General features: G+C 39.8%; 2 protein-coding genes across 15 annotated transcripts; one reads left to right on the forward strand and one right to left on the reverse strand.

Moving 5' to 3' along the window:
- The first annotated feature begins 7,950 nt into the window (after positions 1-7,950).
- Positions 7,951-114,479, forward strand: EPB41 (erythrocyte membrane protein band 4.1). 13 transcript variants are annotated; one of them, XM_044237606.1, is made up of 20 exons: positions 7,951-8,421; positions 14,400-14,612; positions 17,092-17,196; positions 29,108-29,150; positions 34,978-35,053; positions 37,595-37,813; positions 44,452-44,539; positions 47,460-47,612; positions 49,754-49,851; positions 52,325-52,497; positions 63,007-63,176; positions 66,767-66,823; positions 68,031-68,093; positions 72,617-72,793; positions 74,581-74,631; positions 98,593-98,721; positions 105,653-105,754; positions 107,294-107,374; positions 110,816-110,920; positions 111,408-114,479. In XM_044237606.1, exons 1-19 carry the CDS (start codon positions 7,951-7,953, stop codon positions 110,912-110,914), a joined length of 2,568 nt encoding a protein of 855 aa, XP_044093541.1. In that variant the 3' UTR covers positions 110,915-110,920; positions 111,408-114,479. The 13 variants fall into 13 exon arrangements, with proteins under 13 accessions (XP_044093541.1, XP_044093542.1, XP_044093537.1 ...); XM_044237607.1 differs by having other exon boundaries at positions 74,581-74,616; XM_044237602.1 differs by lacking the exon at positions 74,581-74,631 and adding an exon at positions 96,930-97,379.
- TMEM200B (transmembrane protein 200B) lies at positions 113,848-118,334 on the reverse strand. 2 transcript variants are annotated; one of them, XM_044237616.1, is made up of 2 exons: positions 118,290-118,334; positions 113,848-116,306 (listed from the first exon to the last, which is right to left on the reverse strand). In XM_044237616.1, the coding sequence occupies exon 2, from the start codon at positions 116,284-116,286 to the stop codon at positions 115,363-115,365; it is 924 nt and encodes a 307-aa protein (XP_044093551.1). In that variant the 5' UTR covers positions 116,287-116,306; positions 118,290-118,334; the 3' UTR covers positions 113,848-115,362. The 2 variants fall into 2 exon arrangements, with proteins under 2 accessions (XP_044093551.1, XP_044093552.1); XM_044237617.1 differs by lacking the exon at positions 118,290-118,334 and adding an exon at positions 116,579-117,005.
- Positions 118,335-121,896: the final 3,562 nt, after the last annotated feature.

Consider the following 121,896-nt stretch of genomic DNA (forward strand, 5'->3'; position numbering starts at 1 on the left):
CCATGGAGCTGGGAGCCCAATGTGGGACTCGATCCCAGGACTGATCATGACTTGAGCTGAAGGCGGTTGCTTAACCAACTGAGCCACCCAGGTGCCCCTAGCCTGTCCATAAATTAACAGATAGAAGTTTCTTGAGCAGAGAACAGTGAGGTAGAAGCATCTACAGTACTAAGTTTTAGAAAGACAGATACTATTCTGGGAATTTACAATAGAATCACTACCCTGTTGTATATTAATAGTTTTATTTTAAAACTATTTTTTAAAATTTTTAAAAGGTTTATTTTTAAACCTTCCAGAACCTGTTTATTTTTATGGGAAATGAAAACACCTACCTTATGGAGTAATTGTAATATAACATGGTAAAGTATGTAGGATAGTGGGTGGTATTTAGTAGCTACTCAGTAAACACTATCTACTATTATTTCTGTTAGAATTAATTTTCAGTGGTAACTCTATTCTAATCCTACTTCTTTCTACTTCCCTTTTGTAACCCTATTCCAACCAGTCGGGACTACTTACTATTTCCTGGTAGTTACAGTATTCTCAGTCATGCCAATTCCCTTGTCTGCAATTCCATTTGCCCTTGGCACTTCAAGTTTCTTTCCATTGACATCTTATACTCACCCTTCAAAGCGTAACTTAAAAACCATCTTTTCTGTGGCCTGGGTGGCTCAGTTGGTTAAGTGTCTGACTCTTGATCTCTGCTTAGGTCTTGATCTCATAGTCATGAGTTCGAGTCCTGTGTTGGGCTTCATGCCTACTTAAGGAGCCTACTTAAAAAAACAAAGCAAACCACTTTTTCCACATGGCCTTTTGTGATCACTCTAATTGAAAGTTCTTTCTTTAGGTGTGCCTGGGTGGCTCAGTGGGTTAAATGTCTGCCTTCGGCTCAGGTCATGATACCAGGGTCCTGGGATAGAGCCCTGCATTGGGCCTTCCTACTGAGCAGGGAGCCTTCTTCACCCTCTTCCTTTGCCCCTCTCCCCTGCTTGTGTGTGTTCTTTCTCAAATAAATAAAATATATTTTAAAAATTTTAAATTAATATATAATATATTATTTCCTTCAGGGGCACAGGTCTGTGAATCATCAGTCTTACACAATTGGCAGCACTCACCATAGCACATACCCTCCCCAATGTCCATCACCCAGCCAGCCTATCTCTCCCACCCCCAGCCAGCAATCCTCAGTTTGTTTCCAGAGATTAAGAGTCTCTTATGGGTTGTCTCCCTCCCTGGTCCCATCTTGTTTTATTTTTTCCTCTCCCTGCCCCCCAAGCCCCCCACCCTGCCTCTCAAATTCCTCGTATCAGAGAGCTGATATGATAATGGTCCTTCTCTGATTGACTTATTTTGCTTAGCATAACACCACTCTTAGAGCTTTTCTGATATCTTAGGACACATCTTGCTACAGAAAGTAAGTTGAGACAAAGCACAGATGCTTATAGACACAGTTCAAAACTATCGTGACCTGATGCTAAGATGCTGAGTGTAGTTCCTGGGAAGCAGCTTGGTGGTGCCATCCTATTGCAGCTTAGGGCGTGTGCTGCCTCTGTACTGGCTTCCTGGAAAACACATGCTGGGGGTGCCTGGGTGGCGCCATTGGTTAAGCATCTGACTCTTGATCTCAGCTCAGTCTTGATCTCAGTGTTTTGAGTTGAAGACCCATGTTGGGCTCCACGCTAAGCTGCTTAAAAAGAGAGAGAGAGAGAGAGAGAGAGAAATTAATAAAAGAGAGAGAGAGAAATTAATAAATTAATGGCCTCCCTTCTCCAGAAAAGAAAGAAAAACCACAAACAAATGCTGAATGCCATTTTTGCTTTCCACTTCTTTCGTAAAAGTGCAAATCCTCTTCAGACTTCTCTCAGTTAGTGAAAGACAGGCATAGATGGCCCCCAGTTTACAATGGTTTGATTTACAGTTTTTCTGACTTTACAGTAGTACAAAAGCTATTATGCATACAGTAAAAACTGTACTTTGAATTTTGAATTTTGCTATTTTCCTGGGCTGGTGGTATGTAATACCAACTCTCTTGTGATCTTTAGAAGCAGCAGCAGTGAGCCACAGTTCACAGTCAGCCATGCAAGCATGAGGGTAAACAACCAATGCACTTAAAACCATTCTGCAACCAGTTTTTCACTTTCAGTACAGTATTCAGTAAATTACGTGAGATATTCAACACTTTATAATGCTTTGTGTTAGATGATGTTGCCTAACCGTAGGCTGATGTAAGTGTTCTGAGCACATGCAAGGTAGGCTAAACTATGATGTTCTCTGGGTTATGTGTATTAAGTGCACTCTAAACTTAGAACATTTTCAGTTTACTATGGGCTTATCAGGGCATAATTGCATCGTAAGTGCAGGAAGATCTGTACTCATGTAGGTCTTTTTTAAATAAGCAAAGTGGCATAACTCAAACTTGTCTAAGAATTGTGTATTATTCTTCTTGGGTCCCTTTTCAGTTGCTAAACCCAAACCTTAAACATGATTAATACTCAGTAAACCTTGATAGATGTTCACAGATCTAACTTGAAGGGTATTACTAATACCTAAATCATTACACTTCATCCATAAATGGTGATCCTAAGGAATTTTCTTAGTGGTGCCAAACCGTAGTGTTTTTTTCAAAGTAGTTCACCCAAGAAGCATTAATGGAGTACTGACTGTACTAATGTTAAAGAGAGGTACAAAAAAGAAGAAAGATATTGTCTGGCCCTTGCAGATCTGCTCAGTATCATATTTTTAAAGATCTGATTTGCCTGAAGTCAACAGATGCACACTGTTAAAACAAGTTTATCTTGTTTTATACCAAATGGGGTGTAATTCCAAGGGTTTGAAAGATTAGGATTGAGATTGAATGGGAACTCATTGCTTTGTCTAAAGTGCTGATTTTTTTTTTTTAATCAAAAGGCTTCTTTCTGACATTAAGTAAATAGATACCTCTTTTGGATTTTGTATCCAGAATGAAATGATATCCAGGGATATCATTTACTGCAAACAGGAAGGGCCTGTTTGTAGAGCATTTATCCTGTCTTTGCTGCTCGGTTTCTTTATATCTTTTCCTCTGGTTACCCATCTTATCATTTGTAACAGGAAGAACTTGGCTGCAGGTATAATAGATTTGTCAGGGTGAGTTTATTTGAGCTTTTAGTAAATGGTCCATAGAATATTTTCTTTCTGCTGTTTAGTTTTTGCTTAATTCTGACCAGCCTCAGAGCTAACTGGAGATAGTTGCCTGATTTATTGTTTGCATTTAATATTCTCTCTAACCCCACACCCCTTTGCTTTTGTGGGGCTTACTAAACAGTGTTGCTACCCATGTGTACATGATTGGAAAGAACATGCATGAAAACTTTCCTTAATAAATTATTTTTATTTTTCCTTGCATACTCAGAATGGTAGCATCTTTGCTGAATACTAACTACATTGTCTGATTTCTTGATTGTTTTCCTGCATTGAATATATGATATTACCCAAAGTTGGTTACAGTATGTTCCTTCCAGTAGAATTCTTTTGTCATTCTGCTTGTATGCCTGTTCCTTATGTTGTGCTCGAATCCATTTTTTACTTATGTTCAGTTTTTCACACATGTCCAGTTATATGGTAGAGTGTGTCAGTTTTGCACTGATAGATGTTATTCTCTGATTCTTTAATCATGTCTTTTTTATTTAAAAATATTTATTGAGCAACTAATATTTAATCAGACACATCTATGTATTTGTGAGTTTCTGCTAAATAAGACAGAGATGCTTTCCTCTTGTGCTGTACATTCTGTTATGGAGGGCCGACAATTCAAAAAAGGAAAAAAGAAAAGTAAATAAGCAAGGTAATTTTAGACTATAAGCGCTATACAAAGAGTTAAAATGTGGTGATTTGATAGTGTCTTGGTAACATACAATGTTATATAATAATTCCACTATTGAGTGTTTACCCAAGGGAAATTAAAATACTAATATGAAAAGATATATGCACTCCTATGTTTATTGCACCATTGTTTACAATAACCAAGATATGGAAGCAACCTAAATGACCATCAGTGGAGAAATGGATAAGGAAGATGTGGTAGCTATAGATAATGGAATATTACACAGCCATAAAAAGGGTGAGTTGACCATTCACGACAGCGTGGGTGGAGTTAGAGAGTATTGTGTGAAGTGAAATAAGTCAGACTGGGAAACACAAATACCATATGATTCCATTCATAAGTGGAATCTAAAACAATAACAAAACAACAGTGAATGAATAAACAAACAATAAGCAGAATCAGACCTATAAGCCTATAATTTCAGAGAACAAACTAACAGTTGTCAGAGGGGAGGAGGTTTGAGGGTTGGGCAAAATGGGGGAAAGGGAGTGGGAGATACAGGCTTCCAGTTAGGGAATAAATAAGTCACGGGAGTAAAAGACACAGCATAAGGGATTCAGTTGATGATATTTTAGTGGCAATGTATTGGGACAGACGACAGCCACACTTGTGAACATAGCATAAGGTATAAACTTGTTGACTCACTTCATTCATATGTCTTGATCATTCATTCCTAAATGTGTCAAAGAGATCATACCAGTGGAGATACCAAGAACACTGACTCTGGGCAAGTGTAATGACTACTTGGACAATTTGGAATTGCCATAGCTCTAGTTAAAATTTTCAATTGTCTTTTGATTAAGCAACAAAAAGAATTCTGAAACATGCTAGTGGTTCAGCTTCTGTGTTTAACCACGTGTTGCCTCCTTTGCTTCACTCATTAATTCAGTGGGCATTTGTTGAGCATTTCTTGTGTCAAGTATTTTTCACTGTTCATATTCTACTTTCCAAAAGTAGCTTTTTGCTATCTTTATTTCTTATGCATTTTCAGTATATTCCAAAAGTAATCGTGTTTGGGTTTTTTTTTTTTTTTATGTCTTGCTACTCAAAGAGTGGTCATTGGGCCAGTAGCCCTGGTAACATCTGGGAGCTTGTTAGAAATGCGGAATCTCAGGCTCCATTCCAGACTTGCTGAATCAGAATCAGGATTTCTAGGTGATTCGATGCACATTAAAATTTAACAAGTCCATATATAGCATAGAGATTGTTACCATCTGTGTGTATTTTTTTTTTTTTAAACAATTGAGTACTTGTACTCATTCAGCTACTTTCTTGGAGACTCCCTTTCATGTGAAAGCAATTATAGGAATATCCTTGGAGGATCTTTTCTATTTTTAGAACTCTACGAAAAAATTATAAAGCACAGGAATAGGTAAATACTCTTGGTTTACAGAAGGATGCAAATAAAAGACTGAAGTGGGGCATAAGTGGTTTTCATATCTGCTAAAACTTTCAAAAAGGATTTGTAATTTTTAAAAATAGGCCTTTATGAGAGACCTTGCTTCAAAATCTGTCATATGGGAAGATTTTAATACAGAAGTGGTTTCAGAACCTTTTCCTTAGGGTGAATGATAAAGTTGTATCTGAAACCCGTGGTAACTAATGCTAAGTTTTCATCCTGTCCTCTCTTTATTTTTGGAAAGGAAGTATGAAGTAAACTGATGGTATCAAATCAAATCATTACTCTTCTAGAATAAATAGTAGTTTGATATCTGGCTTTTCTTTCTGGTGGTTCGATTACTTACAGATTAAAGAAGACTTTTAGAAAAGTCAGTTACTTACTCCTAATATGAGGAGGAACTGATGACAATTTTATTTCTTTTATTTAAGTAAAATGTAACTCACTCAGGGGTAACAAACTAAGAATGTAGATTGGTTGGTAAATGTTTTTAAGTAGTGTTTATAAAGACTGAACTGCATATTTTATTAGCACAGAGTAATTTTTGTGACTTAGTAAATGAGAATAGAAAATGTGCTTTGAATTTTTTATTGCTTAAAATATTTTCATATTTTTATTGCTTAAAGTAATTGCCAGGAGAAATGCATCATAGGTAGAGAGAACAGCAAGTGCGAAGAGCCTGAGAAAGTAATGAGCTAAATATAGCTCATTAATTTGATTTGTGAACATTCAAATAAAATTACTTTATCTAAATAATGTGAAGCAGATGTGAAGAGAATGTAAATGCTAGTTTTTTTCCCAATTTATTTATTTTCAGAAAAACAGTATTCATTATTTTTTCACCATACCCTAAATGCTACTTTTTTTTCCAATTTATTTATTTTCAGAAAAACAGTATTCATTATTTTTTCACCACACCCAGTGCTCCATGCAAGCTGTGCCCTCTATAATACCCACCACCTGGTACCCCAACCTCCCACCCCCCACCACTTCAAACCCCTCAGATTGTTTTTCAGAGTCCATAGTCTCTCATGGTTCATCTCCCCTTCCAGTTTACCCAAAAGCACATACCCTCCCCAATGTCCATAACCCTACCCCCCTTCTCCCAACCCCCCTCCCCGCAGCAACCCACAGTTTGTTTCGTGAGATTAAGAGTCACTTATGGTTTGTCTCCCTCCCTAAATGCTACTTTTTGAGTGGAGTGCTTTTAAGTATAGGACTGAATCAAAGTGTAAGATCATTAATAGTTAACTTTATTTCCTGGTATCACAGAAGTTTCTTGTGTGTTGGTTGTCCTCCTCCTCCTTCTCCTTCTTCTTCTTCTTTAAGATTTTATGTATTTATTTTAGAGAGAGAGAGAGAACATGAGCAAGGGGAGGAGCAGAGGGAGAGGGACAAGCAGACTCCATGCTGAGCACAGAGCCCAACTCTGGGGCTTGATCCCAGGACCCTGAGATCATGATCTGAGTTGAAGTGAGACGCTTAACCAACTGAGCTCCCCAGGTGCCCCTGGTTATTCTTTAGTAAACTAGATGCGACAGTGTTCTTTGGCTATGATTGTGAGACCTGACTAATAATGTTGGGATTTTGAGATCAAGAGGCTAGAAACCAACAGTTTTGAAATATGTGAGCTCTGTAGCATGCCTGCCTTCTTTCCTTTGCACTCAGCATTTGCTTTCTAAATCTGTCTTCTCTAAACTTTATTTTCTTTTTAAGATTTATTTATTTATTTATTTGAGAGAGAGACAGAGATAGCAAGAGAGAGAACAAGCTGGGAGTAGAGGGAGGGGCAGACTCCCCACTGATGAGGGAGCCCAATGTGGGGTTCAACCCCAGGATCCTGGGATCAAGACCTCTGCCAAAGTTAGATGCTTAACAGACTGAGCCCATCCCTGATGTGGCCAGGCACCCCTAAATCTCTCTTCTCCATTTTGTTTCTTTATTTTTCTGTTATTTTTACATTTTTCTCTATCATAATAATTTCACTGTCTATTCTTAAAAAATGCTGACCATGGAAAGTCATATTATTCAGAAGGAAAAAAGGTCTTAAGGAACTTAAAGAAGGATACTTCTGCAAGAGACTGTAATTTAGTATTATGAAAATGTAAGGATTTTTTGATGATTATTTTAATCAGATACTTGACATTATTTTCTGATAAATGATCAGAGTTCTCATTTGCTGTTCTTAGTAGAGAAGTCTGTGCATTTTAAGAAATATAAAGAAATAGAACAATAAAGAGTTGGGGATTTTTTGATCTCATAATTTCTTGGGGTATAGAGATGTTTACAAGAATAATTCCTGCAAACTTTGCACCTTTATTAGATTGATACCCTCAAAGCATGCTAAAAAGCATAAGATCTTTTTAGGAAAGATAAAGGGTATTTGCTATATACAATCAGAGCATTGAATTTGAAATATGCATTTCACTAAGTTGGCCTCAGGGGTAAGGTAATTTCTTCATGTGCATATATTTAGCAAGTGACAGCATTAATAATTTATTCGGGATGTATAGGTGAGATATTTTTGTACTTTATTTGATGGTCTCAGGCTTAATGGACTGGAGTACTGTCTGTGGGTGATTAAATACCTAAATATATTAATTTTGGCACGCTTGGCATGATTTAAGGTTTTGCCTACAGTAATCAGTTTTGATTATAAGAGTTCTCCTCTCTTTTTAATAGCAACATCATGACAACAGAGAAGAGTTTAGTGGCGGAAGCTGAAAATTCGCAGCACCAACAACAGAAGGAAGAAGGTGAGGGAGCCACAAATTCAGGCCAACAAGAAACTCAGCTTGAGGAGGCTTCTCAGGAGGCAGCTGAGGGAGATAATCAGTGTGAGCAGAAGCTGAAAACATCTAATGGAGATACTCCTACACATGAAGACTTAACCAAGAACAAGGAGCGGACATCAGAAAATAGGGGCCTGTCACGGCTGTTCTCCTCATTTCTCAAAAGGCCCAAGTCTCAGGTTTCTGAGGAAGAAGGCAAAGACGTAGAGTCAGCTAAAGAGAAATGTGAAGAAGGTCAGAAAGAGATAGAATTTGGAACCAGTCTTGATGAAGAGATCATTTTAAAAGCCCCAATTGCAGCTCCTGAACCTGAACTCAAAACAGACCCATCCTTGGATCTTCATTCATTAAGCAGTGCAGAAACACAGGTAAGGATGTATGAATGAGGGAGGTGTATAATGAAGACTGTATTGACTGTATTTTTCACTTAATAACATTTGCCATTATTTCTTACTAACCAGTTGACTTAGGCACTGATAAGAATAAATAACATGAAGCTTTGGAATTTCTGTTGTGAAAAAATTAATGTAATCAATGGAAACTTGACTTTTTAGAAGATGCACTCTATACTTTTATATTTACATTTTATAGAGCAAAGAAAACAAAATGAAAGAAGTATTTATCAAATGGGTTTATTCAGCCTATATATCAATTAGCTGTGATAATAGAACAAGTCCAAGATTTTTTAATGAACATATGATGTATTATTTGCTTCAGGGGTACAGGTCTGTGAATCATTAGTCTTACACAATTCGCAGCACTCACCATAGCACATACCCTCCCCAATGTCCATCACCCAGCCACCCTCTCCCTACCCCTCCAACCCCCCAGCAACCCTCAGTTTGTTTCCTGAGATTAAGAGTCTTTTATGGTTTGTCTCCCTCCCAAGTCCCATCTTGTTTCATTTTTGACTCCCTACCCCCCATGACCCTCTGCCCTGTGTCCCAAGTTCCTCATATCAGAGAGATCATATGATAATTGTCTTTCTCTGACTGACTTACTTTGCTTAGCATAATACTCTCTAGTTCCACCCACGTCATTGCAAATGGCAAGATTTCATTTCTTTTGATGGTTGCATAGTATTCCATCGTATATATGTATGCCACATCTTCTTTATCCACTCATCTGTTGATGGACATCTAGGTTCTTTCCATAGTTTGGCTTTTGTGGACATTGCTGCTATAAACATTTGGGTGCACATGCCCCTTCGGATCACGACATTTGTATCTTTAGTGTAAATAACCAGTAATGCGATTTCTGGGTCATAGGGTAACTCTGTTTTCAACTTTTTGAGGACCTTCCATGCTGTTTTCCAGAGTGGCTGCACCAGCTTGCATTCCTACCAACAGTGTAGGAGGGTTCCCCTTTCTGTGCATCCTCACCAACACCTGACTTGCTAATTTTAGCTATTCTGCAAGTCCAAGATTTTTAATGAGAGGTGGGAAAAGGTGAGGTGGTTTAAAGTTCATTTTGTTGGAATTCTTAGGAGTGGGACAGTTTATCTGCAAATGTGGTCCTTTTATGAAAGTCCTCAAGAAAGCTATGTAGTAGAGTCAAGCTATCCAGAGGTATGTGCTATGTTTGAGCCATGCCTGCCTTATTGTTACTGTTTTGTTTTTTTTTTTAAGATTTTATTTATTTATTTGACAAACCAGAAGTAGGCAGAGAGGTAGGCAGAGAGAGAAGGAAGCAGGCCCCCCGCTGAGCAGAGAGCCTGATGTGGGGCTTGATCCGAGGACCCTGGGATCATGACCTGAGCCAAGGCAGAGGCTTAATCCGCTGAGCCACCCAGGCACCCTTATTGTTACTGTTTTCTCCAACCAGATCATATTACCAGAATGTTAGTTATAGATAAGGAAGGCTAGCCCTTTATATCACCTTTGATATATCACCTACTACTGTAATATACAGTAGTTTGGGGCCTTAATTGTGTCACAGTTATGCTTTGCTATTAAAGAGTGATCATTGGGTTAGCAGCATTGGAGCTTGTTGGAAATGCAGAATCTCGGGCTCTACTCCAGACTTGCTGAATCAGAATCTGTATTTTAACAAAGATTATTGGGTAATTTGATGCACATTAAAATTTAACAAGTACATATATAGCACATACTAAACATGGGTTGTGAATTTATCTGTCCAAAAAAATATTCGAAGGTATTAGTAGTATAACTGAAACTATTTTCTAGGAATCCCATTTGTTTTTAGCCTTAAAACAAATTAAAAGCTATTTTTTAAAAAAGATTTTATTTATTTATTTATTTATTTGTCAGAGAGAGAGAGAGAGAGAGTGCAGGAGAACACAAGGAGCAGAGCGGCAGGCAGAGGCAGAGAGAGAAGCAGGCTCCCCACTGAGCAAGGATCCTGATGCAGGACTCCATCCCAGACCCTGGGATCATGACCCGAGCCGAAGGCAGCGGGTCAACCCACTGAGCCACCCAGGCGTCCCAATTAAAAGCTATTTTAAAGGGGTTTTTATTTTTGAAGCATGTGAGCATGCTTATTTGTATTGTTAAAAATATAAATCCTGTATGTTTTTGGTATACGTCTCAGGTTTGGGCTACACAGTTTAATTAGATTTTTCTAAAAATATTACGTGTATTTCTAGAAATACTACTTGTATATAAAAAGTGCTAACAGTAAAATTTAAGATAAAGTTGTAGTTACCTACTTGCTATTTGTGAAACAAAGTTGAAAAGAATATTTACTGTATAATGTAATAGTAAACATGCATATATGGGGTGCCTAAGTGTCTTATTCAGTTAAGTGTCTGTCTTTGATTCAGGTCATAATCCCAGAGTGTTGGGATTGAGTATTGGGTTCCCTGCTTAGCAGGGAGCCCGCTTCTCCCTCTCCCTCTGCCTGCCACTCTGCCTACTTGTGCGCTCTCTCTCTCTGCCAAATAAATAAATACAGTCTTTAAAAACCAATAAATAAAGCTGCAAGCTATGAAATCGATCTAGAAGATCATAGCCGAGTGACACTTTTGCTTTATCAGTTTCCTCCTCTTGTGCAATGAGAATAAAATTCACCTCCTTTGGCTATTAGAGGATTAAAAGGATAAACACGGAAGGGTCTCAAGACATTGCCTGCCACTCATTAAATGTTAGTTATTCCTACTTAACATGAACAGTAAAGGCAAAGAAACCTTATGTATTTTAATATCATTAATTTAATTTAATTTTAGAAATACCAAAAGAGTTAAATTACATTATCTTTCAGGAAGCCTTGTACTTTGAGGAAGTTTTTTTTTTTTTTTAAAGATTTTATTTATTTATTTGAGAGAGAGACAGTGAGAGAGAGCATGAGCGAGGAGAAGGTCAGAGGGAGAAGCAGACTCCCCGTGGAGCCGGGAGCCCGATGCGGGACTCGATCCCAGGACTCCGGGATCATGACCTGAGCCGAAGGCAGTCGTCCAACCAACTGAGCCACCCAGGCGTCCCCTTTGAGGAAGTTTTTAACTGCCTTTTTTCTCCTCTGCTTTATGTAGGGAAAAAAAATCCATATTTTGTTTTAGTTAGCATTTGAATCAGGGCTGGTCTGTTTTATCTAAAGATCATAACATTTGTACTGAAGCTGAAACAGATGGTGGACAAAGTTAATTTTAGATTTAACTGAAGTTTCATTCACTGAAACTTTATTAAATCAGAATTGTGATAGATTGTATGCAGGTATTTATACATAAAGAGAAAGAAAATAGTACTGTTAATAACTCTCAAGGAGATACTGTTTATTTATTTTTAAAAGATTTTATTTATTTACTTGACAAACAGAGATCACAAGTAGTCAGAGAGGCAGGCAGAGAGAGAGGGGTGGAAGCAGGCTTGGGGGTCGATCCCAGGACCCTGAGATCATGACCTGAGCCAAAGGCAGAGGCTTAACCCACTGAGCCACCCAGGCGCCCCAGAGAGATACTGTGTAAAGGAGAAAACTATTTGGGGCTTTTTAGAAGCCAGTAATTATAATCAAAACCTTGTGGATCAGAACCTTGTAGGTAAGGGTTTATTTGTTTAACCGTATTTTTATATGTGTGATTGAGTTTCACTCAAGTGGTCCTTTTCTATCCAGATTTTTTAAAAGTAAGTTTGCATCATAAGACTGTACCAGTCTTTATGTCTGGTACCTTGGATTTTTCAGAAGCCATGTCAGTTTTTAATGTTTATTTATTCATTCAACACATATTTATTAAAAACCTACTATGTGTGCCAGACCCTAAGCTGGATATAATTGGTATAATATGACAAAGAGGTTTAAGATCATGAATTCTGGAGGCAGACCGGTATGTAACTTTTTAACTGAATGATGCTGGACGAGTTTAACTTCTCGGGCTTCAGTTTCTTTCTCTCTTTTCTTTTTTGTTTTTTAATTTTAATTCCAGTATCGTCAACATACAGTGTTATATCAATTTCTGATGTATAGTATAGTGAGCTAACAATTCTATACATTACTCAGTGCTCATCATAATAAGTATTCTTGATCCCCTTCACCTATTTTTTTTTTTTGCAATTGGGTTGTTTTTACTTTTTTCATATCATAAACTTAATTTCTTTTTAAAAATTTTTAATTCCAATGTAGTTAACATGCAGTGTTATATTAGTTTGAGGTGTAGGATATAATGAGGATAAAGTGAGTTCCTATAAATAATGCTTTTAGAATAGTAACTGATCGATTTTAATTGTAATATAGTGTTGTTGTTGTTGTTATAAAACAATCATAATCCCTACTCTTGATGACATTTTATAGTCTAATGGAAGAGACAAAAAATTAGTAAATACAAAGTAATTATTTATTAAAAGAAATTTTAAGAAAGCAATAAACAGGGTACTGACATGAATAGCAGACTGGGGATATGATAGGTAAGATAGCCAGTTGAAGGACTCCTTGAAGAGGTCACATTTAAAAGGGTCACAAAGGGGGTGCCTGGGTGGCTCAGTGGGTTAAAGCCTCTGCTTTCAGCTCGGGTCATGGTCTTAGGGTCCTGGGATCGAGCCCCGCATCGGGCTCTCTGCTTGGCGGGGAGCCTGCTTCCTCCCTCTCTCTCTGCCTGCCTCTCTGCCTACCTGTGATCTCTGTCTGTCAAATAAATAAATAAATAAATAATCTTTAAAAAAATAATAAAATAAAAGGGTCACAAAGGATGGGAAGGAGCCTTTTAGACCACCTCCAATATCTAATTCAGGAGCTAAATAAGTCCTTTTTCCTTTATGTCAACCCTATATTCTGAAAGAAAAGAATTAATGAGGTTTAGTTAAGAATCTTTCAGCAGTTTTATTATGTTGGAAGTAAGAGAGTATGTGTCAAAATGTTGTTTCACCTACCTGTAAAACTTTGCGATGACTTCATGATAACTTTAGGAAACCCAGATTTCAATGTCTCTTGCTTCTTAGAATCTTCTTCCCATTGGGCATGATTGATAAAAGGTAGAAAGGAGTTACTGGTAGTTACATTTGTTAGCCTAGTTTATATGTTGTTTTATGCTCTAAAATTGGTTCTAAGACTCTCTCTTAGCCGTTCATAAGATTTAGAATATGTGATAAATCACATCTCATTTTATACTTCATAAAGGTACCTTGCTAAAATTGTGGAGCATAGGGCAGAGATGGTAAGGTTTTGATAAACTTTAATAATATATAATGGTGGGATGCCTGAGTGGCTCAGTCAGTTAGGTGTCTGCCTTCGGCTCAGGTTACCATCCCAGGATCTTGGGATTGAGTCCTGCATGGGGCTCCTTGCTTAGTGGGGAGCCTGCTTCTCTGTCCGCCTTCTGTTCTCCATGCTTGTGCTCTTTCTCTCTCTGAAAAATAAATAAATAAAATATTTAAAATATATATAATGGTATAGTCAGGAAATATATAATGCTGAGAGCCATATATTGGTGTCCTATAGTTTGCCTGAGAACTTCATTTGTTGATTTGAAAGATGGATTCTACCTGAGAAGTTTTGAGGATAGCATAGTGTATAGATCTTTTAGGAGTTCATAATATCTTTTTTTTTTTTTAAGATTTTATTTATTTGTTTGACAGAGACCTAGTGAGAAAGGGAACAGAAGCAGCGGGAGTGGGTGAGGGAGAAGCAGGCTTCCCTCTGAGCAGGGAGCCAGATGCGGGGCTTGATCACAGGACTCTGGGATCATGACCTGAGCCGAAGGCAGCCACTTAATGACTGAGCCACCCAGGTGCCCCTCATAATATCTTTTATAGATAATTTATTTAGTCTTAGTATCACATATTTGTTTTAATAGTTTTTCTAATTCACCACATTCATTGGTAGCATTATTATAGTTATTAAAATGTATACAGCATATTTTGTGAAATGTCTTTATTACTGACTTGGTGTCATGGATATGCAGCCCGCTCAGGAAGAACACAGAGAAGATCCAGACTTTGAAACTAAGGAAGGAGGAGACCTTCAAGAGTGCTCTAAAATAGAAGTAAAAGAAGAAAGTCCTGAGTCAAAAGCAGAAAGAGAATTAAAAGCTTCCCAGAAATCCATCAGAAGACACAGAAACATGCATTGCAAGGTTTCTTTGTTGGATGACACAGTTTATGAATGTGTTGTAGACGTGAGTGCATTTTAATTTCCATAGTCATAATTCATACAAATTCATTAATGTAGGGTTGAGTAAGTAGTTCTAGTGACTACTTCCAGGGACTGAAATGTTAATAGGGATTTTCTGGAAGTGGAGGTCTGGAATGATTATTACTGAGCCTTACTTTCTTCTCCAGTTTTGTCTGTATCTGCCAAAACTTGTGAATCAAGCATGTGTTACTTTTATAATCCAAAACAATTTTGTTTAAAAACAATTGGTTATTATTTATAGAGTGACCTGCCATGACTAGATTTCCCAGGTAGCCTTAATTTCTGATATTAAGTCTAGCTATCCTCATAATTATATTTGTGAAAAAGTTACTGGGTGGTCATTTCTGCTGTCCCAGATCTAAACTGTAATAAGCCCTGGTTTATTCAATCCATTTCTTTAGCACTATGAAATAGGATATAAAAAATTTAAGTCAAGTAATGCCATTTTTTAGAATACTTTATTGTTTTCTGAAAAAATAAGTGATCGAGTCAGGATTGAATAAAAATGTGTCACTTGGTTATTTTTTGCTCCTTCAAGACAAGTTAAAATCCCTAAAAATCTACTAATCATTTTTTTAACTGGAGCAGTAATTATCAGTTATGATATGATTGATATTAAACAATGTGATTATTACTAATAATAGCCTTTTTTTTTTTTTTTTGACATAGAGAGATCACAAGTAGGAAGAGAGGCAGGCAGAGAGAGAGGAGGGGAAGCAGTCTCCCTGCTGAGCAGAGAGCCCGATGTGGGACTCGATCCCAGGACCCTGAGATCATGACCTGAGCCGAAGGCAGCGGCTTAACCCACTGAGCCACCCAGGCACCCAATAATAGCCTTTATTGATAAAACATATATAATTCACATATATTTGTATTTTAGGTAATTAATTATGAATTGAATTATTTATATGCAAATGCAAATCTATCAAAGCAGTAATAGTCTAAAATATCACCCTATATCTATCAATAGACATTCCCTCTCCAAATTTTAAAAAAGAAATCAAGAAAAATGCAGTATTGCACTTTGAAAATAGCTGCTATCCTGTTAACAAAGGACCTGTGGTCTGTTCTTTCTGCTTCTCTCCACTACCTAATTGAGAGATGGGAAAAGCTATTTCACACATTCTTCCCATTTGGACCAATGTCCAGATCTGGGTTCTTTATACCTGAAACATTTGGGGGCAGATATGTTTCAGAATTCAAAATACTTTGGTTTTAGAAAGGCAGTAAATACTTTGGCTGCATATTTCATAACACACACAGCAGGGTGTGTGGCAGTACCAGGATTCATTCTAAGACAGGTACAGAAAGACCATAAGTAGCCTCGTAATAGCTCAGGTCAGAATTTGCCTTCAAATGAACTTTGGAATCTACCCCCCCGACCCGAAAAGCCTAAAATTTTACTTTTTAGAGCTTCTGGACTTTGGAATTATAAATAAGGGAGTAGGGACCTGTACATGAAGACTCCCCAAATCAATTCTGTCATTTGGAGTGAAAACATAAGAGAGAAAAAAATTAAGAAAATGATTACAATAGATGAGTTAAGTCTGAAAATGAATTAATAGCTATATGAATTATTAAGTCATTAAAAATAACTCTGCTCATGGAGAGGATGTGTATGTGTCAAAAATGATTTCTAACTTTTTTGAAGTATTTTAAAAAATATATTTCTCAGAGATCATTAGCGTGTTTGATTTTTTTTCAACAATTCCATTAGGTAGGATAGATATAAATAATCTTACAGTTTTACATATAAGAAAGCTAATATTCAGAATTATTAATAGAATGGATCTAGGTTGTAAATGGAGGAGCCAGGACTTTTGACTGTCCTATTTTAGCCTCTAAGTCAGGCTAAGTAGGAATATTAGTACCCAAATTTGGCAGTGGTTTTATTTTCTAGGTAAAGAAACCTTAAGAAAACGATTCATAGCACAACTAAAAAAGCCACCGCAAATGGTAATGTCTGTAGGGTATCTAGACTTCATGCGTTTTTCTGCAAGGAGCTGAGACATAGCTCATTCTCTTGGGACATTTGAACTGAGAACGGCTGCAAGTCTGAATGATTTCCATAGTCAAAATTAACTCTCAGTGTTGACATTAGAGTCAGTGAATTTAGGTGGTCATGTCGACAGCAGCCCATAGCAAGCTTCAGGAAGCACTGCACCAAAAATAAAGATTGTGATGTTTAAGATGGAGGCCGGGAATGGTTGATGAAGGGAAGGTAAAATTTTGCCTTTAATTCTAGCACTATTTCCAAGCCACTATAAGTGTGTTGCATATTTAAGATGATAAATTAAGAAACAGGATTTTTATAACCCATATTGTTCTACATCTACTGTATAAACCATCTGAAAAGTGGTGGTAACCAAGGATAAAAGAGGGAATTGGGAAGTGACATTTTATTTTATTTGATGATAAACACAGGAATAAGAGGAAACCTCAGAATATGTTTGTCTTTGCAGAAACATGCAAAGGGGCAAGATTTGCTTAAACGAGTGTGTGAGCACCTCAATCTTTTGGAAGAGGACTACTTTGGTCTAGCCATTTGGGATAATGCAAACTCTAAGGTGAGGAGACTGTCTGTCAAAATACTTGTTTAAATTCTTTTATTGTTGTTAAGTGTATTTATGCCTGCCTCTCCAAGATGCAATGTATTTAAGAATTATTCTTGCCTATTCTTGTTTCTCAGATTTTCCCTCTAGAACATTTTTAAGAAAAGACCATTGCTGATGTGTTCTTTCATCATTGAGAGAGAGTATCTACTGTACTATCTTTTTAAAGGACAGGGCAAGTACAGAGCTACAATGTCCTGATTAGCAAGTAGATACCAATAACTTCATATATATATTATGTAATTAATATTGTATCTTATAGGTTCCTAATAAATACTTGTTGAATGGATGATTATCAAAATTATAATTATAAGATAATTATGATATATAGTTATAATTTGAAACATATTATTGTTTGAAACATATTATAATTTGAAATGTATAATTTGAAATATATTATTGAAACAGTCCTACAATGAATCTGACATTTTCTTCTAGCCCAAGGGAAACCGGTAGTTAACTTTTGAAAGAAGTAAAAGAAAGTGTGAGAACATGGAAGAAGAAGGAAAGGTTAAAAGTTAGGTATTTACTTCAGAAAATTTGAATTATTTCCTAAGCCAATTTACTGAAAATTATAAATATTTAGCTTAAAATCTAGTGATAAAAACTTTAGTGCAGCTTAACAAGTCTTTGCAGATGCTATCCTAAATGATATGGATAGGGCTATGGATAAGATAGACATGGTCCCAGCCCTTTGGAACTTGGAGTTTAGCATGATGAGTGTTACACAAGAGGAAATACAAGATGTTATGACAGGGTATGGCCAGGGAAGTCTTTTCTGGGGAAGCGACGCTTGAGCCGAGAACTGAAGGATTAAATGGGCAAGTGATGTGGAAAAAGAATGGCTTATAAAAAGGCCTAGAATTAAGAGAATGGCGTTGGAGAAACTAGGAGCCTGGCTAAACATAGGAAGTGAGGAACAGAGAAAGAGATGAATCTGAATTGGTTTTGTTGATGCTTTCTAAATTTGTTGTTTCTTTTCTAAATTTATTAAGAAAAGTTGAGGGGCATCAGCCTTTAACAACCGTAGACTCTGTAGTTTGGATTTTTTGAGTTAGAGAATGCAAGCTAGAAGACATGGAATTTCCCTTTGCCTAAATGAACTCTATTTGTAAAATATACTAGTAGTTACCTAGTAGTTTACAATAGTTTGTCCTTCTATGTGAGTGACTGTTGGTTCAAGCAGAAGAACTGTCTACCAGCAGTAGGTTAATATTATTCTTTAAGGACTTAATCTTTGTCCTTAAAGGCTAAAACCAACTTGTACTGAAGCCTCTAAGTTTTATTAATAAAGGAAGATTGAAGGTAATTAAAAAACAGAACAATATCCCCCAAACTGCAGTGAAGAACATTCAGGAGCTGTGAGCTCAGAAATTCTCCAATGAATCAAGGAAAATACTCTGAAAAGTATTTTATGTTATTTAAGCTCAGTGAGTTAAAGTTCAGTGTTTTTACACTATAGGTGCAAAAAAAATTAATAAATAAAATAAAGAAAAGAGAAAGAAAAATCCAAGGTTGATCTGAGAATAATTGGGAATGATTGAATTTGGCATGTTGATAAAATCACTGAGTACTTACTTAATATAACGGGAAATAATTTCTATGAACCACACATAGTTAAATTTTGAGAAGCTAACACATTCATCTAGACATTCAGGAGAGGAAATTCTTTTCCCTTGAAGGTGAGCTTCTAGGGCCCACATTGCTACAAAAACTTTCAGTTGCATTGATAACTTTTCACTATTGTTGGTGCCATCATACTTGTCCTGTCAGCAGGTTTTATTTTCTTTATAATACTTTTCAAAACCTTTATAAGCAAATATTTAATTCCTTTATTTATATTCATTTAAATATTTATGTGTAAAGTGATATTAAAAGTGGCTAATATAAAAGCTGAATAGCAAAGTATAAACCCGGCTGTGTAAAAAATGGCATTCTTATCCTTCTTCAATAAAATATTTCTAGAAGAGAAAAGCTGTTGTTTTAGAATCATAATTTAGTTTCAACTTCCTTATAGTTGCTAAGGGCGCCTTTTGGGGAAGTCATTGGGCAAGTGAATCCTGGGAAATATAGGGCTTATCATATTCAAGGCATTTGTTAGGTTTGTAGTAGCGTCCATGTTCTTATAGGATATCCAACAGGAACATGGTCAGAGGTAATGAACTGTTCTGTATTTTCTGCTTCTAAATTCATTGTGACCAACCTCCAGCTCTGAGAAATAGGTCAAAGTAGAGTTTTTCTTTGGATTAAAATGAGGGTCTTTGGGCTAATTCAGGAAGTAGGGCATAGAAGTGAAAGCAGGAACTTGCCAAGCAAATATTGCACAAAAATGAATTTGGAGAAGACTTACCTTAGCATTGTCAGGTTAAAGGCCATTACAGTACCAAAAGCTATCTTGGTGATGACAGTCCTTTTTCAATATGCTATCTCTTGAGTCATACTTCTTCATTATGGATGAGTTGCTCTTTCTGCTCATGCGTAACTGTCCCTGGTATTTCTGTCACCATCATCCTGGGGATTTGATTTGCCTCATTCATGTGATATTTCTCCAAATTCCTTTGTCCCAGCGTTTCCTTGTGTTTTGATAGAATGCTTCTTCTGAGAAATGGCATGTGAGACATAATCTTTTTGAGATATTATATGTCTGAAAAATGTCTTTATTTACCTCACATTTGATTGTTAGTTTGGTTGGGTATAGAATTTTACACTTGAAGTTTCATCATAATTTCGATGGCATTGCTCCATTTGTCTTCTGGCTTCCAGTGCTGCTGTGGAGTAGGCCAGAGCCATTCTGATTCATGATCTTTTGTGTGACCTTCCCTTTGTAGAATTAAGCTAGTAGAATCTTACTGTCTTCCTCCATTCCTCCTTTCCTTCTTTCCTTCCTTCCCAAAATGGAGGATCCAGTTTAACTTAAAACAGTAAGGAGAGACCCTGTTTCCCCACACTCCTCACCAAACTACAATGGTGGCAGACTTTTTACTTTTGCCATATGAAGAGGAGAGGGAAACTGGAGTCAGGACTTGCTTTGGAACTACAGCTCCAAGTCCATGGTTTGGAGCTCAGTGCTAACTCTCTGTGGGTGACATCTTCCCCTCCCCAAAACAGGTGAGGAAAGAGTTCCTCAGCCTTGTAAGTTCAAGCCCAGGTGGAGCCAATCTCCTTGCCAGCCCAGCTTAGAAATGCCACCTTTTCTTTATTGACCCAAGCTGGTGGCAGAGGGGACCATGAGCTAAGGGGAGGGCTCGCTCATGTTGCCTCAGAGTGTCAGCCTGATGCTGGCTGCCTTGATGAAGCAGCAGGATGCATCTTTGGTCAAAGGCCTAGGTGCAGTTTGGAGCAGCGATGGTGGGCTGTGGCCATGCCTGGTTGCTTGGTGCCATGGGGGGTCATGACACAGGCTCTGTGCAGCCAATCTGGAGGGGAATGAGAAAGTCTTGGAGCAGTGTGGGCAAGGATAGGGGTGGACATTGGTGGCATGGTGTGTGTGGCCGAGGGCTACAAGCTTGGAGGGATAGCAGAAGGTCTGGGGACGATTGGGACACAGAGGGGGCAGGCGCCGGTGTGTACCAGCCAGCACATGGCTACTTGGTCTGGTAAGAGGAGGCCTTGTCACAGCCACAACATTGGTGCCGGCACTGGGACGGGACTGCTGGCGGTGGCAGGAAGGCACCCTGCAGAACTGGCAGGCCCTGGAACCAACTGACTGGGTTTCTGCAGTGAGCCCTGATGGGGTGCTCCTTTCTTGGTTATTGGTTCCTTGCCAGTGGGACAGGATAAGTGTCTCTGGCTGCGGACTCCTCATCTCGGCCCAGCATCCTGCTGGCCCAGGAACCCAGAAGGAGGTAGGCAACACTGGCGATTATCAGCCTAATGGAGATTAGGCTGTAGGGCCCCAGTCTTGGTTTAGTCCCAGTCCACTGATGCTGCGTGAACTGCTTCCTTCTTTTTTTTTTTTTTTCTAAGATTTTATTTATTTATTTGACAGAGAGAGATCACAAGTAGGCAGAGAGGCAGGCGCAGAGAGAGAGGGAAACAGGTTTCCTGCCTAGCAGAGAGCCCGACGTGGGGCTTGATCCCAGGACCCTGAGATTATGTCCTGAGCTGAAGGCTTAATCCACTGAGCCACCCAGGTGCCCTGAACTGCTTCCTTCTTGTTGCTTAATTTTATCCCCAGCATGGAGGGTGGAGGGGGACCTGTGGAAGGGCCCTCCTGCAGTGGCTTCTGCAGCCACTGACCTGCCCTGGACACCAAGGAGTTGCTGCGCCTGTCACGCTATTTGATTTCATTGTAGTCACCATTACCTACGCATATCCACTGTCAATAAGCCACATTTCCAGATATGCTCTTTAGAAGTATACAGAGATTCACGAAATGATTTAATGTGTAAAGCCATTAATGTTCGTTAGTCATTTATCCAAATTTTCTGTCATTCTGAAAACATAAAGGATACTAGAGTTAGAACATCTGCTGGGGCTCAGTCCCCTCATTTCAGAGATGAGAAGACTGAAGCCTGTAAAGGCAGAGTAAGAGTGGCTTCCTCCCAGCTACACAGTCCATTCCCTCCCGAAATTCCTTGCCTCTTGCTCCTTCCTAAATGATTTCTTCTTCAGCTTTTTATTCATTTTGTCTATTTTCTCAGATTTTGTTTCCTATGTACAGAATTAGTTCCTGTTATGTTACAAAAATTCAACCAAGTAAATATTAAAGATCTAATTGGCCTTAGTAATCATTTCATGAATTGGGCAGTGTTCCACCTAGCAAGTAGAGGGAGCTCTGAGGGCCTAGAGGAAAGGTTTTTTAAGGTAGAGAGGGAATGGAAAAGACGAAATTATTAACAAAGAATCCACTATTGAAGGCAAGGTCACCCTCCAAGAGGAACAGAGAGTCTATTAGTAAACATCTTAGTGCTGACCAGAAAATTTCCATGTTAATTAGTTAAAGATTACATTTCTTGGTGGTTGAAACTGTAGTTAGGTTAGATATTAGGTCTTGGTTTACTGACTTGGGGCCTTAACCTAAGTGATGCCTTTTAGGCTTATGGTTTTCTTTTTAACATTTCTCGAATTGTAAGGGGGAAAAATGTGAACCATAATACAAACAGAGATGACTGTCCTCTTTCCAGTCCCAGTCCGTTGTCTGTTGTCTTTTTTTGTGTGTTAAGATTTGTCCTTTGTATATGTAAGTTCTCTCCTTAAGAACTTCTGGTTGGGGGCACATGGGTGGGTCACTTGTTAAGAGGCTGCTTTCGGCTTGGGTCATGATTCTGGGGCCCTGGGATCAAGCCCTGAATTGGGCCCTGCATCAGGCTCCCTGCTCAGTGGGGAGTCTGCGTCTCCCTCCCCCTCTGCCTGCTGCTTTCCCTACTTGTGTCTCTCTCTCTCTCAAATAAATAAATAAAATCTTTAACAAACAAAACAAAACAAAAAAAGAATTCTGGATCTTTGCGTTTTGTTGTATGTAGTTGGGTACCTTAGAAGGGAGGAAAGTTAATTGAATGGACTTTTTCCTCAGAGGGCATGGCTTACTTGCTCTTTCCCTATTGGCTGCATAATAACAAGCCTGTTGCCAGACAGTCTGACTGGAGAAAAGGAAAAGCAGTTAGAAGCAAACTTCTATAGCCCTATGAGACATTTATTACCACTATGAATCAAAGTTATATGATGAGTTAAATAGTTGTTTCCTACATTTTATTCCTGCTTAGTTGTTTATGAATGAATCAAGGATTTTTTTCCTTGGAGAAATGTCACTCACATTACTTCCTCCCCCACCCCTTCCAAATTCCCTCCCTAAGCAAAAATCTTGAGCTCTTTTGGTAAATACTGAGAATTTTATTTTTTATTTTTTTTAAAGATTTTATTTATTTATTTGACAGACAGAGATCACAAGTAGGCAGAGAGGCAGGCAGAGAGCGAGATGGGGAAGCAGGCTCCCTGCTGAACAGAGAGCCTGATGTAGGGCTCCATCCCAGGACACTGGGATCATGACCTGAGCTGAAGGCAGAGGCTTTAATCCACTGAGCCACCCAGGCACCCCAATATTCAAAATTTTAAATGAGGAGTTCATTGAATTCAATGGCATATGGTCTTCTTTCTCTTTCCTTCCATTTTCTGTGTGGATGGATTTTCTTACCTTAGGAGTCAAATTTTCAACTGAGCAGATCATCAGTCATAGCCAGGAGGGTCTTTTACCTTGCAAAGGCAAATAACAAACACCATTTGAGTGAATATTAAATTAATATTGTGAGGCATTTAACTTATAGTCATCTGAAAGAATGCATTGTTTTAAATTGATTCATGAGTAGTTTTGAAGGCAAGTACAATAATGATTGTGTCTTTATTGTCTGGTAAATCAGAAAGACTAAAATGAATTTTGTAAACACACTTGCAGAGTAGGAGGCTGTATTTGGGATCTTGTCTTTTGCTCTGAAGATTTGATTTGACATCTCTAGTGGATTTAAATGTGGCTTTTTTTTTTTTTTAAACACTTAGAGTCAGACCTAGTATTACTGCACTATTGAGTTTCTATAAACATCTTGGAGCAGTGATTTGAAGTCAACATACTAACAGAAGCATAAACAATGGTTGTTCCTCAAGTTAAGGAAGACAGATTTGTGGAGCTTATAGATAAGTCTTTTACCTCAAAAGACAAGGATGTGTATAGATCACTTATATGTATATGCAGAGTTTTAGGGCATCCAGATAAAGGTAGCTGATGGCCAACTCAGGGCATGTTCTTTCTTAGGGTTTTTTGTTAGAACTTTATAACCTAGGGTGCCTGGGTGGCTCCATGGGTTAAGCCTCTGCCTTCGGCTCAGATCATGATCTCAGGGTCCTGGAATCAAGCCCCACGTCGGGCTCTCTGCTCAGCAGGGAGCCTGCTTCCTCCTCTTTCTCTCTCTGCCTGCCTCTCTGCCTACTTGTGATCTCTGTCTGTCAAATAAGTGAAAATCTTTTAAAAAAACGACAAAAAAACCCTTTATAACCTAAGGTTATAATTGCTGCAAAAGATAGAAAAGTTCTATTCATTTTACTTACTTATATGACACTGCCTTATATCTCAGTAGCATTTTTCGTTTGTTTATTCATTTATCCATCAAGCATGTATTGAGTAGACAGCGTGTACCTTGTGCCAGGCAGAGCTGTAAAACATGTAGTTTCTTTGCTCAGGGAACTCCCAGGCTGACGAGGGGGCAGGAGTAAGATGGGCACCCACAAAGAAAGGTTTTTCTGTGAAGGTAATGTAAGATCTGAATTATAAGAGATAGTTGGGAATATTTCATATGAAGAAATTGGGCTGGAGTATTCCAAATGAAAGAGACAACATGTGAGAAGGTGTTTTAAAGTAGGAGAGTAAATGCAAGACCTGTAATTCTTCAGTTGGATGAATAGAGATCTATATCCGGCTAATACTGTTATTCAGCTCTATTATTCAGAAACTTTTTTTTTAAGTTTTTTTTTTTTAATTTGACAGAAAGAGACACAGTGAGAGAGGGAACACAAGCAGGGGTAGTGGAAGAGGGAGAAGCAGGCCTCCTGCAGAGCAGGGAGCCTGATGTGATGTTCGATTCCAGGACCCTGGGATCATGACTTGAGCTGAAGGCAGAGGCTTAATGACTGAGTCACCCAGGCAGCCCTAGAAACTTTTTTTTAAGCTCAAGAAGGAATGTGATACTTTTTAAAGCACAAACATAAGTTCTGTTTAAGATGTTAATTTAATAAGTAAGTAAATAAATGTTAATTTATTTAACTCACAAGAAATGATCAGCAAAACAGACCCTTAAAAGGGATTCCTTAGGAGTGCCTGGGTGGCTCAGTGGGTTAAGCCTCTGCCTTCGGCTCAGGTCATTATCTCAGGGTCCTGGGATGGAGCCCCACATCAGGTTCTCTGCTCAGCAGGGAGCCTGCTTCCCCCCTCTCCTTCTGCCTGCCTCTCTGCCTACTTGTGATCTTTCTCTCTCTGTCAAATAAATAAATAAAATCTTAAAGGAAAAAAAAAAGGAATCCTTAAAAAAAAATAAAAGGAATCCTTGTAACTGAAAGTATTCAAATAGAAAATTATCCAGAATTGAATTTTGGGGATGTCTTAAGATCCCTAATAAGAGGACACCTGAGTGGCTCAGTCTGTTAAGTGCCTGCCTTCCACCCAGGTCATGATCCTGGGGTCCTGGGATCAAGTGTCTACTTGGCCTCCCTGCTCATGCATGCTTTCTCTCTCTCTCTCATTCTCTCTCTCTCAAATATATAAATAAAATCTTTTAAAAATATATCCCTAATAAGATAAGATTCTATAACTTTTGTCCTCTCAATATTTTGTTATTTTATAAGTTAATTCTTGTCTCTTTCTCTTAGGTATAACCCTCTCTTTCACCTCTCCTTCAAAACCATTCTCTTGAGAAATTAGTTTACATATAACTATCTCTATTTCTTCACTGCTTATTAGCACAATACAGGAAAGTGTGTAAATCATACGTGTGTATTTCAAAGAATTTTTACATAGTGAACACATCTGTGTAAATACCCAGAAGGTTAAGAAAATAAATATTACCAGGACTCCAGAATCCCCTTTTGTGCCCCTTCCCAGCCCCTCCCTCCACCCCCTAACAATCACTACTCCCACCCTACGCATTAAAAGTAACAAATGTCTTCCTGACATCTATCACAACAAGTTAGCTTTGCCTGACTTGTTACTAACTTTAAAAAGTTAGCTTTTTAAATTGTGTTGTAAAAATGAAATCATGCATATATTCTTTTAGGTCTGGCTTCTTTTATTTTGTTCAGTTGTGTTTTTGAGATTCATCCATGTTGTGAGTAGCAATAGATCATTCCTTCTCAGGTCTGTGTAAAAGTTCATTGACTATACCACACTGTATGTATTCTACTATTGATGGCTGTTTGGCTTGTATATAGTTTGGGCTCTTAAGAATACTGCTGCTAAGAACATTCTGTTATATGTCTTTTAATGCACACCTTTCTTTTCTGTACCATAGACTTCATCCTATCAAGTCGTTTGGATGATCATTATCAGCACAATTTATTGAGTGCTGGTCATGTGCTTTTTATATACATCAAATAATTTAATCCATAAAAACTCTGTGAGGAGTAGATTTTTTTAAAGGATGTATTTATTTATTTTATAGAGAGAGAGGAGGGAGGAACAGAGATAGATAATCCTCAAGCTGACTCCACACTGAGCAGGGAGCTCAGCGTGGGGCTTGATTCCAGGACCCCAAAGTCATGACCTGAGCTGAAACCAAGAGTTGGACGGGTAACTGACTGAGCTACCCAGGCTCCCTGAGGAGGGTAATTTTATCCCAATTTTATATATGAGAAAATTGAGACTTAGATGATCTTATATAATGTTACACAGCTAGTAAATGGTAGAGAAGTTGAGACAGGATTAGAACTCAAGATCGTCTGCCTTCCAAGCCTGTACCCATAACCATTATTCTCTTTTGTACCACAATCATCATTCTCAACGCAACCCCTCATTTTGTCTCCTTTTCTACAGTCCGGCTTCCTCTAATTCACGTCACTCCTTTGTTTTAAATCCTTCAGTGGCTTCCCCTTGTCTGGAACTTGATAAAGTCCAAATTTCTTCCTGTGAAATACTGTGTCCCCCATGATCTGAACCTTACCATTCTCTTTGTTTTGTATCTCCCCTCCTCACCTCTGTGTTCCAGCTATGCTCACCTACATGTAGCAATTGAGTATCATGTTCTCTTATACCCTGTGCCTTTTTATTTACTCCCTCTTCTGTTTTGCCTGGCTAACTTGTTTGTCCATGAAGATGGGGTTTAGGTCTCCCAAATATTCTCTTGAGAAATATTTTCCAACTGTCTCTTATCCCCAATCCATTTTGGTGCACATCCTCTGTGCTCCTAGAACACCCTCCTCATAGCGCTCTCACACCTCACTGTCATCCTCATTTTCACACCTAGAATGAACGAATCAATTGTTCCCTATCCACCTCTTCCATTAGACTGACATCTCCTTGAGGACAAGTACTATTTTTGAATCCTCTTTTGAAACTACATTGCCTAGCACATGGGGTCGCTCCTCAAATATCTGTTGGCTAAATAAAATGCTGTCAAATGAATCATTTAAATTGAGCATAAAAGTACCTATTCTTGTACACAGTGATTTTTATTATCTTGTACACATTGATTTTTATTTGGATTTGGAGGTCTAGATACTGAGGCCATAATAATTTGTTTGGTAAGGTCACTTATACTGTGGAGTCACATGTGACTGATACAAATCTGGGTTTGCCCTCTTTATGTCAAATTGGTGGGAATTCTAGCTCCAGAGTCATAGAAAGGCTGAAAAATCCCTGTAAGAAACTTGGCAGCTTCAGGTTACCTTGGGGGATTTCTCTAAAAAAGTGGAAAATATAGAGTTGCCTCATTATGGTGAGAGATGTTTCATTCCAAAGTGGTAAGAAGTAGTCTTTATTAAGACTTCTGGGTTGCACGGTATAAATGATGATTCTCAGAGTTTCCAGAAACTTACTAATTGGTACTTTTGAAGTCTTCCTTTGCCTTTGGACCTACAACAACTTAAAGTTCTTTAATCATAATGAGAAATGAGGTTTACTGCTTTTCTGACTGGGCTTAAACAAACGTGTGCTTAGTTTTTATTCTAAGGAACACTTTTATATTAAGTGGTATATTTTTAACACATGTCTTAATCTTCTGTGTTAATTGTGGGGAAAGGGAACAGAAAAAGGAATTAATCCTCCCTGTCATACTTATTGTCTCTTATGATGACTACCTTAATAAAACAGTTAAAGTAGTATATAATCAAATATAAGATTGTGGAATTCAAGTTCATTTCTTGAGCAGGGCAGATAGAATTGTAACTTTGTGCTTTTTGTCTTTGTTGATAGAGGATGAGGAGGGGTACTTTACTCTCCTTTTCTAAATATCATTAAAATTCAGTTTTAAACCTTTAGGAAGATGGAATGGAGAAGGATTGGGAGGAAGTAGGAGAAGGGTTGCTGGATGCTGATGATGTTAAACTCATGTGTTCACTTTGATTAGTTATCGATCTATACAATTATGTTTAAGGTATGTTTCTTTATGTCTCTTATATCAATAAAAATATTTTAAACAATTTAATTTAGGAATTACTGTCTTTAAGCATTTCCAAAGGAGTCTGCAAAGATGTTAATGGTGAGGCTCTTTCCATGTGCCATTATTTTTCATGGTCCACCATGAATTGAAGAGCCTTCCACTAAAGGCATGTAGACTCTAAGTGGGGTTGGTAAACAGTAAAAGGAGAGTTAGCATGGGCAAGAGTAGTCAGGGAAAACAATATAATCACTCATCCAGTAAATATTAACTGAGTATGAAACATGTATCAGATGCTGTGTTGACATAGAAAACTTAAATGAGATTGGAGGGCAGAGTTGGAGGGAAGAATAAGATCTGGGTGATGTTTATTAATCCTGGTTATATCTCTACTACTCTTTATAGAATGATAAAAATAGCAAATGCTTATTTAGCATTTCTTGTCTACTAAAAGATTCACATATATTAACTCATTTCATCTTCACAATAAGCCTATGAGATAGTCACTACTACTAGTGTCTCATTTTAATTTCCTCTAGTAGATGCGAAAACAGATACAGAGATGTGTAAAATGACTCAGCTAGGAAGTAGTGGAGGTAGGATTCAATCCTAACTGTCTGGCCCCCTGTTTTTCTGCTCACATTTACTATGCTGTGTGAAATTAGTGCAGAGAATATCAGAAATGTTGATTTGACCTAGAGAATCTATTCGAAAATGGCCAGTAATCCTGCTGTGGTACTCTGTGGTTTGTGTGTTTTGGAGCTGTGTGTGAATGCCTTTTCTTCTTTTTACAGACATGGCTGGATTCTGCCAAAGAAATAAAAAAGCAGGTTCGTGGTAAGTGAATATAGCCCTTTTTATAGTTCTTTCTTTCTTTTAGTAGGTCAGAGGATTTTCACCTTTTTCTGGCTATGAGTCACTTTAGAATCCTGGCTATGGCAGGTGGCTCTGAAATTGAGATAAACCTTCCCTTGGAAGGAGGAGATTCCATGACAGAAGATACAGCAGAGGTGGACACTATTGAGATGTAGGGCAGATCTTGATATTTTTTTCTTTACAACTAGGCAAAATTGGGGAAGATTGGAATGGTTGAGAAAAACAAGTTTGAGAAGAACAAAGATGAGAAGAGAAAAAGGATATGGGAGTCAGTTCTCAAAGGAGTTTGCTGCCTGGTCTTGGTCCTTTTAAATTGTTCTGGACAGTTGCATTCTAACCTTCTTCATGTTTTCTTCTCTGTAGTTCTTTTTGTCCATTTTCAACAATCTTCTTCCAACTAGTTCTTCTCTTAGTAGAAAAATGAGAATTCCTTGCCAATGGCCCTCTGATGTTGTGACTTTTCTTCTAATGTTAAGCCCTCTGGTATATATTACTGTTGTACCCCTGCTCAGACTGCTCTCCTGGGATAAATATTTCTAGGTTGAATAAAGTGCAGATTAGTATTTTGTAGTTCTAGGTCCAAAGCGCTAGCTAAGGGGTAGAGATTCTTTTTCTCTTGTTTACAACTTAATGTCTTTTTGGTTTGGTTAATTTTTAAGGAAATTTTCAGGAACTGCACTAAAGGTTATTTATCATGGTTAGTAAGTTTTAGCTCTATCTCCTGAAAACAGATTTTATTTTTCATTTGTTTCTTAACAAGCTTGCTGTAGTGAAATGTTTTCTTTTAGACCCTATTTATAATTTATATTCCTTGAGATAGAAAGGCAAAATATTCCTCTGGACTGGCAGCTCTCCATACTATAAAATGTTATTTTAAAATGCAAGTCAAAAAAAAAATAAATAAAATGCAAGTCAGAGCAACAAACAAACAAATAAATAATAAAAAATTAAAAAAATAAAAAATAAAATAAAATGTAAGTAAGAGCAATACATTTTTGGAATATTTGAGGCATGACAAGAAAAACACAACTCCAAATCCTTGTCAATGAAAATTGTTTTAATATTCAATATTACTTAGGAACAAATGATTATACAAGAAGACTGGTTAGGGAGAAAAGTTAAAGCAGAATTTATGATGAGTGGAGAAGAATATCTAGTAGATTATATCTCTGGCTATGGAAAAAAGTCTTGCTAAGAAAAAGAACCAGCGTTTGTCATTTTTAAAAACTTTACAAAATAATAAAAACCCTTTCTGTAACATGGGAAAGGAAAACCTCGTCTGTAGCACAAACTGAATTAAGGAATCAAAATGTAAACATTTCATTAAGCCAAAGAGAAGAATTTTGTTTTTTTAAAAAACTATTTTTCTTCACACACATCATATAAACCCATTGTGAAAAATTTAAATATTATGGAAATATATCATGGAGAAAGTAATAGGCCCCTAAATTCTATCCTCTAGATACAATCACTGTTAAGTTGGTATAAGCTACAAGACTTTTTCTAGGCATATATAAGTTTTGCCTTTCAAAAATAGAATTATGCTGTATAGGATTCTTGCCCCCACCTTGTCCCTAGGAGATATGTTCCAGGTCCCCCAGTGGGTGCCTGAAATTGTAGATAGTACCAAACCCTATATATACTGTGTTTTTTCTTATACGTGTGTATCTTGTTAAAGCTTAATTTATAAATTGGGCACAGTAAGAGATTAACAACAATAACTTATAATAAAATAGAACTCTTATAACAATAATACTGTAATAAAATGTGGTCTCTCTCTCAGAATATCTTATTGGACTGTACTCACCTTTCTTATGATAATGTGATGTGATAAAATGCCTGTGTGATGAGATGAAGAGAGGTGAATGATGCAGGCATTGTGGCTTAGTCTTAGGTCAGGAGGATCATCTGCTTCCAGATTGTTGTTGACCATGGGAAAGTGAAACCATGGATAAGGGGGGGACTGTTATATATTGTTATATGTTATGTATTGCATTATATTATATATGCATTGTGTATGCTATATATAGTTAAAAATTTGTTTAAGTAGGTGATATAAATATGTGGAATAAAATTAAAAGATACTGATGAATCTAATGTAAGGTAAATCACCCTTCTACCCCATCCTTTAATTCCTTGGGTTCTTTCCAGAGATGTTCTGAGTGTACATAGACAGACACATATTATAATATAAATATGTATTTAATACATGTGTTTTACATGCATATTGTATTTTACTATGTATATTTTACATAAATAGATTAAATAGATATAATATGTATTTAATATAAATATGGAACAAATATTTTTTATTTAACATAATTTGGAGTATTCTTCATATCAGCACATGTAAATTTATTTTGTTTGTTTAAAAATTTTCTTTGATTACATAGTTGTAGCACAATATATATATAAGCAGTCCTTTTGATGGACATTTTGGGTTATTCTCAATAGTTTGCTGTTACAAACAAGGTTACAGTGAACATTTATATAAGTTCAGGTTCACTCATATAACATATAAGTACATACACATGTATGTTCCTATAGGTAAATTATTAAAAGTAGAACAAAAAAATGAACATCTAAAATTGAAATATATATTCACTAGAAGGATTTTTCCCATATTAAAAACTCACAGAAAAGTATGGAAGCTAATGTAACAAATAACCCATGTACACGTCACCCAGAATTAACATGTGTTAACGCTTTCAACTTAAAATAGGACAGTACTGGTAAGTTTTGTCTTTTTTATTTTCTTCCTAATCCTGTCCTCTTTTCTCCCTAGCCAAAGAAATCAATTTTCATGAATTTGGGGTGATTTAGTCCATGTTTTTATTTATTTATTTATCATATACCCTTACCTATATTCTATAGATGGTATTGCTTTTGCTGTTTTTCTGAAATTTCCCTCAGACCCATTTATTCATTTGAATCTCCTTGGGAGGTTTATCAATCTCTCTCTCCCTCTCCTCCCAGCTTAATTCCCTTGGCTGTGAATAAGAGAGATCTCCCCTACTCAGTGTGGCTATCCACTTCTACCTCTTTCTGGAATATGCAGAGCAAAAGCAAGAAGTCCTTTACCTTCTCTATCCCTCTCCACCCCTAAAATATCCTAAAAAGTAGGAATTTTCTTATATAGCTATAATACAGTTATTAAAAGCAGGAAATTAACATTGAAGCAACACTGTAACCTACAGACCCTATCAGTTGTCCAAATAATTTTCTGTATAGTGAAAGAAAATCTATGGTGATATTTTGCATTTAGTTGGCACATCTCTTTAGCTGTTTTTGATCTGGAGCAGCTCCTGAGTCTTTAAAGTTATTTATTTATTTATTTATTTAAAAAATCTGTTTATTTATTTGACAGAGAGAGACACAGCAAGAGAGAGAACACAAGCAGGGGGAGTGGGAGAGGGAGAAGCAGGCTTCCTACTGAGTGGGAAGCCCAGCATGGGGTTCGATCCCAGTACTCTGGGATCATGACCTGAGCTGAAGGCAGACACTTAATGACTGAGCCACCCAGGCACCCCTAACGTATTTTATAACATTGATAGTTTTGAAGAGTCCAGAGAGTTAATTTTTTTTTTAAAGATTTTATTTATTTATTTGACAGAGAGAGATGATAAGCAGGCAGAGAGGCAGGCAGAGAGAGAGGAGGAAGCAGGCTCCCTGCTGAGCAGAGAGCCTGATGCGCGGCTCCATCCCAGGACCCTGAGATCATGACCCGAGCCGAAGGCAGCGGTTTAACCCACTGAGCCACCCAGGTGCCCCCAGATAGTTAACTTTTAAGTGGTCACTTTGAGTGTGTCTGATTTTTTTCATGGTCCTTGAATATTCAGGTTATGCACTTTGGTGGGAATGTCACTGACATGTTGCTGAGTTAAAAGGAAGAAATTTTAGGGGCGCCTGGGTGGCTCAGTTAATAATTGAAACATTTCTGTTTAGATATGTTTATTTCTTTTTTTTATTTTTAAAGATTTTATTTATTTTATTGACAGATCACAAGTAGGCAGAGGCAGGCAGAGAGAGAAGAAGGGAAACAGGCTCCCTGCTGAGCAGAGAGCCCCATTCAAGGTTTGATCCCAGGACCCTGAAATCATGACCTGAGCTGAAGGCAGAGGCTTTAACCCACTGAGCCACGCAGGTGCCCCAATATGGTTATTTCTAATATAATTAAACTTCCTTGTTTGGGGTTAAATGGAGAGAAAAATTGAACCAGAATACAGGTTTTGTTTGTTTGTTTGTTTGTTTTCATTTGATTAGGTCTGGTAACATAAGGTCATTGGTAAATCTGGATTAATGGATAATTTTAATACATTAGTAACCGCCCCCCGCCGGAGCTGTAGCAGCCTCAGATGGCATTCACAACAATGCTGTGAGATCAGTTACTTTATTTCATTCATTCGCTCAACAAATACTTCTTTTTTTTTTTTTTAATGTTTTATTTATTTATTTGACAGACAGAGATCACAAGTAGGTAGAGAGGCAGGCAGAGAGAGATATGGAGAAGCAGGCTCCCCACTGAGCAGAAAGCCCAATGCAGGGCTTGATCCCAAGACTCTGGGATCATGACCTGAGCTGAAGGCAGAGGCTTTAATCCACTAGCCACCCAGGCGCCCCTCAACAAATATTTCTTGAGCATCTATGATCTTCGAAGCACTGTTTTGGACACTAGGGATACACACCAAATAAAACAGAAAAGTTCTTATGCCTAGTAATTTGCATTTTAGTGGGAGGAGACAGAGATTATCCTTTAAAAAAGTTATATATTTATATTTAATAAGTACTACATGTACAAAATTCAAATGGTATAAAAGAATATACAGTGAAAATAGGTCTCCATTCTATTTCCCCGATCTCCATTTTCCTCTCTAAAAGTTCCCTTTCCTAGTTTCCCAACTTCTATAACTGATTTAGTATATATCCTTATAGGGATTGTCTATGCATATATAATCATACCCTAACATATACTTCTTCTTACCCTCCAATATTTATGGCTGCCTTTTTAAAATTTTCATTTTATTTTTTGAAAGATTATTTGAGAGAAAGTGAGCACAAGCGAGGGGAGGGGCCCAGGAGGAGGGAAAGGGAGAGAATCCCAAGCAGACTCCATGCTGAGCAAGGAGCTCAGTTAGGGGCTCCATCTCATGACCCTGAGATTATGACCTGAGCTGAAACCAAGAGTCAGACATTTAACCAACTGAGCCACCCAGGTGCCCTTTATAGTTCCTTTCTGTATGAACTGTTCTTGACCTTGATATTTTTTTTTCACCTAACACTTTGTCTTGGAAATATATCTTCTCTTGCTAAATAAATATATATTTAGGTTGTCTCTAGTCATTTGCTATTACGAACAATATCTTATACATTTCTGACCACATTTAAGCATATGTATAGACACATTTTTGGAAATAGAATTGGGAGATGAAAGAATATATATGTTTTATGCTTTGAAAGATGTTGTCAAATTGTTCTCCTTAGCATTGTGCCAACTTACACCTGTATCAGCGATGGTAATTGTTTTTTTTCCCCACCAATTCTGGGTGTTATTAAGCTTTTTATATCAGTTACTTAATACAGAGCTCAAAGAGGAAAAAAAATCACTTTCAAACTCTCTTAAATGGTTCTCAATAACTTTTTCTTTCTTTAATAAAAATCAGATTTTTTCCCCACAAAGCATGAAAATATTTAAAAAACCTCAGGAAAAGAAAACTGAATGTTTTAGGTACTTCTAACAATCAAAAACTTAGCCATAAGCATACAATTCTTTTTGTGTTTACTTTTACAGGTGTTCCCTGGAATTTCACATTTAATGTAAAATTTTATCCACCTGACCCGGCACAGTTAACAGAAGATATAACAAGGTAAATAATGTATTAATAGTTAACTATACAAGTAATTCTCATTATCATAAGCTCTAGGAATTTTTTTATTTAGAACTGAAAAAAAATGAAGTGCTGTTAGGATGGAAAGCATCTGGTCACTTCAAGGCAGGTTTGCAAATAAGTGAGCCTAAAAGCCTCATGTATCTGTGATGTGCCTGGAGGAAATTGGCAGGGAAATTAACCTTTCTTATCATGGGTGCTATGCCAAGTTGTGTACAGGGCACGTATAAACCACACACACTCCAAAGGGCAAGACAAAAATATACGTGATAAAATAGCTCTACTACTTTCTTTTTAATACTCCTTCCCTACCATGTTTTCTGTTACAGTTCTGAAGTCTGAATTATTATTATTTTATGTGTGTATATATGTGTGTATTATTATTTCTTCTTATCTCTCAAAGTGTATGATTAGGTACATAATCCTCATGAACTGAATCTTCCTCACTATTTAAAAAAAATTTTTAAATTTATTTTAATTTTTAATTAACATATAATATATTATTTGTTTAGGGGTACAGGTCTGTGATTCATCAGTCTTACACAATTCGCAACACTCACCATAGCACATACCCTCCCCAATCCATCACCCAGACACCCCATCCCTTCTACCCCCATCCCCTCCAGCAACCCTCAGTTTGTTTCTTGAGATTAGGAGTCTCTTCTGGTTTAAGCCCACTTAATTTATGAAACAAATCTTATACTCTTTGAAAACAACTTCCTGATTTTAGGAAAGTGGGTTTTACATGATTCTATATAAATATTAATTTTTAAAAAGTGGAAAAGCAGTCTATTATAAAGAGTGCTAGTGTACATATTTATATCCATAACACCTTGCATGGATCCTTATACACTTAGGTGCTTGGCAAATGTTTGTTAAATGGAATTGTTGGTTGCTGAGAAACTGCTTTCTGATTCTGATTTTGCTGTCCACTGTCTGACTTCAGACATATATACAGTCTCTGTACCTCAGTTTTCAGATCTCTCAAATAAGGGAATAGCCCAAGTAAACTCTAAGTCTGATTGTCAGGTATGGTGAAATTAAAAAAAAATTATTCTTTGTCTGATTAATCTTTAGCACATGCTTGAGGTTGGGATACCATCTCTGCTGAAAAAAAATTATTTTGGTTGTTTCTTTTTCTCACGTAATATTTGTCTTTAGAGTTGCTTCTTATTTGTCTTTCCTCATTGAGGTTATGTATAAAACAAAACAGATCCCTAAAATTCTTTGCCAATTACCTACATTTGAGAGGAGTTTAAGATCCTTGTGATTTGATTGGCATTCCTTTTTTTAAAAAAAAAACATGCCTGTAGTGACTAATCATAGATAGCAAAAGCGATTGTTGATACCTACATTATTCAGCATCTTATTATGGTCAAAACAAGGGTATAATTCTAATCAATACAGGAATTTTAAATTTTATCATATCTCCCAGCTTTCCTATTTGGTAAAAGAGTCTGTATGGGTCAACTCAGCTAGAAAAAGTGCTAAGGAGGTCAGGATCATAGATGTAAACATGAAATTGATAGAGATGAGTGTTTTACTTAATGTAGGTGCACTGAGTTCATTCTACAGAACAGTTTTAACCCCAGTTTGAATTCCCAATGATTTAGCACATGGATGGAATCAGTCTTACAAGATGATAGTGTGTGGAAGGCTATATGCCACTTAGCCCATCTTGAAGGCAAAAGAACTGAAACTGGTCATACCTTAGCAAAAATGTGTCAATAATGTCATCTTTATATATGAAGGACAGTATCTACATGTTTGGCACAGCAGTGTGATAGAAAGAGTCCAGTTTTGGAACCAAATGACCTTTATGACCGTATGACATTGAGCAAGCTTAGTCTTTGAAGCTGCCTTCTATCTGTAATCTGGTAATGATATACACACTTCACAAGTTTTTTCGTGAAAAGTATTTGAGATAATTTATGTGTATATGGTACTTAATGTACTCTATAAAATATTAATTTCTTTACCTCCTTTGGACTTTTCCCAACCTTACCTCTTTTCTTTCTTCCTTTTTTGTTCTTGAGATATAAATGACATTATATTAATCTCAGGTGTACAACATAATGATTCAATATTTGCATATATTATGAAATGATCACCACAATAAGTCTAGTTCAGTCTAGTTCACAACCATCATCATACATAATTACAAAAATGTTTTTCCTGGTGATGAGAACTTTTAAGATCTCCTCTCTTAGCAACTTCCTTTTTCTAAATTGCCTTCTGGATATGAGTCCAACATAATTACAGGGTGGTTATTGTTGTTTTTAATGTTTTACATAGAAGAATTTTAAGCACACAGAAAAGAAAAAATAATATGATGAACAATCATATAGCCACGACCTAGATCGAATAGTTATTAATATTATTTAATCTCTCTTGTTTTTTAATTTAATCTCTCCTGTTTTTCTCCCTCCTTCCATCCTTCTCATCCCCCTTCTTCCTCTTTCTCTATATTTTGTTTTTATCGTTGCTGACATGGTAACATTTTCTTTCTTTTGGCTATAGATATTATTTATGCCTTCAGCTTCGACAGGACATAGTTGCAGGACATCTGCCTTGTTCCTTTGCAACCTTAGCATTATTAGGTTCTTACACCATCCAGTCTGAGCTGGGAGACTATGACCCAGAACTTCACGGTGCCGATTATGTTAGTGATTTTAAACTGGCCCCAAATCAGACCAAGGAACTTGAAGAGAAGGTCATGGAACTCCATAAGTCATACAGGTAAATGTGTCTCCAGGTTTTTTTCTGTGTTTGTTTTGGAAAGAAGTTTAAACCGTTGGCCTGGTTTTGATTCAGTGTTTGCCTTAGAGGGGATGTGGTGCTGTAGAGTCAGCTCAAGCCCCTCCACTGTTCAACTTTGAGCAAGTCAGGTAACCCCTCCAAACCTCAGTTTTCTCCTCAGAGTAACAGGTGTTGTTGAAGGGTGAAAACTAAATGAGGTAATAGATGTAAAGCACTAAGCATTGTCCGGCACATAGTAGGTGCTCAATAAATGCTGTTGTTGCTTTACTTTTTTTTTTTTCCAGATTTTTAACTTATTATGCTGTATTAGGTACTTTAATATCCTTAAAGTAGGGGTTCTTAAGATCTGTGTACATGGATAGACTCCAGAGGACCCATGAAACCCCCGAAGGTATTTTGAAAAGTCTTTATTAAATTCAATCCCTTTTTCCATGGAAATAATTGGTGATATTGAGAGGTATCATAACAAAGTGATCAAAAGCAAGGACATATGTCAGACTGACCTGGGTTGAGATCTTGGCACTGCTTGGTCCTGGCCTTGTGACCTTGAGTTATTCACTTAATCTCTCTGAGCCTCAGGTTCCTTATATCTCTGATGGAACTTACTACCTCAGAGGAAATAGGGCAATGAATAGGAGTAGAAAAGGTGTTATGTGGAGAAACTTTTTTTAAAAATGATTTTATTATTTGTTATATAGAGAGAACTCGGGCACAAGCAAGGGGAGCAACAGGCAGAGGGAGAAGCAGGCTTCCCGCTGAGCAAGGAGCCCAGTGTGGGACTCAGTCCTAGAACCTGGGATCATTACCTGAGCCAAAGGCAGACACTTAAGCAACAGAGACACCCAGGAGTCCCTGTGAAAAAACTTAATACAGTGTCTTTTTTTTTTTTTTAACTTTTTTTTTTTTTAAAAGATTTTATTTATTTGTTAGAGAGAGAGAGGGAGCGAGAGCGAGCACAGGCAGACAGAATGGCAGGCAGAGACAGAGGGAGAAGCAGGCTCCCTGCCGAGCAAGGAGCCCGATGTGGGACTCGATCCCAGGACGCTGGGATCATGACCTGAGCCAAAGACAGCTGCTTAACCAACTGAGCCACCCAGGCGTCCCAATACACTGTCTTATACATTGTCAAAATTCAGTAAATGTTGGCTAATATTAAAGTGGCAGAATAATTTGTGTTTCTTCCTACTATACATCCCATGGTTAATTGAGGGACTTGCTAACACTAAATTTTACAGGCTTCCTTAGCTTATTAACATGAATATCTGATGTTGGCCTTGAGTTAGTAGCACCCTCAGTTATGTTAGTCTGCATTAGGAGAATCCAGCTGACCTTTTTTTTTTTTAATTGTCTTTTGGGAAAATATTGTTATTTTTCACACAAAGTTATGAATATTAAAATATGAACTTATTGTTAGTCTTTAAAGATTTGATAAATATTTTAAAAATTTCTTAGTTTTAATTTCTAATGTAGTAAGTATTGATAGATATAACCTTCATAAAGAAAAGATCTTTGGAGGCCTCAGCAATTGTTAAGAGAGTGAAAGGATCCTAAGGTCAAAAAGTTTGAGAACCACTGTGAAATAGAAGCATAGGCTCTGGAATTAGTTTGTTGTACTTTGAATTCAGATTTCATTTCTTATTTTTTTATTAATTATTTTTTATTAACATATAATGTATTTTTTGCTCCAGGGGTACAGGTCTGTGAATCGTCAGGTTTACACATTTCACAGCACTCACCATAGCACATACCCTCCCCAATGTCCATAACCTAACAGGCTCCATTCCTTATTAACTTTTTTGATTTTCACTAAATGAGTTAAGCTCTCTAAGCTTCAGTTTTTTCATCTGAAAAATAAGGGTAATGATATGAATTTTGTGATCGTTAAAAATGTGAAGTGCTTCACATAGTGCCTAGTACATGGTGAGAGTATTTGCTAGGATAATAATTCTTAACCCCATTTTACAAGTGATGTATGTGAATGGGTTTAGAGAACTACTTTTTGGCAACTTTAAATAGAATTTAAACCCAAATAAGTGCAATGATCTCAAAAGACAGGTGAATATGGTCCAGTTGAAATTCTATTAGGTATATGGATAGAAATTAAGCAAAATGGATCTCCATGACTAGAAAATGTACAGCTCTGACATCTTGGAATTTACTTGCTCCTTTTGGGGAAGATTGGCATCATTTATAAACAGAAAGCCAAATGGAAAATTTAATTTTGTCCAACAACATGGCATTTTAACTAATCCAGAGAAACTTCTGCTGAGGCAGAAGCATTTTACTATGCATTGGAAAGTACAAGCAAATACCACCCTATTCTCAGATAAATAGAAGACCGCCTACATACACCGAACCCTTAGTTAGTGGCCCTTTGCCCAGATAGAGACTTTGAAGTTATAATTAACGTTGTAAATTTATACTAGCAAATCAAGCTTTAAAATTAATTGCCCTCCATTTATGGGTAGTAGGAAAGTATGTAAACTTGTCAGTTGTCCCCACTTAATTATTTGAAATCTCAGTCCTTAATTAGGGGATGTAACAAACATTATTAAAAGGCTGTCACATAACATTGGAACTCACTGAATGGCTCTGTATCCGGACCCCCCTTGCTCAAAATAAAAACAGAGAAACTTTGTTTTAACTTCTCTTTTTAATGAGCAAGAGTTAACCAGTGCCAGAGCTCTTTGGTTAGATACTTTTGTAAGCTTTCAAGTAGTAAATTATTAGGTGGTACTGAATAAATTCTTAGTGGCTTAAAGGTATCTAACCTCCTCCCAGCTAGTTTATTATACTTTAAGAATCTTGGAAAATCTAGGCAAAATCATGATCTTTAAAATTTTAAGTTGAAAATAATTTGTGTTACTAAGTTTGTAAAATATATGCATTATATTTACACATACAGTTCTGTGCATAATGGGTTATGAGAGATTCTCTCCCCCATCATGTGCTTATACAATGAATGTATATGATTTTTATGATCAGAAAAAGCTTCCTGAAACAATTTTGTTTTGCCATTAGGTAGGGTAGAGCAAGGTAGTCATGCATGCAGAGAGGCAGATTGGCTGGGGATACTGGGGTCTAAGCAGGGCGAAGAGAGTATTCCTAGGGGGCCAGCCTGGCATGAGGAGTCAGAGCTCAAACATGCACAGAGGGTAGTCATGTGTGGGCATGGGGTGGTAGTTACCAGAGGGAGAGCAGATTGCGAAGGGCATCCATGTGGGGGTAAGGCCTATATCGGGGAGAGGCCATCCGCATGGGGTGGTTGTTTCAGGAAGCTTTTTCTGATTATAAAAGTCATATATGTTTCCATGAAATGGTTATTAATTACAAAGAGATAAAGAGAAATTTCACAGATGAGAAGCCTAGCAGACATCAGTGATCAAACGAGCATCATGCATGAAGGCACAAAGTGAAATTGTGTGCCTACCACCTGGTAGGGGACAGTGAGAACACAGAGCCACTTCTGTGCTATTCTTCTCGAAGATGCAAAACCTGAATCAACTCATGGAGAAACATCAGACCCAAACTGAGGTGCATTCTGTAGAATAACTGGCCTGTCATCCTCAAAAGGTCAAGATTATGAAAGTCAAAGAAAGATTAAGGAACTGCTTCAGACTGAGTAAGACCAGAGACATGAACTAAATAAAACTCATGATGCTAACTAAACTGGGCCTTTCTACTATACAGAACGTTTTTTAAACAACTGGCTAAGCCTGAGTGAGATCTGAGGATTGGATAGCTGTAATGTATTAAAAATTATTCCTTGCTTTTCCTGTTGGTATTAAGGTTATATAGGAGACTGTCCTTGTTTGTAGGAATTACACATTGAAGTGTTGGGAGCCGTGGGTCATCAGGTTAACAGCTTGCTCTCAGGTAGTTGAGGAAAAAATGATTTGCGTTGTAGGTAACTTCTAAGGTTAAGCATGTTTTAAACATCAGAAAAACTTCAAATTTAAGGATTATTTTCAACTGACAAGGAAATTAATAGTTTTAAAGTTAAAGATCTTACTACCTGCCCTCAATACAATCTTATGTATGTATGTATGTATTTAAAATACATAGTTATTTAAGTAATCTCCATCCCACGTGGGGCTTGATCTCATGACTCCGAGATCCAGAGTTGCATGCTCTTTCAACTGAGCCAGTCAGGTATTCCTGCCTTTAGCATAATTTTAAAGCATGCTTAGTTAGAGAGGCGTTTAAATACATAGTTTGAAGCTTAAGCCTGTATTTGTGCCGTTAATGTCCTTTAGGGTTGGAGGAGTAACTATAGAAAAGATTTTCTCGTGATTTCCACATATAATGCTTAAAATTTGTCTTTATGTTCAGGTGATCAAAATTTTTCTCTCTTATGAATTGTGTATAGATGTTCCACTGTACTATCATCAGAAACTTAAAGTTTCAGGGGTGCCTGGGTGGCTCAGTCAGTTGAATGGGTGGCCCTTGATTTTGGCTCAGATCATGATCTCGGGATCATAGGGTTGATCCCTGAGTCGGTTCTGCACTCAGTAGTGAGTCTGCTTGGAATTCTCTCCTCTCCCTCTGCCCCCACCGCCCCTGCTCACACATGCTCTCACTCTCAAATAAATTTTTATAAAATTTATTTATAAAATTTATTTTATAAAAAATTCTATTAAAAAAGAATTACTAAAAAATTTTATAAAAGAAACCTAAAGTTGCAATAATAATAAACATTTATATTTTGCAGAGCAGTTTCACACCATTATCTCATTTTATCCTACTTAGTCACATTCATTCATTCAGCAAGGATAAAAAAGGTGATTGCCTATCTTAGTCTCTGGAATTAGATATTATCATGGATCCTACTTTATAGATAGGAGATTGAGGGAGACGCCAGGTCACTACTCTTAGGTGCAGGAGGCATGATTCCAGCATGAGTAACGTGACTTGAAGTCCTGACTAAAGCCTGCTGCCTTAAACTTAAGAGTCACAACTTGCCCATGACTATGTGGTCCCTGAGGGCCTTATTTCTTCATGAGCAAAATGAAAGTGTTGGATTCTGTAATCCTCGAGCCCCATTCAACCTTCAAAATCCTAAAATTGAGGCCATTGATAATAGTAACAATAACAAAAACTATAAAATGGTTGGAAGTAACCTTAACTAGAAAAGTATATAACTTTATATGGAGAAAAAAAGAACCTATAAAACGTTCTTGAGATGCATTTTTAAAAAAAGGATTTTATTTATTTGAAAAAGAGAGAGAGAAAGAAAGAAGGGTCAGAGGCAGAGTGAGAATCCCAAGCTGACTCCAGGCTGAGGGCAAAACCCATCACTGGGCTCAATCCCATGACCATAGGATCATGACCTGAGCTGAAACCAAGAGTTGGTGGTTTAACGGACTGAGCCACCCAGGTGCCCCATTCCTGAGATGTTTTTAGTGACTAGAATACACAGTCTTGCATATGTGTTAATTTTCCCATTCTCCTTTTTTTGTGTGTGTTCAATTTTAGACTACAAAATAGAACTCAGGTGTGATGATTTAGTGCTTGTAGAAAAGAAAGTTTATTTGGGGAGGCTGAGTCATTAACAAATCTGCAGACTGTCTCCTGAGATTTTGGTTGTTGTTCCAAGGAACATTTTGTTCTTTTTAATGAGGGTAAAGACAGATGGGTTTAGAAGAGACTTTCTTCTGTTAAATGAATAGGCCACTGCTGCTTTGTTTAGTTTAAGGCAGTCCTCTGGGAAACAGGCATTTACACCGTTTTTCTTTGGGGGTGTGGCAGCATTATTGTTAGTGTGAAGTTAGATTTGATTGGCCTGAATTGTGCAGCATGAGAGTGATATCTTTTTCTTCAGATCTCAATATAACAGGTCATGAGCACTTCTCAAAAGTGGGGAAAGTTATAAAGGAGAAGGAAAGACCATCACAGTGAGCATTTAGACAGTGAGACTGATTGTTTTCAAACAAATCCAATTCATTATGTGCCTAGTAATGAAGACGTCTTAATAACAGAGAAAGCAGCCCCATTATCTACATGCTTCTCTTAACTAATTTATTTTGTTTAGATTAGTGGGCAGGACACCATCTGTTACCAGAAGATTTCTTTTCATCAAGCCTGCCCCCATTAAGAGTCTCCAGTTAAGTAACTTCAGCTGCCCTCCTGTTTAATTTCCATAATAATTCAGGAGTATGGAAAGAAAAAGGCAGCTAAGAGGATATTTTAAATTGTACCATGCCCTCAGAGGATTTAATTTGGTCACCTCCTTGGCAAGAAAAATTAGTGGGAGGAGATTGTGTGTGTTAGAGAAAAAGGCTCAGGAGAGGAAGGGGTAGAGCATCATGATGGTGGTGAGGCAGCTTTAAGGACATTGTTTAGCGGGATATTTTTTAAAACCTTTTTTCTAATAGTTTTTTTGGTGACTTTGCTTTTCTCCAAGATCTCTTTTTATTCAGACATATTTCAATGATTTAGACACAGGTAGTGATAAGAATTCTTTTCCCTAATACTTTACTTTTATGACTATGAAATGTGCCCATATTTGGTTTTGTGTGTGTGTATGTGGTTTATATAAAGTACAATTAATATACAAATGTTATTATTATAAAAGCTGGCATTGTGATGCTGAATTTCTAATTTTTATTCTACCAAAGGTCCATGACTCCAGCTCAAGCTGATCTGGAATTTCTTGAGAATGCCAAAAAATTATCTATGTATGGTGTTGACCTTCATAAAGCAAAGGTAATGAATGATATCTTTGGCCTTTATTAATATACATGTGTCAGACCTGGGTCATATAATACTTGTTGCCAACTTTTATCTGGGGTATTATAAAACATTCAGAAGAGATAGTTCTTGTTAGAATTTTAAGTGTATAATTTGAATTGCCCCTTTGCAGTTCCACTGTCAGCATGAAGTTTCACATTGAAGCCCCTATAAGGATCAAAGATATTTCACCTACAGCAGAAGAAGCGCTATTTTCCTATAATGCAGATGCATTTGAAAATACAAAGTAGCATCTAGGCATGTTTCACAACTAACATCACCTACATCAGAATTGCTGGAGCATTCTAAGTATGCAGATTCTGAAGGTTCTCTCAGATTTACTGAATTACATAGGACAAGACACTAGAGCTCCAAGTTGAATGAACATGTCAAATTACTCTCATTCACACCTGAATCTGAGAACCATTTATTGGCCTAAGGTAGTGGTTCTCAAAGTACGGTCTCCTAAGACAGCATTTAGCATCATCCAGGAACTTGTTAGAAATGCCATCCCTCTCCTAGTCTTGCTAATAAAACTAAAAGACAAGTTAAAAAAAAAAGAAGAAGAAGAAGAAGAAAAGAAAAAGGAAAAGAAAAAACTAATGCACATTTCAGGCCCCATCCCAGGTTTGATGAATCAGAAATGCTGCAGGCAGAGCCTAGCAATCTGATTTCACAAGCTCTCCAGGGGATTCTAATGCGCATAGGATGAACCACAGTGTTCATTTGGAAACTGCAGGGCTAGGGATTGGAAACCTGAGCTTTAATCCTAGTTCCCCCCAGTATAATTTAACAGGATAAACTTAAGGGAAGTTGCTTGACTTCTCTCATCTTCACCTACTGAAGAGGCGGGGTGGGGGGGTGGGGGGTGGCCACGTGGTGTGTGTGAGGTTCATTTAGAGGAACTTAACTAGGGTGTATGACTAGGGGACTCAAAACCATGTCCAGTGAGAAAACAAAGGGTGAGGGATACTTATCCCATAGAAGAGAAAGTTTAGGGACGACATAAAACCCGTCTTTGTGTATTGGAACGATTTTTATTATGGCTCCAGATATAAAACTAGAGTTAGTAAAATGGGAATTATAGGGAAATGCTATTCAGCATAGTTTGACAAATTGCCTAACAGTCAGAGCTTTTCTAAGATGGAATGAGCTCCTAGCTACCATAGCAATTATTTCAGGCCTACACCGTGAAAGGTCCTATTAGTCCAATCACACACCAGATGTTTGAATGTCCTTTTTTCTGAATTCCTACCAAGCGATTATTCTACCTATCATAGACTAGAAGGTAGGGAGCATTCAGTCTCCTACCCTGAAGTTGATACCTGAAGATTCTTTCTTTTTTAGATTCTGTTAAATCTAATAAAATTTCATTGCATGTTAGTTGTTTTTCTTAAAATGTTGCTTTGGATTGTTTTGGCCTGGGTGCCTCTGTGAATCTCTGAAGTAGATGGTAGAAAAATTGGAACTGAAATTGTTTGGTTTTGCTTCTCAATTCCTGCTATAGGCTGATGTCGATGCAAATTATCAGGAATAGATGAAGAAGTCAAGCAGCCTGTTCCTTTCCCAAATGTAAACCAAATTTTTTCTCTAAAACATATAATTAAGGGAGAGATATAGTTGTACCCTCAGGCTTTAAGAACTTAAGAGGGCATCTTAATTCTCAATTATATAGTCATCGAGTTAGAGCTGTTAATAATTTTTACTTCTCTTATGTTTGTACGTAATACATATAGACACTAACATGTTTCTCTATAGTCAATTTGGGAAAAGGAATAGTCGAGAAACATTTAACTCTGGGTTTTATTTTCCTTATTTGCAGACACATATGATTACTACTATAATATATTTAATTTTTAAAAATTACTAAGGAGGCATAGAAATGTGGCTTTATCTTGCTGTGTTTCTTCTTGACTTTGGTATAATATTTATAATTTAATATACTTAATGTCAATAATTATGAGAGTCTGAGATTCATATTGAGTTTATACAGGAATAATGTCAACTCCTTATGATTTTTGGATGAATATATTATCATTAAAAAATTATGATTGTGCATGCATATTAGGTAGTAGACATAGTCCTCAGCCCTAGCCTCCAAAAGTCATGTGGTCTATGGACTTAAACCTACAGGTATAGGATGTAGATAGCTACTATAGTTACCATAGTAATTATTTACTGACTATATGATAGTGACAGGTTTGAGTACTTTAGGACTGGGAGACCAAAATGAGAACATGAATGTTTACCCTAGAATTTTCATATGCAGACAAGCATGGTAAAAGCAGATGAGTATCTCTTGTTGGATTATTTTTTTTGAAGGTTTTATTCATTTATTTGAGAGAGCAAGTGAGAGAGAGCATGAGGGGGAGAGGTCAGAGGGAGAAGCAGACTGCCCACCGAGCAGGGGGCCCGATGTGGGACTCGATTCTGGGACTCCAGGATCATGTCCTGAGCCGAAGGCAATTGCTTAACCAACTGGGCCACCCAGGTGCCCCCTTCTTGTTGGATTATTAAGGAACACCTTTTTGGTGGATACATAGGCTCAGTTTTATAGGAAAAGTGTTATAAAGTTACATGAGGTGAAAGCCCAATGACATTTCATGGTGGCTCTAAGGGGTTGCTCCTTCTAGGAGTTAGTTCCTTTAGTGGGTAAGATGTGTACATCCATGTTTCTTGGACAAGAGAAGAGCAGGTATTCACTCACAGTGGTATGGTAACGTTTTTACATGGACTCAGTAGTCCCATGGATTATGATTATAAGGTTAACCTTTACTTTTCCATATATGCTTTGTAAGTGTTTTTGGTTATTGATATCTTCAGATTATCAAATAATAGTCAAACCTGTGTTGAGCACTGTGCTGAAGACTGAACTGCTGACACTTTTCTTTTTCAGGACTTGGAAGGAGTGGATATCATCCTAGGTGTCTGCTCTAGTGGCCTTCTGGTTTATAAAGATAAGCTGAGAATTAACCGCTTCCCTTGGCCCAAAGTGCTGAAGATTTCTTACAAACGTAGCAGCTTTTTCATCAAGATCCGTCCTGGAGAGGTACAGCATTTATACTTCTTTCCTCCTGAACCAAGCATGGACCGGGTTGGAAACATCTCTTCATTCTTGCTTTTCTTATTATGTCATCTAAGATGTCTTTCTGTAGCTAACTGTTCAGGAGCTGGGCATTCTGTTCTCTAAATTAATCAGCCCCATAATGCTTCTTGTCTTCCTTATTACTGTTCTTCTGGACATTTCTCTGTATATAAGTAAATATACCATGGCCAGAAGTGAATCTTGGATTGATAAACTTGTTCCTTATTTACTACAGGTAAAATCTTGATGGGAAAAAATATATATAAATATTTATAAATTAAGTAGCAGGAGATTTTTAAGTTGTGGAGTTAAGATACTCATGTTTTGTACTACCAACACCTTACCTCATGTAATTAAGATTTATTTGTATATGTAGCTTCTAGTGGTTACTAAGAATGTATTCTAGGTCAAGTTCTAGATTTTTAATAGAGTTGGATATTCACCTCATCCAGGCAACTCAGTTATTAGTTGGTGTTCAAGATTTAGGACATACTAATGCTGACGAAACTTAACTTCTACAGTAAGGAATCATCATGGCGCAGCAGAAAATTATTTAAGTAGGAATTTTAAAAAGTTCTAGCTCCTACTCTGTTTCTGCCACTACTAACCAAAATATCCAGGAAAGATCTAGGGCTCAGCTTCCTTATCATTCGAGTGGGATAATCCCTTCTCTGTCATAGTTGATTTGAAGATCAAATGAGATGACAGCTATAAAAGAGAAAGAATGCACTAATGTAATGAGGCTTTTTGTGTGTGTGTATCACCACCTACTGGTGGAAAATGGCTTGTTATTTAGCTTGGAAATACTGGATGTGCAGCCTTAAAAATCTTGGATAAGCTCAATGAGGCATTTATTTAATATCATCATTATTTACCTGTGCCTGGCAAAGAGGAGTCAATGTCTTCCCTCAACAGTTTCAAATCTAAGAGGCATTTGGTCACCAAATATTTATTGATTGAGGACTTTCTTTGTGCCAGGCACTATTCTAGGGTCTAGGAATATAATAATGAACAAAATAGTTCATCCCTAACCAATCTGAATATTTTAATGTGGGAAGGCAGAAAATTTACACACCCATATACACACAGATAAATAAATACGATAAAAGGAAGTCCTTGGTTTTTTTGAATGTCAACTATATTATAGGTACTAAAACACAGAATTCTTATTGAAGAAAGCAATTAGGAACAATAATAGGGTATTGAGATGTGGAATGTTATGTCTACACTATACAGTAGTAGTATGGTATAGTAGAAACCATGAAATCATGAAAATCTGGGTCTGCCACTTGCTGGCTAAGAGACTGGGCAAATAACTTCTCTGATCTTAGTTTCTTTGTGTGTAAAATGTGGATGATACTATCTAATCATAGTATTATTGGTAATAATAGGCACTAAATATAAATATTTAAATGTCAATTTCTTTCCTTATAAAGTATGCTTAAGTTAGAAACAAAGAGGCAAAATACTAACAAGACAGTGTTTCTCGTATCCTTGGCAGGTTATGATTTGCTTTAGTCAAAGAGGTCTCCAGATAAATTAGTGGTCAAAGGAAAAAAAAGAGAAAACATTTAATAATTCAGGGATCTAGTTTGAGCCAAAATCTTTAGCTCCTATTACAAAAAACAGTTGCATAATAATATTGATTGATTGAAAGAATCATGTTATCCCATTCCCTGATCATATTGTAGTCAAATATCCCAAATGTAGACAATGACCAAGGAAGACTAATGTCTGGACAGTCAAAAGGTCACTTAATTATGTCTCAGAAAAATGTATAGCGTATGTGTGTGTGTGGTGTGTGTCTGTAGGGGGAGTGGGTTCAGATGCATATAAATATGCAAATAAGATGCATAAATAATATAAGATGAATTTCCTGGCTTCTCTGTTGTGGAAAAAGCCACCTAAAGTGAGTAGATCTCTTTTGGTAAGTAGGAAAAAATTTCAAATGAAAATTTTCAATTTCAGTTGAAAAATTTCAATTTCTTAGACTAGCGGTAACATTCTTTTCATTTATTAAGTCCTCTTCTGTTACAGCATATTTCTCTGGTACTGGATCACTTTAGTCAAATAATCATGTTTCATGTTTATTCACGTTTTTATAGCAAGAACAGTATGAGAGTACCATTGGATTCAAACTTCCCAGTTACCGAGCGGCTAAGAAATTATGGAAAGTCTGCGTAGAACATCACACATTTTTCAGGTATTCTTCTCACTTAAGTTTTTTTCAGGGATAAATTATTTATGCATGTTTCTATTTTAAACCTGCTATTGAAATTCCCTTCTTTGTATGGCTGGCATTCTTTTGTTTAGCTCAGGTGAGATCATTTTAAGCAACATAAAATAAATCCAGTTCTCCCTCGGATTGAAAAATATGCCCTACTATTCCCAGAGCACCTTTCTGTGTGTGTGGTAGAAGGAGAATAGAAGGGAGGAAAAAGAATCTGTGTTTACTAGGGGCTCTGTGATCATCCTAACTGGAGCTAAGATCAGTCTGTGAGGGGGAAGTACCCTGATTTACCTCCACATGGAATTTCTTGAAGCAGTAGTTAACTACTTTCTGTAGGGCTGTTATATTAGAAGGTGAAAGGTAGGAAGCTGATCATTATCTTGGCTCTAATCAACCCGAGAAAAGAGGCATGGAGAACTGTCTTTGAAACCCAATTGTATCAGATAATTAGAAAATAGGAGAAAGTTTCATCTGCTCTACTCTGCTTTTCTTTTCTTTTTTTTAAGGTTTTATTTATTTATTTGACAGAGAGAGAGACAGCGAGAGAGGGAACACAGAAAGGGAGAAGCAGGCTCCCCGCTGAGCAGAGAGCCCAATGTGGGGCTCTATCCTAGCACCCTGGGATCATGATGTGAGCTGAAGGCAGATGCTTAATGACTGAGCCACCCAGGGCCCTCTGTGCTCTGCTTTCCAAGAGGCCGCATCATTTACCCCTTGTGTTCATCTATCAAACATTTTCTTTGTGCTTATCCTTTGTGTAGGCGCTGTAGTAGGCAGTGAGAGTATGCCACAAGATAGTTCCAGTCCCTGTCCTGAGGAAACAGTTAATCTTGCAGAGAAGACAGACTGTAGACAAGTAACCACCTGCACTGAAAGGAGAGCCAGCTAGTTACTGTCAGCTTACCTTGTAAAGAAAAAAATTCTTTATTATTATAAATTGCATACATGGTCATAGTAAAGACAGTGGTGTAATGAACTACCCTTGTACCCACACCCAGCCTCAATATTATCATCCCAAGGCCAATCTTGTTTCATCTATATCCTTACCCATTCCTCCCACTCCTTCCCAGAGTATTTGGAAGCAAATCCCAGATCTCATGTCATGTCATTTGTAAATAAACTTGGCTCTTTATGAATGGATCTCAAGAGAGAGGACTATAATATCTTTTACTTCTATTTGTGTTTTCGTATCATACTTAGCACTATAGCACAGTAGACAGGAAGAAGTGTCAGGGAAAAGAACATTTTAATTCTCATTTCAGGATAAATATGAAGGTACACTTCATAATCAATTAAGGAATCTTAATTATTGGCATTGAGGTATTTCTTTATGTTTTTTATCATCCTTTTCTTTAAAAATCAAATCAAGAAAATTGAGTTTTTAAAAAGAGTAAGGGTGGAGGGTGCCTGGATGGCTCAGTTGGTTGAGCATCCAACTGCTGGTTTTGGCTCAGGTCATGATCCCATGGGTTGTGAGATCGAGTCCCATGGTGGGTTCCACACTCCTTCTCTTCCTTTGCCCCTCCTCCCACTTATGTGCGCTTGCATTCTCTCTCTCTCTCTCTCTCTCTCAGTTGTAGGACAGCATGTTTAAATATGTTTTATGAAAATAAAAGAATATATTAATATGCGATTCTTCATTACACAAAAGAAAGTAAATATTTGCTGAATTAAAATAAACTATCCCAAAAGGAAAAAGTACTCTCTTTTTGGTAGTATTTGATGTAGCAATTTATGTATTTATTCAGCAAACACTTATTGAATGGCAAATTCATGGCAGGCACTATGCCAGGAGTGAAAACACAAAGGTAAATAAATCATAGTCTTTATCCTTTACCCATAGAGAGCCCACAGCCTTGTAGTGGAGACTAGCACATAGATTGTTTTAGGTCAGTGCAGTAAATGCCTTGGCAAAAGAATTAGAGGATATAGCACAGAAAGAAGATGGGGTTCCTAACTGCAATACATACACCAAATAACCTATTAAATAGCTTAACAGGCACTAATTGAGTTTGGAGTGCATTTGATAAAGTTATTTTAATAGAGTAGAAAAAGTGCTCTGGGCTTGGACCCTGTTATTGCCCAATCTTTTGCCAGCTATGTGAGCTTAAAGCAGTAACTTCTTTCTGGAAGTTCAGTTTCTTATATCTGTAAAATGATGAAAATATTACATGGATGTAATGAAAATATTACAGTGCTATAAAAGCATTTTGAAAACCATAAGGCCCTTCCTATAGGGATATATGATGATATTATTAATATAGGCCACTGTTAAATTATACATGTTGCTTTGAGAAATGACCTAGAATTAAAAGAATAATTGCTTGTTTGGAACTCTGTCTTAGTAACTATAAGGAAACAATGAGATTAATTCATGATTTTTGTCTTTATTCTCCCAGTCTCATTAGAGTGAAGTAATACATATAATTATGTTTTATCCCCCTAGATTGACATCTACAGACACCCTTCCTAAAAGCAAATTTCTTGCACTGGGATCCAAATTTCGATACAGCGGCCGGACTCAGGCACAGACCAGGCAAGCTAGTGCCCTGATTGACAGGCCTGCCCCACACTTCGAGCGTACAGCAAGCAAACGGGCATCCCGAAGCCTTGATGGGGGTTTGTATTGAATATTAATGATTTCTTGTGATCCTAACTCACTAGGGAAAGATAAAAGAAGTTCAGTTGTTTATTAAAGAATCTCAGTGGTAAATGAAATGGATTTTACTAATTGTCTGTTTCAGTGGAATCATCTTAAGAAAAGTAGAACTGAGATTCTGAGAGAGTAGTAACTAGATCAAGGTTCTGCTGCTAGGTAGTAGTAGATGAACAGCGCTAGAATGTTAAACAGAACCTGCTGTTTAATGTTTTTAAAGAGTTGTTTTTTCAAGTAGGAAAGAGGAAAAGGGTCTGGCTCTCTAGAGCATTCATTCAAAAAGTTTAGATTATTTGCCCTGTGGCTGTTAGAGACAAAAAACAGTGGTGTTGCTGGAGTCTCTAAATTTTGTTTAAATAAAATAGGGAGGAAATAGATACTTTTCATGATTGTGTATACCAACCTAAGATCTTTCTGAATTCTTCCCTTGTCTCAAGGATTTGACAGTATTCCTAAAATGAAGTAATAAGCCATACTTAGTTCTTTATGCCATTAAAAAAAAAAAGATGGTTAATAAGTAAAATTTCAAAAGGCAGTAACCAAAATAGAGCATTGTTGATTATATTTATTAGGGAGTCATCAGGGCCCAGCTCTATGCTATCTACTGTAAAAGGAAACTGCATGTTACAGAAGTTAAAGGTTTGGCTTCTACCCTCAGCTAGACCTGGTTCCAAGCTCAACCACTGTATTTATGGTCTGTCTTCTTGAGCAAGTTACTTAATCTCTGTGCCTTGGTTTTCTCATTTATAAGATGGGCATGGTGATAATATAATAATACTTCAAAGAGTTTTTGTGAGGAATAAATCAGATGATGTCTATATGGTGCTTTGCACAATGGCTGACACTTAATAAGTGACCCCAAAATAGTAGCTATCATTAAGATACTGTTAATATTCTGGCCACAGCATTATTGTTTTGTTTTATATCATCCAGAATTATGCTGCCATATTTTGGTTTGTTGCATTATGGGAGCATGTATGAGAGACACTTCCCTCAGTTTAAGAGGAATCCGGAATGAGTCAGCCACACTTGGAAAGAAGATTCCCCAAGGAGTAGAACTTTTGTGCTTCCACATTGCAAGTCCTGCTTCTGTCTTTCTGATGTTTCTCTACTGTCCTGAGTTTGAAGGGGCTGCTTAAAGACGAAGGGGATAAGGCAGATTACAGGCTTTGTCTTATTCAGTCATCATGAAGACCTTCGGAATATGGGCTCAAAGATTAAATAAGTTTTTTAAAGATATGATAGCTGGGGGCACCTGGGTGGCTCACTGGGTTAAGCCTCTGCCTTCAGCTCAGGTCCTGATCTCAGGGTCCTGGGATCAAGCCCCGTGTCAGGCTCTCTGTTCAGCATGGAGCCTGCTTCCCCTCCCCCTCTGCTTGTCTCTCTGTCTACTTGTGATCTCTCTCTCTCTCTGTCAAATAAGTAAATTAAAGCTTAAAAAAAAAAGATATGACAGCTGATGAGTAGATTGGAGTACAGTTTGGGTTAACTCCAAAACCCATGTTCTTTCAGATACTTACTCACGTTTTCCTTTGTTCAACAATTTACTTTACCTTTCCTACATATCAAATATTGTTCTAGTCACTGGAGAGACAGCTGTGAACATACATAGTCTCTGCCTTCACAGAGCTTACATTTTATGGGTAAACATACAAAACAAAACAGTTTCAGATAGCGATACGTACAATGGAAAAAAAACCAGGGTGACAGATAAAGAATATCTGGGTATGGGGGAGACTGGGTAACTGTTTGAGACTGAGTGATCTATATCTAAATTTAGAAGGTCCCCCTGAGGAGCTTCTTGAACTGAGACCTGAATTATGAGAAGGAGTCAGCCATCCCAACATCCAGGGAAGAATATTCTCAAGGGGGGAGTAGCAAGTTCAATGACGTGGAGGTAGGAATGAGGTTGACATGGGTCTAGAGCATCGCCGTCCCAGAGAACTTTGTGTTCTGATGGAAATCTGTTTGGTGATATCCACTTTGGTAGCCTGTGGCCAGATGTGGCCAATTATGAACTTGAAATGTGGCTATGTAACTAAGGAACTGATTTTTAATTCAGTTTTAAGTTTAAATAGCCATGTGTAGCTAGTAGCTCCCATGTTGGGTAGCAAAGGTCTGGCTTCTAGTGAGTAAGAGGAAAGGGGTCAAATAATTAAATAAATTAAATAAGTGAGGTCAGAGGAAGTGGGAGAGGCCAGATTGTGTAAGGCCTTGCAGGCCATCTAAAAAAAGTTTAGATTTTATTTTGGTTGCAGTGGAAAGCGGTTAGAGGGAGTGATATGATCTGATTTCCATTTTTAAAAGACCACTCTGATTGCCAGGTGAATGCTTCCCTGAAGGGGAGTAAAGGAGAAGCATGGTGAAGTCAATTGCAGGATCTGGGTGAGAGGTGATGACAGCTAGGACTTGAGTATTGGCAATAAAGACAGGGAAAAGTGGTCAGAAATAAATTTCAGAGGTAGGCCTGACAGAATTACTGATAAATTAAGTGCTGGAGATGGTAAGGAAAAGAAAACCAAGGTTTATTCCTAGGCTTGATCGTGTAATACAATGGGAAAGTCTGAGAGAGAAGCATAGTTGGGTGGAAGATCAAGACTTCTGTCTTGGACAAGGTAGATTCTAGATGTGGCCACTTAATCTTCATGTCTGCCATATTTATATAACACCATCAGGCATCTCCTTCCTTGTCCTGTAAAGTCTCTTACTTTTAGTTTACCTTGGATTTGGGGAGCTATTATTTTATTGTTTTTATCCACAATTTTCAGGGAGAAACTGAGTTTGGAAAATTTAAATTACTTCTTCAATATGTCACAGACAGTAAGTTGCAAAGCTAGACCTGGGTTTGTATGATACCGTGTATCCCATGGCTTTTCCATTAATTAGAAATTCTTCATTACTTAGATACTATGCCTGATGTATCTTTTCTTTCTAATAGCAAAAATAACCAGAGATTGAAGTGTTCATGAGCTTTGGTATCTTGAACAAATTAGAAAGCTTTACTTATCGAGAGATTTATATTACTTTTAGAAGTTATATCCCAACTGTCTATTTTTCTAGCTTGTAGAAATGTCACAATCCAAGATATTAAAAAATCTTGATGTCTCTATTGACTAATATTAGCTAGTTCTTATTAAATTCTACTCTATGCTGAGGTTGGGGGGAGGGGATCTCCAAAAAATTTGTGTTGAAAATGCTATGGTCATGGTTGAGATTCTAAAACTAAAGCATGTAAGAGAATTCTAAGGGAAGATAGTCAGCTTTGATGGCTTTACCATTAGTATCAGAGTTCTGGGACTTAGAAAAAATTGTTGGAAATCATTTTTTCCAGCCACCTAATTTTATAGAAATGAAACCTAGAGCCTAAAAAAGTTTGTCCAAAGTTAACATAGTCTGCCAATACAAACTTGGAATCCTGTACATTTTCTGGTACCTAGATCAGTCCCTTTTTACCTTCATAAATTCCAGGATGGCTTCTTCCTTCCCTTTTCCTTTGAAAAAAATTCTGAGAATTTTTTTTTAAGATGCATAATCTTTACTGGTGTTGATAATTACCATAATCTTGCTACATTATAAGTGCTTAATAAATAAATGTTGAAAATAAGATTATGTTTTTCCTGTCAGCTGAATGTGAGCTGGATTTTATGTTCCACTTTCTATTGGATGTTTTAAGTGCATTAGAATATCCTATTATAGCTGTTGTCCCCCTGTTTAATTTTTTCTACCTGGAAGAAAAGCACTTTTTTTTTTTTTTTTGCTCATGTTTAATTTTTCAAACCTTCATTCAAATCTGATGACTAGTGAAGTTGAGTACCTTTTCATCGTTTGTAGGTCATTTGCATATCATCTTTTCTGAAGTGCCTGTTCCAAACTTTTGCTCATATTTTTATTGTGTTGTCTGTCTTACTAGTTTGTAGTTCTTTTTTTTAATGTTTAATTTAAATTCAGTTAATTAGCGTATAATGTATTATTGGTTTCAGAGGTACAGGTTTGTGATTCATCAGTCTTCTATAACACACAGTGCTGTAGGAGTTCTTTATACTTGTCTCACTCCCAGTCTCAGGGAGAAACCATCAGTATTTCATAACTAAGTGTGATGTTTATTCTAGGTTTTGTTAGTTACCCTTTATCAGTTAAGCAAGTTTTCTTTTATTCTTAATTTCCTAAGTTTTTATCATAAATGAATGGTGACTTTTATCAAATGCTTTTTAATTCATGATTGATATGTAGTTGACCTTTGAACAATATGGTTTTGAACTGCATGGGTACACATACAGGTAGATTTTTTTTTTAAATACAACATAATGCTTTCAGTGTATTTTCTCTTCCTCATGATTATCTTAATAACATTTTCTTTTCTATAGTTTACTTTATTGTAAGAATATAGTATGTAATATATGTAACATACAAAATATGTGTTAACCCATGGTTTGTATTTTCAGTTAGGCTTCCAGCCAACAATAGGCTATTAGGAGTTAAGTTTGGGGGGAGTCAGTTATACACAGATTTTCAATTGTGCGAGGGAGTTGGTACCCCTCACCCCATTGTTGTTCAAGGGTCAGCTGTAATAATATGATTTTTCCTCCCTTTTTATATTATGTGGTAGAATAGATGATTGACCTTCAGTCCTTAAACCAACTTTGCATTCTTGGAGTAAACACAATTTGATTATAATGTTTTTCTTACATAATATTTTAGAATTTTTCACAACTTTTTTTTTCAACTATTTTCATAAGAGAGATAGGCCTGATGTTTTCCTCCCTCCTTTCCTCCCTCCCTCCCTCCCTCCCTTCCTTTCTTTCTTTTTTTCTCATTTTCCTTTCTTATAATATTGTCAGGTTTTAGTATCAAGTGTACTGTGGCCTCATAAAATAAATTGAGAAGGATTCTTTCTTTTTCTGTTCTCTGGAAGAGTTTGTGTAAGATCGGTGTTATTTCTTCCTCAGTGTGTGGAAGAATTCACTGATAAAGCCATCGGGTCCTAAGGATCTCCTTGTCCGGGAGTTCCTTACTTTCAGATTCAATGTCTTTATTAGATAAAGGACTATTAAGACATTCTGGTTCTTATTTCAGTTTTGGTAATTGTATTTTTCCAGGAAATGTCTGTTCTATCTAAATTTTTTTTTAAGATTTTATTTATTTATTTGACAGAGAGAGATCACAAGTAGACAGAGAGGCAGGCAGAGAGAGAGAGGGAAGCAGGCTCCCTGCTGAGCGGAGAGCCTGATGCGGGACTCGATCCCAGGACCCTGAGATCATGACCTGAGCCAAAGGCAGCGGCTTAACCCACTGAACCACCCAGGCGCCCCTCTATCTAAATTTTTTAAAAAGGATTTATTTCTTTATCTTAGAGAGAGCAAGAGAGCAGGGGGAGGGGGAGGGGAGAGGGAGAGAGAGAGTCCCAAGCAGACTTCATGCCAAGCTAAGAGCTAACTCTAGGCTTGATCTCACACCCCAAGCCAAAACCAAGAGTCGGATGCTTAACCAACTGCACCACCAATGTGCCCTTCCATCTAAATTTTTAAATTTATCCACATCGTTGGATATATTTTTAATATTGCTAAGAATTATAGCAGTGTCCCCCTTTGTGTTCCTGATATTGCTAAGCTGTGCTTCTTTTTCTTGAATGGTCTTGCTACAGATGTATTTTAAATGTTTTTACAAAGATTTTATTTATTTATATGACAGAGAGAGATCACAAGTAGGCAGAGAGAAAGAGAGAGAGGAAGGGAAGCAGGCTCCCTGCTGAGCAGAGGACTCTGGGATCATGACCTGAGCCGAAGGCAGAGGCTTTAACCCACTGAGCCACCCAGGCGCCCCTGGATGTATTAATTTTATTAGTCTCTTCAAAGAACCAACTTTTGGAGTTTTCTTATTTTTTCATATTAGTTATACTTTAATTTATGCCAGCTAATATCTTCATTATTTTCTTTCTGCTTTTATTGAACTATTGTTTTTCATTTCTTGAAATGGATACCCACTGCTGTTCATTATTTCTTACAACCTAATCTTAGAATTTAAGTGACTTGCCTAAGGTCATATAGCAACAGAACTAGAAGAAGAGTCTGGGACTGTTAACCCAGACCCAAGTTTGTACTCTTCATCATGATGACTTTTGTTTTCCTAGGAGAGGAAGAATAAAAAAATTAATATTCATTGAGCAGTTAGTATGTTCAGGCACTGTTCTAAATATTTGACGTGTGGTATCTTTTAAACCTCTGAATTACATATAAACTAAATAGGACAATTTCTTTTTACTTTTATTTCCAAATGTCTTTTTTTTTTTCTCTGTCTGCTATTTTCTCAGTACAAGAATTAGAAACAGGTCTATGGAAACTCTTTTTCCTTCCTTTTCCTGGCTCCTTCTCTATTCATCTTTAAGAAAGAGAATTTTCCCTTTTAGGCCCTCCTTTTTATTTATATATACATATATATATGTACACATATATATTTAGTTACATAAACATCTCTCTCTATATATATATCTATAAAACATAAGCGACATCTGCTTCACCAGCTGAGAAACTAAAACCTGTTCAGATTCCAGTTTATACGTTAGAGTGGTAAGTCCCAAGGATAGCTAATAATGATGACAAAGATTTTTCAGCTTATACTTTTTTGCACTTTTTCCTTTTCAAACCATTTCCATATATTCCTATTTAGTACCAAGAACTGAATGAACAAGAAGCATTTAGGAATTCTTGGTTTAATCATGAGAAAACTGGGGCACAAGAAAGTTACATAACATGTTAGGGTCACACAACGAGATGGTTCGTCCACTTGGCAAATAATGGTGCAGTGATTCTTGCCAGGGGAATACATCCATATCATCTTTGGAGCTTTAAAACAAGTACCCAATCTTCTGTCTATGGTGGACCTGAGCATAGGCTGTGTTTTTGTGGTGTTTTAAGATCTGCCGCTGATTCGTGTGGGCCTTCTAATAATGGAATCACCAATCTGCTACTTACCTATTATGCCCATACCATACTAGCAGAGATTGTGCTAGTAAGTAGCAGGGCTAGACCTAAAATGTAAGCCTTCTTTTACTCAGTGTGATGGTTTTGAGTTTTACTCTTCACTGATCTAATATATAACTGTTTCAAAGTTGCTATTGTTTTTAGATAAGAGCAATATAATACTGAAATTAATGGGTCCATAAGATGATCACAGCACTCTTCTTTGTCTAGACATTCAGAATTGGGAAATGATTGAGTTTTTAAAGTTTAAGCGTTCTCTATATATGCACCTAAATCTTGTAATGGCTAACAAGTAAATTCACAAAACCAAAGAGCCAAAACATCTTAAAAAGCCATCACTACCCTCCCAAAAATATACAGAAAAGCATTGGATTATACTATCAAAATGGGTGAGTTATATGTTATGTGAATTATATCTCCATAAAGATGTCTAAAATAAATAAGAACACTACCATGATTCTCTGTTGTGATCCATGCTTTGTATCTTCTTACTGAGAAAAAAAAAGAAATTTGCTTCTCGCCAGGACTCCCAGGTGAAATCTTTCACTTGAATTGCATATCAGTGTGTGCATAATTAATTTTTTCCCAACAGGGTGTTGAAATGAGATTAACCCATAACAACAACAAAAAAGAGACTTAGCGGTATGACATTAAAAGTTATTAATATGTAGGGCTTATAAAATATTTTCATAACCATTGAGTATGTCTTCCCTAACTATTCTGTAGAGTTAATATCTTCTACATTTTACAAACAGTAAAACTTGATGCCTCTGTTTCTAACTGCCAGTTTCCACACTGATACCTACTTTTCCACAGACGGTACAGATTGCCAGGGCTAGGAATACTAAAGACATAAATCATTTGGCTCTGCAGTATTAGTATTGGATTAAAACCAAATGCAAGTGGCAAAATAACACATGGTGAAAGCATGGGCTATGTTTCTATGATGCCAGGCAGAGTTGAATTAATTCTTTGGGAGGAGGTGTGAATACACATGTATAATGATAGTTTAACACAACTGTGAGCAAAATATTTTGTCACATTCCCCTGTGTTGTTAGATTTGGTCTGCCATCTGCCATTCTTGCACTGAGTAGCTTAGAGCACCAGCACCCATGAGTAGCAAGGACTTGCAAGAGGCCACAGAATTTTCATTGGAAGATAGACGATTCCTTTGTTTCTCCAGTTTTCCCTGTGTATACTTTGAGAAGTGATTTCTTTCACTGGAGATTATTACTGGGAAATGAGCATTTTTTCCTTGGAATTGTATATATGAAGTAGTTGGGAATTCCGATTTTTTGTCTGTTCTAATTCATGGAATTCCTTTTTTTTTTAGCTAATATTTACTACTTATAAATCTAAATTTATCAAGATAAATTCAGAGTTGTCTCAGTGGTTCAGTCAGTTAAGCATCAGACTCTTGATTTTGGCTCAGGTCATGATCTCAGGGTTTGAGGTGGAGCATCACTTCGTGTCGGGCATAGCTCCTGGTTGAGATTCTCTGTGAAGAGTCTTCTTAAAATTCTCTCTCTCCCTTTCCCTTTGCCCCTCCCCCAACTCAGACACATTCTCTCTCTCTCAAAAAGAAAGATAATAAAATAAAATCTTTTTTTAAAAAGATTCTATTCTATTCAGTATGTTCAGTTTAAGAAATTCAGTATGTTCATTGTATGTGAAAGCATACAATAAAAGTTGTAAGGATTTCCATGCAAAATAATTAAAATTTAAAAATCGCAGTTCATGAAAGGATAATGACCTGTTATCAGAAATATTAAATCACGTGGAGAAGCATGTGGGTGGCTCAGTCAGTTAAGCATCCAACTAGAGCTCATCTCAGGTCTTGATCTCAGGGTCATGAGTTTAAGCCCCAGAAGTTGGGCTCCATGCTGGGTGTGGAGTCTACTTAAAAATAAATAAGTAAATCATGTGGAGACACACTGTATTTCTAGACACTGCCAGATAAGTGAGTCTACTACAAAGTATGTATATGGTGTTTTTTAGTCCCTGAAAGAATGAAGATAAAAATCATAAAAAGAGTATGAGTAGTTGTTTTTGAAGTAAGCAATCGAAACTTAGCTGCCTAATAGTCCAACCCAAAACAACTATTAACTTTGAAAGATCAAGCTTTTGTTCTAAGCCTATATTGTATATTGTCTCTAGAACAGTATCTATACAGCCTTTTCCCTAAGTCAGGGTTCCTCAATCTCAGCAACCTTGGCCAGTACCCCCTCCTGCTTTTCTCCCTAGTTGCGGCAATCAAAAATATCTCCAGATATTCCTAAATATTGTCTGAGGGACAAAATCATTCCTGGTTGAGAACCACTGCCCTAGATATATCAGAGAAGAGGGGCTGTAACACAAATTGACAATATTCTGAGAGGGTAGGAGAGAACTCAAAAGTTTTTTTGTTTTGTTTTTTTTTTAAGATTTTTATTTATTCATTTGAGAGAGAGAGACAGTGAGAGAGAGCATGAGCGAGGAGAAGGTCAGAGAGCGAAGCAGACTCCCCATGGAGCTGGGAGCCTGATGTGGGACTCGATCCCGGGACTCCAGGATCACGCCCTGAGCCGAAGGCAGTCGTCCAACCAACTGAGCCACCCAGGCGTCCCATAACTCAAAAGTTTTTTATTTTAAAGGACTAAAGGCCAAAGGTTTTGAATTCGTATTATTTTAATCAAATGACTTCTTAAAAGGGAAAGTATCTGGTTCAAACGTTTGCCCGTAAACATCAAAAAGTACGCATATCTTACAAGATCAGTTTATCAAGTTATTTTGTAATCAATCCAAGCAGGCTTAACAGAAGAAATCGGACTTGATCCTTTTTCCTAGAACATAGTTTTTAGTTTCCTAAAATCACTTATAAATAAATGGATGTGTATTTCAATACGGCTTCATGAAAGAAGTCAGATTTAATTAGCCTCTTTTTTTTCTCCATAGACTACATTACAGTTTTGGTTTTTTTTTTTTTTTAAGATTTTTACTTATTTATTTATTTATTAAAGATTTTCTTTATTTGAGAGAGAGAAAGAGCATGAGCAGGGGGAAGGGCAGAGGGAAAGAGAGAAGCAGACTCCCCACTGAGCAGGGAGCCCAGTGTGGGACTTGATCCCCAGACCCCCAGAATCATGACCTGAGCTGAAGGCAGATGCCAAACTCACTGAGCCACCCAGGCACCCTTACATTGCAGGTTCTTGAAACTAACAGAATACAAGGTTAAAGAATCTTGCTAACTTTTTAATAAAAAGAGTTTTTATTTTCTTTTCGTATTTGGATCTGTTCCGCCCCCCTTATGGAATGTGATAGCATAGTTTAGTTTCTCTGTTTTAGCTTTTTTAATGCCATCAGTAACCTGGCAGAGCACTAATTATTTTTTAACTTCTGTGTGATAGCCCACCGGACACTGTGTCCTGGATTCACAATTATTTTACATGGTGACTCTGAAGTAGTATAGTGACTCTTGCCTTCACTTATCCTTCCCTTTTCCCTTTCTCACGTAGCAGCGGCTGTTGATTCAGACCGAAGTCCCCGGCCCACCTCTGCACCCGCCATTGCTCAGAGTCAGGACACAGAGGTTTCTAAAGCACAGAAGGAAACAGTGAAGGTTGAAGAGCAAAAGGAAGAAGTGCCACCCGGGCAGGCTGAGCCGGAACCCACAGAAGCATGGAAGGTATGCCATAAACCCAAATATCTGGCTAGTTCAATTTCTGGTTTAAACATGTTAACTCCTTGGCCAGGAAGGTTTTCAAAGCATTGATTCTTGTAGAGCTCTAACAAAGTTATTTCTTCTTTACTCTTTCTAAAAGAAAGTATTCCCCATGAACCTGTAAAATATTCTGATAGAATTATGTCATGAAGACTAAACCATCCAAGAAGTTTTCAGGTAACCTACCTACACAGTTACCTAACTTATATCTTTAAAAAAAAAAAAAAAAAAAAAGGCGCCTATAAAGCACATCAGCACTGTGATCATCTGCTTTTAAAAATAATTTTTACTCATCCAGAAGGAATCTCCACATTCCTTTTTAAAAGTAATCTCTGCTAATAGGATTATAATATAATTTGATTTCCTAAGATCAGTATATGAGCAACATACCCGGAGAATATCCCAATTAGTATTACATAAAGCACTTCTATGCGGTTGTTCAAATCAAATTGTTTACAAAAGGCAAAGATCCTTATGTAGGATCTGAGTTGCTTATAGTTTTGCGTTGATTGTACCGCAGTCTCTGATCTTGTTGAAAAATCACCAATTAGCAGATTTCCCAGGACTAACAGTAGCTGGACTGATCTTCAATGTGTTGATTAGCCTTTTAAGCACATTTAGGCTGTGATGTAGTTGAGATGTTCAGAATTACTGACATAAACACAAATATCACTGTTGACAACAGGAATTACTAGAGGCAGTGCTTTTTCAAAAATTATGTTTTTATATGTCTGTTAAGAAAGTTAAAGCCCCCAAAATATTTTAAGCCATGGAAGACCTTAGTAAGTGCTCTTATCTTGGCAGATGAATTAATCCTGTTCTTCTGGACCCAGTTCAGTGTCTAGTTTATCTGTAGAGCAGTGGCCAATTTGGCTTTGTTTTGACTGTATTAAAACAAAACAAAACAAAACAAAACTGTTCTACATGACATGCCATTTTTACTGTCCTTTGAGACCAACTTGAGTCTAAACGAGAAAAAAAATTGAGCAAATGGTAGAAATTTGCTTTTTTTTTTTTTTTAACCTAGCCAGATGTGTATAACACTGGCCATCAGGTTCAGTATCAACAGTGCCTTTTTAAGGTTAGACTACCTCAGTTTTTAATGTTAGGATATCTCATCTGGCACTTTTGACTATTCCTCCATTTGTTGTACTAACTGGAAAGTGTTGGATTATTGGAGTTGGCAAAGGAATCATTTTGAGTGGCTAAGATTCCTTTGGTGTTCTGCTAACATACTTGTTCTTTTTTTTTTTTTTTTTTAAGATTTTGTGTATTTATTTGAGAGAGAGAGAGTGAGCAAGCATGACTGGGTGGCAGAGGGAGAAGCAGGCTCCCTGCTCCCAGGACCTTGAGATCATGACTCAAGCCAAAGGCAGGTGCTTAACCGACTGAGCCACCCAGATGCACCCATACTTATTCTTTGGCATGTAAGTCTGACACAGGTATCAAGAATAGGTTCCTGTTGCTCTTGGAACCTGATAGAGGGGAGAGATCACTTCCTGGTCTATGCTTCCCATTCAAGTGCCAGTAGGTGGTTTTATTGCTGATTAATTCTGTGTATGTATATGTTTTCAGATACTTACATAAAGATCAGACTGAAAACCACCTCTGATAACCTTCTGTAATAGTAGGGACAGAATTAAGGATGACTCTGAGTTGATTTTATTTGTAACAATAGAAAATAATTATGGAGTTTACCTGAAGCCATAGTTATTATATAAAGCAATAGTGTAATAAAATAACCTTGTAACACTATATAAATTTCATTAGCTAACACGAATTTGGCGCCAGATAGAAGTAGCTTTTTGCATCTTGAGTCATTTGACAAGAACTATTTTGCAGGTGTGGAATAGTACCACGCCCCTATGCACACCTTTATCTCATTTAATGTTCTCTGAAGGGGCTTGACTACCTTTGCTACTTGGCCTCCACTTTAGACTGAAGTAGGGGCCCTCACTTTGTTGCTGTTAGAAAAAAGCAAAAGGACATTATTCATTGAAACAAGTAATTTAAGCTTTACAAAATAATTTTTTGTAAAAAAATTTTGAACATTTTTTTTTATTTGTTTGACACAGAGAGAGAGAGAGAGACAACAAGAGAGGGGATACAAACAGGGGGAGTGGGAGAGGGAGAAACAAGCTTCCCGCTGAGCAGGGAGCCCCGCTGAGCAGGGAGCCCAAGCGGGGCTCAATCCCAGGACCTCCTGGGATCATGACCTGAGCTCAAGGCAGTCGCTCAGTGACTGAGCCATCCAAGTGCCCCTGCAAAATAATTTAAAACTGCTATTTGCTAAACATTCACTGCTTTGTGGGTATATTGTCTCCACTTTTTCAATAAAAAACTTAGGTGAAATAACTTGCTAATGACCACACATTAAATATAATAGGATTCATAGTAGAAATGACACAAATTATCTGTTATCCTGGTAGTTAAAAGTACTGTAGCTGGATGTGCTTATGATTTGACAGTATCACAAAATTTGGTGTTATGTTCTCTACATTCTGTCCTAGGGAAAATAGCACAATGACATTATACTCCAAGGTAATGCTGCCAAGTGTGATTAAAAAGAATGTGTCAAAACCACAGATTGGTGAGGTTCTATAAAGAAGTTCATGATACAAAGTGACTGATTTGATCCTTAATAAAAAATTTTCCAATTTTGAAATACTGCTTTAGGCATTGCTCACTCTAAAACGCTTCCTCTTAATAGTCTGTTTGAGTTTCTTAAATTTATACTTGCTCCATTTGGGGTCTATAAAATGACTATTACTAAAGGCATTTCAAAGCTAGGCAGGAGGGCGCAGTTATTCTCTTCCTACTATTAAGGATGAATCTTATTTATCCACCAAACACAAGGGCTCCCGCTCTCTGGAGAGGAGATTATAGATTGCTGAATGTTGCAGCTGAGCCCTATGTGTGCTTATTTATAAATCAGCCATGGAAGTAATTGCATGCATCAGTAACAATTTGAATTGAGTTTATTTTGATGTTTTGTTGCCTAATAAACTCAAGGTGAAAGTGCCTCCTTAAATATATTGATCAACTAACAATTTTTTTTGTATTTATGTTCTTTGTGTTTATTATATGTGTGCTTTAACTGTAAAGTTTTTTTTTGTTTTTGTCATGTATGTCCTACCTTGATATCTTCATTTGTAAATTCGTTTTTAAATGTTAAAGTACTTCTAGATCATAAAAAAAAAGCCAAAACAAAAACACATGCCTTATTTAAGCCCAATTATTTTTTGTATAAGTACTTTTTTATTAATAAGTGTAAAAATGTTTTCTTCATCAATGGAATAATTATCATAATTTTCTTTTACTATCATTTGGCTGTCCAAATTACCTCTTCAGCCTTGAAAATATGATGGTGAACTGAGAGATGACCATTGAAGAGTAATGTCCTTTCCTGTCATACCCCCATAAGACTGCATCATGTTGATCACGTATCAGCTTATTTTGCAACCAGCTTAAAGATGCGGCTTATTTAGAAATAATGCTACTCATAGAAACCTACTAACCTGAAATGTTTTTACCACTTTATTTCTTAAATGTAGGTGGAAAAAACCCACATCGAGGTCACAGTACCCACCTCAAATGGTGACCAAACACAGGTTTGTGCCAATAGGCCACTTGTTCCTTTTCTCCTCCCTCCTCAATTTTTTTTCTTCTCCCCAACTCCCTTCCCTTAAAAAATATTATAAAGGTTCAAACAAACTTTATTGAGCCAATATTTTATCATTTTTCTTTTTTTTTTTTTTAATAATGGCTAAACAGAAGCTTGCAGAAAAAACTGAAGATCTGATAAGAATGAGGAAGGTCAGCCATTTTTCACTTTCACAAAACTGCATTATCGTCACCCATGCTGACTTCTAAAGTGCATTAAAAAGACAGTGATCCATTCTTTTCATTGATTTCTCTTCATCAGAAATTGTTTTCAAGTCGCAGATATATATTTGCACACATATATATTTGCATACACTCACATACATGTGTATAGCAAAGAAATTATAATCCTCTACTATTTGTTGAAATTTTTCATTAAAATAAACCTCTCAGAAGGAAAATGCCTTTTAAAAAACAATGAAGTAACTAGTGAAGACCAAAACTATCCTTCATACTTAAACTTGATAAATATTTCAGTGGCATCATATTCTTGGAAATGACCAATATTTGATACATACTTACTATGAAAAACCTAGCAGCAACACCTGGCATTGTTCATAACGGTGTGTTTTGCTGCTCTGTGCCCATTCTTCCCAAATATAGAGTGGGATGTATCAGTCCTTACTGAAGAGAATATTGACTAATCGTGTATAAAGTGCCCTTAGATCTTTCTTATGAAAGGTATTAGAGATATACCTACTGTGTATGAAAGGTATTAGAGATATACCTACTGTGGTATTACTAAGTATGAACTATGTGTCAGGGAGGTAAATAACATTTTACAGCATTTCTCCATGCTGTGGAACATGGGATTTCAAAGCTTCGTAAAGTCATGTACTTTAAGATAACTCTCAAACAGTTGAATTTCAAAAATGAGCATAAAATAGCTTACTATGTAAGAAGCCAATGAAGCCAGGAGCACTGTCTATTTAAATAAGGTCATCACTTTCTTCCATCACTCATGAATAGGGTCATCTGTTTTCTAGTGGTAATGTGTTCTGTGTGTGTCCTTGTAGTTTTGTGACCATTTCATGTTGGCATATGCTGCGCTGTGGACATCTAATTTTTTTGGTTTGCCAATTTGCAGTTTTTTCCCGCAAGAACAACATTTTAATTTTTTATGCTTTTCTGTTTTTCCCTCTTTCATTTTCACAGAAAAAGAGAGAGAGACTAGATGGTGAAAACATTTATATCAGACATAGCAATTTAATGTTGGAGGTTTGTATGAACTTGAAGCTTATTTCAGTTGGTTGCCTATACCTTCTGCATTCTTTGCAATCACCCCTTTCTTTATGCTGCGTTTGGTTTTGCATGCCATTGCATGAAAGAATTTTAGGTTTAAAATGCTTTTGCATGTTGGTAAACATGAAGATATGCAACCATCTCTCCTTCTGACTCTTTAGTTTCCATCTGTCATACTTATCTAAAAAATATATGATTGGGACTACCTCTGCTTCTTGCGGTTCCATTGTTTTACTGACTTGTAGAAAATTCAATATCACTGTCAAAAACTCCTTGAATTTTCCAAGAATATAAACTCCTGTGTGTCCCAGGCATCAAATTTGTAGTATAGTTTTCATCTTCTGAACTGGGTGTGGAAAAGTAGGAGAAATGATCCCAATTCAAAAATGGACTTAAAAATTGGAGATATCAAAAAATGATAGGATAGTCAGGAAAGAAAAAAGATACAGGAAGGAAAGAGGGGACCTGGTATTTAATCTGTAGTTAATATAAGATAGTTTAATTATAAAAAACAGGTCTGTGGGCATAAGATGATTAATTTAAAGTTAAGAAAATCAAGCCTTAGAGAAATTTAATTTGCCTGTGGTCACAAAGCTAGTAAATTGGTAAAGCTAGGTTTTGAGTTAGGGTCTATCTATCTATCTCTTTTAAACTTCGTTTTTTCCATTCAGAAATAGCAACATACTATCTACTCTAGGAATTGTAAGGTCATTTTCTCATTACATTCAACAATGATTTGCTTTTTACCAGAGTTGTATTAGTATATTTAGCTAGTTTGGAGCTCCACCTTGAACAGGGAAATATGAAACTAATTAGAAGAGTAGGGGAACTCTATGAGGAAAAAGTAGAGAACGTGGAATTATCTATATGGAAACCACTGAGGCTACATTAGTCTACACCACACAAAGACGCTTATATATAAAAGTTGACCAGATTATCTTACGATTTTGCTCAAGACAGAGCCAAAAGAGATGAATATAACTCTGATACTGGGGATTTAACTTAAACTTGAAGGAAACATAAATACAGAGGAAGATGATAAACATTGTTTCTGCATTCAGGAAACTTAACAATGTGTAGAAGAAGGGAGGATAGAAATAAACAGGTAAAAAATAGCAATAAAATGATATCAAGTTATTATGGAAGCTGTGACAGAAATAAGTGGTATGCTGTGCTAAGAAAGGAAATCTCTGAGTAAGATGGGAAGTTCTCTTTGGAGAGAGAACATACTAGCTGAGATCTGAACGATGAACATACAAGAAATATACTAAATAGTATTAAACTGGAAATCTGAAGAAACTTTAAAATAGATCTCTGGTTTAATATAATGACCTCTAATAGTTACTTAACCTTGTCCTATTTTCTGTCAAAACATACCTTTTGGGTGCTTGCAAAGTATAGGATACTTTAATAAAAACAATAAAAATTTTGGCCAGCCTTCATTAATCACATACTGTGTGATTGGCACAATACTAAATACTTTATGTACATTTACCTCATATAACATGAAGTTTTTTAAGGCTGGACTCTAGGATATTTCAAACTCGGCAGCTAGATCTCTGCTTGATTTCCTAACTAAGACTAGACGTGAATGGTTCTGCTTGTGGGATTAGGAAGAATTACAGAGGTCGGATGATGTCCTTGTCCTTGGCAATGTAACATCTCCCAATCCCAAACATGCCCTACCTATCCCAAACATGCCTTTTTCTTTACTAGTCCATCTTTAGTGTTTCCTTTTGACTGGAACCTGCAGTACCAATCATATATTTGTCATTTGTTCAATGAGGTGTGTTATGGCTTCTGAGACTCACAGAGTCCCTGTGTGTGATGTGTTTTTTCCCCCAGCATTGCATTGATAGCAACAAGAGGGGATTTCTAAATAAGTGTGCGTTTGAAAATTAAAACTACTAACTACTTTTTGAGAACATTTTATATTTAATGGTTTGGTTTGGCTGCAGCTAAAATGATAAGATGATGAGTATCAAAAAGTATCTAGCCTAAAAGCAGCCAAAGTAGTTTGGCTAACCATCATTCTCTAGTTACAGTAAAAGAAAAAAAATCTCAAAAATTGTCTCCCTTCCACCCCATAAGGATGTTCTCTCAAGTTATCTGTCACTCTAGCAGGGTTTTTTTTTTTTTTTTGGTAAAGCATCTCTCCTGCCCCACCCCCACTAATGCTTTGTTCTGGCCAAATAAGGTCGAGTTCATTTTTAGATCTACCGCCTCCTCCTCCATCTCCCAGAGAGAACCTGTAGCAAGTGTCTATGACAAATTCTATTTGGAACAGGTCCCTTTGAGATCTTAATTTTACTCTGTGCCCCCACAGGTTTCTAACAGAGCCAGCTAAGAAGGATGGAGAAAGCTCCTTCAGAAGCTACCGGTTTTATTGAAATATTTATTTTCTCAGGTTTCAAGACAATCAAAAGCTAGACAAGAAGAGTAACAAATCACCACTCTCATATTAAAAGGCAAACAGAGAGAGTTATGGTTTTACCATAGCATCTTGCTCATTTTTGTTTTCTTCCATTCATACTTTAACTCTCCCAAATGTGTTAAGTTGTTCTTGGACCAAGCAGATTTAATTTCCAGTTAGGAGCTGGGCCACAGGGACTTACATGCCTTGTGGGTCTCAGTTGCTCAGCCTATTACTGGGTCTTTGACCAAGCTTGTTCATGCTTTTCTTTAGCTAGTAAACATGCTTTTCTTGCTTTCAGCTAGAATAAAAGTGCACACTGTTGTTTCCTCATGGTGAAGCCCATATTCATAGGCTATACTCACTTTTCATCCCAACAAGCAAGAGGTAATTTTTATGGGGAAGCTACAGGATTGTCCATTTTGGGTTTAGTTTTCTCTTTGATCTCAAAGCAAATATACATGGTTTAGTCTTGCAAAAATAAAAAGAACAGATTAGTAAGTGAATTTTCTGAATGAATATCTCCAGAATCAAAATTATGTCATGTGCCTCACCAATTCTTTTTCCTATGCTATTTTCCCTTTGACATTGCTTTTGAAAAAATTTCATTTAGTTGAAGCATGCGTGGCTCCAGAAAATTTTTTGAAAATTTTATTTAAATGAGTTCCAATTTTTCCCCCCCAAATGTGGTGGTTTTCCACAGAAGAAAGAAAGAAAAAAAGGAAAAAAGAAAGGCTAATCTCAAAATTTATACAGCATATTAAAAGATATATTTAATATTATGCTTTTCTTGGATACAGAGCTGCCGTGATATATAATAAACACAGAATTTTTAGCATTCATCAAGTGACAGGCTCCCACATATTTTGATCTCAAGCACGGATCTGAGCTTTTTTGGAGAAGTATGTTGGACAAAGAACATTTCAGTTTTTGTCTTTAAATTGTATTTCCCATTTTATTTCTTGCCAAGTCTACTTTTTGAAAGTTTTATTTGCCTCCTGTTACATAAACCTGAATGTTATTTCTAGTTTTATTAACCTTTGTTTTGATCCTTTCCCCCTGGAATATCCCATTTAAGGGATATTAAACCTAGTTGTCCACTATCCAATTCTGCTGGAACAGTTGAGATATTTTAAACTGTTGAGGAGATATGTAAGGTATTTGATGAATTCTTGTTAAATTACTTCCAGTCCATTGAAAGTTACTGGAAGGTCTCTATTTTGAATTCTACTAAGGGAGGAAGTAAAGCTGTCAGAAACTGGAAGGCATAAGGCCCTTTTTTTTTTTTTTAAAGATTTTATTTATTTACTTGAAAGAGAGGGAGGAAACAGACCCCCACTGAGCAGGGAGCTGGATTTAACTAAAAGCACGAATAGTATTGGTAAAGAAAAAAAGCCATCATATCACACACCTGAGTGATTTTTCATAGATAATAACAATTTGCTCTCAAGGCTTGGCGAGGAATTCTAGTGATAAATTCTTATAACAAGAAAGGGCTGTTCCTGTTCATCAAAACCAGTAATACCACCTAGTAATAAGGAAGCAGAATTATCTCCAGGTATAAACAGAGGGATGCTGTATGATTGCAACTCACCAAAGCAAAGCAACCAATGGTGGCAGTTGCATCTTTTATCATGTCCTTTGTTTAATAGCTGCTCCTTATCTACTGCTATCTGCCTGAGCTGAGCCTCAATCAGTTCTTATCAAGATGAGGCTAACTGATCTGTGATATCGCTCTCTTGGGATGAGGAGTTGGAGATCTGGCACTGTGTCCTAACGGGAAGAAAAGTTGCAAAATTAAGGAGTGAAGTCTGTGGGTTACAAAACTGCTAAGAGTTCTGGGGTTATGATGCTTCACTGCTTCCAAGAAAAGCACCTCATTTAAAAAAAAAAGAATACTAAAAAAATTGCAAGCAAATATATCATGTTGTATATTTAAAATTTGAATGCAATTTATGGATTAGTAACATCTGCCCTGGATGTGGTGTGTTTTCTGCCAGTGCCCATATAGTCTAGTGGGCTTCCCCTGATGTGTTTTTTTCCTCTGAGTATTTATTATTTTGCATGTTTGTCCTTTCAACTGTAGGATTTAGACAAAAGTCAAGAAGAGATAAAAAAACATCATGCCAGCATCAGTGAGCTGAAAAAGAACTTCATGGAATCTGTACCAGAACCACGGCCTAGTGAATGGGATAAACGCTTATCCACTCACTCCCCATTCCGAACACTTAACATCAATGGGCAGCTTCCTACAGGAGAAGGAGTGAGTACTTTGTCCACGTGACCACTTGTGAGAATGAATGAAATAAACATTATTGTCTATTAAATGTTCTGTATATAAGTAAAGTAAGTTTAGAGCTGAAATTTAGCTTTGGTTCCTCACCAGTTCATTGCAGCTTTAAGGCATTCATAATCAAACACTTGTTTTTAAGTCATATGGGCTACCCAGTCAAATTATAGGAGCCGTTTAGAGCTACCATTAGATGACTAGGCTCTTGAGAACTGCCTCCTTCTGGCTAGTGTGTGTTTACAAATTGATCATAAGCCAGTGGAACTTCGTGTTCAAACTGTGCCTCCAAGGACCAGAGAGTTTACTAAATTTAGTAAGGTCAGAATTGGAACAGGATAAACATTTTTTTAAACTTTATTTGAACATTTGCACAACTGAGAAATGTCTGGAATGGTTGACCACAATTATATAATGAATGAAGGAGACCTCTAAGCCAGAGAATGCAGAACACCACACATTAATGATTATATTTCAATTTTAGAAAAATTATTGACAGTTCATCTTTATGAGCAGCTTCGAACTTTTAACATGTTGTTTTGTAAGATAGTCACAGTTAGAAGAAGTTGGAGATACCTTTCAGGCTGTTTTTTGTGTGTGTGTGTGCTATTGTCATACCTGTCGTAGAAATCCTACGTCTGACTAAATGAATCTGTGTGATGAAATATCTTAAAAGTTACCTTAAGCATATATTTAAAAATTCTTAATCTTTAGCTTATACGGGTTAATATTTATATAAGTAGTCACAATGATTTAATGAGTGATTAAATAATTTTTAAAATTATATTCCTGGTTTTCACCAATAGCAACAGCAATTCTAGTCAAGAAAGGTAGTGATGTCTTAATAATGTTAAAAAAAAAACAAAGCCTGTTTTTAAATTCAGAATTCATGGTAAACTATTCAACTTTGTTTAGTTTCTGGAACTGGAGAAGATGATAAAAGTTGACTCGCAGAGGGAACTTTTTATCTTTTTCAAAATATGATTGAAATTGGCCAAGAATTCTCCAAGTAGAGTCCGACCAGTTTCACCAAGTAAGACTGGAGAATTCCTGAATGATGGGTAGCTAGATACCGGGGGTGACAGGATGCTGTTGTTTCTATTCTTCGTCCTCTTCAGCCTCCATTCCCTGATGTAAATGGACATCAGTTTTAGATTCTAAATCTAGATAATGTAACCTGAACTGAGACAGTGACTGCTTTCTATAGATCTAGACTTCAGGAGAAACGCCATGTTGCTGTCTTGCCTGGTTAACTGTCTCTCTAAACCATAGCTGCTTATTTTCTAGAAGCTTTCTTTTTGACTTTGTGGAAGTAATAAAAGATGCTCGATTACTTTGAAAAGTAATTTAATACTCTCTTGGATGAAGTTTGGTAAATTTGAATCAGTCTCCATTTCCAGAAAATATCTTCTATCTTAATAGAAACCTTCCAGAAATCATCTCAGGGCTGGTTGGAAATGGGTATGTCATTCTGTGGACTTTAAAGAAAGGACTTTTAGAAATGAGATTGGTGGGGAGTACTTGAGCCACTTTAGCTCTGTGCTTCTGTATATTACTCCTCTAAATGAATAACAGAATAAGTAAGAACTGTCCTATGATAACCTTTTTTAAAGGATAACTCCACTTTCTGGCATATCTTACTTTTTCTTCAATGATGAGGGCAATATTTCTGTTCTCTGGGGATACGTATCCTCTTCCGACTTTGGCAGCATTGTTGTTGTGTTGCGAGGCTACTGAATTTTATATAATTTGTGTATGACCAGGTGAAGAAAACCTCTGTCCTTCCCTCGGAAAGAAAGGTTGGTGGGCCAGAGGTAAAGCTGCTGTTATGACTCGTGCTTCTCAATCCGAATTTGCTCTTGTCATGGCACTAAGCAGATATTCCCCCAGAACTGAACAGCAGCTGCTGAGTAATTTTTTTCTTTTGGCTCTACTAGTAAATTCACACTCCACTGCCTTTTGACCTAACACATAACATTTCCACGGCTGCAGCTTTTGCAGCTTTCAATTTGCTTATTTCGGCGCATGGCTGGTTGAAAAGCTGCATGAAGATGTAAATATGTATTCAGAGAGAAAATGAATTTAATTGTACCCTATTCTTTTTATGTTGTCTTTCTTCTCCCTTCTTATATTCTTTTAAAAATCATGATTTTGCATCCTTTCTTTCCTTTTTTCTTTTTTGCTGACCAGTCCCCCAGCTACTTACTCCCTGATACATATCACTTAGGGGTGTGCAAAGAACCTGTGTCAAAATTCCAAACTGATCAGAGAAGGCTGGCCCAACTGAGAGAACTTAGAGCCAAATTTTTCCTTTCATAGATAACATCTCTTGACTAGATGGCAGAGCACAGAAATTGTCGGGGGAGGAAAAACTTCTCAATTGGACATTTGGAAAAGGCAACTTACCTTAAAATTGTCAAAAACTCTGCTTAATGTGATGTATAAACCTTCATGATGGTTGTTACTACTATTATTTTTAATCATGATTCTGCAAGAGAGGGAGGACATTTACAGTTGTTGAGATTTGTGGGGGGGTTTTGTTTGTTTTTGGTAGACCTTGGAGGCACATACAAACTTTTATACTTTTTTCTTTTGCAATCTTTAAAATGTACGGGATTAAGATTTTTATTCCCTTGACAAAAGCTAATTGCTGTTGAACTGTTGCAGTTTTTTAAGTCTATATGAAGGGGATATGAGGATAACTTTTTATATTCTGCCATTCTATTTGTAATAAAACTAACTTTTCTCATGGCAAGAAGAATGCTTCATTATTGGCTTTACCCAAATGATCTAAGAAAAATTGGCAGCACTAAAACAATGAAAAATGACCAATATTCATATATGAGTATCCTTGAAGGAGGAAAAATACTGTTGCTAAGGAAGTCGAGTAATTGCTTGAACTTTCAAGACTTCTAATGTTCATTCATTCAAAAAATTATCTGTTGAATACCCGACTATGTTATAGAGACTTTGCTGGGACAAATTGCCAAAGTAAAGTAAAATAAAGAGTGTCCCAAAAGATCTTCCCAAATCCTTTGCACATCCCCAAGTATCATTTTTGAGCATTTTTCCATCTGTCATTTTGTTCATCTTTCTCTGTCTTTCTTGATCTTCTATCGTGAAAGCAGACACAGCAACGTGCTCTGTTAGTGCAGGATGAAGAGAAAATTAAAAGGCAAGAGAGATCTACTGAGAGAGCCTTGCCCCAGCAAGACAATGAAGAAATTCTTCCCAAGGTTTCTATTCCAATCCCTGAGGATCACAAGTCTCTCAAAAAGTGCCACCTCTACTCTAGTACTTTATCATCTCCTCGTATTCCTTTCATGATGTCTTTTCTCGTGATTCTTGCGTTGGCTGTTTGGTGGTTGATCTTTCTGTGATCGGAAAACAGGGTGCTCATCCGAAATGTCAAGACTAAAACCATTGAACTTTTGTCATTTACTTCTACTGTGTTATCTCCTGTATGATACCCTTTGATCTTCATAGTTCACTGTCCTAGGGGAGATCTTTTTGATCATTTTTCTGTCAATAAAATGTTGCTCTTCGTAGAATGTATATTGTGGGGTACAAAGGAGTAGCAATGGATTGCCCAAGCCAGCTTTTCCTCACTGATGCTTAACAAGTTCAGAGAAACCAGATATAAGTATGTGACAGTCGGTACTTTACTCTTCTATCCTGCATGTGTGTATTGTTCACTGCTGTTATGTCCTCTTCTCCACTGTTAACAAGCAAAGCAGGATACTCATAGAAACATTTGATGGAATATTTCCTAATCTTCTATAGTCATTTGTGTGGCATGGGCTCTGTAGTTTAAAAAAAAAAATTCAACTTGTTAATTTTTCAAAAGCCTTAAAATGATACATTTTAATCTATGAATCCATAACCACTCCTTTTCTTGAGATATCAAACCAGTATATACAAAGGCCTTTTTTGGAAAAGGGCTTTTGACTTCTGTGGCCTTCTTATGTGTATTTCTGAAATGTACAGGGAAAAACATCTTTATCCTGCCTGGTCTATAGAAGGGATCTGCAAAGTTAAATGCCAGCTTTTCACAAGTAGAATGTTGAAGGTTAAAGGAAAATGGTGCTGTGCTGGTGCCCCTTAGCCTCCAGCCAGGGCTGAATTTACAGACCACTGTACCCATCTTTAAAAGTCCTAGAATACAGATTTATTCAAGATCTGTACATAAATTTACCCTTCTCTGAATTAATACTGTGTTATTTCTTTATGACTTAAGTAATTATATTGCTAGAAGCAATATTTAGCCATTATCACAAGCTTAAAAAATATATATTGATATATTCTGTTTTCCTGATAGACTTCAGACCTGTTTACTCTTACATTTGTGTTGAAATCAATTGTTTTTAATTAATGGCTTTGTGAGCTAAAGTTCTATCGTGACAAGTATGTGTCCCTCTGTTTGCATGTTGATTTTTAAGGCTTCACTGAAGTAAATATGGGTGTGCTTTGTTTTCACAACACAGCTCAGATGTCTAACCTGCTATTTTTTACCTCGGTATTAATGACATCTTGCATGCAGCTTACTTTTTATGGCACTTGGATGTACCAATATGGATGCTTTGGTTAATGTCTCAAATATTTGTTTTGAAATCTGAGTTCATGGGGTTATCAAACTGAGATTTTTACACTTTGTTTTACTTCTCAACACTTTTAGTTGATGAAACTTCTAAACAAGACCTTTTGTTTTTAAGATGATGGCTTCTTACAGCAAAAAAGAAAGAATTAAGGAAAGAAAGAAAGAAAGAACACTAATGCCAAGAATCTTTTGTCCTTCAACACCCACCACAATTCTATTTTTCTCTGGAGACATGTAGAAATAATTCTCTGGTATTTCCTGAAAACTGCTCTTCTGTCATCATAGGCTTCCCCCCAGAATGGGAAAAGAAGTAAGGGCAGGTTGAATTTTAAAATCTTATATGGGTGTGTATCTTTCACATCACAGGCTATGTCTGTGTATAACAAATATTTTGTAACTAAAGCATATTTCTTGATTCACTCATAATAAGAAAAGAGAAACTTCAATCAATCTAACACATTGCAAAGCTGTCCTCTGACACAGAAAGTGATTATCCTAAGTAGTCCCCTTTGTCTTTGAAGTAGAAATTTAAGAGCTTTCCTTATGAAATAACAAAATGTAACATTGGTTAGAGTCTTCCAAAAATTTTTCAGGAAACTGAAAAGGAAATAATCAGAATTTATTGTTACTTTTATAATGGCTTATGATTATATTTTCAGTTTTATCCTGGTACACAGCTTTTTATTAACTATTATTGTAAACTTCGCCTTGGATTTTGTTTCCCTTTCTATTAGAGTGATTCCAAGTCCATTAAAAGTCCAGCATAAGTCAGTAATATTTTTCAGTGTTTTGAAGTGCAGCAGGAGTCCTCAGAGATCCTTACTGATGGTTAAAGGAGAGGCCCTTTCTCTGATTAATGGGATAAGAATGGTTGAGAGGAGAAGTGCCAAACCTTTGTGTTGGATTAAGCTGGTCAGTGCAGGTTCAAAAGATATACCCATCACAGTTAACAGAGGAAAAAATAGTAGACGTTATAGCTTTGTATTAATTACTGTTAATACTGCTGATATTTGTAACAAAGCTGTAAATAATCTTAGTTTCCTTCTCATATCTCATTCCATTCTGAATGCCAGAGACAGGTCCAAGTAACTGTGTATTGGCTTTATCCTGGTTCAGCTTCTTAATGGCCAGTTGATAAATCAAATCAAAACAAAACAAAACAAAAACCAATTTGGACTAAAGATACCAATACAGACCAGTAAAAAGTCTTGGGGTTTTTGCCTTGGTTTTGCTGTTAATCATTTCTAGGGTGATTCTGAGAAGTTCACTTAACTACTTGGTGCCCAGATTTCCACCTAGTAACATGGAGACAAACCTACCTCATGAGAATGAATCTGTAACATTTTCCAGGAACCAGAAGTTCAGGTTGTTGTTGTTCATTTCTTGGTATTTTGGGGACTGGGGAGATGAAAACTTAAAAATCAGCAGACATTAATTTCTTAGAATTTTTTCATATGAAAGCAAGCAGTTAAATAGTTGTGTTGATTTCTGTCTACTTCTTACTGGTATTTGACCAAGCACTTAAAACTACTGAAGGTAGAAATGTCTTTCCAAATTCATCGTACTCTTAAACAATTCATCTTATCCTTACAGTATTCTTACAGTGGACCAAACTTGAAAATAAACCCAGCATCAATCTTTGGACCTATCTTTTAGTCATTTTCTTATGCTAACACTTAGAATATGAAGGAGATTCAGTTCATGTGGATCAATTTTACAACTTGTTTACATCTCTGGTAGAAGTTTTGGAGGGAGAAAATGATTCCATTGACTAATATTAGACTGGGGATTTTCTGTGGATTAGGTTTCCATTTGTCATCCTAGATCCTAGTACATTTCTTTCTAGTAAATGTTGTAAAATTTTCTCTGAATTTTCTGTGGCTATAAGCAGATTTACTATCTCCTACATTCCTGAGTTACTTTTATAATATTTCCTACAGATAAGCATGGAGAATATACTAAGCATAAGAGGTTTGGTTACTTTTTAAGATGGTATTAGCAAGCAAAATTTATACTTGGGCTTTACCTAGTGATCATATATTTACAAAAGGAAGACAGAAAATTTAAAAATAGTATGAGACACTTTTTCACATTGTTGCTGTTTTGTTTTTTTCCCCCCGAAAGTATTGAGTATAGTAAAGGTATATAAACTTCTCTACAGTTTCCATCCCTTGTATTCTTTACGGAAATTAGAAAATCCCAAACTTCTTTACAGCATTCTCTACCACACTGAGAAAAAAATGTTGCTTGTTTTCATTGCACTCAAACTAACCCTGTTGTTTGTAATTTTGGTACTAGAAATGGAGATGAGTCCTTGCTCTGTTCTCCATTATATGGCATGTGGGATAACTGTATTGGCCTCCTCCACCTTGTAGTGGATAGTGGACCAATGAGTCTGCTCTCATTTCTGTTTCTGTTACCTCTCATGCCTTAGGATCTCCTTCTTTACTGCAGTAGAGCATGATACAAAGAAACAAACAAACAAATACTGGTATGGACCTGGGATTGGGCACTGGAAATGGTTAAGAAGGCATGGCTGTTAGAGGGAGGAAGCCAGAAGGCGAACAGGGATGGGTGTGATCAACAATTAGAAACTCATGGAGTATTTCACTTCATAAATGAAATTCTTATCTTATTAAAACTTGAGAGACAAAAAGAAGTAGTCTTTTACTCCCACAGATCAGGAATACAGGCTAAAAGCTAAATAACTTCAGTCATAGCCTAACTAAATGTGTGGGTGACAGGTCATTGAGGAAGTGTATGCTTTAGAAATGGTTTTCTAATCTTTTGTGATTGATATTACAGAGAACAGCCTCCCACTTTATAGTCAGAGTTCTGTTCGCAGTAAATAATAGAATAAATCTAACATTTCAAAGATAAGAGGACAGGAGAAGCATGAGTCCCAACTATCTCTTCAGAACCCTCCCCACCCAAGTCATTAAAGGGTGCAGTTTAGTCTCTCATTTTCTTCTCTACTATTCTCTTTAAAGAAGAGTCTTCATATGTACACGATCCTAGCTCAATGAAACATAGAGACTAAAACTTAAGTGGGAACCATGGTTACTGCTATGCATTTATTCATTGCTCTCATTATGTATTGCAGATGCAAAGAGGCACCATTATCAGAATTTTAGGGTTGGATAAGCCCCAGATCCAACTCTTCTCCACTCCAATGCTTGACTCTTCTGTACAATATCATTTAGTGATTTAAAACCATTTATGGACAAAGTGATCTCTAGCCTCCCAAGATATAGCATACTACATCTGGACATCTCTGATTTTTGTGTATACATCATTCTTATATTAACTCAAAATCTGTTTCCCTATAGATTTCAATTCTTGGCCCTGAATGGAAGCCTTCTGAAGAATTTTCTTATCTCTCATATTATTTCATATTAAATTCACATAGTTAAATGTAACTCCCATGTTAGAATTAGTCATCGTTCTTGCCCTCAGATAACTTACCATCTGATATCCAGATCTGTCCCAATCTTCCTTCTAACATGTTATCCTGCCTTTTTCTTTCTTTTTCTAGCTGTCCTTGTTTTATCAGCTCATTTTCTTTCTGGCTCTGTTGCCCATCGGTTGCTTGCCAATGGTTTATTCATCTTATGTTCTTATCCATTCACTTGCCCTCTTTCTTAAAAAGAACATCTTGAAATTCCTGGAAATCCCCGAGCTTCTTCATAGATGACACAGGCACGTGGGATTTTTTTTCTTTCCTTTTTTTTTTAGATGAAAGGGAGGAGGTGGGATAGTTTTGTAGCTTTGGAAACTTCTTGTAGACCAGAATCTGTTAACAAGACAGAATCACTATTCTATTTTGAAGGAGCATACTGCCAGAGGCGGCATTCTAGGTTTGCGTGCCTTCTCTGACTGACTAATCTTTACATACTTTAGCACCCCCATGTGATTTAATTTATATCATTGTGATATGGTAAACTTATGGAAACTTACTTTCTGTGTAACATTCTGATGATGGCTTAGATCCCCATCAAAAAAGTGGTATTAAGAATTTGAAATGATGTTAATCCATCTCTTTTAGCTTGTACCTGTCTCCTCAAAACTGTGAGATTCTCAAAGTGAGAGTCTTTGTTTATGCATCTTTGTTTGCCAATCTATCACCTTTGTATCTCAGATATATAACAAATACTTAAAATTTGTTAAATTGGATTAAATGATTAGTCACAGATGGTAATGGATAAACTCTAACTTTTCATATAGAATCTCTTATATTGGGACACAGATTTATGCCAAATTAATCACCATAAGCCTAATCAGTAGATGTGAGTAGCCCAAAAACTCATATATGAGCCAGAAGCCACAGTCTCTCTTATTAATCCTATAGCATGGTCCGTGGTTTCTTCAAAGAAATCTCCTGTAGTAGGTGTCAGTCTCTCTTGTTAATATCTTGAAATTTGGTTCAGTTAAGAGCTCTTACCCATTTACCAAAGGTAACAGCCAGCTGTTTTCCCTATGGAAGGTATTACTGAGACCGGGTGCTTGTTTGTATGTATCAATGCATCTTGGAGTGTGACACCATAAAGGGAAACTGATATTTGACAATTTGTGTTTATCTAAAATACATTGCAGAGAAGAGTTTGATCCTTTTTTCCTTGGGTTTCACATGGTATAAAAACACCAAGTGTATCAAACTCTTGTGATATCAAGGGTTTTGTATATCAGGTAGACCAGGACTTGGCAAATTTTTTCTGTAAAGGTTCAGATAATAAATATTTTAGGCTTTACGGGCCATATAGTCACTGGCATAACCACTCAACTTTGCCATAGACAACAAACAAATGAAGATGAAAGTATTCCATCACATTATTTATGGACACTGAAATTTGAATTTCATGTAATTTTTATGGTCACTAAATATCATTATGTTTTCCAAACCGTTAAAAAATGTAAAATCGTTCCTAGCTCATAGCAATACAAAAATAAGGAGTGGGCTGGATTTGAACTATTAGCTGTAGTTTGCTGACTGACCCCTGATACAGGTCTAGAGAACCAGAGAACTGATAAATTTACTCTTTCTGCCTTTGTACTGTTTGAAGAGCTGTAGATGCTCTAGCATCTTTATTCAGTGTTGAAGTATTTTCTGTCTTGTTTATGACTAGAAATGGAAAACAAAATGCAACGCATTTGTTTCTATTTATTTAGTAATTGTGGCGCACCAGAACTGTAATCTAACATATCTGTAACCATCACAGCACCCCTGCCTTTGTCAGTTTTCCAGATTGTTCAGTGTTAACTGTCCTCTTAATATATTTAGCGATGAATTCAGCTAACCCCTTTGTTTGGTTTGGTTTTCAAGGGTCTGCTTTCATTTTCCCCTAAGGAATAAAGAAACAATTCCCAAATTCATTTTCTCTTTAGTTTTTAGAGGTATCTAACAAACGTGGTAAAGAACGTGAAATGATTTTTTACTCTGAAGTTTTGGTACACCTCAGTGTTTCAAACAGTTGTATAAATTTAAGGTTGGGAATCTAAGGAAAACATTTTAGAAGGGTTCCTTGTTCTAAATAAAGAGATTTCCCTAAGAGGATTCCCCCCCACCCTGATTTGGGGCCTGTTAGGACAGTATTGACCAATAAGTCAGAATAAAATGAATTTATGTCCTTTCGGAAGTGTCTTTGCTTCCTGGTTGACATGGTCATGATTGTGTTCTGAAGAAGTTCTTGGTCTGTGTTTAGCTTTGGGAGGTGCTTTCTAATAAATCCGTAAATTTACGTTCCTTTCCATTCTCTGGGCCAGGATGCTTTAGCTCTGATACTAGGCTGAATAAATTGTTTATCCCTTAGCAGTTCAGCAAGATATTTAAGCCTAAAGAAATCTGCTAAGAACTTCTCTTTTGGAACGTTTTCTTTGATATTTTTCTCACGTTATTTGCTGTTAATATGTAAATTTATCATGAATAAATCTTATTGAAAATCTGATTCTGGGTGATAGTAGTCATTAAGGAAATAGGAGCCAGCAATGCAGTATATAGATCCTCTCAAAAAAGAAAAAAAAAGGTTGGGGAGGAAAAAAAGGGAGAAGAAACTTCTGCGTCAGGGGATTAGCAAAAAAACATATCAAACATTATCAGTCTTTCTTGAAAAGTTCCCTTGTTTTTCCACATTTTCACTCTTCTCTATGTCCCAGTAATTGTCTTTTGCTCCGTCCTAAAGCAGACATAACCTTGACATGTGTTCAGTTCTTGGAATATTAATGTTTTAAAATCAGCTTGGAACTCATTTGACTTATTTATACCAAGTGTTATAAATAACTTTTTTCTAACCATCTTAATCAGTCACTGCAACACATGTAATTGTCGCATCTGTTAGAAGCATTTTTAATATGCTGAGTTTGTCTTTTGTTTTTTTATAAAGCACGCTACAAATTAGTGGTTATTAACCATCCAGTATTGCCACTGTGATCATAGTGAAGAGTGAAGAATGGAGTGGGTGTGGATATGTGGGTGTGAGGAGAGCGTTCTCCTATAATATGGAATTAACAGAAGGTATACTGCTTTATTCACTTCACCTCCGGCAAACCTTATCTCTTATGTTAGTTCTAGATTCCATTGTATCACCCAGGTAATTACTTAAAACCAACACTCTACGTTTTGAAGTGGTCTGTTTACTAGCTCAAAGTATGTACTTCATGGCTGTGTCTGAGTAGTATAAAATTTTGAAGAGTTTCTTCAAGGCCATGTTCTTTTTAGGAACTTGTTGAAAATGTTACAATGGAAGTCATTTTCATTATTATAGGATTTTTCAGGAAGAGAAGATACAGCTAATTAGTATCTAATAAGAGTTTCCTGTTGTACTTAGTTCTGTGGAATCAAAATGTTATTTCTAGGTATTAAATTTTCTAGATACTAAATTGGGCCATGATTTTTTAAAAGTACTTATTATGTCTTTAATCATTTTTGGAATTGGGATTTCTGAGAAATCCTGCCAAATATATTTGTGTTCCATATTAAATGATCAGAGTTTTTATATTGGTTATAATCCCTTCCTCTCTATCTCCATTTCTCTATCTTAGCCCTTCTTAGTATCTTGAAATAAAATTTACCAACCAAAGGCTTCTGGTCTCCTAGACATGTTTAGTATAACTTTTAATATTTGCTGAAAACTTTGACTTCTATAGCTCTATTCAGGTTTGAGAACACTCATTTGATCTGTGGAGTCCTTGCTGGTGAGTGCAGTATTAAGGCAAAATTTTCTATTACCTAATAGATAAAATTTTGCCTCAGGCACTGATTTTGAAGCTGTTGCTTTTACAGTCACCTTTTCTGGGGATAATCTAATAACAGCACTATTAAGGAAATTATAAAAACTATGTTTGAAGGATAATTGTCATTGCAAATTTCATTTGCTGGCATTTGCGAGAGGCTGCATTATGGAGTGATTCTCTTATAATAAGCAGTTTTACCAACTGTAATTTACTAAAGGCCAACATCTAAGTAAGCCCCTTTATCCAGATGTAATCTTTATTTGCCAGAGAATAACAAAGAACCATGAAAATGACTCAAGTTTTGTGGAGAAGCTAGCGAGCACTACAAGGGTGTATTTCTAGCTAGGGACCAATAGCATACTAACTTTATTTTTAAAGAAAGAGTGGGGGCGGTTATAGCCAAGAGAGAAACTTTAGAATGAAGAGAAATGTATTGCAAGATAAGGTATGGCACACTAGAGAGGAAAGATAGAATTTTTAATTCATCTTTTGCTAGCCACATGGTTACTCTGTTGTTAGTTTATCCCCATCCTGAGTGTTTGTGATTCTAATGTCCTTTTTCAAACTGTCAGCTGGCCTGAGTTTTCCACTGAAAGTGTACCAAAACTATTATTTATGAAGCTCTTGAGGGGTGTGGGGGGCTAGAGAATGATTTTCTTTTTGGTGAATTTTGTTCTTTCTTCATTTGTTTCCTTTTTTGGCTGAAGAATGGGCTATTGCTGCTTGACTTGTCATCTTTATGTGCTGTTTATACATGGCTTTTACAAAAGAAGCTATTACCACATCTGATTTATCTTTTATTGCAAGTGCCCATATAAAAGTATTTGTTTTAACAAAATTTTTTTAATCACCAGGTTGACATTCCTACTGATTGTCATATAACCACAGGAAACACCAGTTATTACTAATTTTCAAAACAGGAATAAGATTACAAATATTGATACTAAATTAATGTATAAAGACATTTTTTTTAGAGCTTCCCTCCAAGGCATTTAAAGCCGTTGTTTGCTGAAACATAAATTTCCCATGTTTTGTTAAAGAGGAAAATGTAGAAACAAAGCACTCGCAATTAACTGATCTAATCAGGATTGGGTTCTACATTTTTTAGTTTGCATGTTGCAGACCATTTGGGGGTATTACTTAAATAGACTGTTGATAAGTTAAGTGACTATAATATTTATTGTTTACTTTAGTAAAGAACCAGGAGCTGGACACTACTGCTGGGTATCTTCCTTCTGTGCTTAGCAAGATAACCTCGATCCCTGCTGGTTCTGTGGGCATTTGCGGTGCAAAGCATTTCTTACTGGGTTTGCGAAGCAAGGGTAATGTGCTCGGTGGGTGTATGTGTGTCTGTGCACAACCCTGTCCTTCAATCCCATTGCCTCCCTCTTCTCACTCCCTTTTTCTTACCGTATTTATTTTTTTGATTATATAAATCTTACTAAAAAGTCTAACGAGGGGCGCCTGGGTGGCTCAGTGGGTTAAGCCTCTGCCTTCGGCTCAGGTCACGATCCCGGGGTTCTGGGATCAAGCCCCACATCAGGTTCTCTGCTCAGCAGGGAAATGTGAAAACAAATGCTAGTTTAATAAATGTGGTAAATTTAGGGAAAGTGAGATTTTGGAAAGTGAGTATAGAGGTAGTATGTTAAATCATAGGCTCTTTTTACAGAAAATTTAATTTCAGGAAGCAAAATCTGTGTGTAGTAACATAGATATGATTTGGACTTAGAAATAGCAATAAATCTATTAAGTTTTAAATGATTGTAAATTTTGTGACTGATGAGAAATGTTTTTCCTAATTTTCTTTTTTAGCAGATAGTATATATCTCAAAACTATTAAAAAATGGCCTATCCAGTGTTTTTCATAAGGAGCTTGAATCAGGAATATTTATTAAATATTCTCATAGTGTACCTATTTTCATTCTTATATTCTGTCACAATTTCTTTCTTCAAAATTCTGTCTGGTGATATTCTCTAAAATATAAGGAGAGGGGCGCCTGGGTGGCTCAGTGGTTTAAAACCTCTTCCTTCGGCTCAGGTCATGATCCCAGGGTCCTGGGATCGAGCCCCACATCGTGCTCTCTGCTCAGCAGGGAGCCTGCTTCCCCCATCTCTCTCTGCCTGCCTCTCTGCCTACTTGTGATCTCTGTCTGTCAAATAAATAAATAAAATCTTTAAAAATAAATAAATAAAATAAAATATAAGGAGAACCTGGCTGAGAACTTGCTAAGCCAAAAGGAAGACCAGCCTTAATTAAATATATAAGATTGGCCCACTTTGGGTGCTCAAGAAACACTTCCAAGTAGAGAGTAGGTGTCTTTATTGCTCTGGTTCATGTTTCTTTGCAAAAAGTAGAATTTTAAGAAATAGAGTACAAAGACAAATAGTGTCTAATATTTGCCCATCACTTCACTGTGAACACCTGTACAGTGAACCCTCATAATAACCATAACAGCGATGCTCTTGCTTCTTCTCATAAAACAGAGTCTCAGAGCTTGAGAGGCCTGCCCAAGAACAAGCAAGCGGTTTTTAAGTGAAAGAACTGGAACCAGAACACAGGTCTTCGATGTTTCAGTCTGATGACATTCTGTCACACCACAGCTGTCTCCTAAGTCACTCAGTCCCCAAATGAAAATGTGGTAAACGTTACAGAGGGTGAATTAAGGAGAAGGTTGGAATTCGTGAAACCCTAATGATTTATGAAACTGGGTATTAAAAATGGCTCTCAGAAAAGAGAATGGTTCTCTAAGATCCTGAAACCACCGATGGATTGATTTATTAATGCTGGAATCACTTTATCTTAAGTTAAATCCTCCAGGCTGAGTCCTACAGAATGTCCCAGAACCGGAAATAGGATCTCTCTTAGTGTATAGGATCCAGAAGATAAAGATGAGAAATGAGGCCTTGGTTGTGGTTGAGGCAGAGTTGTCACGGCTTTTGTTGGGCCCAGGATGATCTGGTTTCTGGTATTAAAATCATTAAATAGGGGTGCCTGGGTGGCTCAGTCTGTTAAGGGTCTGACTCTTTTTTTTTTTTAAATTAATTAATTAATTTTTTAAATTTGACAGAGATCACAAGCAGGGAGAGAGGCAGGCAGAGAGAGAGGGGGAAGCAGGCTCCCCGCTGAGCAGAGAGCCCCGGGATCACGACCTGAGCAGAAGGCAGAGGCTTTAACCCACTGAGCCACCCAGGTGCCCCCTTTTTTTAAATTTAATTTATTTATTTGACAGACAGAGATCACAAGTAGGCAGAGAGGCAGGCAGAGAGAGAGAGAGAGAGAGAGAGAGAGAGAGAGAAGGAAGCAGGCTCCCTGCAGAGCAGAGAGCCGCATACAGGGCTTGATCCAAGGACCCTGGGATCATGACCTGAGCTGAAGACAGAGGCTTTAACCCACTGAGCCACCCAGGCACCACAAGGGTCTGACTCTTGATCTCAGCTTAGGTCTTGATCTCAGGGTCATGAGTCCAAGTCATATATATATATATGTATATATGTATATGTATATATATTACATAAATATATACTATATATTTATATATAAAATAAACATATAATATATTATTAAAAATAATAAAATAAAAAGCAAGAAACATTCAATGAAAGGAATTGAACTTTTTAGAAGAAAATAATTAGTAGTTTACATGTTTATTGGAGATATTTAGGTCAATAGCTTAAATTCCCATTAATTAAGTCAAACCTCACACACAACGTCAAAAGAAAACTCGACTGATACCCAGAAGCAAACAAACCAAAAACACCTCATTATCAAACCAAATGACATTTTGTACCTCTAAGAATCATTCGAGCTTCATCAAAAAAAGTATTTGTGGTATTCTGTGGTTGAGTCCCTAAGTATATTTATGTCAGGGTCAAACCCTTGCTGATTTGGAGTAGAGTGTTTGAGACGGTTTAAGATGGTATTGGTAGGGGCGCCTGGGTGGCTCAATGGGTTAAAGCCTCTGCCTTCAGCTCAGCCCAGGGTCCACATCAGGCTCTCTGCTCAGCAGGGAACCTGCTTCCCTTCCTCTCTCTCTGTCTGCCTCTCTGCCTACTTGTGATATCTGTTTGTCAAATAAATAAATTAAATCTTGGAAAAAAAAAAAAAGATGGTATTGGTAAAGTGGGTTAGACCAAGATAGTCATGCAATTTAGTGAGAGAATTTGTATTTTGGTCCGGCTGGACTATGAACATTTTTCTGCAGTTATTATTTGTGTTTCCTACTTCTCCGTTTCATCCATTCGATAAAATAAAATGTCAACTTAGCATATTAATGGCCCTCTCTCAAAATTTGTCTTATTTTTGGTAAGTAAGAGCACCCATATTTATTCATATTTGTCTATACTATCCATTAAACATGGACATATATGAAGGTAAATTTTTCATAAGTATTTTAGAGATAGATCTTTGGAAGCATTGAATAAAATATTAGGGAAGGGCATTTCTTTGCAAACTCAAAATTCAGCATATACTGATTCCCAGGCTCTCATTAGAAGTTCTCTCTATAACTGACATGATTATTCTCTTCTTTCATTCAAAATTGTTCTGTCAGCTGTCTAATTCTGCTAGTATGGACTCAATAACATTATTGACTGGCATATTTTGATGCTTAATGTAACAGTATCATACCTGCGAAAGCACCAAAAAATTAACAAGACACAGTAATTAAACTCGAGACCAGCTCTCGAGTTTAATTAATAAAAGTTGCCTTCTCTGCAAGCTTCCACCATTGCCACCACCATAAGATATATTTATCTTGGGGCACCTGGGTGGCTCAGTGGGTTAAAACCTCTGTCTTGGGCTCGGTCATGGTCTCAGGGTCCTGGGATCGAGCCCTGCATTGGGCAGTGGGGAGCCTGCTTCCTCCTCTCTCTCCGCCTGCCTCTCTGCCTACTTGTGATCTCTCTCTCTGTGTCAAATAAATAAATAGATTTTTTTTAAAAAAGATATATTTATCTTGTGTAGATATGCTTAACTAACATCTGTACATATCACTGTCAAAATCTTCAACTAAATCTGAGTACCATAGGATCAGATCACTTCTTTCTTTCATCTATCCCCAAATCACCTAAAAGATGTTTTTCTTCTGAGATGGCTTTTAAACCATTTATTGAATTTGCTCAGTCATTCTGATGTTTTATACTTGATTCCAATAAAACAAGATTTAAGCCTGAGGTGCAAGGCACTCAGGCAAAAAAAAAAAAAGAAGAAGAAGAAAGAAAGAAAAATATAAATCATTCTGACTGAAGTGTGGTAGTGTTGATTTGTAGTATATATATCACTTAATCTAGAGTCACTGTTCAGATCAAGTTTTAGGAATCTTTGATCTTTAATATTTTATATTCCCAGTTGCTATCATGTCTGGCAGGAGAATGATAATTTTCTTTGCATGTCTTTACTGGTTTCAGAGCTATGTTCTCTAATAAGAAAATCTACTAAGGAATTACATCACAGATACAACCATATTTTTATTCACATTCCTGAGACTAGTCCTGCCATTTTAAAATCAGAAGACATTAAACAAAATATAATGAAGCTACACCTTGAAGTTGAGCTATTTCTTTTCCATCCAGATACATTAAGTACACAGTCATTGACTTTGACTTTCAAAATCCACTTGGTAAATTACTAAGGTTTTATATTATATGTTTAAAAGAGAATGTTTATATTAGTTACCAATCACTTACATTACTTAGCATTCTTTCTATTAACTACTTTTTCTTTTAGGAAACTATTTTAACTGTTTTTTTTTTAAGATTTTATTTATTTATTTGAGAGACTGAGAGATAGTGAGAGAGAGCATGAGTGGAGAGGAGAGGGAGAAGCAGGGAGCTCCATGAGGGGCTCGGCACAGTGCCTAACCCCATGACCCTGGTATCATGACCTGAGCCGAAGGCAGATGCTTAACCAACTGAGCCACCCAGGTGCCCCTATTTTTAACTGTTTTTTAATGGTTAGAGGTCATTAAGGATTTATCAGCTCTTCATAAATTGTTTACCAGATTCTTCAGGTTTTGTAGATTATTTCATTATGAAACCAGATACAAAAGCTTGCATAAGAAAATAATTAAATAACATTTTTATAACAAAAGTAATGCATACTCATTTAAAAAGGTTAAGAAATACAGAAAAACAAAGAAAGAAATTAAGTTATTTGCAGTTCTTGGGGTGCCTGCCTGGCTCAGTCGGTAGAGCATGTGACTCCTTTTTTTTTTTTTTTAAGATTTTATTTATGTACTTGACAGAGATCGCAAGTAGGCAGAGAGAGGAGGAAGCAGGCTCCCTGCTGAGCAGAGAGCCCGATGCGGGGCTCGATCCCAGGACCCTGGGATCATGACCTGAGCCAAAGGCAGAGGCTTTAACCCACTGAGCCACCCAGGCGCCCCTAGAGCATGTGATTCTTGATCTCGGGGTTGTGAATTCAAGTCCCACGTTGGGCATAGAGTGTACTTAAAAAAATTTATTTGCACTTCTGCTACTACTACTGATATTTTAATATGCACTGAAATCTTTTTAATGTGTGTAGTTATACACAGGAAAATATTTTTAAATGGGTAAGAAATAAAGCATAGCACATTACCAAGGGGAGGGTATAGTCTTTGAAGTTAGCATTTTTGCCTTCTTCCCTCATTCCAACATTTGATTATGGTCCTGAGGTGAAAGTAGTTCCCTGAAATCACATGGCAAGGTGGCAGTGATACTGCTGTTCTTTACTTGGTCGTTATTGTATACCCAGGAGTTTAATATATAGAAAGATAAAATGAGACAATAGCAGGTTCTTTTCTCACTTCTAATACAGAAAGGAATTGCTTTTCTGTTGCCACCCAGAGGTAAAACCAGTCTTCACTAAAGCAGGAAACAGATGATCAAATGTGTGTGGGAAAACTTACTATACGGCCCCTCCAGGAAAAAAAAAAAAAAAGTATATATATTTTTTCTTATGTGGCAAAATTTTAGGAAAGTTTTCAGGATTTATTTTCATTGTGATTCTTATAGGATAAGATAGTCTTGTAAGCATAACTGTGGTTCTTTCATTTGTCTGAGCTATAAATACCTTGCTTCAAAAATAGCCTGAAGAGAAAAAGTCTTTGGATTGCATTTAATGGAGTGGCACTGCTCTTAATGATGTCTGGGATCTTTAAGTCAAGGGAAGACGTAGTTTATAACTTGGAAGAGCACATACCTACCAGAGTTTGATGATCCTGAGACATAATCCTTCTAAATAAATACTCTTCAAGAGAAAACCATTAAAAAGAAAAATGTTTGGTTTTTCCCCACCCAAAGAAAATACTTAATTATCATACTTAGCAGGTACCATTCACTTTTTAAATAAAATTGAAAACTCTAATAGTAGTCTTAATTAAATATTTGTCTAACATTCTTGCTTTTCCTGTTCTTGAAACCCACTAGATAAGCTGGCTATACTTTGTACAGCTGGTCTTACTGTTGTAGCATCTTTCTTCTTCTAGATCCCCCATCAGTCCAGATAAGCAACGCCTGAATTAACACCTTTGAATCACATTACGTCTCAATTTTGTCAGTTACTGTGGGAGGTTCAGACACAGTCCTATATTTGTTCATACCCTAACAAGATTCCTTTAAAGTTTCCAGGCCAATCTGGTATATACTGTTGCGCAGAGTCTTATATAATCCAGTGGCCCTTCCTGATGGCCTTAGTTAAAGGCACAATGCTGTCAGTTAACATTCCTCACTTACCATTACTTACCATTAGTTTGGGAGTTGTGTCATGGAGACTTTGTATTGTATCTTCTTTTTGCCTCCATCTTTTCTGGCCTTTCAGGCTTCTTATTTTTAAAAGGATAGTGCTGGACACTGAAGTCAGATTCTACTAAGAGGACTTCAGACAATCTCAGTACTTCTCAAAAGTATAGTCAGGTTTGATGCACATTCTTTTGAACATAATAGGACATGTCCTCTGGTTTTACCTGAAACACTTTGTTGCCATGGAAGAAATGGGCTTTAGAACGAGAAACCAACTTGAGTTTAAACCCTAGCTCCATCACTTAACTAGCTGTGAGTTGCTTACCCTCTCTCTTTCTTCATCTCTATCTCTAAAGTAGAGGTCGTGACTACTTCATAGTGAGGTTGTGAAAAATTAAGTGAGGAAACATATTAAGGTGACTAGTGCACTATCTGGCATGTTGTGAACATGAATAATGTCACTTTTCCTCTTTACTGATGTAGGAGATAAAATCCTGGATGAGAGAGTGGGTCTGGTCAAGTGGACCACTTTTTACATTCTTTCCTTTTGTGTGTGTGTGGCGGGGTGGGGTACAGCGAGAAAGGGAGAGAATCTTAAAGAGGCACCACACCCAACTGATAAGGGGCTCGATCTCACAACACCGAGATCATGACCTGAGCCGAAGTCAAGAGTTGGATGCTTAACCAACTGAGCCATCCAGGCACTCCCACTTTGTATGTTCTCTTTAAACGTGCCTTTTCAGTTTTTAAATAGCACAAGGCCAAGCAGAACTTCTCAAGTCACCTGGATTTATTGAATATACTTTCAGCAATGTTCAGTTTTTACTGAACATCTATTATGTGCCAAAAACTGAACAAGAGAGATACAGAGCTAAGTAACATAAGAAATCCTTATCTCCACTACCCACCCTTCACACACACACACAAGAAACCCGCAGTCTAATAGGAAAGATGGATTACTAAACCAGTAATGACAAGGTACAATGGGAACAAAAGAGGAATAGTATCTGCATACTCTAGGTAGTCGGGGGGAACTTCCAGAAATGACACTTGAGCCGAGTGTGGACTTTTCAGGCAGAAGGAACAATATTGACAATATTTACAAAGGCAGGGAGGCAAAAGAAAGCATGCTGTTCTAGAAACTGAGTTAATGGAAAGAAGGGTATCGGTAGAGGTGTGGCAGGGTAAAGCTGGAGAGAGAGGTAGGAGTCATATTTTAAACTATTTTCTATGTCTTACTAAAGGGTCTGAACTTCAACCAGAGGCAGTGAAGAACCACTAAAGACTTTTAAGCGGCAAAATGGAATTCTCGATGTTTCATTTTAGGAATAAATACTTTAGGAGTGCCTGGGTGGCTCAGGTCATGAGCCCAGAGTCCCGGGATTGGGACTGAGCCCTGAGCGGGGTGCACCCCCCCTCTGTGGGGAGTCTGCTTCTCCCTCTGCCCCTCCCCTGGCTCGTGCTCTCTCTCTCTCTCTTACTGTCTCTCTAAAGACAAAATCTTAAAAAAAAAATAGAAGGAAATACATTAGCAGCAGAGTAGAAGATCTGTTTAAGAAAGTTTCAGGGGCGCCTGGGTGGCTCAGTTGTTAAGAGTCTGCTTTTGGCTCCAGTCATGATCCCAGGGTCCTGGGATCAAACCCCACATCGGACTCTCTGCTCAGCGGGAAGTCTGCGTCTCCCTCTGTCACTCCTACTGCTTGTGTTCTTGTTCTCTCTCTCTCTCTGTCAAATAAATAAATAAATAAATAAGGTTTGAGATGAGAATGAAGGAAGGAAAAAAGCAAATAAGAAAAACTATTTAGGGCATTAGCAGTAAGTGAAGTGAGGCATTACAAGAGCCTGAATGAGGGTAGTAAGCGTGGGAATAGAAACAGGTAGATAAGGACAATATTAAAATGGAATGGAAATGACTTGTGGTAATTCACGGGGATTGTTGGATGAGTATAAGGAAGGCATTGAGGATGATTTCAGGATTCTGGCTTGGAAGACTGGACGGATGATGGTGCCATTTACCAATATAACAGAAATGATGGAGGAAGTTGGGGTGGCAGGTCCAGGCGGCGGCAGAGATGAGTTTAGCTTGGGGCATATTGCATTCCATATGGCTGGGAAGATGTCCAGTAAGTAGTTGGCTGTGTCAAGATCTGGACAACAGAGCCAACTGGGAAGGTCGATTTAACCGTATGTGAGAATGCTCTAAGTGATAATCTAACCCAACTGTTAGTAATTTTCCTTTTATTTCCAATGACTAACATGTATTAAGTGGTCAGCAAATATTTGTTGAAGTGATGTTATTATGGCTGCAGCTTTTATCGGCGGTCTCCTCTGCACATGCTTTGAAACAAAAATTATTGCTTGATCTAGTTTTATTCAACAGTAGGCAACTTTGGGCCAGGTTTTCCTGGCCTAAGCTATGTTCAATTCACAAATGGCTTCTTGACGGCAGACCACCACATATCACTTGAGCAGACTGGTATAAAATTGGCTCAACTTGATTTTCCTAGGTACTTACCTGGTTATAGATCAGCCTTCTCACTTGTGACAAAATTATTTGGAAAAGCCGTGAAGTTTTTCTCCATGTGAGTGAGTTTGTATATGCTGTTCACAGTGTTAGAGCTAGCATATAACAATTTGAAAGAGTCTATTTGTTTATTACCAGCTGATCTATTTTTGGACAGCTCTAACAGCTTGGTCTGACTCAAAAGAAATGGTGAGAAAAGTGCCCTAGAAAGTAAGACAGTGCGTAAATAATAACTAATTTATTCTAGTAAATAAGGTCCTCGCATATTCTAGGTACTCAGAACTTTGGTTGAATTAAATGCCTTTATATGGCACTTTAGAATTTACAAAGTGCTTTCACGTATATTGGTTTTTTTGATCTTCAGAACCCCATGAGTCAAACCAGGTATTTTTCTCATTTTAAGTATGAGGAAATTCACATATCCTTAGCAAGAATATTTTCTGTATCTCTGATTTGTCTGCAGACAAAGACAGTTTCTGTTGTTCTCTCTCAATCCCATTTTTCATGCCATGTGTGATCATGTGATCTTCATAATCAGTCCATGAAAGACCTGCCTAATCCGAATTCAACTTGTACCACTCTGGGATGTTCATGAGTTGATGGTTTCAAGATGGCTTAGAAGTATGGCCTGAAGTTCTTGAGTGCAGCGCCTCTTTGCTTGACTTAATAGGGCACTGGTTTATATCCATCACAATGTAGGTTGGTTTGCAAGACAAGGAGCAGCAGCAATTTTTTAAAAAATAATAATACGTGTCTTGTGATTTGAGCAGTAACATGTATACGTACAATCCAAGCATGTGTCGTTGATTCCAGGAATACCTTTTGAAAAGAGTCCTTTTCTGTTAGTAAGTTCGTAGGTGGTATGTAATATGGGAAGTTGATCTTGGCAAAATTTCAGGCCCACATGGCTTTCTGGTGAGTACATGCACGTGTTTACCTTTCCTGACATTTAGCTTCTTCCTTAAGCCTGTTGGTTTTTCACCTGGCTCATATTCCTTTTTTACGCATGTGAATTCCTTCTCCTCTACCTAATAGAACCTTTCTTTAAACTTTAGGTTTATGTCCCTCCATGGTGATGTTACCTTGTCATCCACATTCTCTTGGAAGTACTTATTTTAGGTCTGTTTTTTCTGTGGTGTAAGATACTTGATCCAGGAAGGAACTGTTTCCAGGACTTACTTCTTAGGTATGGCAATAGGTCATTCATCTGTGAAGAAATATATCTTGGGGTGCCTGGGTGGTTCATTTGGTTAAGCATCTGCCTTCAGTTTAGGACACAATCTCAGAGTCCTGGGATAGAGCCCCCCATCAGGCTCTCTGCTCAGTGGGGAGTCTGCTTCTCCCTCTCCCTCTGCCCTTCTCCCCTGCTTGTATGCTCTATCTTGAATAAATGAATAAAAAATCTTCTTAAAAAGTGTGTCTCAGCTGCTGGGTCACTTTTATTATGTTTACAAAGAAATCACTTTTTTTGATACTTAATTTCATGACAGTGGTTGGATTAAGTTTGTTCTGGATGTTTTCGATGTTTTAATCCCTGCCATCCAAAGTCGAGACTTTAGTCTCTCTATCAGGGCCTAGTATGATATGTATGGTTTGGTGATATGAAACATTTTGCAACCTGATCAGGCTTCTGGAGAAGATGTTTGATTGGCTCATAAATCGCATTGTTCCCTGTGTATAGTAACAAGTTAGGTATTCAGGAATGGCGAAGTAACTCTTTTAAGTATTGAAACTATGTGTTATACATGGAAGATCATAGTAACACAAAGTGCTTGGTACTATGTGAGGCATATCAAAATTAGTTCTTAGGTCAACAGGGTTATAGAAATAAGACCATAATGAGGTTGGAACTGCTTAGACCACTAATATATTTATGAATGAAGAGCAGTTGTTCCTTTTGGCTACCTCAGGAGCTAAGATTCTTGGTTTATATTAATACTGATATTTTCGAGACCTCTTAAAAATCATTGTTGATTCTCAGAGTTCACTGTATTCCCTACTTATTCCTAACCTTCTTGCTTTTGTATGTGTTCATTCATTTGTAGAATATAAATGGCATTCGCACAGAGGAGGCGGCTGCCGTGGCAAAGGGGCCATCTACCAACCCTGACTCTGAATGGGATGGTCCCAAGCATTCAGTAATTCCTAGTAAGAGCCAAATGACCACTCCGTCGGAGTCTCCACAAAGCTTTGAGTTTGGCTCCCGGTCCATAAGCAGCAAGGAGACAGAAGAGAAGGAGCGGGGGGCAGCTGGCTATCTTGATGTTAAGGAAATACCAAGAGGCTCAAGTGGGGAATGTATAGGAATGGAGGAACAGGACAGTGCCTTAAACTTCTCAGTATCGCCAGCTTCCTCTCAGCTGCAACTTGGTGAAAAAAAGGCAGAGAGTAGTGAAGAACATGTTACACCAGGAGAGCCACTTGGAAAGCAAAATGGATCATTTCATGACTCTCGTGTGGGTAACCAGTTCCCCAGCCTCATTCGAAGTTTCCAGGTAGTAACCGATTCAGTGATGCAGGTCTAATGACTCACTCTGGGAGAGGGCCAGAATCTGCTCTGTGGAGGTGGCGGTGGTGGTGGTGGTGAGGGCAGTCACCTCTCTGCTTTTTTCAGAATCCAAGAATAAAACCAAACCCCTTGACTATTACAAATAAATTTATTCAGAGGAATTAACTCCATGGCCAGAAACGCTTTCACCCCTGATGACTTAAAACTCTTGGGGGTAAGTTCCATCTGCTTATCTTTATGAAGCTGGTGTGAGTGGGTTCCTCTTTTCTTTGCTCAAGTATGGGCCATATACAGAGGTGAATTTCTGAGACTTTTATGGTGAAGAGCCATCTGTGTTCTGAGGCCATGCTCAAAATTTCAAATACTCTTCATTAGAAGAGGCAACTGATTTTTTTTTTTTTTTTGAGATTTCAGACCCCAGATAATGATTTCTGTATTGCAGCCACATAGTACAGCCCACCACTCCCACTGACCCCACTCACAAGGGCTTCCATGCTCACAGGCACTAATCTCCTATGCTAAGGTGGGTGGCCACTTAACTTTATCACAATCAACTGGTAGTTTTAGGGTGATTTGTAGTCTTTGGCAAGGTGAGCTGATGGACAAGAAGCCTTCGATACTCCACTAATGTTCATTCTTCTGAAATTCTGAGATTAATCACCAGGTGGTGGTAGGAGTGATGATTTTCTTTCCAGTTTTCCAAATACTGTTCCTTCTCAATAAATCCAAAGCGAATGTCTGACATTGATTTGAAAGAAGTTAATGAATTCCAGGATAAAGTGTTCCAGTGCCATTGCTGTTTCATGTCCCATTTGTAGTTAGTGGAGGAAATGTGACTGATTTTCCTAATTGTAATGGCACAGTCACAAGGACAAACAAAAGTGACTGCTATTTGGCAAACAGTTTCAAATTCTGAAGGTCAGTCTAAAGTGTTTTATATCACTGATCGTAACCGTCTGATCTTACAGCTTTCCATTAAGGATATGAAAATGATTACAATAATGCTGTTTTTAAATATCCCTCATGATTTGACACCTTGTCAAGGCTACTTGGAATAGTCTCCAAGGCTTGGGCAGAGATTGATCTAGCCCTTGGCTTGATTAGAGCTATCACTTTGATCAGATCAATGTCAGAAGATTAGTTCTTTGCAGCCCTCTGAAGACTCTGGTAACTAACTCTGTTTCTTTACTGCTTCACAGCCTCCCCTGGTGAAGACTCAGACCGTCACCATCTCAGATACTGCCAACGCTGTGAAAAGTGAAATCCCAACCAAAGATGTCCCTATTGTTCACACTGAGACCAAGACCATCACTTACGAGGCTGCCCAGGTAGGACATGCTGCTGTTTCAGAAACAAAGACTGGAGTAAACACAGTAGTTAACCTTCTTTCTTTACAGAGTCTGTAATCATTTGCTGCAAATAAAACTAGGCTTTTCTGGTGTAATTCTTTTTAGAAGAGATTACTGATCTGAGGATGTCCCAAAGTACTTACTTCATTAAAAGCAAAGTTGTCTTGGCATCTAACTGCTTATATCCCCCCAGTTCAGTGAGGGAAGGCAGTCATGGGCTTTGGGTCACACAAATCTGAGGTCAAGTTCCGGATCCTCCACTTACTCCAGTTACTACCAATAACTAAATGTCTCTAAGCTTTGATTGCCGCCCTCCAAACACCACCCACCCCCGTCCATGATGTTAGTATTGGCCTCATGATTTAATTCAGATTTTTAAAAAAATTTTAAAAGATTTTATTTATTAGAGCATGAGCATGAGCAGAGGGAGGGGCAGACTCTCTGCTGAGCAGGAAGCCTGACTTGGGAATCAACCCAGGACCCCAGGATCATGACCTGAGCCAAAGGCCCCTGCCTCATGATTTTATTATGAAGATTGTATAAGATACAACACTGTATGGACTTGACTTGAGCATCATGCCTGAAAGTGTAAATAAGTAACAGCTATAATATAACTTATTATATTATATTATATAACATGTAATTGGCTCAGTTGGAGGATTGTGCAACTCTTGATCTTGGGATTGTCAGTTCAAGGTCCACATTGGTTGTAGAGATTACTTAAAAATAAAATTTATAAATAAATAAATAAAAATTGGGGTGCCTGGGTGGCTCAGTGGGTTAAAGCCTCTGCCTTTGGCTCAGGTCATGGTCTCAGGGTCCTGGGATCAAGCCCTGCATTGGGCTCGCTGCCTATTTGTGATCTCTGTCTGTCAAATGAATAAATAAAATCTTTTAAAAATAAATAAATAAATAAATATAATTTAAAAAAAATTATTAAAATTTATTACAATTAAATTTAAAATCACAAGAATTTAGGCATTTAAAATTTTTGTTTAAATAAAAATTTTGTTTACTTTCAGTAAAATTTCTCCTTCCTTATTGGTAATTTGAATGAGTTAAGAGTTGCTTTATGTTGAATTGTTTTTTTTTTCCTTTTTTTAATTCATAGAATCCAAAAGTTAGAAAATGTTTTCCCCCTATAAACTGATAAGCAAATATAAGCCAGTATTTGTTGAGCATTTATGTATTAGGCCAAAGAAACGAAAATCGGATGAAGAGTTAGACAATTTGAGATTATATGAAAGGTTGTTCCTCTGAGGCTTGTGTTGTCAGGAAAATCCTCCCTGAGGAGGCCACATTTTGGCCGGAGCCTGCACGACAGGAACAAGGCAGCCATGTGAAGCTCTGCTGAGTGATTTCACCTAAATCCTTACGACTCATCTTCACACCGTGAACTGGAGGACCCTTTCAGGAACCTGCATCCCTTGCCAATTAAAAACAATGTGCTTTGCAACTAGACAAATGGAACTTGTATCCTAGCTCAACCACATAACTAGCCGGATAACTTGAAACAAATCAGTAATCTCTTTCCCCTCTGTTTCTTTGGCTGTAAAATGGGGCTAGTATCATCCTCCATTGCAAGATCTGGGGGAGAATTTAGTGGAACGATGTCTGTACAGTGTTTGGTCCATTCACAGATGCTAAGTCACTGTTAGCATGCTACTCCCGTCTCTCTTGTGGTCTAGAGTGTGGCATTTGGTAAATAAGGAGAGGTTGCTTGAAGTGTTTTTTAGCAGTGGTAAGAAAGCAGCATCACTGAGGCTATGATTTTTGGAAGATGATTCCTAAGGCTGTGTGCTGAATATTTTAAAGTAAGGCGATGCCTGGAGTCAGGGATATGACTAGAGCAAGTCTGGGGAAATGCTTATAAAGAACCGAGGGACACCTGGGGGAGATGAGAAGAAAGAGCTGGGGCAGGAGAGACGGAAACGAATGACTAGGACTTGGCAGTACAGGGGATTGAAGAAGGAAGGAATAGGAAATTACTTTAGGGTTGTGCACGTCATTAACCTGAGAATGTAAGAATTACTTTCATATGGTAGGAAACTCTCTAAATTGTTACTGCCATGGAAACAACCTAACTCGCAATCAGTAGGGAACAGGTTAAACAAATGATGATATACCCAGTTAGTGTAATTCTGTGCAGCTCTTTAAAAAAGCTTCTTATGGGAATAATCTATGTGATAATAGATAAAAAAACATAGTGGGGGGTGGCACTGGGTGGCTCAGTCAGTTAGGCATCTACTCTTGGTTTCGGCTTGGGTTGTGATCCCAGGATTGTGAGATCGAACCCTGCATCAGGCTCTGTGCTGAGGGGGAAGTCTGCTTGAGACTCTTTTCCTCCCTCTCCTTCTGCATCTCCCCATCCTCTCTCTCTCTAAAATAAATAAATCCTTAAAAAAAAAAAAAAGGCATGGTGGAATATGGTGTAGTAATATGCTGTTTATAGGAGGGAAAGAGGAAACTTGTACATGAATATATTATCTCCGAATGAGTACTCAAAAAGAAAACCTAAAAACCAGTGTTGGCCTCTGGTGAAGGGGACTAGGACTCCAGGACTGTGGTCAGGAGTGGAAAGGAGACTGACATTTCAGTTTTGAAGTGAATTTTGTAGCATATGCATGAAAGTTGTTAGGACGAAGCTGCCTACCAAAGCCCACATGGTTTGAGTGTAGACCCTGTAAAAAAGAGAAAAGGAGGCAGTTGTTTTAAAATGTACTCATGTGGGCACCTGGGTGGCTCAGTGGGTTAAAGCATCTGCCTTCGGCTCAGGTCATGACCCCAGGGTCCTGGGATCAAGCCCCACATCCGGCTCTCTGCTTAGTGGGGAGCCTGCTTCTCCCCCCACCCCACCCCGCCTGCCTCTCTGCCTACTTGTGATCTCTGTCAAATAAATAAATAAAATCTTTTTAAAAAAAAATGTACTCATGTATCAGGGAAGTGTAGAAGAAGCTTGATGTAGTAGGTAAATCAGGTGGGCTTTGGAGTTAGACAGTGATCTTAATTCCAACACTTGCTAGTTCTGTGACCTTTTGCAAGTGACTTAAACTCTTGGAACCTTAGTTTTCTCTTCTGAAAAATAACTTTATAAGGTTATTTTAAAAAAGATAATATTTGCCTGGCATATAGTAGGTATTAAAAAATGGTAGCTATGACTATATTATATTGTTTCATATCTTAGTTCATTTTAATGGGGCTTAAGACAGTCAAACAAAATACACACGATGACTTCTTATTCATGCTAGATGGTAGAGCATAGCGGAGAAAGTACTGACTTTGGAATCGAATTTCCTGGGTTCAAACCAGCTCCATCATTTACTGATGTGCCATCAGGTTAATTTCTCCGTGCCTCATTGTCCTCATTTGTAAAATGAGACCAATGATAGTTCCACTCCATAGGGTGGTTGCAAGGAATAAGCTAATGTGCATTTCAAATTAAGTTGTCACCGCCGTGGAAACAAGCTAAATGTCCATCACAGGGAACAAGTTAGATAAATTGTGGTACATCCAATGAAGGTAATTCTAAACAGCTGTGAAAAGCCTCTGATGGGAATAATCTGTAGCATAAACTGGTAAATAAAAAGATGCAGTGCAGTATGGTGTAAATGAGGTCTAGAAAAATGTGCCTGGCATATAACAAACACCAGACAGTTATTTGCTATTGTGATTTATTTACTATAACTATTTCTGCTCCTGTTTTTATTATCTAGCCAAACAGGTTAGCCCAGGAACCTTTTTTTTTTTTTTTAAGTTATTCTACAGTTCCCATACTTTGGGGAACGTGGTGAGAGGAGACAGGGAGCCAGAACAGGATTTTACTGTTTGTGTATATGTGCGTGTGTGCATGCTTGAGCTAAAGCTTATCTATATACAGGGATGTGTAGTTTTTAAGTATTCCATTTGATTGACTTTTTTTTAAATGATGCCTACCTTTTTTTTTTTTTTTTTTTTTTAAGATTTTAAGCAGGTGGAGCAATAGGTAGAGGGAGAGGGAGAAGCAGGCTCTTCACAGAGCAGGGAGAGTCCCACCTGGGGCTCAATCCCAGGACCCTGCGTCATGACCTGAGCCCAAAGCAGACACTTAACCAAGTCACCCAGGTGCCCCCCATTTGATTGATTTTGACACATATGTATATACCTGTGTAACCAAGACACATTTGGGATAACTTCCATTGCCCCTGAAACTTTCTTCGTAGCCTTATTCTAGTTACTCTCTGCCCCTCCAGGCAGCCACTGCTTTGATTTCCATAACCACAGCTTAGGTTTGCCTGTTCTTGGACGCCATATACATGGAAGTATCCAGTAGTACACTTTTGTGTCCGAACATGTTTTTCTTAGACTCATCTAAGTTATAAGAATCTGTAGTTTACTTTTTTATTGTTGTTGACTAGTATCCCATTATATGAGTGTAACACAATTTGTTTATCCTTTCCTTTGTTGATGGACTTGAGCTGGTTCCGTTTGGAGCAAATGTGAGTAAAGCTTCTGTGAACATTCATGTGCAAGTCATTGTAGACACATGTTTTCACTTATCTTGGGTAAACACCTAAGAGTGAAATTGCTGGGCCCTAGGATAAATGGATGTTTAACTTTATAAACAACTGTCAAAGCCACAGCATCATTTTGAGGAAACATTGGTTACAGGGTCAAAGAAGAGAGTTCACATGTGGGAAAAGTGTAAGTCAGAAATCGTAACAACATCTCGTCCATTTTCCACTTCTTCAGAGACAGCAGGGAATAAGGAAGTCAGTGGGAGGTAGGGAAATATGATAGACTCCCCATTTTAGTAGAGGTGGAGCTCTTCAAAAAGGTTTAGCCCTCCTGGCACACAAATTTATATTCTTTTTTTTTTCCAAGATTTTATTTATTTATTTGACAGAGAGAAATCACAAGTAGGCAGAGAGGCAGGCAGAGAGAGAGAGGAGGAAGCAGGCTCCCCGCCAAGCAGAGAACCCAATGCGGGACTCGATTCTAGGACCCTGAGATCCTGACCTGAGCCGAAGGCAGAGGCTTAACTCACTGAGTAACCCAGGCACCCCAAATTTATATTCTTATAATGATGTAGAAAGTACTTTTACTTCTACAGTCTGTTTAGATCTTCACAACAATGCCACGGTGGGGGCAGGGCCGAATTACAGAACTGGCTGTTACAAGTGAGAGGACTAAAGCTCGGAGAGTCAGAAGGGCTCGCCCAGGAGCCCATCGCTACTTATGTCTGAGCTGGGACCCAAACCTCCGTCTTCAGACAAGAAGTGTCTTGCCCTAAATTCTAGTTCAAACACTGATTTGCTATAGAGCCTTGACCAATTATTTAACTTCTCTGGACCAACTATACAGCAAGGATAGTAATAGTGCCCACTTCGGATATTGGGAGGTGGAATTGAGTTGCATCCTTTGCTTGGCACATAGTAGGAGTACAATAAAGATTCCTTGAGTTTGAGTGTAAAGTAGATAGGTGGGTCTTCACTGAAGAAAGTGTTAGTGAACTTGCCAATCGTCTAGCTGTCGTGATGCTGGCATGCATGTAAGGCTTTGGCGTCCCCATCCTATCTCCTCTCTTTGGTCTAGATTCTTACCTGGAAAGGAACTCAGCCAGAGAATCTTTTCTTCCTAATTCTCTTCTGCTCCTCCTATCTCCCACCCCCACATATTGTAACATTTTGCCTCAGTGAAATGTGGTTCTGCTCAGAAAAAGTTTGGAAGCCTCTGTTTATAATACAGATGACTTTATAAAGAGGGTAGGAAAAGATAGTAATGTAACACTTTTTAAACTGCAGGTTCTTTTTGAAAAGAACTGCAATTCTCTAAATTTCTTCTGATCCTGTGTACAATCTCAGAACCAACCAGTCATATATTCTAGACAGCGCATTGGCGCTGGGCAGCCCCCATCCTCCTACTCTAATTCTGTTTCCCTCCCAGTCATGGGACTGTCGGCAGCTCTGAATCCTGCTACCAGCCTAGTGGCTGCTGATAACCATCTCTCTTCCTTTTTGCCAGTGTCCATTCTCAGCCTGATCATTATACAATCGTTTTGGTCATAATATGGCAACCTCTAGAGGAACAGGAAGTCACCCCAGCCCTTGTTCTCTGTATAGATTAGTTGCAAAGCCCAGCATTCTAAATACTTTAAGATGCTTCCTAATCAGGATAGTCCATTCAGTAATAGTTTTGTTGTCAGAAATGTCACTGAGAGTATCATGTAGGTTTCCTCCATGGTGTTGTCTTAAAGGGACATTTCCTACCTCCTTGGTTCCAGGCTCCCCTCTCAGTCTTCAAAGAAGACAACCTAAGATTCCCTGGCCCCTTGAGCCCTGGCAAGGACATTTCCTGGTCCTTTCTGAAAAGTTCCACCCTATGATTCAAAACCTACCCACGCCTTAGCACACAAGAGTTCATACTGTTCCTGCCTTGGGTGGTGTGTAAAGAGTTTCTGGTTTGTAGAGTGGACAACTTCTACTTACAAGTTTTGAGTCCTTGAGCAAGTCATCTGCCTTCTCTGGGCCTGAGTTTTCTTACCAGGGAGTGCTAATCAGTTTCTGCCTTTACTAATTATTACACAGGGCTTGTGTGGGCATCAAAAAAGACAGTGTTTTGAGAGGCCATTGTGAACTCTAAAATGTTGTACACTCATGTGTAGCCATTGCCACTCCTGTTGGACCTGTGGCTGTAGTCCTGCCTCCCCTTTCCGACCTGCTTCTGTCATTGACCTTGTGATAGGGAAACTGACCCCATCCAGCATTCTTAGGAGGCTTGCTGCCAGGGGATTGTTTTCTTTATGAAGTGATTGCTGTAAGGGAATCAGGTTTTTGCTTTAGAATGTACAGCTGAAGAGTGAAGCCGCCTCCTGCCACATTTGCCCATAGGCTTCCTGAGAGGCATGGTGATGAGTTGCATTTTTTTTCTGCAGACTGACGACAGCAATGGGGACTTGGACCCAGGAGTCCTGCTGACAGCTCAGACCATCACATCTGAGACCACAAGCAGCACAACCACAACTCAGATTACCAAGGTAACAGACCAGTTAGAATTCCTTCTGGAATTCAGTGGCATGCCGAGTTTGCTCCCTCTCTGCAACAAGGACCCTGGTCTAGAAGCAAGGGTTTTGAGCTCCATCCCTACTGAGCCAAATGATTCCAACTGTCACAGGTGGAAAAGCCCTGCTGCTTCCCCAGCAGTAAAGCTAGGGGGACCCTGGGGGCACCCTTGCCTAGTTAGTAGTCTCATAAAGCCACGTGTGGTTGTTCTCTACACATCCTCCTGTCTCTCTGGTCACTCCCCTATCTAGCTGTGAAGGTAAGTTGAAAAAGTCAGTTTAAGGACAGGTGTCATTGGTATTATTATACAACCATAGTTTCCAAGTCAAAAATCAGAACTCAGGAGTTTTTATATCGGGGCGCCTGGGTGGCTCAGTTGGTTAAGCGGCTGCCTTCGGCTCAGGTCATGATCCCAGGATTCTGGGGTCAGGCCCCACATTGGGCTCCCTGGTCGGCAGGGAGGCTGCTTCTCCCTCTCCCTCTCCCCCTGCTTGTGTTCCTTCTCTTGCTATGTGCCTGCCTGTCAAATAAATAAAATCTTTAAAAAGAAAGAGTTTTTATATAATGTCCAGTATCAAGGCCAGGAGAACTACAGTTTGCATGCTGAAATACTGGAATTATTAGAATATTGTTTATGGGAACAAGCAGGAAAAATTATCTAAAATTGGAACTACTCCCTGGAAATCAGAGACAGTCCATGTTTGCTGCAGCACTGGGGGAAATCTATTTTCTTATAAGTAAGAAACCTTGATTTCTGACCAAGCTCTGTTATCAATATACAGATAATTAGGAGCGTTACTTAATGTGTCTAGACCTTGGTTATCCTCATCTGTCAGTTAGGGAAACCTACCCGCCCTGAGGGGATTATTTAAGGATCTTTTGATATCAGTGATATGAAAGTGCTTGAAAATAAAGAGCCCAGTTTCGGGGCGCCTGGGTGGCTCAGTGGGTTAAGGCCTCTGCCTTCGGCATGGGTCGTGATCCCAGGGTCCTGGGATCGAGCCCTGCATCAGGCTCTCTGCTTAGCGGCGAGCCTGCTTCCTCCTCTCTCTCTGCCGGCATCTCTGCCTACTTGTGGTCTCTGTCTGTCAAATAAATAAATAAATAAAATCTTTAAAAAAAAAAAAAAAGAGCCCAGTTTCAAGCTGTGTGACATTTTTGTTCACAGTCTTCCCAATTTCCTCTTGAAAATAATCAAATGTACAGGAAAAGAGCAAAAAGAAACACCTGTTTTGTTTACTCACTGAATTTCTGTGATATTTAGGAGGAAGAAAAAGGGAAAAATAAATAGAGATTTGTGGCTTTCCGTTTTGCTTATTAAAGATTTTAGCAATCCGCAGGAGTAGAGGTGTGCTCATTTTAGCAGGCACAGCCAAGAATTTGGACAAGTGGATAAGAACGCAGTTCTACATAGTACCCAGCAGCAGATGAAATTTTGAAGTAGAGCTTTCGGAACAATTTTTTACCATTTGTTTTCCTTTCTTTCTCGTGTAACCTCCTCTGTTTGGTTTCAGACCGTAAAAGGTGGGATTTCAGAGACCCGGATTGAGAAGAGAATCGTGATCACGGGAGATGCCGATATTGACCATGACCAGGTGAGACTGCCGAGGAGCACGGATTCAGCGTGGGTCCCTGGGCAGGAAGAGGGATGGATACAGGAGTTGGCTTTCAGGAGATGCCTCTGCCAGCTTCATCCCCAGAAACACCGTGGGTTACTCTAACACCTAAATGGGAAGGGTGAAGGGAATCAGACCATGGAGGCCTGTGGGATGGGGGCTGTAGGTAGGGGAAGTGTGAAGTGTAATAGAAAGAAAATAGGCCTTAGACTCAAAGGGCTTGTGTTCAAATCCTAGGTCTCCCCATATTCTAGCTCTTAACTTCCTAGGCCTCTGTTTCCCTATCTTTAAGATGGGCGTTATGGCAACTTCCTCTCGAAGTTGTTATGAGAATCGTGGGAAACGGGCTGTGTGGTGTGAGGTACATGGTGGGCTCTGGGTGGGCGGAGCTGTTGCTGTCCAGCGGATAGTATGCACTTAAAACCTGTGCTGGGGACGGAAGAAGATAGCAAGACAGAGGGAAGGAGTGAGCCTTGCCTGCAGAGGGCTGTAGGGCAGAGGAGGTGAGGGAAGCAGAATGAGGTGGACTGCATGCAAACAGGAGTCTTGACTTCAAGCCTGTCCTAGATCTGTCGCTAACTTACTGTGTGACCTTGGGCAAACCACACTACCTCTGATTCTTTTTTGTCTCTTAAAAGAGAGTAGGTTGATCTAGGTAATTTCTGGGCCCTTCTGAGCACTAAAACTCTATGTTTCTATATTAATTAGGTGCTAATTGTGTGCTGCAAGCAATTAGCAAATAATAAGGTCAGAATTAATGCTCCCAGTTCTCTGCTGGGTGAGGTTAGAACAGTAAAGCTGCAGAGAAGAGGGGGTGGAAGGGACTGCATGCAAATGCTTCTGGAATCATTGACAGCAGTGCTGGAGCAATAATTCCACGGCCTTTATGCTGATATGTTGAGTGCCTTAAAAAAAAAAAGAAAAGAAAAGAAACCTGAGCCTCACTGCTGGCAGTTCCCTTGGTAGCAAGGTTCAGACTCCCTGCTGGGAACGCAGGCTCAGGGTCCCGGCAACAAGGCTGCAAAGCCCAAGTGGGAGGCCTTGCAGCCTCTTGGCCCCAGCTCAGTAGATCCTGCTGTGCTACCAGCCTGCGCCCACCTCCTTGGTGGGGTCGATCTGAGCCCCTGCTGGGTGCTCAGTTGGTGCTAGACAGCAAGGGCCATAGGGACCGGAAGGTGTTTGGGTTTGGAGTGACACAGCCTTGGGTTGACTCTAGATTCCACAACTTATTGGTTGTGTGCCCTTGAGCAAGTTATTTTACTTCTCTGAGCTATAGTTTTGCCACCTGTAAAATTAAGATAATCATAAGTTTCTTTCAGGGTGGTTGTGACAAACACACTTGATAGCTCAGAGAGATGCTCCTGTGTTCCTCAGTTCTCCTGGGTGTGATGGCTACAGGAAGGCTAGATGTGGTGTACTCTGGATGGGTGGGGACGCACTTTAAGCAAGAAACCATGTGGTGCAGGCTTTCATTGAGAGAAAGGTGTAAGACCTTGACTCATGAGCAGGTGTGTTGGGCAAAAAGGATCAGGGACAATGACCAGGGCTATAAAGAGGTAGCAAGGTTTTTTTGTTTTGTTTTATTATTTTTTAAGATTTTATTTATTTATTGGACAAAGAGAGACAAAACAAGAGAGGGAACACAAGCAAGGGGAGTGGGAGAGGGAGAAGCAGACTTCCCACTGAGCAAGGAGCCTGATACGAGGCTTGATCCCAGGACCTTAACAACTTAAGGCAGACGCTTAACAACTCAGCCACCGGCACCCCAAGGGGAAGCAGTTTTAAGAATGGCTTTCATGCAGCCGAGAGACCAAGAGAATTTCCCTTCTTTGCTTGTTCCTCTTAGAGGTAGTTCTTAAGAGCCAGGGTCAGCTGTCAGGTGGTCAGATCTAGCCAGTGTCTTTCTTGATGGAAGGGCACGTCTCTTGAGAATCCCCATGTCACCATTCGCAAAGGTTCTTCCACCTTGGTTCTGTGAGCTGGAGGCTCAGAGACTTGCCATGCAATGAGATAAGTGGCGTCCTTGCTCTGACTTTCCCTAGGCATCATTTAGCTTTCCTAAAATTATTGAAACTCCTCCAGATGCTAGTACAGGGTCTCCCCGAAACTACAGGACAGTGTAGTGAAGAAGAAAGCCTTATAGATTTAAGCAAAAATCGCTGCTGCATTACTTACAAGCTGTGAAACATTAACCTCTGTATTTACCCACTGAACCTCAGTTTCCTTGCCTATAAAATGGAAACAATGAGGGGTTCCTGGCTGTCTCAGTCAGTGGAGCCTGCAATTTTTGATCTCGGGGTCATGAGTTTGAGCCCCACACCAGTACAGAGTTTACTTTTTAAAAAAGTGGAGGTGCCTTCGGCTCAGGTCATGATTCCAGGGTCCTGGGATCGAGTCCCGCATCGGGCTCTCTGCTCAGTGGGGAGCCTGCTTCCCTTCCTCTCTCTGCCTGCCTCTCTGCCTACTTGTGATCTCTGTCTGTCAAATAAATAGATAATCTTAAAAAAAAAGGGGGGGGGAGGAGGGACCATGCCTGGGTGGCTCAGTCAGTTAAGTGACTGTCTTCAGCCCGGGTCATGATCCCAGGGTCCTGGGATTGAGTTCTGCATCAGCCTCCTTACTCAGCAGGAAGCCTGCTTCTCTCTCTGCCTCTGCCTGCTGCTCTGCCTGCTTGTGCTCTCTCTGACAAATGAATAAATTTTTTAAAAAGTGGAAACAGTGCTACTACCTTAATTCATTTAGTTGTTCTGAAGATTAAGTATATAGGGGCGCCTGGGTGGCTCAGTTGGTGAATCATCTGCCTTCAGCTCAGGTCATGATCCCAGAGTCCTAGGATTGAACCCCATATCAGGCTCCCCTGTCCCTTGGCTGCTCCCCTTACTTGTGCTCTCTCTTTCTGTCAAATAAATAAAATCTTAAAAAAATTAAAATTTAAAAATGAAGATTATATAATAATAATAATAATAATGTGCTTAGGCCAACGAATGGCATATAATGGCATCCCACTCTTCCTTGTTTATTTCCCTCTCCAGTAGCCGAAGAGATCTCGTCCTTTTTGTAGCATGCTTCTTTATTTCCCTCTTCCCTTCTGAATTAACCGGAACACAGATTTTGCTTTGTCCTTCAGACTCAGTTCTTGAGTGAATCCTCCCAGAGCCCCCCAGCAGGCAGGTGTCACCCCTGACGTCTGTTTGTGATTCCTTAAAGACAGCTCTGGCCTTCACTTTCTCTGTGTCTCGGAGCCTCCCTCTGCAGGATCGGGGATGGAAGGGTATTATCAACTCGCTTAGCCTAAGTGCTGCCCTCGTACTGCAGACAGAAAGATTGAATTTGCCAGAGAAATGCTATCCTGAGACCCCTGCCTTCCTTCACCAGTCAGGCTGCTTTCTGCCTCAGGAGCACAGTTTCTGTCTTCCTCAGGTCCTCGTCCAGGCCATCAAGGAGGCGAAGGAGCAGCACCCAGACATGTCAGTGACCAAGGTGGTCGTCCATCAGGAGACCGAAATCTCAGAGGAATGAGCTCAGGTATGGGCTGTTCTTGGTGGGGTGGAGGGTGTTCACTGCCCTGACATCAGAGAGCCCTGACCAGAAACAGCCCCCACTGAGGTGTCCACGCTGCGACTCACTAAAGTGAAGGCTTTCTGCTGTCACAGGTATCTCTGAATCTAAACCTAAGAGGGCCAGAGGAGGAGAACAAAATGAAGAAAAGCAGGACCTGGCTGTCTAGAAATGAGGGCTCAGGGGATAGAGAAGAGAGGGCTGAAGCTCAGAGGCCAGACTTGAGAAATGGAAGCAGCGTAGCTGCTTTTGGGGAGCCAGAAATCCAGAGAAATTTATGCCTAGACATAGTTTACAAATGACTCAGAGAAGCCATCAATCACCAGGGAGGACTGCGCTCCTCAGTACGACAGCTCGGGCCCTGCCTGGCACCTGGGACCACAAGAACTTGGCACTGGGGCAGGGTGGCTGTCTTCCTTTGTAGAATTTTAAAAGTTTGCTTTCTCTCTTCTAGGAACTATCCTACCCCAACTCCCTGCCTGTCTCCCATCCACAAGAAAACCAGCAAAATGATAAAGAAGCTTACCTGCAACAGTCAGACTTCAGGCTTTCAAAATTGCTATAAACCACCAGAAAATTAACTTTGTTTTCTATTTGGGGTTTATACCGAGAGAGTCTTCTAGACGTTGCTGATTCTTTTAATACCTTTTTCTATATTGTGATACCAGAGATTGTTCAACTTTTCACTCTGTGGACTGTTTTTAAAGAGCTTTGTGTTTTTTTTAATGGGGTGGTTTGTAACCCCTTCAACCTAGCCTCTCCCCATTTACTTCCAACCCGGATACTGACAGGTCTACAGAATTCTTGGGAAAATCCTCCAGAGGCTCTGTCAGCTGTGTTGGGGGCCAAAGTCAGCTTAATGGGGCTTCCCTGCTCCTCCCCTACTTTTATACCCTTTCGATGTCGGCAGAAACTTTGTGAACCAGCCCTTTCTCAGAGCCAATGATGTGACTTTACCATGTGAGGCAGGGCAGCTTTCCTGATCCACACACGCAGGGAGACATCCCTGTCCTTTTGTTGAGGGTGGTTTTGGTGAGGCAGAGATCTCTGCTAAGAATGTAGTGTTGTTTTTCCTTCTTTCCTCCTGTTCTTTCTTTTGGAGCTTCTTTAGATCAAAGACATAAGAAGTTGTTCCAGATATATCTGATACTGTGAATGTTCGAACAAATCTGTGGCCTTCACCTTCCTGCCCTCCCTTCTCCTTTAACCTCGTCAGAAGCAGTGGCTCTGCTAAGTGCTCCCCCCCACCTCCCATCTCAGGAGACCAAAACTCACAGAAAAATAGGCACTTTTGGCCAAAAGCTCTAATAGCACAATTTTAGTGATGATTCGAGTAAGGAAAGTTGATGAGGTTTTTAAAAAAAAAAAAAAAAGGCTTTCTAGTTCTGGGAATGTGCACTTCACACAGGGGAATGGTGTTTACCTCAGTCAGATCCCACTAAGAAGTATTTCCAGGTGACCAACCCTGGACCTTTTTCTTTAATCCTGGGATGATTGGAAATATGACTCAGAGAGGAGGTTGTGTTCCTTGACCTTTTCTTCTCCTGACCGGTACCTGCCTGCAGCAAGGGAGGCAGGGAGCAAGGAAATTGACTTTTAGGGGCCATCCTTCCCAGAAAAGCCCACATGCTAGGTAGCACCAACACCAGCTCTGCTCATTCCCACTCTCCATCTGAGGTCTGTCAGGTGTTGTAGGCTTGATCTTTGTGGTGGGTTGTGGGTTTATTTTACTTCTAATTTTTTTTCCCTTAGTTTTGGAAATGGGACTGACCGATGAGCCCAGTTCCACCATTACTGGTTGATCTGGGAGCCTTTTTATTCAATAGTGCTTCCCAAATCTTCCAGCTGGCTTCCCACAAACACATCTGCCTGGAAGTTCTTAGAATCTTATGGTGGGACAGAAGTGAACTTCATGAGCTAGCCAGTGTGGGTCACAGTCAGCAGTCTCTGGGCTCAGGAGGCATGAGTGAGAGAAGTGTAAAACCTCTGGTCCCCACAGTGGGGGCCAGCTGCATGTGTCCAAAGCCTCTACTGGCTGAGTCTTCTAGACAAAGTCGGTTGGTTTGAACTGATTTCAGATGTGTGCATTTTTCATATAGTACTTATGTGAGCCTGTTACTAACCACAAGGCAGCTCTCTGGAGAGGGACAGGAAGAGCTCAGGTGGGACGTGTGACAGGCCTGGGAGAAAGGACTGTCCTGTCTCAGGAGCAGACTTCTGGCCTGTGGGCATAGGGTCCGAAATGATGGGGCTGGCTTGTTGGTGCCTAAGCCTGGCCTGTGCTGCCAGGGGTGGTGGTGAGGTTCGGAATCCAGCTCACATCAAATAGCATGTAACGTGAGCTTGCTTTCCAGCGGCCAGCTGTCCTGCTGAAAGAGCTCCCAGCTCCCAGAGCTGACAGCTGTGGAATGAGAGGGTGGGGGTGAGGAAGAGCGCCCACCGAGTTATCCGCTGTCCACGCTGGTGTTCCTGTCCGCACCGCTGATGGGGGCCTGCACGCCCCCTTGGCTTTGTCACCAGCTCACGGTGCTTCTCCTCTGCTTCCTTGACTATAAACTGGGCCAGAAGATCTCAAATGCCCTTGCAGCGCTGAGAAGCCACAACTTGGAAAAGCTAGGAAGAGGATGTCCTTCCAAGCTTCTTCCCCTATCCTCCCTCTCTGGGAACAGATCTGAGGCTTTGACAATTGTTTGGATTTTTTTTTTTTTTTCTTCCTGCAGTTGTGTGTGCATTTGTGTGTGTGTGTGTGTGTGTGTGTGTGTGTGCGTGCACGCGTGTGAAGAAAAACAGATTCTGTCCAGGTGGAAATGGTGAAGAAGGGAGGAGAGAGCTTCATTTCCAGGGTCAGAGACTTGGCAGCCGTTTTCCTGAAGTGACTCAGACACACCACAGTGACAACTCTCACTGCAATTTTATTTTTATTCCACTTGAGAAGTAAAGACTTCCTCCAAGCCACATGAGGTCTCTGCCACCCACCTACCCACCCACCCACCAAGCAGGACCTGAATTTCTAAGCCAAGGGCCCACAGAACCTGGCTGCAGGGACCTCTCGGGGCCTCTTCACCTGCCCACCCAGGCCCCCTCACCAATTGCGGCTCTTTATGGCAGCCTAGGGGGAGGGACCCCGGTCTGCCCTGGGAAGTGGAACCAGAGCTTCGGCCTGACCAACATCAAGGAATGCTCGTTGGAAAGATCTGCCCAGGATGTCAGCCCCAGGCTGGTGGTTTTTACAAATCTCTCTCAAATGTATTATTTTGGTGACAAAAATGAAGGAGCTTTGTAAATTTTTTTAAAATCATGAATCATAACAAGTAGTTGTTTACATTTCTTGACAAAATAGGAACTATGGCAGCAGAATCAAATTGGCAAAATCCTTAGATTAAAAAGGCAATAATTAGTCTGCTGTTTTGGCCTTTCGTAGTAAGAAAAGTGGTGTAGTGTTTAGATACGTGTTTGGTCTTGCTTCTTGTATTGCATTTTTCAATAAACAAAGAAAAAAAACAAAACAAAACAAAAAACAAACCCAGTACTGAATCTGTGAGAGTTGATCAACCTTTAAAGTCGTTTTCTCCTACCAGCAATCTGGGGAAAATTCAACATGGGTAAGGGAGACCCAAATTTTTGACCCTAGAAAAGAACCTTTTCTAAAGTAAGCTACCCACAATGGCCCAGATGCAGCTTTGACGTTGTAGAAAAGTAGAACTGGCGGATGCTTTTTGCCAGCCGGGGGAAATTTTGCACAGGCCACGACAAAGGAGAGAAGGGGACTTCTCAGACCTGTTGAGGAAGGGGCCGGACCCTCAGGAGGAAGGCTTTGGCAGTAATGTAGCCCTAGTGGGGTGTACCCTGCATGACTGAGGGGACGGAGGGGCTGAGGTGGTGGGAGTTAAAGTCTCAGTCCCCATCCCAGATGGCAGTGGAGGGTCTCAAATCTACTTCATTGCCCATCTCCCCCGACCCTGCAACCGATGCCACTGTGGAGGGAGCCTGGCCCAGCCCTGTCACATGCCAACCAACCTACCTTCCAAGTCTTAGGGGTCCTTGCCCACCACTCTGGGTCTGCCGAGACACCAGTGGCATCTCCCAATCACCCCAGCCTGGACCTCCAGCCCCTTTAGGTACCTGTCCAAGGCTAAGGCCACTTTTGGAGGCTTAAAGAATTCCCGAGGCCAAGTCATGCTGGCCTCCAGACTCCACGTGAAAACACATTCTCTCCAGCTGATTGAACCCTTCCTTGTGCAGTTGGCATTTCTCTGCCGACATGCAAGTCAGGATGCCTTAGCAGCTGCTGGGGCCAGAGCATCCATCTCCAGTCTGGGAAGTGACTGATGCATCTACTAGACGTTGGGACTTCTGGTCCTGTTACCACGGTCCATGCGGCAGCCTCATAGCAGGCTGTCCTCTGCTCTTCAAACCCGGGCTCCCAAGTCCCCTCCTCCTTCCAACTTGGCATAACCTCCCAGGCTGAGGCGGTCCAGCCGGGGCCAGCTCCCGTGAGCACAGTCTCGAGGCGCTGGGGCCCCAAGCAGAAGCTCCCCAAGGCCCAGATCCAGAGACTTGGAATGTTCGATGCAGGAACCAGAGGGCTGCACGGTGATAATTACATGGCCAGTCTGGGTCCGTGGACCCCAGGGTGGGGGCAGCCCCGGGCCCTTCAGCGGGTAACTGTTGAGCAGGGCAGGTAACCCCAAGCGAGGATTCGCAGGCTCTGAACGCAGACTCCGCACTGATGGAACGGGTGAGGTACCCCGGCGCGGGGACAGGTCCCAACTTTCTGGCTCTGTGCAACCTATGGCTCTGGGAGTCCTGGGTCCGGGGCTGGGAAGGAGAGCGCAATCCCAGCCAGGGCCGTCAGGCGGCCGGAGCGCCTGAGCCCGCAGCACCCCCTGGCGAAGCCGTCGCGTCTCCAGGTCTCGGTTCTCATAGAGCAGCGTGTTGGCGCAGATGAACACGAACAGGCCGACGCCCATGACCACCGGCCCAAGGAGCCGCAGCCGCTCGTGCGGGCCGTGGCCCCGGCCGGCGCCACGACCCTCGCGTCGCAGCTCGCTCAGGGGGGGCGCGCTGGCATTGGCAGCGCGTGGCCCTGGCGCCCCGGCGCGGTGAGGCCAGTAGCCGGCTACGGCGATACCCATGCCCACCAGCACCACGAGCGCCCCCAGCGCCGCAAACGCCCCCGACGGCGAGCGCAGCCGCAGCCGTGCCCGCACCCGCAGAGGCTCCGGCGGGGAGCGCGGGCGCCGGCGGCGGCCCAGGCGGCGGCCCAGGCGGGAGACGCGGCCCTCGGGGCTCCTCCGCACCTCTCCGAAGTCTCCGGGGCTCCCGGCGGTCATCTTGCCGTCGTCTGGGCGCTCTGCGGAGAGAGGGGAGGCAAGGACTAAACCGACGGGCCTAGGGTCGGAGCGCCAGATTGGGGGCCCAAATCTGGGAGGCAAGATCGGGCTGCCTCGCCCAGGCCGCTTGGAGATCCCTGGCGGCCACCCCCGGATTTTCCCGGGCTGCGAGGCGGGGAGCCGCCCCCGCTCGGGTTTTCCGCAGCGCAGCTCCGAGCCAGGGACGCGCGGCAGAAGCCGGAGTTGGCCGGACCCGCGGGCGGAGAGGAGGGAGGGGGGCTTGGGCTGCTACCTGGCGCATCCTCCGCTGCGGGGCTCCGGCCGCCTGCACCCTCTTCGCCAGCCCTCAGATCCCGGGCCTCGGGAGGTGTGCGGGCCCCCGGCAGTGGCGTCTCCAGGGTAAGTCCAGCCCGGGATCGACCTCACCCCCGCACGTGGGTGCACCGTAGTAAAGGAGGGAGGGTAGTAAAGGAGCTCCGACCGCCCGGGTCCGCTGGGGTCGCTCGCGGGCCCCACCTCCCCCCTACTGCGCTTTACATACCGCAGCGTAGGAAGGAGGGGGTGACTCCAGCCTCTTCCTGCCCGCCCCCTCCTTTCAGACCTCCTCAGCCTGCACTGAAGCTGCAGCAGGAGAGACTTGAGCTAGACTCCGGGAAGACCGTTCTGACCACGACCAGCGGCAGACTTTGCCCAGGATGGCTTTCAAGTCCTAGTTGAAGAGGCCTCCCCTCCCCCAGCGTCCGGGCAGTGGCCAGGGCAGGGGGCCGGGGGCAAGGGGCTGCAGGCGCTGGGCAGGGGGCTCTGCAGGGAGAGCTCCCCCCAGCTCTCCCGTCGGCCCGGGCAAGGCTGTTCCCAGGTTGCAGCGTTTCCAATTCGAGCTCCTCGGGATGAATCATCCCCCTTTCCCGCCGCCTGTCCTCCTTTCCGGCCTCCTCCACCCGAGGCCTCAGTGGCCCGCGTCCCGGACCGAGCAGCACCGCCCCAGCACCTCAGGCCGCCCCAGTTTGGGCCGCCTGGCTTCAGCCCTTCCCGACCTGTGGCCTAAGAACTGTAGCCGGGCCGGGTAAGGAGTAGCTGGGCTGTGTGTGGTGTGGCCCCCACCGAAGGGAGAGTGTGGGAGGAAACGGGGCCCCCGCCCCGGCGCCCTGGGCCGCAGGCGAGGAGGGCCAGGACCTCGCTGTCCAGTGGTGCGTCTTTACTACCCCTGTCTGGTTTCTAAACAGTTTCCGCGCTGGAATCCGTGCCGAGGCCCCAGGAAGGAGGCCTTGCTACCCCACTCACTCCCCATCCGCACCCCCGAAGCTCAAGGCACGACACCCCATCCCTCCTCCAACAGGAGTGCGGAAGGCCCAGGGCCTAGCACGGAACCGCAGAGACTACTGCGTCCAAAGCCTGATTTTCACAGATGGAAACTGCGGCCCAGAAAGACAGAGGAGCCTGCCGGGGTCACACGAGGAGGGGGCTCCTCCGGGACCCGACGCCGGGCCTGCGGAGCCTAGCCCACGCTTTGCGCTTCCCGGCACGGCCACGGGAGAGTCCTGGGAGGAGGCAAGGGCCGTTTCCAAGTCGTCTCTGAGTGTGGAGCCTTCTTCCCGGCCCTTAACCGCTGAAGTGACCACGGCGCCCCAGGCCGGAGCTGGTGCCCCAGCGCCAACCCCGGAAAGGTCGCCCGGAGCCTTACGCGTCCCTGCGGGGAGGGAGGCGGAGGCATGCGGAGAGATGGGCACACACATAGAGACCCCGAGACTCTGGAGGGCATGGGTCCACGCTGGGGACCTCAGGAGGGAGAAACTTGGAGCCACAGTCTGAAGGTCTCAGGCCGCGGGAAGTTGCTCTGGGCCGGGTCCCTCGCACTCTGGGGTCCCGCCTCTCCGCGCGCCCACACTCTGTCCCGGGGAAAGGGAGGACCGGGCTCCCGCCCCCCAGGGCCTTTCCGGAGGGAGGGGACCAAACAAAAAGTTGAGGAAAGTGGAGGGCGAGCCCGGGGTCCTAGTTTTGCTCACCTGGCGCCGCAGCGCCACGGCGGGTCCCGGTCCGAGTCCGCGCGCCGCGGATCCCGGCACTGCCGCTGTCTCCACCGAATCTTGGCCCCCTGGCCCCACCCCCTACTCAGGCCCCGCCCGGCACCGCCCAAGCCCCGCCCCCCCCGGAGCCCCGGGAACTGGCTGGCCAGGCCCCCGCCGGGCCCCACCGCTGGAAGCAGGCGGCAGCTCAGGTCTGAGGGTCTCAGGTAAGCGCTGTGTGCTCGCCTGGTGACTCGGAGGATCTGGGGGCCCGAGTCCCCGGCTTTATGCTGTTCGCAGAGGCTTGGGAGGGCGCCTTCTTTCCACGTGGGTAAACTGAGACCCGGAGCTGGAGAGCCCTACCCGGCTCCGCAGCGAGCGCGCAGACAGGATTTTCGAAGTCCGCACGCCCTCCCGCGCCAGTCACAGCCCCTCATTCCAGGCGTCCTGGAGAGGACTCGCGGGGGTGTCTGAGAGCCCACTGCTGCCCCCGCGCCGTCCAGGGAGCTACCCGGAGGAGGCGGCCGGGTTCCTGCTCCGCCCGTCCCCGAGCCTTTCCCTCCATGATCCTCAGAGCCTTCGCCTGGAAAATGGGCTTAAAGGTGTCCGCCTCGTAAGAAGCGAAAACCCAGCGATGGGGGCGGGCACACCACACGGGGCGCAGCCCGGTAACCCCGCGAGCGCCCAGTGAATAGGACCCCGGAGCAGGGGTGGAGGCGGTGGGGCTGAGCCGGCTCTCGGAGCTGAGGGAGTCTAACGGAGTGTCACGGGTCCCGCCGGCCTCCCTAACGCCCCTGAGAAGATGCGCCCCATCTGGAGTGGGGAGATGGCGCCAGCCCCCAACTCTGAGGCACTGGGGGCGCCCCCCGCCGCGGGCCTGACGGGGCCGCCCAGCTCTCGAGCCCTGCCCGCCCCCCGAGGCAGGAATGCGGAGTTGAGCGAGGGGGTCGGCTGGCGGCCCAGTTTCCATGATGCGGGGGGCGGGCTCGGAGGAGGAGGAGCGCTGGAGCGGGCGGCCGGCCAGGCTCCCAGCCGGGCCCCTCGGGAGGAATTTCCGGCCTGGGATTGATTATAACCCGCCCCTCCCCCCTCCGCCGCGGAGACCCCCCGGCCCGCGGGGCTGGGGGAGGGGCAGTAATGAGACCAGGCTGTGCGCCCCGGGCGGGGAGGGGGGAAGCTCGAGGAAGTAGAGGGTCTGGGCCATCCCACCTCGCAGGACGCCACACAGCACGGCTAGTCCTCGAACCCCTCTCGGCCGAGAATACTGGGGGTGGCCTCAGCGCCCCAGGATCTCCTTGCCCAGCCCTCGGGGACAGGCATCCCGGGAGCGACCGAGGTCAACCCTGGGGGCGGAGCCTCCTGGGGGGATCCACCGGGAGGGTACCGGCGCCCCGCAGAGCGGATGGGGCCTAGCCTGGGGTCGGGTAAGGTCGCAGAGCCAGGCCGGGGTCGCCTTCCTGCCGCCGCCTGAGACTAAGGCTCCTGCGGCCCTAGCTCCGGAGAGATCTCCCCTCGCTCTGCGCCTGGGCTGTGGCTGGAGCTCCCCTGAGGCGGTGGCCTCCTTCCTGCCACCTCCTTCGCTTGAGACCCCCCAGACGACCCTGCGCTCCCTCTATTCAGGCACATTGGCCCCTCCACGCCCCCCACCCACCGCTCGCCGGACTCCCACCCAACATGGTCTGCAGCCCTGTCCACCGTGGCTGCTTTTCCTAGGGACACCAACCCGTGGCTAGAGCTCTGGCAGTCTCCCGTCCTTGTCTTTGCGACTCCACCTGCCCTGGCATTTACCCCGTGCTCTTCCTGTCTGCCCCTCCTGACTTTTCTTCCTCTGGGCCTCCTCTGCCCTCCTCTGATGTTGGGGCTCTGCCGGCCTGGGCCCACAAGCCCAGCCTCACTTTCAGCAACCAGTCACCTCCCCAGCAGTGTCCCTGCTCCCGGTGATCATGGCCCATTCCTACCCTTCCTGTTCCCCACCCTGTAAAGGGCCCCACTGCCCACTGCCCTCAGCACCAGGGGTCACCTTAGGTTCCTTCCTCTACCCCATCCCCCTCCCTCCAATTCTTCAAGTCCTGTGGACCTTCCTGTTTGAATCCCCAATTAGCGGCCTTCTCCTGCCCCAGGGCCACAGAGGCACAGACCATCTTTCTACCCTGGATCTAAACCAATCACCCATTCGCTTAACCCCCCCAGTGGCTCCCCAGAATTGTCCAAATGGAGTTTAAAATCCCTTCTCATCTGCACAAACTGGCTCCTGGCCCCCACCCCTCCCCACTGGTAGCTGAACTTGTTCCCATCCCTGTATCTGTGCTCTGGCCTTGGGGCTTGGCCCTTGCCTTGACTGCTGCCAGGAATTCCCACTCCCGATCAACCCCTTGGTTCCTTCCTGCCCTCCTGACCGTTTCTGTGCCTTCTGTGGGGCCCCAGGGTTCGTCAGCCTCGCCCCTCCCGATCCCTCCATTAGACACCCTCCCTGGAGTGTCTCCTTAGTGGCCCAGCTCACAGGAGAACTGAAATCAGTGTTTGGGATTTGAGCCTAGGTCCTCTGTCCCCCTGGTGGTGAGCTCTGAGGGGAGGACTGGGTCTGTGCTACCCCTCCCTGAGCCCTGGCCCTCCCCTGGCCTGTGTCTTCTCCTGATGTGCACCTCTGGGGCTCCAGCCCAGACAGCAGGAAAGGACTCAGCCCCCAGTCTCAGTTTCCCCATCTGCACAAAAAAGGGGGGAAAATACCTCACTGTGTCATTTGGAAGTTTAGATGAGATCACAGATGCTCAGTATCTCGCACAGAGTGGCTGCCCACCAAACGGCCGGTCCCTCCTCTGACCCCAGGTTTTGGGACACACAAGATGGTATTGGGGAGTTGCAGAAACCTCCCCTGGGGTTATCTGGGGTGGTGGTGAGAAAGTTCTCTTTTCCTCCATATAAGCCCACTTGCTTCTCTCAAGAGCTCTGGGAGGCCAGTGATAGGCCCAGTTCACAGAAGAGGAAAGTGGCTCAGAGACATGGAGATCTGCCGGCAGACACACAGCCAGGCTGGTGAGGGCGCTCTCCTTCCGCAGAGGGAGCGTCATGGGGCCTGCTTGGTTGCGCCCTGTGGACTCACAGGTGTGTGGGAAGCCAGTGGCCTTAATACTGGGACATCAGTTCCACGTGGGATCTGCCTCTGTGTGACACGGACTCCTTTGTTTCTGTACCAGGAGGGACCTGGACGAGATGACCCCTGGGGCCAACGTGGCTGACATTTCTCCCCCAAGCTTCTCTGGGGAGGCAGAGAACCGAGCACAGGGAGCCCGAGATCCCTGCCTACTTGAGGCTCCATGTCCTCTCCAAAAGCCACGAGGGGGAGAGAGCAGCTGTCATCTCCTGCATGTCACAGCTCCCCCCGGGGCCACAGCGAGCAGGCCTGGGAACTCATCTTCTCTCATCTCCGGTTTAGGAACAGCCCTGCTGGCTGGGTCTGGGCTGCCCCGGATTTCCTGCCCGAGCTCCAGGGGTTTCTAAAACCATCCTTGTCTTTGAGCTGTCCCAGAAGCACTCAGAGGACACAGCTGAATGCCCATGGCGCCCCAGCCCAGTAAAACCATAGCCTCAGCCAAGATTCCTGAAGCCA

Source organism: Neovison vison, chromosome 2 (genome assembly GCF_020171115.1).
Source record: "Neovison vison isolate M4711 chromosome 2, ASM_NN_V1, whole genome shotgun sequence".
In the NCBI taxonomy this organism is placed as follows: Eukaryota; Metazoa; Chordata; class Mammalia; order Carnivora; family Mustelidae; genus Neogale; species Neogale vison.

Coding starts and splice junctions, on each gene's coding strand:
- TMEM200B (XM_044237616.1), bottom strand. CDS start 116,286: ATGACCGCCGGGAGCCCCGGAGACTTCGGAGAGGTGCGGAGGAGCCCC.
- EPB41 (XM_044237602.1), top strand. CDS start 7,951: ATGACAACAGAGAAGAGTTTAGTGGCGGAAGCTGAAAATTCGCAGCAC. Junction 8,422..14,399: donor TAAGCAGTGCAGAAACACAG/GTAAGGATGTAT, acceptor ATGGATATGCAG/CCCGCTCAGGAAGAACACAG. Junction 14,613..17,091: donor TTTATGAATGTGTTGTAGAC/GTGAGTGCATTT, acceptor TTGTCTTTGCAG/AAACATGCAAAGGGGCAAGA.